We start from the raw sequence: 123,200 nt of genomic DNA on the forward strand, positions 1-123,200 counted from the left end.
TTTTGAACGGTCGGGCCACATTTAAGATGTCAGAAAAATATACCTGAAATGCAAACATTTACTAATTAAATTTAATTATTAATTTAAAGTTTGTTATACTCTTAAGTCGTAGATTTAACATAATATGAAAGTATGTTCGAAGTCAGGTTAAGTAATTTTCAACGTAATTTTCAGTCAATTCGTTATTAATAGTTCGGTGTTCACACATAATTTAGTTTATAAAGCAAGGAGCAAACCAAGAAATTAAATTCAAATAAACTCCAAACGCGAACTGCACAAATCCCACTTAGTTTTCCGCATTATTTTTTTTTGTTATTTTATAAACATTACGAGAAACAAGACTGGGCATTTTAATAATTCTAAATACTCGCAGTGGTCAAATTTATAAAACTGTAAAAATTTATAATCTGTTAAACTCTAATTTAAATATAAAATTAAAGATTAATAAATTTTTCTGCAGTATGGCTTGGTGAAAGGATACATCAAATAGCTTTTCAATAAAAAAGTGATTAATAAATATAGATCGTAATATTGCAGATGATGAATAACTAAAATCGATTTTTCTAAATTTATACATATATACATATTTCTGTCTGATGTTTTTCTTACCAACTGTTCTTTAGTTTCTATCATAGGACTGATTGGTCGTGTTCCCTCATACAGTGCCGATTCTTTCAAACTCTTTATGCATTTCATGCACTAAATAGTGGGTCCTCTTCATAGAAAATACAATACTATCAATGGTATCTTAGATAATCTAGCCATAAATAACCCTGCAAAATTTATTAATAAAACATAGATAAAATGGTAAACTATTTTTTTTACATACTTATTATACTAAATACATAGGATAAGATTCTATATATGGACATATAATAAAGAAATATAATAAATTAAAAGTTCAGCGCAATGATTCCCGGACGAAACAAGGTGACAATCATGTAGGTGATTATGATTATTTATGTGCTTTTGACTATTAAAATGTTCTCTGAACGATTTGGCAACTAAATTTATTGCTTATACAATTTGGAACAAAATGTGTGTTTAACCAAAGTTTACTGAATAAAATACTTACTACTAAGGATTTTATTCAGTAAACTTTGGTTTAGCTAAAAGAGTATTTGTCTGTTTCACTAACTATATTTTTAATATTTAATAAAATAAAATGTACATTAATATAAAATAATGATTTTAAATGTCTCATTTTAGTTGAGCTTAGTATTAAAAATAATATTTTGTAGTTCTTACTATATATGAGATTTGCTTTTTAAATTAGAAATTCGAGACACTTATATCTTCCGCTAAAGCCGGTTATGTATTTCTATGAGAAAAGCTAAGAAAACTGCTACAAAGGCTGAAACGTGATGTCCTAAGCAATCTAAACTGTCGATCTTGATGTATCTGAAGCAAATTTAGAAATGCAGGTTTATAATATAAAGAAAAAAATCATTAAAAAAGGCAAAACATAATTTAAGCATTTTAAACGTTTCTTTCCAATTTATTCTCGGGGGGCGTTTCCAGTAGTCTTTGATTTCGAGTTTGTTAATATTGTTAATACTGTTATTATTACTGTTAATATTAGTTGTTAAAACTGGCTTCCAAACCTTTCGTCGGCAATGAAAAAAAAAAAGAATGGTGCTGGAAAAGAGAGATACTTCTCGTAGCACCAGTTAAAAATTAATTTTAAAGAAAACATTACAAGTGGTGAAAAAGTAGTTCATATTAGCAGTAGAGTCGTAGGTTAAGATAAAATGAAAATTCTACAATCTCCCTCCACTTATTTGTTAAACAGCATTTAGTTTTTATAAAGTCCATCATCAGAGCATAAATATTTTAAACTGATACCAATTTTTAAACTTGTGGGCAATTTTAAAATGTCGGGAATTACAAAAACGAAATGATGTTATTAAACATCATTTCGTTTTTTAAATACATAGCATTTTTATTTTACTTTGATTAACAAGTGTCTTTAAATTTTTTTAGTAAACAATATAAAACAATACTTAGTCTAATTAGAAGAATTATTATGGTAGAAGATCACGTGTTTAGACTACAAATAATTGTGAATTAATATTGTTTTCGAGTACACTAATTATTTTTGAATATGGAAAATAAAATTCTTAAAAATCTATAAAAAGGCAAATGTGCAAGATTCAAAGGAACAAAAAACAAAAAAAAATACTGTGAAAGAATGCAACACCAAAAAAATATAATTTTTTTACTACAATATGTTTTATTCTTTATACTAATAGCAATACTGTATTAAAAAAAAATATATTATTTATAGTTTTCTAAACTCATATATTGTTACAGATCAAGACGATCAAAATAACTTGTAAAATGTATATTCTATGTATATCTCCAGAAACTTTTAACTAATTACAAATACAGGGTGTCCGGAAATTACGCGTCAGGATTTCGTTGGGTGATTCTACATGAAAAATTAATGCAACAAACCTTTATATAATTTTTTCGAAAACTCAAAATTGAGTTTTTTGTTCTAATCTATTTATAAATTTGGATGTCAAATTAGTAAAGATTATCAAAATATCTTTAAAAAAGTACTCTTGTTGCATCATCGTAGAATTAACGGTTTCCGAGAAAAACAACTTTAAACGTTTACGTATGTTTAATTAGAAATTTTGAATTTTTATGGAAAGGGGTTATGACATTGTATAATAAATTTTGGCAGATAATGTTATCTGAAGTTTTAATAAGTTTAAAATCATTAAAATTGAAAATAAGATGAATAATAATGAAGAATTCATAATGAAGGTTTATTATTGAATTATTGGTGCAACGAAAACCCTCATGTAGTTATAGAACAACATTTTCAGAATGAATTTTCCCTCAATATGTGGGCCAGTATTGTCAACGATCATTTAATAGGGCCAAATTTTTTTCCGCAAAGGCTAAATGATGATATCTACTTAAGCTTTGAAAGAAATAAGTTGACCAATCTACTAGATGATGTTCCTCTTCAAATATGGCTTGATAAGATGTCTGCGATCATAATGTGGCTGCTACAAGACGGCGCTCCACCCCATTTCAATGGAGCAGTGAGAGAACATTTATATCAAAATTTCCCTGAAAGATGGATTGGACGCGGTGGGTTGTGCAATGGCCTCTCAGATCGCCAGATCTAAACGCTTTGGTTTTTTTCTTTTGGGTTTACCTAAAATCTCTCGTTTACAAGGTTCCTGTAAATAATCGTAAAGAGCTGAGACAACGGATTATTGACAATTGTGAAATAATTAAACAGAAGGAAGGGGAAGGAACATATTCTCTAGGATTCGTTAGAACTTCCAAAGAAGAATTAATTTATGTATTGAAATGGAAAGGCAACATTTCCAAATTTTTTTATGAAAGTATTCATTTAAAATTAAATTAGTTGTGCTATCGTAAATAGTTATTTTATTTAACCAATTACCCTTTAACAATGTATGTTTTCAAGGCTTGCTGTGTAAATTTTAAAAATAAGAATTTTTAATTATTAAAGCTGTGGTTAATGTTTAAAGTCGTTTTTCTCGAAAGCTGTTAATTCTACGATGATGCAACAAGAGCACCTTTTTAAAAGATATTTTGATGCTCTTTACTAATTTAACATGCAAATTTATATAAAGAATAAAACAAAAAAGTCATTTTCCTAAGGTGAAGGACAGCTTAAGCCTTTGACGACTAGCGTCAAATTAATAGGGTGAATACAAAGAAACACTAGTAACATGCATGTAAAATTTGGCGAAAATCAGTATGTAAGAAAAAAAATCTTTTCTTCCCCTATGTTGAGTTTTAGAAAAAATTGTATAGAAATTCGTTGCATTAATTTGCATTTAATCATTAAAAGTAATTTTCGGACACTCTGTATTATCAGAGAGCATCTGTTATTTTAATTTAAAAATAAATAAATAAATGTTATAAATAATTGTTAGATGTACACACAACATACCTAGGACACTCAACATAGAGACAATAGGCGTTTAACAAATACAATTTTAAATCAGTCTCATAGCTCTATGTTGAATTCTTTCCAGATGATCTTTGAATAATTGTCAAGTTAAACAATAAAGTTAAATAAAACTGTAAATGAAGAAGAGCAATGGCGTGGTAAAGTTTTAATTTTGTGTTTTAAAACTCTTGTAATAAATCCAACTTTCTTTGAAAATTTTCTCACTACATAATCTGCATGAGCTTGAAAAGTCAGATTGAGATCGAAAATTGTTTGCAATTCCTTTTTCACACAAAATACTTTCCCTATTCACAGAAATCTGTATATTGCCAATGTCTATAAAACTTAATCTATATTTCTTTGCAAATATACAAAACTTAGATTTACTTGCACTTAAACCTAATTTATTACTATAAAACCAGATGAATAAGTTATCCAAGAGTCCAATGTTATAGAAGAGTCCAATGTTCATGATCTATTGCTGTTAACGAGTTTCTTTCCCCACCACATACAACATTGTATCGTCGCACTATTTTCACCATATCGTTAATATACAATAGTTCAATACATAATGACCACTTCAATACATTATGTTCAAGGCCTAACTGTTCTAATTTCCTAATTAAATTATCTTAAAGTCCAAAAATACAGCCAAGTACTAGATTATCACATCTCACATGAATGATTCTCGGATTGGTTAGGTACAACTATTTTAATAGAAACAACAGTGGAAAACTTCTAGGCCTGCGGAAAAACTCTAGTACATAAGGATGTATTAATAATATTCAAAAGACCATCGCCCACAACATAAGCAACATCGCAAAGAGCCTGCTTAGAAATATGAAGCTAGTAATTTTTATGTTAAAAAATGTGTTGAATCGAATTTGGGGGACCGTGGGCAGCCAGTCTTTTGCATAGAAAAGTCAACGAGAAATTCTGGTTTGAGAAATTTTATGTTATTGGGCAAAACATAAGTATTTCTCAATATAAAATAATTGCCCATTACATAAGTAAAACATACATTGAAAGGACTATATTGCCGTGTCAACAATTTAGGATTTTCCGTTCGCATTTTATTATAAGCCTAGAGGACAATCGCGCCTTCCCTAAGGGGGTAGGCCCTGCTGGTATTTGAGGGCACCAAAGCCTGTACAAGCTTTGTCATTCATTTTGGAATTGTAGGTCTCCCTGATTACTAATGCAGGCTTATTAGAACCCCGCCATTCCTCTCTTCACTACAAAATCACGAAGCCTTCATAACGATCATGGCAGGTAACATATAGTCTCATCTGTATCAGAAGGATACAGGCATGTCCTACCTGTACAACCTATGGCTATTGTCAGCCGCCCACCGTTCACCAAGGACGATGCCAGTACGCAGTTCTCATGTCCTCGAATTGTATCGCATGAGCTAGGAGCAGAAGCCTTAACAGAGTCGCCAACTCTCAAAATTCTAGTTGGGGCCGTTGCATACTGAGCTGTGAAGCTTAGGCATGCGAGGCATTTTTTATCACACCGTAAAGTATTTTAAATATTACTATGATAACAATACTATTATGATCCGTGGTTAGTAAATGTAATGTAGATTAATCATGCTAATTAAAATGTTTTCTTTAAACAGTGATCTCACACTAATATAGGAATTAAAAGTTCTATTTACTAAGTTCATAAGTACCAGTTTTGTAAATTAGTACTATTTAACTTTCTATATTTTCTTAATCTTAATCTCTAACTTTCTATAATCTTAAACTTCTTATTTTTGTTTAAATAAAAGCATTTTACATATTACTACATCATGGTAATATGATTGCTATTGCCAATATAAATAGAACAAAGTAACTCGACGGTCTTATTTAATATCTCTTTTTTTACAATTTAGCATTAAATTGTTTTTCTTTATACTTTCGCGATTCTTCTTCATAATTTCAAAGTATATTCAAGTATTTTAATTTACAAAATTTAGCAAATATCTTTTTAATTGGAGTTTTAAGGGAAATGTATTCATCTAATCATCATATCTTTTCCTAATCATCAAGGATTAATAACTCCAAGGTCAGTCTTAGAAAGATATTGATTAAACGCCAAAAAAAAGAGAAATTAAATATTTTTTTATTTTATTTTATTTTATTTAAAGATTTTTTGTTTTACTCTCACGAGATGTGTTTGGTATTCAAGAGATGGAACGTAAGTAAGGTTCGTTTCATCAACACCATTTTTATTTGGATTTAGGAGTTATCTTAATGGAGTATCTACCGCTAACGAGGATTCTTAATTTTTCATTAAAAAAGGCTTCCTTAATATAATTTCTTATTAAGATTTAGTTTTTTTTTTAATTTACAGTTTATATTTTTAAAATGATTTAGGCTTTATACCTCAGACAATAAATGCAGATGATTTGCTTATATATCGGGATGGTGGTAAACTTTCTTTTCGATTTATCTAGATTAGGCAAATGTATTTAACTTTTTACTTTTGATATTTTCCTAAATAATTTATCGATTTTTTAAATTTTGCAATACCATTTATAAATATTTCTCTTAAAATGACACCCATAGACAATAAGCAATCCTTATGAAAAGGGCTCTATATTTTTAAGCATAGCATTAGGAAATAAATAAAATGGTCTTGGGGATAAAGTTAATTCATTTTAGAAATACTACTAGACAAAAACACAAAATTATTGTAGTACACCGAGGGATTAATATTGTTTAATTTAGAGAAGTAAAATATTGAAAATTCGAAATAATAAAAGTTGATAGAAAGAAAAAAGCCTTTATTAACTAGAGTGTATGACCACTATTATTTTTAATATAAGAACTCAATATTTGTTTGGCAGGCTCCTAATTAAATTGACAATGTTATTTTGCTTTATCTTGTCTGAAATATTATTTCTTGATTTAAAACACGGCCTTTTCAACATATTTCAAATGCTGTTCCAATTGCGTAGGCTATGGCAATATCTAAATATTGTGCAGGTCCAAACAGTTTCTAGCGGTCATTGCAATATGCATTGTTGTGCATAAATACACAATTTGGATTCCTATATTCATTGGCTGGTAATAGCCCTTCAGTGGAAACCAGATTAGTCCAGACCTAGTTAAACCTATCGGAACTCTAGCCCAAAGCATCAAAGTTCCATCTTGGTTTCTATTAACTTATTAAGTTGTTTTCAAACCAGATGCATCGCTAGGTGTGCCATAGTTCACTCTTCTTGAATCAGGACGTAGACTAAATCTTGATTCATTGGTACAAAGAATGCATGCATTTACATTCAAATGTTTTTGGGCCAATTTTATGCCCATCTTGCGCGATTTTTACGGGATAGTACTGGAGCGTCTGATGTAAAGATTGTTTTCATGTATTTTACTCCTTATTGCCTGAGCAGCGATACTTCTGCCATGAATATTTTAAAACTCAGTTCTTAGCTGGTTGGTAATAATATTGAGGTTTATTAATGTCTGAAGGCACATAACTCTCATTTATAGATTTTAAATTATATATGGGTTTTGTTGTTCTTGTTGGACCAGTAGTATGTCTTTCTCTCACATCACCAGTCTCTTTAAAACTTATCAAAACTTTCCCAGGGTACTCTTGGTAGAATTTAGAGTAATTGCGACATCACGAATTCTTTGCGCTATGTTATATGACTAGGCGACCTATTTTCAAGAACAATAAAAACAAATTCTCTCTATATTGGCAGCAAAAATTTTATTGAATATATTTTTTAGTTTCACAAATATGCCTTAAACTATTTAAATTAATAAAAAAATTCTAATAAATCTTGTAAAAGTTATGAAAGCTCAATTCTGAATAATATCATCCTAGCTAATTATTATTATATTTTTCGCTAAAATGATACAAATAAAAACAGAAATTTACATGTATTAAGATAAAGATTAATATATTATTTAAAGAAAATTAAGTTAAGGATAAATGAATTGGTTTCATAATTCTAACTTCTTATTCTTCATTTGTAGTAAGCAACGACTAATTTGGTTTAAATTAGTATTTTTTTTTAAGATTTTATAAATGGATAATGATTGCCTTTTTATTGGATAAAATATAATATTTATTGCATTGGTATAATTATATTTCATAAAACCAAAGTTGCATGCAAGGAAGCCAGAAATTTTATAGGTTTTATTTTTTAAATTACCATGATTAGGTATACCATTAAATTCAACATCGAGGCGAAAAGCAACTCACTTAAAAACAAGTCCCATAATACTTCTTGAAATTACTTTTGAGACATGAAGTCCCAATTGACATTAAAAATATAGAAACTCACTCTCTTCTAGAATTACATTTTTACTTTGGTGGCAAAAATAGCCTGGAACATTTGGCTTTTTTGTTGTCCTAAAAAAAATTGTTTTGTTAATATTCTGCGAAAGAATAAAGTATTTTTTAAATATGTGAATATTTTATATATATTTAAATATTTATCAATATATGACTATTTGAGTTTTAATAAAATCTTAGTTTAAATTAGTACTGTATTTTCTCAATTTTTCAATAACATATTTTTCTGAGAGAATTTGCAATTTGCTTTATTATACCTGTAATTAAGATAGTTACTAATTCCTCTTCTCTTTTAAAGATAAATAAAATTTATGTTCTTTACCTTGTCTCTATGTTCTAGTTAATTAAATACTCATGTAATTCTAATGTATCGTTTGTTAAATTATCGGATTTTATAATGCATATTTATAAATTTTATAATATAAATAGCATAATATAACAATAAATGATTCGTTTATACCATCGATTCCAGTCATTTTAATCACCGACTAAATTGTCCAATAATTGTTCAGTTTTTAAACTATTATGTAGGACATGATGACGTCAATTGCAAAAATGCAACGGATTATTGACTCAACCCGCAAATGATGCAAACATTGAAGTTTTCTTTAAAATATTAATTAAATAATTGCTACTAAAAATCTTCAGTTATATTTAAAGATTATATATACACATGATAGATTATTTTACTAACAATCTATACAATTTTGCAAATAAATTTTTTTACAATTAAGCATTAAATTATTTTTCTTTACCCTTTCGCGATTCTTCTTCATAATTTCAAAGTAAAATTCAAGTATTTTAATTTACAAAATTTAGCAAATATCTTTTTAATTGGAGTTTTAGGAAAATATTATTCATCTAATCTTCATATCTTTTCCTAATCATCGAAGATTAATAACTCCAAGGTCAGTCTTAGAAAAATATTGATTAAACGCCAAAAAAGAGAAATTAAATATTTTTTTATTTTATTTTATTTTATTTAAAGATTTTTTGTTTTAATTTTTCTCTCAAAAATTGGTATCCAAGAGATGGAATGTAAGTAAGGGGTGATGGGACATTACATAATTATTTTATTTTTGGCCCATTATAACTAAAACAGCTCTCAAATTTACCCGACTTATGTATTGTATTTACAACGTTTTTGTAATTTTCGGTTGGTTCTCAATACAGTACCGTAAATTGCAACTAAAACCATTTAAAGATAATATGAGGATCTGTTTTTATTTTATTAACAGTGTTCTAATATGGATAATTTTAATCACATCAAAGGCAAATATTAAGAAACCATTTTAGAGGCATTTTTAAGGCTATTTTTTTCTTGTTGATACAATGCTGGCCAAAAGTCCTCATATACTAGAGGTTTTGCTTTGGAAGCATTAAGAATCTGGTTTGTGCATAGGTCAGGTATAATACTAAGATCTGCATTGATAGCTTTTACAGATTCTGGGAGATCGATTAACTACGATCAACGGCATTGAGATGCCTAAACCAACGGGAAACTATCATCACACTAAAGATCTGTAAAGATATTCCTACAAAAATTATCAGATCAGAAAATTTAACCATTACTGATCATGAAAATCAGTGGCCAACAGGGCATACTCAGACTATATAGTTCACTGAGCCTCCCAGATCGTCAGCTGGCAAAATTCCTGTGACATGCTGAGTAGGACATTTACTCGAGCAGCAGGTCAAGTAAGAGTTCACTGAAGAATAGATTCGGATGTACAGACTCCGTACAATCAATAAAGCAAAGCTCATGACACAACAAGAACAATAACAGCACGCAGTACCGTGAGCGATATGGAATTGCTCTGAATACAAATATCATTAGCTAATTCGGGTGTGAGTTAAATGAAAAAATTAAACCAAGGTTTAAAACTCAAATGTTCCTTGAGATGTGAAAAGTATCGAAGACCCATCACTAACACTACGAAGAAAATAAAAGTGAGTAACTTTGGACAAGTTCTCTGAAATAAAGATTATCAGTTGATAAGCTTGATTATCCAAGAAATGCTAAAAGGCAAGAGAATAAAGCGATAGTTGGTAAAAAGCCAAGCTAAATAAAATGTATGCCCCGAAAGATAAGGGAAAATTATGACCAAATTAATCTCAATTTAGATATTGTGTCGCAGATGGGAAAAGCTTTTGCAAAAGATAAAGCAATTGTCACATCACAAAAACTAATAGACGTACAGTATTTTGAAGGCTCTTGTGACATATAACGCTTCACGTATTCTAGATTGAAAATTGTAAAAAATAATTGATCCATTACAAATATTTAAAAAAAAAAACTTAAAAAGTAATTAAGCTTTTAGTAAAAAATAGTAACTAAAAATATCGTGAAAGTATATTTAGAGTTATGACATGTCATCTGTATAAAACATATTCATTTGCTGATTCTTTCGTCACATAAATATTTTATGTTTCAACGATATATTAGCTAATTAAATTAAGCATTTTTTATTTAGCTTGATGGGTGATTAGTGCGTCACATTACATCGAATTTTGTCAAGTTGGATATTTTATAAGGTGTCATATCATCGTTTTTAATTAGGTCGTATTAAGGTTGGGTTAATTTTTATTGGGGTTGAGTTGGATCCCCCAATACAACCTTAGTTTTAGGGTTGTATTGAGTTGGGTTAAGGTAGGCTGATTTGAGAAATATTCGGCAATGTAACTCTAAAAGTTGGATTCAAGATATGATAGAGTTTACTTAAGCTTTCGTATTTAATTTCTGGTACTATAAACAGGGTGCCGATAACTTAGTGGACACGGAACAACGGTATATTCTTCGCTCAAAAATATTACGATTTGACCAAATTCTTCTAGTCCTGAAACTGATAATAACCAAAACACAGGATGTTAAACTTAGAGTTTTATTTTCTATATTTTATAATTAGTCCTTCAAAAAGTAGCTTATCAGCATAAAATTTGGTAGTTTCACGGCTCGTAGTTGGGTTTTATTTGGTTTTTTTTGGAGGCGAGAAATTTAAAATTAATAGTAATTTTTGTGTGCATCCCAGGGCACTGTCACCGACACTCCGAGTTGATAAAAACGTCCGTCTACAACTTTTTTTGCTTCGGTGTATATGAGTTTTTTATAAAAATCTTAGCTTTTCAATTTATATTACTCTAAAAAGGCATACCTTTGTCGAGTTTCTCCAAGAGACGATTTTCGATAATATTATTTCTGTCACAATGTTATTGCTTGATTAAAACCATTCGAGCTCTTAAAATGTTGTCTAAGCAAAAATTTCGTTTACAAGTTGATAATGCGTATATGCTCAAGAAAATTTTAACACATGAATCCTGGACGACAGACTTGGAAAAAGCGGTTCTTTTCGTCTTTCAAGTAATTTACTCAAACTCACTCACATGAGAGGAAGAAATTCTAGTTCCTATTCCTGAAAATCCTTAAATCAATATGAAACGTATTGCTCACCATACCACGGTTAGTAAATCAACTATTTATTGAATATTCTTCCTCCATAAAGAAGAACTACATCTTTACCATTTCATTCCTGGTCAAAAATTGCTACCTCTGACCTACAGAGGTAGCAATTTTTAGAAATAAATATGCTTGGGATATTGAAAAACCTTCATTTTAAAACAAAATGTTACTTGAATTGAATAAAATATTGTTTGGTGTGCAATATGTGAGAATTATTTCGAGTTCGAGACCCAAACATATTGTTTATTATCACATAGTCCATAAGTCCAGTGAAACCAGTTTAAACATTTGTCAAAACAAATAAAATTAAATTTCTATTTAATTTTATTTGTTGATATTACTGTTTTATTCCTCCATATTCTTCTATGTAATCATTATGATAAATAATATCATTCATTTTAAATACATTATTGTTTTTAACATATATTTAACAATTAAAATTAAGATATCATGTCTTTATAAAACACATTACTATCCTGAATACATTATTTCTATATTATTCATTAATTGAATAAAATAAAAAATTGAAGTAATGAACCTTTAAAATTCAATTATCTCAAAAAACGGTTACTTTGAGAGACCCGACAAAAGTATATCTTCTATCTCAAGTCATATTGATGAAAATTTTAAGCTTTTTATGAAAAATCTATATACACTAAGGTACAAAAAAGTTGTACACGGTTTTATCTAGTCGTAGTGTCGCCAAGAGCAGATTTTGTGTTGATATGTTGCTTTTTGTATTATGTATGAATATTTGAAAAATTATAAATTTAAAATTAACTACTACTTTAACATCCTGTATCTCGGTTATTACTAATTTTCGGACTAGACTATCTAGATTTTTAACCGAAGTACTGTTGATCTAGGGGAGACTGGGGACAATTGAAACAATTTCCAAATATTAATTTTTTTCTCTTAGAGAAAATCATATTTACAGCTAAAAAAAATTTTACAAGGACGTTTATTAATTTCTTGTATATTTTAAATCAGTTTATTTTACTTATTATATAATGCCTGTAAAATATTAAAGGAAACATATAGCATTGTATATTGTTTCAATTGTCCCGGAGACGGGGACAGTTTAAACACTTACCAGGGAGAGTTGAAACACCATTAAGAATAAACAAAATATTTATTTTAATACTGAAATAATATTTAATTTAGAAATACGAAGAAAAAAACATTGATACATATAATTTTTACACTTATAATAAAACAAAATTTTTTATTCAAAAGTTTTAAACAAAATAATTATCCTACTGCTGAAATAAAAATAAATTAGCAAAGTAGAATATTTATTCTGACATGCAGTTATGACAGATATACAAATCTTCTTGACGAGTGCATTCTACATGTGACCATTAGTGGCAATCAATGCATTACATCAATTTTTCCCCTGAACGGCTATTTCTATACGATTCCAAACATACTAGATAAAAACAGTCTTCATTGTCACTGCTGCTATCGTCCTGACTATTCTGTTGACGAGTTTTTTTGGACACTGGTGTTTTTTTTTCTGGGGTGTCCGTATAAATGGTGGATTATTTACTTTTGCGTTTCTCTGTAGTTTTCCGAGGAAAAGCTTTTGGTAACGGCCTTATTAGCTCAGGTGAAAACACATCCAAAGAGAGGTTAGAGGCTGACTGGACACTTGTAGATGCAACTGGAGGCGGGGTGCTTGGCGGCTCTAACGAAACAGTTCCGCTCGTTGATGCTTTTGGAGAGTTAGAATTTACTAATTTTGGAAAAGAATCAGTGCTGCTTAAATCTTTATTCTCTCTTTAACCTACTGCCTGGACTTCTTGGGGGAAATAGAAGCAAAATCTAAAGCCGTAAAAATATCTCGATTAAACGGCCATATACCAGTGCATTGGAATCCAGCAACAATATTAAATTGTGTTAAAACTATAGAGAGACTCTGTTTAACGATGCTGTCATAAATTGTCACCGTTTTGCCTGGGTTGTTTCTCATCCAAGAATCGCAAGTTGAATTTACAGCTTTTTTAAATGGACGATAAATCGATCGATCCAAAGGTTGTAGTTTATGTGAACAGTGTGGGGGAAATGAGAGGACAACAATGCCGTTTTCTTTGCAAAAGTCCAAGCATGGTATGCTTACATGAGATTGATGGTTGTCTATTAAAAGCAAAACTTTATTTTCAATTGAACTGTTGGTATGTTTTGAAAGTGTCTTAAGTATAGCAAGAATTTATCTTCTCGCATCCATCCACTAGAATTTCTTGCTCCAATGCACCCAGGTGGATCGGCATATTCAATAAATATTTTACGGCTATTTGGTAGGCCAGTTTACGTATTTCTTTTGGCGATAGACCGTAAAATATTTGAGATGCCTTTATTATGTATTTAACAATGGAATTTTCCTGCTCAACGTTAAATACTCGTCGTACGCACCTATATGCCATTGTTATAGTTTCAGTGGACCCTTGTTCAATAGATTCTTTTTTTTTCTTAATAAATCTGCCTAATATAACATGATTCAGTTCAAATAAATCTGCCGCAGATCTTACGGATGCTCCATTTTCAATAACCTCCCTATACGCATTTTCGTAAACCAAGTTGGATTTGGTACCTCTATTTGTTTTCCTCACCCTTTCACGTGGCATTCTATAACAAAATAATAGCCCTCAGAGAGTTTGTTACAATCAGTTAATCAGTGTACGCAAAAATAATACCAAAAGCCTTCTATAAATTATGTTTCAACCGTCTCGTAAAATTATTTACATCTTGTTTCTATTGTCCACTTCAGGTTTTTTTTGGCAAAATATTATTTGTCTTTAAACCTTTTAATCAAAACTAACAAGTGTAGGCTGCTAAACCTAAGCAAAAACATAAAAAAATTGATTAAAAACAAAAAAGTGGTGTACTTACACTTAAATTTCTTGTTTCCACACTTTTTAGATGAAACGTAAAAATTACTTTGTTGACATAAAATAAGAGAGCCGAGCGCAAACACACCCACCTTGCTCAACTGCTAGTTTTACACTGTCGAGCAGAAATGTGGAATTAGTCAAACGTTGTGAGGCTGCGTACACGAGTTTTTACCTTCGCGTCTAAAAAAATGGCGACTATTTCAACCGTCCTCTGTTTCAATTGTCCCCGGTCTCCCCTATGTCATGAAACTCATGTCCTCTTTACAAAAACTACTTTCAGTTTGCAAAATTCTTAGAAATATTTTCTACAAATTTTAGTGACATGAAAACTTAATTAAAAAAATTAATTAATCTTAATTAAAAAGGCAAAAAAAAGAATTTCTGAAAAAAAGGAACTCTGCCATATGAAATTTATAAACTTTAAATTAAAAAACCATCTGAATAGCCAATAGTTCCAATCTCTCACGTAACTAATAATTTTTCTCAATAAAATTTTTGTCAAATTATATATTAAGTTTTTCAAATAGAAATTGACATAATCTTAAAACCATTTTCCCGTTAAACTTTTCACAGTTTGCGTGTATCGCATAAAATTAAACGACAACTAGGAGTCACCCGTCATTTTATTTTTCACGACCACAATTTAAAGTTTCATTGAAGAACTCCCTTCGAATTTTAATGAGCACTTCAGTGCAGCAGCGGGTACAGGTGTTCGTTAAAATAACACTCGCTATAGCTTTTCTGTACGTCACAATTGGACATTAAAAATAGTTTCCTTTGGCACAAATATCTCTGCCATTCTAACCGCGGCTTTTAGTATCGGTATAACGCGCGAATGCTAAGAATCCCGAAATATACCTTGTCGAGACAATTGTTGCAAAACTCTACGACCGACAATCGATCGATTTTAAAACGAGAAAAACTTTTTATACGATTGATATGTTGTTAATGCTGTTTGTTAAAATGAACATTTTTAGTGTTTTTAGATAAAATTTTAATTGCGGGTTTGTAAAGTGTAAAATATAATTGTGCTTATTCGAAATCCAGAGAAAACATCTTATATACTAATAACGTCATTGCATGTCTGGTTTGTTAATTCCGGTTCTATTTAAAGCAAAGTTAACAGCACCTGCAATAAATAAAATAAAAAATAAAAATCAAGCATTAAGATAACTCTTATTAATTTAAAATTTAATATATTAAAATGTTGCTTACATAAACAAGACACTCTATTAGACAGCAATTTATTAGCAAGCAGCAGTAATGCTAAAATCTTTTTGTTATGGTTATTAAAAAGATTCCACTATCTTTTTAATTATTCAAGTTATTAAATCCATTATAATTTCTAAAAATTGTACAAATTTTTAAATAGAATTTTATACTTAGCAAAAAATATAACAAAAATTGAAATGACAGAAAAAATAAATAAAAGTTAAAAAATAAAAATTTAAAGGATAGGTAATTAAATATATATAGGTAAAGTAAACATTATGTAGGTACTATTGCATCTAACCTTAACATCCTATGATAATTAAAACTGGAAAAAAAATCACAAGGTTAAATCTAGTTTCATGATATTTGTGCAAAGGAGTTTTATCATAGAGTCATTATCGAGTGTGAAATATAGAAATTGCACTGTTGCTGTTCTCAGCTTGGCAGATTTTTCATTGGAAAGCTAATTACTTCTGAGTTGGTGATTACCAGAGCAATTAAATAATAAAAGTTGGTATTGGTAGAAGCTCTCTCACAGAATCTTTGAAGGTCGCCTGATCTCATATTACAAGTTTCTGAGCTTAATGACTAAAAATAATTTATGCATATTTCAGCTTTCCAATTAATTACTTGTATATATTTAGTATCACAATCGTGGTTATTTTTTAACGATCTCCATACTATGTATATTACATTTTTGGTTTTTGGTTTTGCTTATAACTAAAGTAATGCCAGTCTCCCACTTTGAGTCACATGATATATCTATACACGATAAGTTTCTCCGCAAGTCAAGCACTCCAATTTCCTTTTATCCAGCTTCATCCTTTAATTGATAAATAATTGAAGAGCTATTGACCCTAAATTTTGTCATAAGAATTCTGATCTTTTAAGTAAACTAACAACTTATAATTGCCTGCAAACTTTGCAGTTATCTGTTGGTTTCTTTTATTGTAACTAATTCTTTTATAATAGTTATTAAATTTGAAATTGTAAATATTATTAAAAATAACATGAGCGACAAAATTAATAGCTATAATCTTATTTTCTTAATAACATTACTTATTCCTTGCCTTTCTCAAGATTTTTCCGTTTTAATAGTAGTTTTTACCAACAGCCAGATGCTTTGGTTATAGGCAGCTGCTTATCTTTATTCTTGGCGGATGTTTTCATAGAATATTTGTGACTGGGCTTCCAATATGTCACCATCTAAGAAGCAGACAATCGTTCATCTATCTACCAATTCAAAATTTCTTTGTGGTTGTAAGTAAATTTTAAAATAACTGACAACCACAAAGAAATTTTGAATTGGTAGATACATTAACGATTGTCTGCTTCTTAGATAGTGACAGTAGTTATGATTTTTAATATATCGGAAACCCATTCAAATAGACTACATAATTTCAAATTATTTCAACCACACCGACCAACACAAAATGGCTGCTTTTAACTGCTTATATTCGTCGTCTTTTAAACATTCCTCTATCTCCTCCCAACTTTTAAAACGAACAATATAAATATTCTTAAGCATATTGCTTATACTAACTATGATTCCAATCGAATAAATACTTTTAATAATAAAATCAAACTAGCTAAATTGAAAAAACAAATTTTTCCTAAGAATTAAAAAAAAATACACTAAATTGATTTCATTTCTATTTATGAATTCTTATCTAAATAAGAAAATTAATAATACATTCATTAAACAGTAGTCAAAATTACAAATTTCCTATAAAATCAAAAACAACTAGGTTCGATTTTGGTTATTACTAAGGATAAAATTGATACATTATAAAAAGTAGTATTTACAGGCTACTGTGTAATTCGTGTGACTGTTCATATGTGGGTCGCGTTTGTAGACCCTTAATAATACAAATAGCTGAGCGCTTATGTAAACTTTCTTCTGCATTTGGTGACAATATAAAACCTAGTAACCATAATTTTAGTCCAAAGTCTAATTCTGAAATCCTTCAACAAGTTACTTCTAAAAATTACAACCGACTTGATTTTTTTAAAGATATCTATATCGTTAATGAGCTCAACAATAATCTTTGATGTTTAAATATACAAGTAAATCTCATTAGACCTTACGTTTCATTATAAAGGAGACTGCACAATTAATAATTTTATAAGGAACACCTTTTCTGACTGATGGTATTTTGAGTTTGCCTTAAAATAAATTACACCTTTAAATAAATGACAATCTATTTTCAGGCTTCTCGCAAATGATTAAATAGCAAATATTTGAATCACGAGTATCTTTTTTAGTACTTTGCCTCGCTAGTTGCCGTACCCTAAGATGCGAACTTCTCGTAATTACGTTGTGTATAATCTTTCACCTCCAACTTATAATCTTTCCTTCCATTAACCTAATGATTATAAACAACAATATATTCACTTTAGTAGTTTTTTTATCAAGAAAATTTTACATCAAAATGCGTCAAAAAATTAACATTGATGTAGCATATTTATATACCAAATTGTATTTCTTTTGATTCAGATAAGTCACACCTGGGGAATCTAGTAGTTCTAGTCTGCCAATTTCGTCTCTAAATTTTGAAATTTTCATTTAGCGTTCCATAACTACCAGCTTTTATAAAACAGATTTTTTAAAATTCTGATACAATTTATTTTTTAAAACCTTTGCAATTTCAACTATCTTAAGTCGAATTATGCTTTTATCCTTATGTCAATTTTAAAATTGAACAGCCATTTAAAAAAAATATTATTATGTTAGAATTAAAAAAATAAAAAATATTCCAAACAAAAAATATAAACAGTTGACAAATGAAAAGTAGAAATAATAAATAAAAAATTGTATATGGATACTATTATTTTTAGTTGACAAATGAGAGTAAAATTACGAGACAGTTTTACCACTAACCAAAACTCTTATTTGGAAAAGAGTTTTGGTTAGTGGTAAAATTGTCTCGTAATTTGAGCATCACACCAAAGGTTCTAACCATAGGACTACTAAATGAAAGTAATTGAAAATTGGCGGCATATGTACAAAATATTATTAAATCTTTCTCAGACTATTTAAATTAAAAACTTACTTCATTAACTGAACGTACTTGCGTAGTATACACGTGGCAGCGAGGGCGCCCAGTGAGCAGGATCAGCTGTTGCAAAATTGATAGCTACTTTGCGAATAAAACTAAGCCTATCCTTCCAAGTGTAAAAACTAATAACTGTGCAAATTTTCACGCCATTCTGTATTGGGGTTCTTAAGTTTGTTGTTAAATTGCTCTTGTTTATAACAATAAGTACTCAAAGTATTGGCCTCCTGCATCCATACAATATAAATTATTTTCTTCAAAAGAACCGAATATTAAGAAGTATTTCTGGTAAAATGGCGCAACATTCATCAATGATGGGCTGGCTTCATTTACTGACTCTGGCTGAGTATACATTTTTCTTTTTAAGCGATTCTATAAAAAATCTAAGGGGGTCAAATCAAATAATCTTGCGGACCACTCTATTCAAGTCCTCTTCAGCCAATCCATCTACCCGGATACGTCTCATTTAATTATTCTTGAACAGCAAATTGAGTTTTCCATTAAGACTTTCTTAGTTAAAAAAAAGACCAATTAAACAATCGTCATAAATCAGAAGAGACGTTTAATTTCTTAGGATATAAAGTGTAAACCTCATGAAGTAGATGTGAATATTTATCAGAGGAATATCGGCAATTGTAACGGTTAACAGTTAGGTCTAGAAAAAAAGGACACTAATCGGAAAAACAAATATTAAATACTAAATTTGGATTATTTATTATTTGGTAGATCATAATCACACAAAATTCCTTACATCTGTCAAAATCATCATTGTTTAATTGTTGTACGAGATGAATTTTGTAGAGGTTATATTCATGTATCTTTAAAGTTCTACGAATGCTCGTACGAGATATGCCACATATTAAAAGTAATTGTCTGGTGCTTATTGTAGAACCATATTGACGTGGCTCAAAACAACAATTTCCATAGGTTCGGTTTACAATTATTCATCGATTTGAAGTGATTGGTTTGCTGCCTAAACTTTGTCATCAGCTTCATTGTGTATTTTCATAGAACATATTTATCTGGATTAATGTAATTAAATATCTGAGCTGTTACATTAGCACTATCTACCATTTTCCTAATACAGTTCAATCAGCGATATTCTTTCTGCGGTTAAATTCACGATTATAAAATGAAATAAAATTTACTCTCAAACACTTCGAGATACGAAATTGAAATAAATAACTCAAATGTAATTACTTGGAATTTCTAAGGAATGAAAAACCCTCAAAATTGTAAACACAAACAGCATTTCACAGCAGGAAAAAACTAGTATCTATTTAAATTTACATTACCAGTGTTAAACGATAAATGTAGAAAACATAAATTTTTATGTTTTTGATGTTATGTTATTGATGACCCTTAAATTGAAGTTTTCATTTAAAGGAAGTTTATCCCTGCATGATGTTAATGATAAAATTGAAAAGAAATCACAAAAAACTTCTCCGATATAAAAATGAATGAACTTTAACAAATTGTTAAATATTTTAAGATGACTTATATTAATTAACTCCTATAAAACTAAAATTAACCATAAAACAAGTAATATGGGATATTGCAAAAGTCTTAAAACAATTTGAAAATCCGTTGCCTTCTAATTATAAAGTGTGATACTGTAGCAATTAACGTGAAAAGTAAAATTTATTGCCAAACTTTCCAAACAAAAGCTTAGGGAGTTCAAATGTTTTTCGCGGAAAGATTATTATTTGGCAAAATTACCGTTAATTATATTTTTATAAAGTATATATTTTTGGCTGCTTAACTCACAATATTAAATTTCCACAATATAACCTAATAAATTCATTGTCTCACTTTCTTTTTTCTTAATAAAGTAAGGATTTTAAAGCCTGTTATAACAAATAAGGAATTATTTTGAAAAAAAATCTATATTACAAAAGATATTACCGTTATAACTCAGATGTCCAGTTTTAGCTTAATATTCTTTCTTAGAACAAAATTGTGTATGTCTGCAAAAGTACATACCATACATAATACATTACCCTAATTCTTTATTTTTTTTGAATATTAGTAATTTTTTTGGTACCTTATCATATTAAGCATCAAACATTTTTATTTAGTAAGAAGCTAGTAAACTTATTTTGACCCGTGTCTATTTTATGACATTTATTAGTTCTGCTAAAATTGCCGATCAAATTACAATCATATAAGAAGAAAATAAAGAAATATAAGAAAGTAGTATAGAGTGTTCTTAGTAAAAAATGTTTTTTAACTTTATGAATTTGCTGACGTAAATTATCAAAAGTCTAATTTTTGAGCTTCCATTGTTTTTCTTTTAATTTTAATACGTACAAAAACTCTATCATATGGGCTAAAATTGTTGATAATTTTCACAATTTTAGTAACCTGTTTTAAATATCAAACCCCTTATTAATCAAATCTTTAAATACCTTATACAGGGTGGCCATTTGAAAACGAAACAGAGCCTATTTTGGATCCCTCAGAACATTTGCGAAAAAATCCTCGGACCCGTCAATTTTTGATTCAAGGGGGAAAAATTTTTTTGCTAGTTTCGCCCCCCAAAGGGCAAAGCCCTAGCGGGGGTGACAAAGGCCTCCAAAATTTTAAATGGAACGGGGGGTCGAGTGGTATTTTATTTTAAATGTATTTTTATGTGGATTATAACCCTAAAGTTTTAAATCGTTACTATTTGCCTAGTCGATACAGGGGCTAATAAAAGTTACAAAAAAATGTTAAAAAGTATAATTTTAAATAAAGGGCTTAAAGATAAAATCAATCAAGTAAATGTTCAAAACGTTGGCCTTCGACTTACAATAATACAGGTTTTGTTCAAACCTTTCCCGTACATTTTGCAAAATTTCTGGGGTAATTTGACGACATTCATCAATTATTCTTTGTCGCAAACGGTCTAGCGATATTGGCTGACTAGCATAGATTTTAGTTTTTAAATGGCCCCTTAAAAAAATCTAACGGGCTTAAGTCGAGGGAACGAGGAAGCCATTTAATAGCTCCTTTTCTTCCAATCCATTGTCCTGGAAACGTTTGGTCCAAATATTGACGAACCCTTGCAGCATAGTGGGGTGGCGCCCCATCTTGCTGAAATACTAGGCGATTTTCCAAGTACTCGTTGTTATTTTCTAGTATCTCCACTAATGCTGCATGAATTGTATTTTCTAATAACTCCAGGTACATCTCTCCTGTTAAATTGCCAGGTAAAAAAAGGGGCCTACGATATGTTTACCAAAAATGCCAGCCCAAACATTTAATTTTTTAGGATGTTGTGTATGCACCTCACGAAATATTCTGGGATTTTAATCAGCCCAATAGCGACAATTGTGACACAGTACCGTTTAGGAAAAAGAAGCATTCGTCAGAAAAACATACATTAAATAGAAAGTGTGGATCATTGGCGGCTTGTTCAGATATAGTTTCACAACTGTACTCGCCGATCAAAATCGTCTTCGTTTAGTTCTTGTACGAGATGCATTTTGTACGGATGAAACTTGTTTTTTTTTTTAATATCTTTTGAATGCTGCTTCTCTTAATACCAGACACGGTTGATAACTTCCTTGTTCTCAGTGTAGGATCTTGCACAATATGGCCTAAAATAGCTACTTCTGAAGCTTCATTCACTACTGGATTATCCATTTCGCGCTTTTTATTAGTCACAGACCCAGTTTCCCTAAATTTTTGAACCAATTCCAAAATGTACTTGCGTTGGACCTGTCGATTAGGGTGTTGTAGTGTGTTAAAGAGCTGGGCAGTTCTATTAGCATTTTCATTGTTCGCAAAGAAAAGAGAAATTATTTCAACTCTCGCAAGTGAATAAACCATTATCAAACTCAATGTTGTAACTAACTAACTTTAAAGAGCTATTTATTTGACACACTATGATCTGACAGCAGTAATTGACAACCACTATTAAACTTCAAAATGTTGCTATAATAACAGTCCCAACAATAACCAAGAGATCCCTTGCAGAATTGGCATAGATACCTACGGGTATTTAAAAAAAAAACAACAGAAAATACGGTTCACAATGTAGGAGAACAACATTTTTTGTATTTATTTAACTGCTAAATTTACAAGCATTTTTTTTCATAAAAAATGTTGACATGTTTTTGTAACTTTTATTAGACCCTGTATCGACTAGGCAAATAGTAACGATTTAAAACTTTAGGGTTATAATCCACATACAAATACCTTCAAAATAGGGTATTACTCGACCCCCCGTTCCATTTAAAATTTTGGGGGCCCTTGTCACCCCCGCTAGGGCTTTAAAACTAGCAAAAAATGGTTCCTCCTTGAATCAAAAATTGACGGGTCCAAGGATTTGTTTGCAAATGTTCTGAGGGACCCAAAATAGGCTCTGTTTCGTTTTCAAATGGCCACCCTGTATAGTCTACCTTATATAAAAAAGTCTAATATTCTAAAATACAGGCTTAACGAAAATAAATATCTTTTAAAACATACATATTTAAGGTACATACAAACGTAATTAATGTAACTATTTTAAAAAAGAACTTAAAAGCACGTATCCAATTTTTTCAAAAAATAGTTTAATAACATATATTTGATTTACAGCAGAATGTTCCAAATTTAGCTAAAAATTATAAAAATATTAAGAAACCTATAACTTAATTAGTGTTAAATATTGATTAATTCTATCTAATTTCATTTGGGACTAAAAACAGGCTGTTTTCGTTAACACCATAATATTATGTAATGATTTTAGTCCAGTTCAATTCGATTTCATTCGAGAATGTCTTTTATTCCCATACTAACAAAACATTACAGAGTATGTCAAGGGATTGTTTTTAAATAGATATTCTAAAAAAAATTATCTTTACAGATTTACACATACACATTACACATACAGATAAAACGTATATTATTTAAAACCCGATTTGCTTAATGCTTGATTTTTAATAAACTTTAATTGCCACATTTTTAATATATGCACATATTAAATATATTGCACCCATTTCTCTGAGTTACGTTTAAGCACATGTATACAATTTGTCTTAATCAGATCATAACATAGAAAGCAGCTTTCGCGTTGGAAGAAAAAATCATGGAATAAAAATACATCACGCTTAGCAATAAAAACAGGTGTTTTCACCTACAACATTTAACCTCATTGCCAAGACTTTATAGTGCTACGAAGCGTCACATCGATCAAAATGCCATACTATTCTGAACTCGGAATTTATACGCCGAGTAGTAGTTATACATCTCCGTTACTACTAAAAGGTCCGTACTCGGCTCACTCGTCTATCTTAGCGTCGAATATATTGCCACCATCTTCGAAACAATTTAATCGTGCTAACTTTAGAAGTTTCAAGCCCCATTTGACAACTATTAGTGAATCTAGTCTTGGTGCTCCTATAAGACGATTAAATTCTCCGAAAGTGCTTTATCACACTTCGCCTAAAGTGAGAACGCCTAGACCTGTTAAAATCAGTACAGCTGACATAGAGCTCTCTTTAAATAAATATAAGCAGCAGCCAAAGCATCAACCTAGTAATACTGACAATGTACGGCAAAAAGAGTTCTCTGCTGTAATAGAAAAAGATGCAAAGCCAAACACCAATATTCGAAGAGATCGAGCTACTATAAGATTACAAACAATTCATAAAGATACACTGGAAAAGGAAATCGGTCAAATAAAAAGTTGGCGTGATAATTTTGAACCAGAAGAACTTGCAACAGAAGCTAAACGCCGAAAAAAGACTCCAGGAGAACTTCTAAAAGAGAAATTTCTTATTCGAAGCAAAAGTAAAGAAAATATTACACACTTGGATGCTCCAAAAATCACTCGAAAAACTTCAATTAAAAAAAGTCCAAGCTTTAAAGATATCTGTGATGAAATAACGTCTGATCAAGCTATTGAAGATCTGAATCCAGGTCAGCCAATAGAAATAAGGCGACGTCAAAGTAGGCAATTATCCCATGATGATCTCCTGAAAGAAATAAAACGCAGCTCATCAACGCTTAGTGTTGAAGAGGTTCAAATTTTAGATGCATTACTGCAAGCAGAGAATGAAGCTGGTTTATATGATGCACCTCCGGTAATTGACGAGAAACCAAAAGTAAAGAAAAAGAAAGCCACTAAGAAAAAAACTGCTGAAATTTTGGAACTAAATAATAATGCAATTTATTTAAATGATGCTCCTACGTCAAAATTAAGAAAAGCCAGTTCATTAAAGAATATGATAAAAGACATTTCTCAAGTAGAAATTGAAATGATTCCAATTAAGCAAAAACCAGTCATAACAAGTTCTATTGGTGCTATTAAAGAAAAACCTTGCAATAATCTAAAAGCTGTTGTGGGGGATTTAGAAATTCAGGAGAGTCCAAAGCCAGAAAAAAAAGAAAAAAAGTTTAGGTTTAATGTCACAGTGGAAGAATTTCCTATCGAAAAAAAAATCAACGCTCCTAAGTATATATTGAAGAAGGATAATTATAGAATTACACATGTTCCTTTGCCGAAATCTTCAGTTGTAACAAGTATTCTTAAAAAACGGGAAGAAAGTCAATTAGGAAAAATAGAAGGTGATGGCAAAGTCAAACAAAAAAAACTGTTAAAAAGTTTTTCAGATGTAAAAGTTCAAAGTAAACCGAAGTTATTGCAAAAAAGTGATAGTGTCGATAGCGTACATAATTTTACCGTGACAGTAGAAAAATCGAACCCAGCTGACATAAACAAGGATAATCTTAGTAGCCCGCCTGGTAGTGGAAAACTAAAAATAATGTCTATAGAAAAAACTTTAAAAGAAACAAATATTTCTAAGATTAAACAAGAATCACAGCCGAAAACCGATCCGAAGCCAGCAAATATTGTTTTAAAAAATGTTAAGCAGGATCTTAAGTCAGATACATTTTTACAAAAATCTGATTTAAATGTAGTTACTATTCAGAACAAAAATTCAAAACCAAAATACGCTAATGCCCAAAAAGAAAATATCCATTTAATCATGAATGCTTCGCCAAAACTGTACAAGGCACACGTGAGTAATGTCAGTGCACCTTTACCTCAAATCGCCATAAAAGGCATTATAGGTAAACGTACAATAACAAAAGTAAATGCAGAAATTGGACCATTATTAAAAGCTCAAGTGACACCCATTAATAATATTATCACAGCTCAAAAGGCTATATTAAATACTTTAATAGAAGATTCAAATAAATATAGTTCAGTTGAAAGAAATAAAACGGCAGTTCCTATCAATGATATTAAAGCACATCAAGACAGTATTAAAGGTAAAGAACTAAAACAAGCTAGAACTACGGAAATATTACAGAAAATTGTAAATGAAGTAACACATGACCATGAAGCAACACCTAAAAATGATATATTAAAAAATCAAAAGAAAACAAAGGCAAGCCCGGCAGAAAGTAAAGATTTATTAGAAAACCAAAATGGAAAAACCAGTTTCTGGGATAGTATAGAAACTGAAAAATATGAGCCGCCAAAACCTGGAAAACTTAAGCTGGAAATTAAGGATCCTAAAACGCTCCTTAAAGAAATTCAAGAAGTTCGTAAGGAGGAAGAAACTAAAAGTATTCCAGAAACTCCCGAAGAAAAAGAGAAACGTATCATTTCAAAACGCTCTTTAATTCAAAAAGCAAACAAAAGTGATCCGGATTTGCGAGTGTTTGAACCTCCTACTCCTCCAAATCCTGTAAACGTTCCCAGTCCTGAACCTTCTTTCGTTCCATTACAGTCTAACAGATTATCCCAGTGGATGCATCCCTGGAAAAAACCACAGCAAATGGAAGAATGTCCGGTAGAAATATTCGCGAAGCCAAAGTTCATTCGAGCACGACATATTCCGCGAAGATGGAGACAGGATGGTGATATACAATGTGATAGTGAGGATAGTACTACCAGTGAGGAAGAAAGTTCAGAAGAGAGTGGCGAGGAAGAGAGTGATGATGAAGAATGTGATATTGTTGGTGCACAGAATATAGTTGGTGCTAGTACGTCAAGTACGGATTCAGGATTTGATTCCGGACGAGTGAAAAATAAAGGTAAGATATACATTTGATTTAATTAAGATTACAAACTTATGCTAAAAACATGAAATAATAAATCATTGCTTGACCCGACTTGTACGTAATATGTTCTGCCATATTACGTCCAAGTCGGGTCTAAAAAACAATTTGTGGTTAGCCTTATTATTAATTTATCGGTTCGTTGAAAAACGTCGTAAGCCAAAACGTTTTTTACCGTGAACTTTAGAAAGGGGTTTATTTTTAACTCAATATCTTTTCGCGCGCGGTTTGTTTTCTGACACTTGGCTAATTTACAATTGTAGATAAATTACAAAGGCTTTAAATATAACAGATAGACTAAAAGTATGTGTAGACTGATAAAAAATAAAAGTGATTCAGCGCGTGTTGTCGTTGTTTTTTTGACTTACTGATTGACAACTGTTGTAGCTGAACTGAGATGTTTAGGAAACTATTTTTACAAAATGCGTTTAAAAGTAAAAAAAAATACTAGACATAAAAATACTAATAGTGCTAAAACCGTTTACACATATAGGGTGTCAAACAGTATTCTTAAAATATATTTATGTATTAAGATTCCCACAGAAGGTGGACTGAATTAATTTAATCATAAACAAGTTCATATTTATTTATCTTTAATAACTTTTGTAGAACGGGTTTTTTACAGTTAACTAAATAAACATCAAAATTCGTTCGGTTAGGAAATGTAGGGCGTTAAAAATGTAAATCGACTATAAAACTAAAAAGAAAGTGAAATATCTTGATATACCCTGTATAAGTTAAACTCTGCATTAAAATTAAACGATATCCATTCGGAAATACGTTTCTAATAGAAGGTTTTATAATGATTTTAAAGTTTAATAATTACATCAATATTAAACGGAGTAAAAGTTTATATAGTATAAGATCGGTTAAGATAACATAAATAAGCAATATATAATTGGGCAAACAAATTAAAATTCTATAAAAAGAATTAAGGCAAATAAAAGGCAATTTAAAGAAGTGCATTTATAGTGTTAGGAACAATTACATCGTAGTAATTCAGTTTATAGTATATCGTTTGTAAAAGAGAAAACGTTTCGGACATCCCTATAAAAAATTTATTTAATTTTTTTTAAGTATAATTAGGTTTTATTCTAAAATTGCGGAATACCGTTGCTTACAATCTTTCATTAATTACATTATCTAACGGCATCACCATTAGAAAAACTATAAGTAAATGCACTACGTAAACCACGCTTTTCTTGATATTTTATTTCCTGTCTTCTTTGCACAAAAGCTTTTTAATCACACAGATCATTAATTTATAGTAGAATTTACTATTTTTTGATGACGATTCAACCATTCATTTAAACCTATTTATATTTGAAGAATCCTAATCCTATCTTCTCTCTTTACTGCGAAAACAGTTTTAGAGATCCAAATATATAATCATAATGTAAGAGGGTTACACCTATAGTTACGTTACTTGTCAGATATATGATATTGATTGGTCAATTCCTTTTCTAACTTTAAATTTTGCGATTATGCTCAAATAGAAAAAATCCCAATCATCGAAGCAATTTAAGCATTTAAATTACTCTCTTTAACTGAGTTTTTATTTTTCTATACTTTTATTAATATTATTCGGTACTCGGTAAGATTTGAAGTTTTACCATTTTAAAATTTTCTTTTATATTATTTTCTAAAATCTATTGCTTCCTTTTATATTTTTATTCTTATTTTGAGATTTTTTTTATTTAATAATCTTTTTACGGATTTGATAGAGGCTATTTAATGTGTTATATTTTAAATATGTATAATCATATTTAAATAATCTTTTTTGGGGTTTGAATGAGTTCGGTCTTATTATGGACTATCCAGACTGTACGGTATGCACCAAATAGTGCGGTTCTGGTCCGGATGGTACTCCCGCAATTCTTTTATTAAAAAACTGCGTCTGTATCATAGTTGAGCCACTTATTGCATGTTGTTTAACTCTTTCAACATCCACTTCCCCTGCTTTTTGGAAATCTTTTTAAAGCCTATCTTCAAAAAAGGCCAAAGAGAGATAAGTTAGCCTGGGCTGTAAAAGGAATAATAAATATGGAACAACATGGATTTATGTCGGGGAGATTCACTGCCACTAACCTCGTACTCTACCAGCATTTCATCAATAATTATCTGTCTATACGGACTTTTCAAAGGCGTTTCACAAAGACAATCATGATTGACTTCTTGCAAAACATGAGGCTCTGGCTTGAGGCTTTGGTGCTACCCTATTAGGATGAAGTTTTCCAAAGAACAGGTAAAACCCAATATGTAAAATTGGGCGATTGTATCTCCGATCCAATTTAAGCTTCCTTTGATGTCTCGCAGAGGTCTCACTGAGAAACAATTTTATTCATATTATTCTTGCTGGACCTCCTGCTGTCCATTGCCAGGAGTAAAGTATTAATATTCGCTGATGACATAAAGTTCTTTTGCTCAAAAGATTATAATACTTTTTCAAGCAGATCTAGACAGATTCCTGCAGTGGTGCATCTTAAACAGGATGGATATGAATGTCTCCAAATGTAGCATTTCTTCTTTTCAACTTTTTCTTACTGCAAATGACTTGAGGTTGAATGGCATTTCTCTCTCAAGACCAGACAAAGTTAAGGATCTCGGTCTGACTTGATTTCAAACTTTCTTTTACACCACATTTCCATAATATATAACGTCAAGGCTATGGCGTTAGGCTTTATTCAACGCCTTACAGTGGGTACTATAAAGATTCAGTAAATACTATAAAGATTTTGTATTGCTCTTTGATTCACCTTAGCGTAGAATACTATTCTGTAGTGTCGTCACCATCCTATCAGGTGCAAGTTGAAAATATTAAAAGAATATAACATTAGTTCATTAGAATAGTAGCCTCTAGAATAGCTTTAATTAAAGATAATTTTACTTATGAAGAACTTTTGTCCTATTGAACTTTTCTCAAGTTAAAAATATTGGTGGTATAAAACATAGGTGAGATATGCTGAACCTGTGTTTTCTACATAATGTACTTAACTCTCCTATAGATTGCTCTGAGATTCCGGGCAACATAAACTTGGTTGCGACCAGGCAAAATCGTCACACTTGCAGCTTCAATATACCCCTTCATTTAACAAATTATTAGCAAACTGTCCCTTAGAAGAATTCTGCATAAGGCAAATAACTTAACTTTAGAAAATAGGTGTTGCCTTTTCGATTCATTCCTTTGCAGTCTTAAGTATACAGGGTGTCCGTAAAAGTGGCCAATCAGCTGGACACATATAGGGTGGACCAAAATAATGCCACTTTCGTTATACTATTTTTTAATTGGGTACTCGGTATTCAATCTACAGAGCGTCAAAATAAGAAATATACAATCGTTTTTTTGAAGTCGAGTGTTTCATAAGATATTAAATTAAATTGGTGTGAGGGGGTTTTTTGGAACGAGAAATTGAAATCCGTCCACGGATTCACTATACCTGCGATATATTGCATGTGTTAAAAATACCAAAACATTTTTGTACCCCTGTATAATAAAGTTCTAGTGAAAAATTCTAATTATCCCATCTTTTCTTGTGAAAAAAGTATTCTTAGTAAATGTCGGCCTGAGAATCCGTTTATAAGTTGACAAAATAAACGTAAATTATATTTCCTAAATTAATGCTAAATTACTTATTATAAAAATCATAGAATAATAACCCTAAATTATTTGTTTTACGTGACGTCCAATCATTTGTATTTCACCGCAGGTGGTGCCCTCTGCAAGGTATATATCTTCTCGTATAGTTTCTGTTAAGTTTTTATTTTGGTTGAGAGGTGTATATAGAATTATTTTTACTTCAGTAAGCCGACATACGGCGTAAAACCTGTTTAGTAGAATTATCTTTAATGCATCGCACATTTTTCTCTTTTGACTAATACATTTTCCCATACTTCAAAATCACGTACTAATTAAGAACTGACACCCATCAGCAGCACAAGAGGTAGTTTTACTTGTTACAGGTTCATAAAACTTGTCAAATGATGTGTAAATAAAAAGTTTTTTATAGTGAAATCATGTAGCTAGTTTGGTTTTTTTCTGATTAAGGGATAAATTTTCTGATGTGTTTATTTCATGAGTTAGACCAACACCGATAAAGGACTGGTAGTTATAAGCAACTATAATTTGAAGGAATTAATGAAGTACATGAAACTATCGAAAGCTTGACTAATAATAAAGGTATTACTTAAACGGGAGCTTTTTTACTGCAAAATAAAAGTCTATTAACGACAATATCTCAATTTCAAATGGAAAACGGGTTCCCATATTCGAAGAAAAAGTTTTTTAAAATGCAAGAAAATTTTACAATTAAGGATACTTCATTATACTAAAATGGTGATTGTTGAAAATATTTAATTAAGAAAAAATAAATTAAGCTCCAAAACTTACAACAATTATTTTAAAACTGGTTGAGGTAAGAAGCAAAGTTATATATTATTTTTAAGATTTCTTTTCAGACAGTTTCTGTCAATTAAAGTTACAAATGTTTTATCCTATAGCTTACCTAAGATGATATTAAATAACTATATATAGATATCTAGCACTGACTAAGTATTGAATGATGATGGACATTCGCAAGCCATAAAAGGGAGAAAGAAGAGATTTTTTATTTCTAGACCAAAAAACATAAAAAAAACATGGTCAGCACTAAGATCGTTAAATGTCCTAAACTCAAATGATAACAAGTTATCTCCTAATTTAACAGATCCAAATTTAATAAACCAGCATTTTTCTCAATTTTTTAACAATAGATCTAATGACTGTGATGAAACTATAGAATTTTACGAAAACAAGAAATTCAGCGCATCGAAAAAATTTAAAGTTTCCATGTGTTCTATAGAAGATGTTCATAAAATTATTCAAAACATGAAAACTAATGCTTGTGGCACAGATAAAATCACGTCATCTATGTTAAAATATTGCAGTCCATTTATTGATCCTTACATAACTAATATTATTAACAGTTGCATAGAACAAAATTATTTTCCTCAAAGTGGGAAAACTGCAATAGGAATACCTTTACCAAAATCAAAAAAATCAGAGACCTTTAATGACTTACGCATTATATCAATTTTACCTGCCATTATGAAAATAATGGAGAAAATTTTATACAGCCAGATGTACTCATACTTAAATGATAATGGTATGATCTCAGAATTGCAAAACTGGTTTCGTAAGGGGTATTCCACATCCTTCGCCTTGGCTGTGGTAACTGATATCATGGACTTGAAAGTTCTTATACTATTAGATTACTCCAAGGCATTTGACACTATAAATCATCGACTCTTGTTAGCAAAGAAGTAAAACCGTAAGATATTACGGTTTTGACATCGACTCACTGTCACTCATCGCATCATACTTCTCTAACAGGTCACAAAAAGTGTTTGTTAATGGTGTGTACTCGGAGTCTGGTGCCAAGTGAGTCTAGTGAGTCTAGTGTCTCCTGGAATACGTCAGTTGATTACAGAGAAAGACTATCTATTTATCTTTTTTCAATTTTGTGCAAAATTTGACGACAATGTCAATTTTTTGAGCTACAGTTTCTCAGCTTTTAATATGGTATTGGTTCCACAGTATAATTTTTACTGATAAAGTAATATTAGCTCGAGGTGGTACGTTTAATTTGATAGATAAGCACAGTTACACTTCCAAAACATATACTTGACTCGAAAAGTTGTCTTTAGTATTCTCTAAACATTAAATATGGCATCGGTGATGTTAACCAACCGTGTTGCTTTTTAAATTGCTAAGATACTTTTTACAAAATATTCTGGTTGAAGTATTTGAGATGTTTTCTAAATATGTCAAATAGATGGGTAATTGAGAAACTTAGTGAACATTACACTTTTAGATGTCTTAATTTGAGTGAAGATTTTTGTAGCGAAAGATATTAACCTCGTTGCATCATATTAAACCGGTTCATAAATTTTTATGGGGTTGCTTAATGAACTTGTTACTTTAATAAGTTATGTGTGAATTTAATTTCTTAAGCAAATAAAAATTTGATACTTGTTTATTATATTTGTGAACAACTACTTTTCATTCACATTTATATTCGAAGATAAAATATTACAAATAAAAAATTATAGAGATTTTACTTGCGTTACTAGTGCCTTTTGAGAAATATCTTTAAATTATGATTTTTCTTTAAGAATATCTAAATATTAATTTTTTGAAATAAATTGAAAACTAAAACCTTTAAAAATGAGCAAGAAATCCTGTGAAATTTTTCCAATTAGCACAGGTATTATGGACTATATTGAGTATTATTTTACTTGTGTTTGGGTATCTTGTATTTTTTCTAAATATTAAACTTAAAATTACATTACCCAACATATAAAATGTTCTTCTTCAAAAGTTTCTAAATTTAATATAGTCAAATGAATAATAATCTAGTTCACTTAAAATTCAAATCAAGTATTTAATATTTACAAAAATATTTCTGATATATTCAATCAAACACGAAAACAAATAAAGTCTCCATAGAAAAATAAATAATCTAAATAAATCAATAAACAATCTGAAAATAAATAATTCCTTCCAGCTAAGTAAGTTTTTATGTTTTTTTTTTACTGTTAATTATTAACTACCAAATAATCTATTTTTCAATTTCTTAAAAAACATATCCAATAGGGTTTAATTTAATAGAAGTGGAATTTTGGTAAATTAACTTTGCTTTTAATGATAAATGGTTTGAGGAATTTATTTTTTTTAGTAGTGGTGAGATTCTACATTAGCATACCAGGTCTATAAAAATCAGCATATTCTATTTTCTCACAATCGACCAAAAATATTTGGTATCAGCTTGTTTGACATTAAAATATCATACTTTTCAAAATGCCTAAAAACGAAATATGCCCAAACATCTACAAAATTTCATTGTACCCCCACTTTTTAAAAGCCAGAAATTCTAGAAAAAGTAAAACCATTTTTTTAATTCTATTTACATCAAACTAATTAAGCAATTTCTCATATAAAAAAAAGTTTTAAACTCTAAAAAATACTATTTAATTTTTTCTGTTCCAATTTTTTTATTTACTCTTAAATTTATGGACTTCTCATTAATAAAATTTTAAATTTCTGTACACGTCGGAATGATGATGGCTAAGTGGCTTGAAGGGCCATATGGATATTCTGAGTTTATATACGTTATACAAACTTTTGTCTTTTATTATGCCAGTTCACGTATACGTAGCCACTGAAAATTATTTTACCATTATTATTTAAATTGAAAAAATACATTTATAATTTCTAGTTTATTGTAACATATAATAAATCAATTTTAAAAGTTAAAATCTTCAAAACTGCAAAACTTTCACTGTATCAAGAACTTCTACTTCCACTGAAAGATAGCTTAGATTGATAGTTTGTTGGGTAACATCGCCTAGGAATAACGGAAACGCCGCAGGAAACTTTTCCTGTACCGCGAACACTGCGAAGGGCATTTGAATAGCTTCTGCAATTGACGTCACCTTAATGGTTAATGGCAAGAAGTTTGAACGAAGAGATTTATCAGTTTGATTGATAGGACTAGTTTTTTTAGATAGGAATAGTTTAAGGTAAAGGAATTTTTAAAAAATTTTTTGCTAATGATTCAATTTCTGAATTATTTCTCTGGGTTTTAGTAGTTGTCGTCTACCTTTTGGACTATTTCACAGATGGATTTATAAATAATAGACTGATTAGATGAACGGGAAAGCATAATTATGTCATCATCCAATGTTTTGTAAGTCGTTTAGTTGCATTATGTTTTTTGCTTTAATGGGCAGGGTTTATCTAACTTTTGTAGAAAGTTTTTTGCAAAACAATAGTATTGACTTAAAATTTTATAGAAAAATCAAAGTTAATTCTTCAACAATTCATAAACTTGCTAGTTTCAGTTCTTTTCTCTTAATATTCTTTTGTCAAGGAAAGCATTCAATAAGGAGCTTAATGTAGTAATTTATTTCTAGTTAAAACAATAGAGAAAATGTATTATAGATATGAATTATGAATTAAATACACAATATCTTGTACAATTTAATATACACTAAAAGGATGAAAGTGACAACATAGAGTTTTTTTTATCATACTTTGTTGGCATCTCTAACGCATTCAGCCAGTTTTTTGCAAAATAAAAATTAAGACTAACAACATCCTTTGGAACCATCTGAACCATCTTATTTAGGCTAACGATAAGCTAGGTTTTAAATCTAAAGTATTTGAAATCAGATGCTCAGAATGTTCAGCTGTGTATATTAGATAGTCTGGTAGAAAAGTGTCGATTAGAATCAAAGAACGTAAATATCAGTTAGAACAATTAACTTTCTTTAAATTAATCATCATATTAACACAGACATCGTTAATAGTAAATCACCAGTCTCTTAGAAAATAGACACACTTTCCACCAGAACAAAATGTCAGAGTATTGCATAATTGCTACAAGAACAAAAAGTTGGATGTCTTAGAGGCTATGAAGATTAACGGGGCAATAAAAAGACCTGACTTTATAACAGTGTAATTTACTGTCTACCTTTGTGACCATGTATGTTAAACTGGTTATAGATATCACCTCATGCTCCTATTTTAAGAATTTTAATCGTTTATCATTCTTATACACATGTAGATCCATTGCTGGTCTTTGGTTAGTTATATATAGTTAGAGAAGATATTCTTATAGAACTTTTATCTGCTGAGAACCTTAACATGTTTCTAGAATATAAGAAAATGAGTTCATAAAAACAACGATTGTAAAAAAAAGTACATAAAATATATGTGATCTACCTCACAAGTTGGGTTATTGGTTCAATACAAGAAGTAGCCGATAGGGTAGCTTCTATAATCCCCCACAGAATATCGAATTAAATGGTTCTTGTCAAAAGAACATATGAATTGAACCAGATAACAATGAAGTAAGTTAATGGTGTGGAATTCCCGTTCTCTAGAGTTACCTCTTAACTGGCCCATATACGGTGATGCAAAACTGTCACATTTTTATGCAAAACTATTGCAAGCCCAATATCTAAATCGTGTGTATATCGCCGCATTGGCTGCCTAGCTGGGTTTGATTTTGGAGTTTTGGTTATGTAGGCGAACCGATTGCTATTGCGGTCACAACCATAGCAATACTTGCGTTTTTTTTTAAAACTATTAAGTTTGGTTAAACGTCTCGAACTTATCTTAAGAACAAAGAATTTGTTACACATACGTTTACACGTATTTTGACATCACCTCAAGAAATTATCAGACCTGATCAACAGTTTATAAAACTAAATTTCATTTTTAAAAAATATATGAGCTTTTACAAACTGTTAATTACTTCTGATGATACTTTTAGGAGTGAAATGCATGTAACCAATACTAAATCTAATGAGTTTAAGATTTTGATTAAACTTTTTTTGTAATAAGTAAGTCTCTTTAAGACAAAAGGGACGACTACATTCAATAGCGTTTTTTAAAACTGCATAATTCTATGATACTAGTATCCCAAAGGCGTTGGTATCTATATTTACGAATATGAATTTCCCATTACTATTGACCAAATCTATCAAAATTTTTCAATATAATTCATTTCTTACTGCAATTTAAGCAGTTAAACTGTTCGTCATCAACATCAATGCCATGAATTCGTTAACTTTAAGAAGCCATCTGCAAGCTTAAACCCATACAGCTTAAAGCCCGTGCAGATCGTAGACTTAAGCATCTGGGTACAGGATGCAAAAGAATAAGTTAATAAGATCAGGCAACGATAGAGTAATGCGACATTTATTAAGGACTCTTATTTTTAATAAAATATTTTTGGGGTCGCACAGTTTAAGAAAAGAAGGGTTTTGGATATTGTGTGTTCGATAACTAAGTATTACAAAAGGTGATGCCGGCAACCATTTGCTAAAAATTCAGGTCTAAAATTCATACATCATTGACAATAAGACAGCAGAATAATGCAAAATTACATTTACTTGGCACATAATTAGCTATTGGATAAATGTTTATAAAATTAACATATCATCAAAAACATGTAGGATATTTCTGGAAAGCGCTTAAAGAATCCTCAGATAATAAGGAACCGGCAGCAGATGGTATTTGATTTTTGGAATTATACAGGAAAATTTATTAACTCTTTAACAGACGAAAAATTCATAGTTCAAAGAGTACCCAATATATTTAATAGAGAACTATAAATGCCTACGATAATTTTATGATAAATAATTTAGGTCATAAATATTTATATTACATTAAATTTCCTAAAAGATGGGTAATGCCATGGGTAATGGATAAAACTTGTGTCCTGAAAATTTAAATTTTCCTTCAGAAGAGGCTGCATTTAAGAAATAATAAGTCGTCTAGGTTATCGGGATCTATAATTATTTCAAAATATAATTGAAATAAAGGAATTTGTTAAAAATACTTATATATGTCCTAAAAAACTATATTTTTACAACTGGAAGTCTAGCTAATAATTAACCCATTATTTCGGTTAGATTTTCAACTCTCTTTACTCTTTTTTATGCAACGTATAGAGTTACGAAGTATAGAGTTCCTATAGAGTTTTTATTAAATGAATAGATTAATTCTATAATCAGTTCGGATATTTTCATAATCGCCCTCCTTTGAAACTAAGTATCTGTGTCGTAATCTGAAAGTTATCAAGAAATAAAACTAAATTGATAGCCGTACAAAAAGTATGGTCTATATTATATTAAATACAATATTTTTATATACATTTTTATTTGTCTATACGTGTTATTTTTGTATACATTTTATATTTGTATACGTGTACTGTTGATTTATTTTAGCATCAAAATCTATTTATATGTTTATAAACAGAACTTAATGCTAAAATAAATCTGATAAATGACTAGTATTCTTAGAATACATATATGACCGAAAATATACTAAATAAAATAAATAGACATCAAAAATAACATGAATGTTGAAACTTTTTAATGTCATAAGAGTTCGTCTAATGGTAAGACTTCTTAGATTGAATCTTTTGATTTCAGAGTTGTACCTTAGTTTACGAAACCTATAGGTTTCCTTGAAATAGATATAAAACAATATCGAACTTTGCCATTCTCTAAAATTATATTTTTTAAATTTTAATTGTCTTTAGAAAATGGAATTTCCAAGGGAAGGAGACAACAAAAGGACATGTAGTGTATCTTATACGAGAATAATAAGACCTCTAAAACTTTTGAAATAAATCTTAATATATGGTTTTTAATTTGGAAAGAACGTCATATTTCTGGGGAACATACATTCTGGGGTTTCACATATTTCATAATTTTCTTCTCCACGCTTATGGAAAAACACCAGATCCGGATTAAGGTTTTGTTCTTGATTACAAAACTATACGTATTTAGGAATCAAAAATAAAATTTTAAGTTGGATCCTTTCGTTTATATAAGAGGATGCTTTGAGATTTATCATCCGACGTTTTATCTTATTATTTTTATTTTAGAACGTCATTTGATTGGTGCTTTTATAACTGCATATACTTTCTATTCTATATATGTGCTGTTCTGTTTAATGTCTGCCTTTTAATTCGATATTATTGAGAAACCTTTGCCAAGTTGTCAGTTTCTTAGTTTTCCTGTGATGTATTTATTTGTGATTCTAAAAAAATTGGTTCGTAATGAAAGTAATTCCATTTGTACAAATTGTTGCTTAAATGTCTCCGTAACATTATAAACTTGAAGGCAATACTTCGTTTTTTGGTGATTTCTAGTTGTCTAAACTTAGTAGTATTTTTACCATATACTTAATTAGGTCAGAAAGCTTTTTTAGGGTTGCAACTAATATCCATCTAATGTAAAGCTACAATAAATTAAAATAATGAGGATCGGCATAGAATTAGTATATCATGAAACCATTATTATCTATTGAAAATATATTAAAGAATAAAAATAGTCACTAATTTCTCATAAGCTTATATTTATCATCGATTGGAAACGGTTTTCTCAAATATAAGTCGAATTTTCCAAGGGTTTATTTAACGGATAATGAACAGCTATTTTTCAATGAAATTATAGTTTTATATGAGGGCCACTTATCCTCTTAACTTTTTTTTTCAAAATACGCTGCCATTTATTTTTATTAACATTTGAATACTTTTGCAGTGAATCTGGAAAAAAATTATATCCTTTAAAATATTAGCTCAATTAAATTGAAATTTGTTGTTAAAATTATTTATTAATATAAACAAATTAATCTTTAAATAATAATTACTAAAATTAATTTTTGTACCTTGAAAAATTCAAAAATATTGTATAAATATTTTAAACACTGTAATTATTGGGACATTTACTTTAAACAAGGATTAACTTTAAACAAGAACGTTCCCTGTGATGACAAAGTGTTTTTAGGAATATGGATTGATCCCCGACCTCACAGCACTGGACTTTCGCTTATGGGGCTGGTTTAAAAATTTGGTGTATAAAGTGAAAGTCCATCAGTCTTTTTAAACATTTATTAAACATCGCTATAATTAAAACAATATTAATGTAGGAAATGTTTTTTGTAATTATTTCATAATTTGAGGGTTTTTAAAAATGATATTTACATGTACAATACTTAGCTGGAAAATATATACACTATACAATACTGTACAACCTGTATAGTAATTACCCTAAGACTAATTATTTGACAGCCTGTGGTAATTTTTATATTTTTGATTATCATGATTATGGCAAAAAATTAAAAGGTATAAAATAAGTCATCGGTTCTGAGATGTTTCTTATTAGATATTAAATTTTTTGGTTTTGCCTATATGATGAGAAGATTTTGGTTAAAACTTAAGCAATAAAAACGAGGTTCATAACTGCTTCTGTAATGTTTTCTATTATATTCACATATATGCAACTAATAATGTGTATTTTTTTTTTAATTAAGAAATATGCATTCTTCTTTATTAATGATAGCTATTTTGCGATCTCATATTTTAAATCAATTATAAAAATATTATTATAGTATAAACTACTTATTTAAAGAACATGGTATTAAACAAAAATATTATTTCCTTGTTACAACTCTGTCCAAAGGGTAATAAAATATGTATATCAATCCTTACCTCTATGTTAGCCATTTTATACTAGCGAATTGTAAATCTTTCAAAAGAACGATATTTTATACGACAATATTATCGGCAAAATCTCTTATGCACTTAAATATTTATGTAACAAGCATAAATTAAATTTCTTAAGTATTTTATCGTAGAAATGTTAGGTGTAACTGCACAAAATATTGGCAAAATATGAATAAATCGATAAGCATATTTGTTTTTATTTTACGTTTTTTATTTCTTAGAATGTGATGTAAATTGCCATAAAAAATGTCAAAAATTGATGGCCAATCTATGTGGAGTAAATCAAAAATTGGTCGTGGAAGCAATTGAAAAGGTTAAAGTCAGAAAAGGTAAGTCGCTGCCCTTAAAATTACCTATCAATTAATTAAGTCGAATAGACTTCGATTCGTGATGTCAAAATAAATTCTTCAATACATTTATTTTACTTCGCAAGTTTATGAAACCTGTCACTTGTAACCCTCACAAATGGCTTAAAAAATTGTTTTTGCTCTTAGATGATTATGATTAATTGATTATTTGTTCTTTATGATTTATTACATTCTCATGATACAACAAACTGTATTTTTCAGATTACATATCTGCTTTGATGAAGAATGATAATTTCAGATTAAATTTTAACTTTAAGATTAAATTTGAAGAACTATAAACTTGATATTGAAATTTGAACAATAAATTGGAGAGTTGTCGGGATCTAAATATTCCAAAATAATAAGAACTGTTCTTCAATTCTTTTGTAGGGAATATAAGATTGTAGCGTTTTTTTTACCGAAAATAAAAACAGAAAGATAACTCATTTCTTACAGTTTTTATTAATTTTCCTAGACGAAGAAGTTAGCTGAAACAACACTTGCTAATAATAATAAGTTCTTGTTAACCACAAATCTTACTCGATTCTTTTCTTTACTCGAAAAAAAAATGCGATTTGTAGCGCGTGTCTAACATGATACTCCTCAGTCCCTCTTTACCACAACTCAATACATCTGCTTAAAGAATTATAAAAATAAAAATTTATGTTTAAAATTTACAGTGGACAACTAATAAATAAAATAACATAAAAACAAACTAAAGGGAATGCGATCTGGGGATCAATATATGGTCATACAGTTAAACTTCATTTATTAAACAGATAAAAAATATGGTTATCAAATAGCACCTAATTTTTTTTTAAATATAGGCATGTATTTAAGATAGAAATAATTATAAGACAGTCAGTATGAATGTAAATCCTTATATCCTCCTGGGACCCGGACATGTTTTTGTTAAGTTAGGGTTGTAAGGCTTTTAAATACAATAAAAAATACATAAATAAACATTGTATACTAATAACTTTTTTTATTTTTTTTCCTACTTTGACAGATACATGACGTCCATTAAAATGGACATTTGATCTTAACCTAAACAAAAATTCCTAATATATAATTTTTTTTTCAATAACATTTCAATCTAAACCTATGAAAACGCAGAAAATAAATGTAAACTTAAATTAATTTTTGCGGAGGGTTGTTGGGTGGGGTCAGAAATAAAACAGAAACCTGTTTACCTAAATGTCGACGTTTCGACTTATGGTTTACGAGATACGGGGTATTATTAAATTTATTTGCTATGGAACTCCATGAAACAGTTTCTGTTGCCAGTAATGCACAAAAATGTGTTGCGTGTATTGGCATGGCACAAGAGTCATTTTTACATCTAACCGAATTTTTTAAGTCTGTGGCAATTTCTGGAAACTGTTGTTTCCGTTTTCTTTCGGTGCCTAATGACGATGACGGTGAAGATGTTTCCCTCAGGATTTCTTCTAGTACCTACACCTCGGATGTTTTCTTGAGATTCACTTTGTGGGTTGGGTGTATTTGTCAAAAGTTGAGTTGCAATTTCGATTTTAAAATCTAAATATTGTTGTATTTTGCGTGGAGGGATTTTAAATATTTTTTTATCTCTTCGATAAAAAATCCGTGAGTTAGCCATTGCTAGATCAAAGAAATGGAAAATGACCCTTACAGTCCATTTTTTTGATCTGGCTCGAATTCTATAATAACTAATCATTCGGTCTATCAAGTCTATTCCTCCCATACAATCGTTGTATTTAGCAACAACGTAAGGTCTTTTAACCTGAATGTATTTAGAGTCTTTCTTAGACCACCTTTTACACTCATCGCTAGATTGAATTCCTAGGCAGTAGATGCCAAAAGTACAGATTTCAGATCATACCATTGTACAACTACTATTTCGCCATCTTTTCTTACAATTTGTTCCGAGCTGCCTTTACCTATCTTGGCCATCATTTTTTCCGAAGTTAAATTTGCTGCCGCTGGTACACGAGATTTCATAATGGTTCCAGTACAATATTTCTCTTGTTAACGAAGATATTCGAGAAGTTGTATTTTTGTCAGACCTGCATACCTCTTCAGCGATGCTGCCATCAATGACGATTTTAAGGTTACTTCTTATAGCAAAAAATCTATCTCGAGTCATTGTATCTGCAATAGCTAAAACTTTAGTGGTTTTTGCCCAGTACATTCTGATTTTGGGATATTTTAGACAGGACATCAAACAAACTATTCCAAAAAAATGTTTAATCTTATTAAAAGTTAATTTAAGAGATACTCCTTTAAGTTCAATGTACCTTGCATTTGTGCAATCACACATTTTTTGGAATAACTCATCTTCAAAGTACATGGCTAAATACGATTTTGCAGTCCAATCATACCGGAGCTCTGCGCTGCATTCACTAGAGGGGCCTTTAAAATTTGGAGGTGCAAAAGTATCATCTCTTCTCCAAGACTTTCGCTTTAAAGGATCCACAGATTGCTTGGCCATTTTTAAGTTTCCTCTCAGGACACTAAGAGGAATTCTATCTTCTTCTTCTTCTTCCTCCTCACTGCTGCTTACTAGTTCTTCATTAATTATTTCTTCTTCTTTCCCCATTAAATTATCCATAGTTCGAATTTCTTTTTCATCATCAGACATTTTAATATCAGAGTCATTTTTAGTATTTGCTCCAATTTTTCGTCATCTTCCCCTGGCCGAAGCACTCTTTGATTGCCAAAAATTCCTAAAATAAATTTTATGAGTTAATTTAAAATGTGCATGAGATAGACCCAATGTCCATTTAAATGGACGCGAATAACTTAGGGTAATACAAAACTTATTTAATTTTTTTATTTTTGTGATGTTATTTAAATTTGTCTATTAAACATTTGCAAATAAAAACTTTTACAAAAATCATTACAAAACGTTAAAAAATAGGCTACATACCATCATAACGAGAACCACGTGCAGCCGCCATCACAACAGAAAACAAACAATTGATTCCCAGCACATGTGCACAATTAAAGTCGACCGAATCGGACTGGGCGGCAGCACCGAAGTGTCCAACCTAGTGGATGCGAGGTCTAAGCTGCTTAAATAATAAATTAACGAAACTGGAAACATAAAACTGGCATGTCCATTTAAATGGACGCTAGGTCCCAGGAGGATATTTAATATGTATCGTTTCTCATAGCTGCAAGTTAAAAATGTAGTTTCTTTATCTATTCTTAAACTATTTTAGTTCTTATAAATTTATACACTTAAAATAAATATCTATAACCAGCGTTAAATTTTCTAGCCTATGAATTATAAATAAATATAGGGTCGTGTCTACTATCTATCATAAAGTTGGACGTTCAAGTCACAATTAATTGGAAAAAGACTCTGTAATACTTTTAGATATTGTGATCTCTAGGGACAGTTTTGTTTGCAATGTTAACATTTATTTTAAAGAGCATAAGCGTCGTTAAAATGAATATATTTATTGACTAAAGTATTTCGAATATTCTTATATATTTTCGGTTATTTTAATCATTCATAAAGTAATTACTTTATAAAGCATTCTAAAAATATTTAAGTAATATACATTTGAATATGCATTGGTAAAGTCTCATCACTTGTCTGTTTGCTAAATTTAAAAAATATTGAGATTATTGAGATTTTTTAGTAAGTATTTCCTAGTATACTCCTTATCGTTTAATAAGAAACAAGGATTTTCTGATTCATAAATATATATTTTTATGTCTGATGCTTAAGTTATGTTACATAAGAAATCAAAAATAGGGAAAAAACTGGTATGAAAAGAATAAACTGTTACTATGAAAATTATCTAAAAAGGTGATTTATTATTATGTGCATTTTAATTTTCCATGTCATTGTTTCCGCCTTATCATCATTATCAAAATTGTTTATCCGCCCTTTTAAGTCTATTTTGTACCTTTTTTAAAAATTCCAAAATATTATTAATAGTTGACAAAATTCCTGTAAAAACATATGTTGATATTTTTGTCAATAATCATTAATAATACTTGCCTTTATGATAATATTAATGTAAGTTTGCCTTCCTTAAATATATATTTTTGGTAAATTACTTATGTAAAAAATTCTGTAAAGTAACTATTTTACTCGAGTTCGTATAAAGAAGGTACCTTAATAAGTTTCGAAATTGGTCATATTTAAAGAAAGTACAATATAGAAATAAAAGTACAATAGATGTAGTTTAGGATCTTTTTATCTAAATTCTATTACATATTTTATATATTTTTTTTGTTTTCTTAAGATTTTCTTTCTGTGTATTGCTATTATGTCTACTTTATCTTATTCCATATTATAAATATTGGTAAATCCAACTATTTTTAGGCCGTTTTATATGTTTAAACTTTACAGAATACTCAATTTTTAATTTTAGAGAAGAAAATGTTTTTTTTATGAAAATTACTGAAGAACATTTTTAGTACATTTTATTAATCAATTAAATTTACAGCTTTATCTGTATTTATTGAAAAATATTAAAAGTAAACAAAATATTTTATTACTTATTTTATAATCCTAGTTTTTACTGTCATAATATTTAATTTTTACTAAATTTTAATAAAAATAAAAAACACTTTTTATTTATTTTAGAATAACATTTTCAGTTCTTTTAAATATTTCTTTTTATATTTTTTAACATATATTTTTTAACATGTATAATTTCTCTAAAGATAACATTTCTAGTTAAAGTTTGCTTTATATCTACATTTAAAAGATACATATTACTTAATGAAGTTTTTATGAAAATTAAAGGCAGGCACTGAAAACACAGTTGCAAATATTAAAAAAATAAATTTTTATACCAAAAAGCAGCTTGTTGCAAGCTGGGACTTACATATTTATAGCAAAGATTGCAAGGTCTTTAATTAATCAAATATTTCGTTGTTATGTGTTATGTATTTGAAAAAAGTTCACTTCCCGATGTTATTTTTAAACTTCATTGTTTGGCGCTCATTCAAATATACAGGACGATCGTTAAAAATTAATTAATTTGGTCTGACTATAAATAATTTGGTCTGATATAAAAATGTTCTTGTGTTTGTTGTGTATTTCCTTGTTTCATATATTAAAGTAGGAAAACAAAAAAAGTTATTATAAACACATTGTTATGTTATATACCCATATACAAATAAGACAAAATAAAAATATAGGTAATATAAAGAGTTTCTCAGTATTAGAAATTCTCAGTAATAATAATGTATATAACGATATTCTGCAAAAATGGATCGTTATACTTTTCCCATATCTCAATTCTTTTGTAAACCAGTGTTAAATAGTCAACTTTCTGAATCGCTTTTTATCTATAATCAAAATTATATATGATCATTAGTTTAATATTAATTTTCAAATATACTTTCAGAGTTCTTTGTTCTACCTTTGTCAGTTTTCTGTCAAGCCTAAAAGATATCAATTTTAAATTATATTTACTTAGAGTTTATACTAAATTATTATCATTTTTGTTAATTAGTAAACCGAGAATCTTTGCCAATTAGGTTATGCAGATAGTTGGGTTGTACATCATCGAAACCTATTTATATAAAATGATAAGTGTATTTCTTTCTTAGTGTTTAATTTGATCTTTGAGTTTTAAAAATGTTTGGAGTGTATTTTGAATATTAGTTTTTCTTCCATAAATTTGTTTCGGTAAAATATAAAGGTGTAAAATTTAATCTTAGAATAACCTATTTATAACTATTCTAAACTATATAAGACAATAAGTATATACTAAATAAGATAATATATTTTTTAAGATCAATATAGACGAAAGAAATTACTAAATTTTTTTTAGTAATAGTTCAGTTAGTATTTAGTTGCATTATATTAAAAAAAAATCTCTATCTCTAATTACAAATATACAAATTATTTTAAATTAAATGAATTTTCAAAATTTTCATTACATAATAGTTTATTCGTTGTTTAAACCTAATTGAATAAAAAAAATATTAATTGACAAATACATAAGGAGCCGTCCCTAGCAGCGTGGTGGTTAATTATCCGGGAAGTCGTAAGGTTTTTGGTTAAACTTGGTTGATGATATATATCCGAATATAACAACGTTTATGTTGTGCTTATTTATAAATTCATTTAACTCAGATTAAGACTAGTACCTAAAGCAGAAATCATTACAGGCATGTTGTTATTAGTGATATTATTTATTACGTGTTCATAAAACTGAATAGTGCTTCCAACAAAATTATCTTCAGTTAAATTCATCTTAATTAAAATAATTTTAACTTGTTCACCAGGTGCCACAACACTGGCAATTATTACAATACCCTTTTTTTCCGAAAATTGAAAGCTGATTTAATTACAAAAAAAAGTAAACGTCAAGATAAAGGCATTAAGACAGTATAAGAAGAAAAAAAGGGATATTACAAAGATATATAGGGTGGCATAGAGCTTCTTTTTTCCCACGTGTAATTCACACACAAACCTATTCAGGAGTTTATTCAAAATAAACAAAATGATCTCAGCCTTTGCTTTTAAATTTATGGAAAAAAACAATTGTTACTTTATAAATCTTTAATATCAAAGCTTACTTAGGGCAAATAACAAAACAACCTTAACAGTTAACTAACTTTAAATAGGTATAGGAGATGGGGATGATCTCTATTTTTAATGCCTTTCATCTTGAATATTATGTTCGAGTTTTAACTTATTACTTACAATCCCCTTATTATGACACTTTGATAGAAATCTTAAAGAAGAGTGTTTATTGTTTATTTTTTCTATTCACCCTTCTGACTTTTAAAAATACAATATTACAAAAAATTATATTTTATTGCACTCGAACATTTAATTGTTAATACCCAAAATAATATGAAATATTATTTTAATAGTACTCTAAAATGTTGAAATGTCGGGCTATCGTGCTGTACAAAAGATATATATTTTTTCTTAGCCTGCTTCGGTCAACTTGGCAGTATACACTTTAAGTTTTGCAACATTTTTGTTTATTATTTACTGTTTAAAATGATTAAAGCTATTGTGAAGTAACAGTGGAATCTGATTCATAATTGTTGTTATTTATGAAAAGCTCAAACAACATCTATGCGGGGTATCAAAATGAGAAATATAAAATTTTTTTTTATGTAGTTAGTCGAGTATTTCATAAGATATTAAATTGAAATTTGCTGTGAGGTTTTTTCTTTGGAACGAGAAATTGAAATCCGTTCACGGATCCGCTATACCTTGCAGAGGGCGCCACCTGCGGTATATTGTATGTGTTAAAAATATTATTTTTATTAATTATTTTTTCTAAATTAATGCTAAATTACTTATCACAATAAAAGCCATAGAATAATGACCCTAACTTATTTGTTCTACGTGACTTCCATTTATTTGTATACACATACGAGCCCTTCTTATTAAAGAAAGTCTAAGGCTTTAAAAATTATTTCAATTTTACCTGAAATGCTCTCCAGCTGCAACGATTCCTTCCCTTAAATGATCCTCGTTTAAAATCGAAACCATATACACAAACTCTTTTATACATTTCCAGACTGAAAAATCCAAAGGTGTAAGGTCAGGCGAACGGGGTGGCCACAAAACAGGAGCATCTCGACCCCGACCAATCCAGCGATCAGGAAATACTTGATGTACATAGTTCCTAAAATTTATAGCAAAATGAGTCGGAGCACCGTCGAGTTGAAATCAAAGATTATGTCTTATATTTAGAGGCAAATCGGTATTCAGTATTATCGGTAGTCAGTATTTCATGTAGAAACAACAGAAATGAATCACCAGTCAAATTACCCGGTAAAATGACAGGTCCTAAAAGAAAGTCATCCACAATACCTGACCACACATTGACTTTAAAATATACTTGATGATGTCTCTCAACTATGGCCCTAGGATTCTCTTCAGCCTATATGTGTGCCTTATAGATATTTGTCATGCAGTTTCTCGTGAACGCGGCTTCGTCAGTAAACAGAATCTCCCTTATAAAATCTACATTTCTATTATTTATTTCACATACCCATATATAAAAAGCAAGTTTTGCCTCGGAATCGTCGGGTAAAAGACCCTGTACTTTTTGAAGATGAAATGGGTAAAGTTGTTGACTCTGTAAAATATTATGTGTACAATATTACACATAATATTTTATCCCAATTTCTCACCCGTTCAGCCAAAACCGTAGTACTAATGTTTGGTGATTCTTCGACAATTCTTAAATTTTTTTCCTCTTGCGCTGGTTAAACCGCACGAGGTCGCCCGCAATAATTTCGCTTCCATCTTTCGCTGAAACTTCCAGTCTCCCTTAGGTGGGCGGTTATTCAAATTTAAAAAATATTTTCTTTTGGGATGAAATCGGTTTGTAAATGTCTGGGTATAGCGTATAACGGCTAAAATAGCATTGGAATCACATTTTCCTAGTTAAAATTAACATGTATTTGCTGTTAACAATAATATTTAAAACTTACCAAACATTAAAACCATATCTGCCATTTCTGAAAAGGGTACATTTCTATGAGCCATTATGATTTTATAGGTTATAAGAAAACACAACAAATACAAATATGTAATTAAAAAATGTAGATTTATTTTGGGAGTAATTGAGAAGCTTGTTAAGAGCATCAGAAGCGTTAAAATTTATCACTTTGACAGTACGCAAAAAGTTACTGATGCCCGAGGTCAGCCAATTTGTTTAGAAAGAAGTATCTAGACTTTAAAATTAATAATTATTTAATAAACGGATTCTTAGGCCGACATTAACTAAGAATACTTTTTTTACAAGAAAAGATTGAATAATTAGAATTTATTACTAGAACTTTATTATATAGGGGTATAAACAAATTTTTATATTTTTAACACATGCAATATACCGCAGGTGCCCTCTGCAAGGTATAGCGAATCATATTTTAATTTCTCGTTCCAAAAAAAACCCCTTACATCAAATTTTACAAACACTCGACTTACTTCAAAAAAACGATTTTATATTTCTCATTTTGATCCCCGTTGTATATTGAATACTAAGCGCCCAATTAAAAAATGGCATAACAAAAGTCGCATTATTTTGGTCCCCCTATATGTGGCCGGCGGATTGGCTTCCTTTTTCTGGACACCCTATATATAGGTATTTATATATACATTTTTTAACAAGCCACAGCCCAATTATAAGAAATTCAAACTAAGAAAAGAAAATGTTTGTGCATGTAAAAAATATGCCTCTTAACTAATATTAAGCAAAAAAATAAACATAACATCTATGAGAGACGCTTCACATGCCGGGTGGTGCATCCCATATAAATTATGATACTTTCAAATATTGGCCCCGCTGTATATTTTACGAAAAACTGTATTAGACTTTTATAAAGGTATAAGTAAGATAAGTTACTATACTAAATTTCATTACTTTTTATTAAGTAATTAAATAAATAAATGAAACTACTTACAAACAATAAAAAGTATTAAAAATAAATGAAACTATCCACTATTTCCACCAAACAAAATCCTAATCGATTTTAAAATTTGGCTCTTTCATTATTATGCTGATATGTAGTTATTTGATTACATATCTTTAAAATTATCAGCTTTAACTCGTCTAAATATTGATAATGCACCTCTTTATCGATAATATTTTTAATATGACCCCACAGGAAAAAGTCGTTTGGTGAAAGGTCCGGAGATCTGGCTGGCCAATTAATAACTTAGCCCAATTACGCGTCTACAAAATATTTTTTGAAGATATTCACTATTCAGGTACAACTTTCTTCCAATGCTGGTCCAATTTGATATTGTAAATGTTCCAAAAATGCGTCACCTCCCAAATATTTTGTTAAAAAAAAGTTGCAATAATTTTATGACCAAAAATACCCGCCTGAATATTTACCTTTTGAGAGTAGTGCGTCCTTGTATATCTGTGTTCGTTTTCTTTACTCCAGTAACAAAAATGTTAAATATTTGGCTCATTATTTGAGGTAAATGTGCATTCGTTTGGAAAACAGACATTTTGTAAAATGTCCCTGTGGTTATTTGTTATTTCCATAACTACAAAACAGAAATCTTTTATTCGGATTTCATCTGCTTTGCTTAGTTCCTAATGTTTTTTGATATTTAAAGGAATTGTATTTCAATTTTTTTTGTGTGCGCAATACTGTACTATGATCTTTTCCCACAACTTCTCCAAGAGTTCTGCTGCTAATTCCTTTATTTTCTTTAAGAGGAAGTAACATTTCAAAATCTGAATTATTTTCTCCAGCTCTGCCATCATTAGTGTTTTTCTCTGAGCATTTGCATTCACTAATGACTGTACCCTTAGTTTCAAAGTTATTAGAAATATTTTGCACAATTGTTTTACTTGTAAAATGCCTTTCAGTGCAGTGGCTTATCTTCTCGGACCTTTAAAAAAGTGTAATACAGTATTTCGGTAAAATATTAGATATTTTAATAATCTTATTTGAACAAATTGTTTGTCTCTGACGATTTTAAATAGGGGGTATATATTACAGTGTGGTGACTTTAACTGGAATAAATTCAGTTAAAAGTAATCAAAATTTATCTCGCAAAATTCCTGAGACCCGTCGTTTTTTGTTTATTTTTTTTCACATTTCAAGATAGTTTTAACTTCAAATTAACCTCAACTTTTTTTTTCATATGGAAAGCCACTTTTTTTAAACTCTCATTGAAAAGCTCTTTTTCTTGATTAAATTGCCCTATTTACTTTTGTGATTATGTAAGAAATACGAAAAAAAAAAACATTAAATTATTAAAAGTTGCGTTTAATGTATAAGATGCTCAAAATGAGCACCATTTACTTGTTGGCAAAGCCCAAGACGATAATAAAGTTCGTTTCTGACATTTTCTAATACTTCTGGAGATATTTGTCGGATTTCTTGCCTAATACGTTCTTTAAGTTCGTCTAGGTTTCCTGGTTTGCTCATATAAATTTGACTTTCCAAATGTTCCCACAGAAAAAAATCAAGTGGGGTGAGATCGGGAGAACGTGGCGGCCACTCGATTGCACCCCTTCTACCAATCCATCTGTTTCGAAAATTGTCATCTAAATACTGGAGTACATTACGGGCATAATGTGGGGAAGCATCATCTTGTTGCATCCAGATTCTTTCATCATACAAATCTGGATCCAACTGACTCGGATATAAGGCACGTAAGACTGGAGTTAGTTTATATTCAAGAAATTCTAGATATCTTTCCCCAGTTAAAGTATTATTAAAGAATATGGGCCCTATAACTTGCCTGCCAATGGCGTTCATCATTAATTCACAGAACTGAACTCTGCGATCTGGATCGTCTTCTAATAACTCTTGAACTGGTTGCATTTTATAAGGTCATTTCTTTGCACTTTTTAAATTTTTTAGCACAGATTTATGATGAATAGAGTTTTCGCGAGCTACTCTTCTGGCTGCAGTTACCGGATTTTCTTCCATCGCTAACAATACATTTAATTGGCTGTTTTCATCGATTTTAGAAGACCTTTGTCTTGAAACATCCCTCACGTGCCCAACTTCTCGAAATCTGCTTTCGATTTTACTAACCGTACCTTGGTTAATAGGTGGCAAATCTGGATATTTCTGCCTGAATAAGTGGACACCCTCTAGCTGAGTACGACTTCTGTCCCCATAACCAATCCTCATTAAGATTTTAATCTTGTGGGATTCGGATAAATAAGGCATTTTTTCAATATAAGTTAACTTATTTAACAACTGGTTGAAATTCACTACAACAATGTCAGAAAATGTCTCGATACCAATAAAATAAATAAACACGCCAAAAATTTATCAACCCAAAATATTTCGAGACTTTTAATAATTTAATGGTTTTTATTTTTTTTCCGTATTTCTCCTTTAGATAATCACAAAACTAAATAGGGCAATTTAACCAGGAAAAAGGGCTCTTTTCAATGAGAGTTAAAAAAAAATGGCCTTCCATTTGAAAAAAAAAAGTTTGGGTTAATTTGGACTCCCCCTGTAGGTGAAAAAATACAAAAACTATCTTGAAATGTGAAAAAAATAAAAAAAAACCGACGGGTCTCAGGAATTTTGCGAGATAAAATTTGATTAGTTTTAACTGAATTTATTCCAGTTAAATTCACCACACTGTATATAACGGAACCATGAGCTAATTTGAGCTTAAACATAGGCGTAATATAAAAGCTTAGATATGGAAAGCTGGAAGAAATGTTAACAGTCTTTTAATTGCGATCTATATGCACTACCAACCATTTTGTCGATATATGAGTTAATCTGAATAATTGCACAGTCAGCAACTATATTAATTTAGCGAAACATATTTAAATTGTCATCATAGGCCAGTTTGATGCAATTCACCAGTAAAAAAGATCATTTACAATCATCCAATAAGAGTGGCTCAGGTTAGACCCTTTTAGTATCTCTGATATCGAGATAACTAATTCAGATCGGAAACCCTTCATTTTTTTTAAATGTCTTTTTTTTAAACGTCTATCTAGCAAATAAGTTTTCAATATTTTAACTAGTTTTTAGAGAAATCGAAATTTACTAGATGCCTTTCTTAGTAGAATATAATGCTTACTCTGATCAAAAGCATTTCAGAACTTAGTGTAAATTATGTGAACTTGGCTTCTATCGTTAATCACATCATTAATATACAAGAAAAAACTACAGAGGTTAGTTCAACTTAACCTCTTTGAATAAAAACCATGTTTGATAAATTGACAAATTCTCTTGAGTTTAAAAAAAAAAACCTTTGTTAAAATATTTCGAATATCATGAAAAAGTTTTTTAGTCGAGAAATCTCAGATTGACCTTGGACTGAGCACCTTTAGTCACGAGTTCCAACCGAAAAAAACATTTATAATTTAGTATAAATAGAATATTCACACAGTATCCACCAAGTCTCAAGCGAACCCTCACTCAAACCCAGGGCCACCCGATTGCTACATAGGTGTATACCCACTGCGTTGTCGGAGCCAGCATTTAAGATTTTTATATACCATTATATTTGTTGATGACTCGCTACCCAAGATTTGGTTATTGAAGGAAGAATATATTGAATAAAAACAAAAAGTATATAGTGGTTCAAAGTAATCTTATAGTTCTAAAAAGTTCATGTATCCTGTTAAGTTTCCTTTAAGATGTTTTTAGTTCAAGTCCGGATTCATTTTAGAACGTAATATTGGTATAGAACCCCTTGGTTCTTGTGCGAAGCCCCCAACTATTAGGAGCAGGTCTGATTGCTATAATTTAATTTCTTTTTGATGTGAGTAGCCGCAATTTAATTTCCGTATCTTAAAACTAGATTTTCTTTGCCTTTGCGATCTTTTAATTTTTTCTTTCGAAATCTCAGAATGGTCGGCTTTAATGTAGATCTGATAAATATCGATAAATTTTTTGTGATTTTTTAGCATATCTAATACATTGATTGTATAAAACAAGGTTACTTTTTTAGTTTGATGACCAATAAAGTTAGGCTTATTAATAAAAGCATTCAATTTGATGAGTTCGGTTGCTGAATAGTAAAGAAGAAAGTAGACTAAGTCGTCAGTATTTTCATTGAGCTTATTTATTATTTGAGAAATAGTGCAGTTTTCAAATAATAAGACTAATAATTGTATATTATTAGTTTGATTAAACTAATAACTAAAACTACATAGCTACTTAATTTTTTATTATTCTTTTTTAGTGTAGCTGTTGCATATTATAATTCAAAACCAGAATAAATAGCACAGGAATACCTTCTTAATTAAAAATAATGTTTTATATACTACCTGTCCAAAAATAAAAAGCATCGAGACAAGCGAAGTCACACGCTTGTCCTGAGCGTGACGCGAACGACTATAAATAAACTAAATTTTGTAGCCAAATGTTAACGATCCAAAAAACAAAAAAAATGTGTGGCGGAGTTTTCAAAATACGTCAGGTAAAACTGTGACTGGATAAAGTTAGTTTGTTGTTTAGGGGTTTAACTGACAAGCTCCCTATTATGCCGTATGTTCCACATTTGGCAGTTAACTATAACTTTAAACAATATGCGTTTATTAAAAATAGTTAATTAAAAAGTTTAAATTGGGAAGAGTTTTGATTAGTTTCGACAAAATACTTTTTTTTTATCAAATCAAATAACAAGTAAATAATATATATAATTTACAATAAAATAATACATGTGCCATAAAAATAAAATAGAAAATGGACCCTAATTAAAAGAGCAAATAGCATTTTAAGAATTTCAAAAACCATTAATTCTTGAAGAATTGTTTAAAAACTTAACAGTTGAAAGTAAATTATAGATAAAAAGGAACATAAGCTAGTTTACGTATAACATATCCATTAGCAAAGTATGAAAAACAATTCACTGACAATAAATACTGACTGTAAATTTTAGGCTAAATTTTGTGTAAATTAGCAAATTGATATCAAATTTTGTTACAACTTAAAACATTAAATAAATAATAGTTCTAATTATTAGTAAATTAAGAAAAAGTAAAGTGAACTATATAAATTATATAATTTTGCAATCTTTAAAGTTAAAGTCCAATTTTTCACTATTCTCGCGCAACTTTATTGTGTTTAAAGAACATACATGGGGAGTCTTCAAAACCATTTACTATACCAGCAAACAAAAGAAAATGTAGACCTATTGAATATCGCTAATTTTTAACATATATGCTTTATTTCATACCTTGCAGAAACAAGAGAATTCAAAAAACATATCTTAAAATGTATACCATTTTTGGTAAGAAATTGAACTAACAAAGTTTTAGAGAAGTCGATCATACTGCTTAGGCTGAATGATTACTCCTTAAGCAAACTTGAGGCAGAATGGAACTTATTACTGCCGATCTTCTAAAGGAATTATAGTATATTGCAGTACGAATGTTATACCCAGAAAAGTTTTAAGACTTGAAAAAAATTTTTTCACTTGAGATGTTAATTATTATTTACGCCTATTATAGTACTAATTATATATTGCTATATTACCATTTTAACAATCAACTGCCTTTGATAAATTTACTGATATTTATATTTGAAGAGTCGTGTTATTTTAGCATAAGTCGTAATACTTAAATACGTACTGCTGAGATTACGTATTTAAATTTAAAATTTATTTGGCATAAATGTCAGCCTTATCAAATTAAATAGCAATTTAAAATTTAATGTAAGTTTTAGTAATTTATGTATATTTAAGTTAAATGCATTTGTAAATAAACATAAAAGTAGGTATGAGAAAAAGAAAAATTCAAGAGCCGAATGATTACACTACTGTTTATTAATTAAATATTAATCTTAAAATAGTTTGACAATTGCTGCGTTACCTCATTAAAAATCATGCAAAAAAATAGGATTAGACTTATATGCTGCTTTTAGGTAGCTTAAATAAAAACACAAATTTAGAGAGGCTATAATGAGAGATGGAATTTAATTTAGTTCAGAAATCATCATATTTGTTTAATAACAAATAATATTAATACATTTCATATTTAATTTAGAATATTAAGTATTCAGGTCGTACAATTTTGTATACATATTTTACAAAATTAGATTAAATATTTTACAATATATTTTTGTTTGATGTGATGAGCTTTTTTGATAAATTATTTAAAACCAAATCAAATTAGTTGGATTCCATTATGAATTTATAAGTTATTTTTCAGATTTATTATTTTTATTTTGTATTTACATATAAATTTAATACGCAGGATGTTTTATTAAGGATGGCAGAGTACCATATCTCAATAATGAGTAATCGAGGAGCGTTGTAGAAAAATCGGAAAAGTGATCATAAAAAAATCATTATAAATAATTTTTAAATTCCAACTGTTCTGCTAGTATTAATATATAATAACAATATATAAAGTGTCAAATAGAGCGGGAAGGGAGGGGGAAAGTTCATTAATAAAAATATTTATAATTTTGGTTTTGCTTAACACAAATAAAAACAAATAAATTTATACAAAAACTAAAATGAATTTCCATTGGTAAATGTAAAAGAGTCAATTTTTTTGAGTTAGAGGGAAAAGTATAAATATTATCTAAAATAGAAGGTTTTGAAATATATTTTTTGATTTAAAAGCCCTTAAAATCTAAGAAATTAAACAAATACTTTATAACAGACAATCTTTTGTTTTTTGTCATTCATTCTCATCACATAAAAATATAAAATCTTCATATATAAAGAATATTATTACATTATACTAATTATGTATGTCTTAAGTTTTCCTTATATTCAAAAAAGAAAAGTAGTATACATGCCATATCCAGAAATATTTTATAAAAAAATTTAGTTATGTTTTTTGAATATAAAGTATGTTTATACTTTAATGAGTGTATAGAATGTCAGTAATATTTAATTTACTAACTTAAAGAAACATAAAACATTCTTTAGAAGTAGTATTTGTGATATTTTTAAAAAGCCTAATAAATTAAGAGAATCAGTCATACAAAGTTTTTTGGCAACTATAAACCATTTTGATGTAAAGCTATATACGAAATTAGAATTTTGGAGAAGCTTTTCAGAAAATGATAGAAGCAGCTAAAACATTAAAGCAAAATGAAGCTTTATTTTATTGGAAAAAACACTCTGAGTAAATACTGAGTAATACTGCATACAAGGCATATTTTGATTTGTGATAACAGGTTCATGACAGGAAAACATCTTATCATGTTAAGGAAAATGATGTTTCCGAAAAATCCCCGTACTGTCAATTTTGCGTGATTTCTTTTCCTGTTTAAAATTTATTCCTTCGTTTATAAAAAGTGGTTGCCTTACTAAAGCTAATCATTATACCTAATAGGTATATTATGTTACACCTGTCACCCTGTCTATATATATTTATATTATTTATGTTTTACCTATCTATTATTGATTTATAATACCTTAGAAACGGAATATGTTATGGTAGCAATAATACCTGCTTAATAAAGCTCATAATAAAGAATAAACATCTATTTTATACAAAAAATAATGTTTCTTTAACTACTAAAAATTAAACTTTATCTCCAAAATAAAAATTACAATTTTGAAATGTGCCGGAATATGTGATCCCACTATAGAATGGTCGGTGTTTTTTGTGGAATTAACCTCGGAATTAACTGAATTGGTAATCACTTTGGCTACTTTATTTTTGGATCAAATACTTTCTTCTATATATCCTTCAGCTACTGAAGAGCTTTTCCATTTCCCATGTTGTTTTAGCATTTCAAATGAAGCACCTGCCACAACAAGTAAAGTTGACGATGTGCGACGCAAACAGTGGCCGGTATAAGCTTCTGCATTATCCAGTTTTAAAAATTTTGCGATCAATGTTGGGACGCTTCCTATGGTATTTTTTCCAACAGGTTGTACTGTACCGGGTGTACAACTAAGAGAGGTCGTCGGCCATATCTTAGTAACTAGTCATCGCATAGCGTAGGAAAAAGAGAAATGTGGTGATGTCATTTTAAAGTATGACAAATTCTAAACAATTTTTATTTCAAACTTTTTTTTTTCTAATGTGTCAAATAATAGGTGGGGGAAGGGTTGAATATTTATATCTAAAATTGTTGATAAATTTTGATTGGCCTAACGAATTTTAACGAGCTTACTTTTGTTTTAAAGGGTAATTATTAGGATTTTATGTGGTATAATTACTTAGCCGACTTAGTTGTTTTGTTAAGCGCTAGAGGGCAGTTTGTTTTAAATTGGATTTGTTAAGCGATTTTCTGGTAAATATTAAATACAACAATGTAATTTTTTTATTTAGGCTAAAAGAGCATGAAAAAACATCAAAACTGGCGCAAACCGCAACTCGATATCTTATTTTATTCCGAAATTATTAATTAAAATATTTCTGAACAATGAAATTATTGCGTCACGGGTTAGTAGTAAGCTTTGGAGACAAATGAAAATTGATAAATATTTTCGGGGTCAATAAAACGTTTATGATAGGTGTCAAATGTAACGTCGAAGACAGTTTTTGAAATCATTTCAGTTTTTAAAAATGCTAAAGGTAATTCCAAACGACATAGCTTTTGATATGCTAGCAGCGTATTTTTAATTACTGCAAAATGCACGCATTGCGGCCCGTATATATGCCCAAAGATATCCTGACCGAAGACACTATAATAATTATGAGTCTTTACCGGTTTAGCTACCAGGTTAAGAAATACTGGAAGTATTCGAGGCAATATCCATCAAGGACGAAGGCGAGAACTTTATAAATGTTTTGGCCTATATTGAAATAAACCTTCACATAAGCATCCGAAATATTTCTAGGAAGTTGGGAATATCCCACGGTACAGTAGAAAATATTCTGAAAGAGCACAGGTACCTATTTTTATTTGTAACAACACTAATAAGCATCCTAATATCTTATATTTATTGTTTTTTACTTAGACTTCATCCATATCACGTGGTTCTGCATCAGGCGCTTCTCGAAAGTGTCTTTGATAACAGACTCAATTTATGTCATTGGCTGTTGAACATGGTTAGAGAAGATCCCCGATTTATCTCGAAGATATTATGGCCGGACGAGGCATCATTTAGCAGCGATGGTAGAGTAAACCTGCATAATCTGCATTATTGAGCAGAAGAAAATCCCCGTTGGATCCGTGAGACTCAACACCAATGGAGATGGACTGTAAATGTGTGGTGCGGTATTATTGGCGAAAAAAATTATTAGTCCTTTCTTTTTCAATCAAACACTTTCTGATAATGTGTATTTAAATTTTTTGCAAAATAATCTCCTGGGGTTAATGGAAGATGTTGATTTGAAAACAAAAGGGCAAATAATTTTCCAACATGGTTGCCATGCACATTTTGCAGTTCAAGTTCGTCAATACTTAAACAGGCAATATCGTTTGTGGATAGGAAGAGGAAGTATATTTCCTTGGCGCGATTATTCCTTGGCTTCGATCCGCAGATCTGACTGTCCTAGATTTTTATCTGCGGGGAAGAATTAAAGATTTAGTTTTTGCCACCCCACCCATAACCCAGAACGACATGCAGGGCCGAATGCGCAATGCAATAAATTCCTTACCCGCAACAGAAATCCAGATAGCGGTTCTACCAACGACACAACGACTTCGACTGTGTATTGAAAATGAAAAAAAAACAGTTTAAGCATCTAGTACACCAATAAAAATATAAAACAATTTATTTATTACAAAAATTTGAGTTCTGTAGTTTTATTTTTATTGTTCAAAAACATTTTAATTAATAATTTTGAAATAAAATAAGATATCATGTTGCGGCTTGCGCCAGTTTTTATGATTTTTCATGCTCTTTCAGCCTAAATTAAAAAAAATACATCGTTGTATTTAATATTTGCCAGAAAATTACTGAATTGAAAAATTCCAAATTAACACAAACCGCCCTCTAGCGCTCAAGGGTTTTCATTAGTCCAGTAACGACAGTTTTCAATTTACATTTGCCAGAACTAATCGAATCAGATTACAATAAATTATAATAAAATAAAAACTTTAATTCATATAAGTTATAATTCAGCAAAACATATACCAAGAAAAGCAAATACAAATTTTATACAGGGTGTTTCAGAACTATTGGATCAAACTTTTGGGGGTTGTTCAGTGCAACAGAAGAATCCATTTGAGTATAAGAACTCATGTCCGGAAACGCGTCACTACGCCACTACGGCCCTAAGACGCGTTAAAATTTATAAAAAACATTAATGACCAAAATAGGATCTGCTGCATTTATTTTTACCTTTTGTACATGATACCATACCAACAATTGTTTAAAATCAACGCTTATCAATGTCAATTCTCAATGTCATGTTTAAACATTTTATAACTTACAATTTTTAAACATTTATTGCTAATGGAAAACTTTACCAATCAAGAATTGGCGGATATGCATTTGGCATACGGAGCAATAAACTGCAATGCACGAGCAGCATCGCGGTTGTATCATGAACGTTATCCCGAACGACAGCATCCTGGATACAAAAAGTTTACTGCGGTTCATCGGCGGCTCGCTGAGATAGGTATGTTTAAGACCAAGATGCATGATACTGGTGTTGCTCGAACCGTAAGAATGGTCGAATTTGAAGAAGAGGTGCTTCAGCGAGTTGCCGATGAACTATCAAATAGCACACGTGACGTCGCTAAGAATATGAATACGAGTAAGCTTCTGTCTGGCGGGTACTACACGAACAACAACTCCATCCTTACCACTTCCAGAAAGATCAAGGTATGACTGCAGGCGATTATCATCCTAGAGTTCAATTTTGTCGATGGCTTCTGGATCACATCATTGCACAACCACATTTTTTACAATATTTTTTGTGGACCGATGAAACCTCTTTCACGAGAGGCGGTATTTTTAATAGTAGGAATAGCCATGTTTGGGACGAAGAAAATCCTTATGCAATTTTTCCAAGAAAACTTCAGAATCGTTGGTCTGTCAACGTATGGGCAGGCATTGTTGATGATTATTTAATTGGGCCATACCTTCTACCGGAACGGTTAACAGGACCTATGTATTTATCTGCGTTTCTTGGAAGAAGTTCTCCCATAACTCCTTGAAAATGTTCCACTAAACGTTAGACAGCAAATGTGGTTTCAGCATGATGGAGCGCCGGCTCACTTTGCTGTACAAGTATATACTGAGTATTTGGCTCAGCGGTTTGGGCACCGTTGGATTGCCAGAGGTGGAGCAGTTCTTGGCCTCCTAGGTCACGCGATTTAACGTCGCTCGATTTTTTCTTGTGGGGACATGTAAAGTCTTTAGTCTACGAAACTCCAGTAGAATCAGAGCTAGACTTAATTGGACGAATAACAGCAGCATTTGAGATCATTCAAAACGAGGATATAGTCCGCTGAAATCATGTGCGGCGTTTAAGTCGGTGTATTGAGGTTGGAGGAAGATATTTTGAACAATTGTTGTGATGGTATCATATACAAAAGGTAAAAATAAATGCATCAGATCCTATTTAGGTAATTAATATTTTTTCTAAATTTAAACGCGTCTTAGGGCCGTAGTGGCGTAGTGACACGTTTCCGGACATGGGTTCCTATACTTAAATGGATTCTACTGTTGCACTGAACAACCCCTAGAAGTTTGACATAATAGTTCTGAAACACTCTGTATAACTAACTTGGTATATACTCTAGGATACGTACTTATAATAATCATCAAGTGTATGGAAGGCATTATCACATAATAAATGTTTAAAGATTCAGTTACCTATTTCCAGGGAAGTAGGAATAACTTACTCTCTATGTTAAGTGATACTCTTGCAAAGATGTTTAGAATACAAACATCTTGATATCTGTAAGAGAATATGTTTGTTACTAAGACATTAAAATTAATTTTATTCAGCGGACGTCATTCTAATATTAGGTTTAGCTAACTTTCGGCCATTTGAATACAAGACGTGTCATTAGAAAATTGACACAATTATTGAAAAGTCACTAAGCCACTAAGTTTACTAAACATTTATCCTAAGGATCATAATACATACATTATTAAGAAATAGCTAAAAAAATATTACACATTCACTAGTACCTTATTCTATTTTTACTTCATATATATACATAGTCAACATTCAATTACTGAGGCAAACACCAGGTAAATTGTATTTATACTGACTTCTCCAAAGCCTTTACTAGAGGTAAGTTTAAGGCTTTAATTGCTAAATCTCGATCACCTACACTACTCATTGAAGATGATCTAAGAAGATGTGTAGGATAATTTTTTGTAATAGTAGATTGTTTATTAAAAGTATTTTACACAGAATATTTATTTGTATTCTAATATAAATTTATGTATAAATAACTGTTCTCATAGGTTATCATACATATTGTTCATACTAACACATAAACTTCACCGCACGTAACATATACAGCATAAACGGATTTTATATATTTTTCTGAAAACAAATAAATGAAAGTAAAAATACATTAATATGTGTCATTATACTCTACTTAAATACATGTTTACGTTAAAAATGTTTAGAGAAGAACAATTTACGATTGAAAATTGAGAGTTTATAGATTAAAAAACCACAAGATTTTCATAAACGACTAAACACAAATAAGCAAATCTAATTTGGCAAATATAAACGATACTTTTAAATTTTCATTGTAATTCGGCCGCATCGAATATTTTTATGGTTGACAAGGAAATGATGTCACGCGTGTATCATAATTTATTTAGTATGAATTATGTATACTACTAAATTTTAATAATAATTCATTTGATTTTTAACCAATTATACCTTCTACTAATTTTTTTGAATGGCATATCTTTGTATTAATCTGTTACAATTAAGAACATAAGTGTTTTATTTGATAAACAGTCTACCTTCTCCAATACATCACAGCTCTTGATTGTTCTAAAGTGAGTGAAAATGCCGGAATTTGTCATTAAAATTCTTTAATTTTTTTATAAAATACAACTAAACTACTATATACTTCTCTTATTGGATCAATTCTTGAATATAAATTAGTTGCTGAATGTCCCTTTTTTCGGAAAATAGAATAGAAAGAAAATAGAATTTACGATAACGAATGAATATCAAGAGAATATTAGGAATATCTTTATTATGGATACTCATGATCAAAGAAGTTTTACGATTAATATCTCCGTATTTTATAATATTGAATGCATTTTATTGTAAAATGGGGATTTTTACACGTAAATTTTGTTAAGATAAAATTAAATATATTTTTATTTATCAGCGTGATCATTAACGTTATTTTGATAATATTTTAATTTATTTTATTATTTTTTAACTTACATTTTTGGAGTAATAAAAATAAATATTTCTCTAAAAATATAATAGCCCTATGGTTAGAACATTTAATGTGACACTCAAATCACAAAACAGTTTTACCACTAACCAAAATTCTTTTTCAAATTTATTCTCGTCACATGTTTCGCTAACGATGTCTTATTCATTTTCACAAAAAGAATAAGACTAGTTTTATCAGAAGGTTAAGACTAATATTACTCTCATCCCAAAGGCCCTAACATATTGATGTTTATAATTACTAGAAGATTAAAACTAGATTTATTCTTCCCCCGAAAATGCTAATATCGTCATTGAAATACGTGTCGAGAATAAAATGAAGAGTTTTAGTTAGCGGTAAAACTTGTGATTTGAATTAAGACTGTTATGTTTTACAGAAATATGTATTATTAAAAGAACTTTAACAAACGAATTTATCTCTTATTTAAGTAAACTATTTTTAGGTTCAATCGACAGCCGGGATTCCCCAGGTAACACATTAAACCCCGCCTTAAATCCGGCATTTGCCTTAGACTTCAACGACCTTCCAGAAGAAGTAAGCCAAAGTAGTACCTATCAGGGATTCCAAAAAAGTGGAAGGATAACTCCACCGGCCACAACCATACCTCGATTTAAAAAATATTGCGTTGACGACTTTAACTTTTTGAAAGTTCTAGGAAAAGGTAGTTTTGGCAAAGTAAGTACAAAATAAAAATAAGTTATTTTACTAACAGATGAATTCTTTAATTAATAAACAAAATCTATTTTACTTGTGTACTGCTAATTTATTTAAATGCAGAATAAACCCGTTATATGCCAAATATGCTAAACTGCAAGACTAACACAATTCCACAATTTAAGATTTCCTGATCCATGTAATTACCATTATTATAAGAAAGGCCATTAAACTAAAATTATTGGCCTGACAAATGACATATCGAAATCCCGTGGCTATTTTCGCGCTTTGAACATTCAGAATTATCTAGGTTAATGGCTCTTGAAATGTTCTAATTATTGTATATTTTTACTTTTCACCTGAACCCATTTTTAGAAATTCTTTTTTGGTGAATTTTATGTGGGTGGGCTTAAAGTTAAACTAAAATGAAATAAAATATTCCTGTTATGATGAAATCTTAAAAAATTGCCGTCTTAATACTTTATTTAAAAACAATGATAAAAATAAAATGTGCCATGTAAGTGAAATCAATCTTTAAAAGCTAAATGCTTTTATTTTTACACCACAATAATTTTGTTGTTATATCGTATTTATATTTTGTACTTTTATTTATATATTTCTTACAGGTACTTTTGGCGGAACTTAAGGGTACCGAATACTATTACGCTATTAAATGTTTAAAAAAAGATGTAGTACTGGAAGATGATGACGTAGAGTGTACGTTAATAGAAAGAAAAGTACTAGCACTTGGAACGAAGCATCCTTATTTATGTCATTTATTATGTACCTTCCAGACTGAGGTAAGTTAAACATTTGAAATATATGAAAAATATTTAGGATAATCTATTTATAATACTTGATAATCAAGATAGATTACCATTAAAAGCGATATGGGCAATATATTGATTGTCGCACCAAAAGTTTTAGTTGTCACGGTCGTATATAAAATGGATATACAAAACTAGATCTTAATATGTACCTATGATATTATATAATAATTTAATAATTATCTACTAATAAGTTAAGAATATTACAACATGCCTTCTGGTTTATCCGACCTAAATTTTAGCCAAGGACAGGAATTTTATATACAAGATTATAATTGCTTGAAAGTTTGGAATAAGAAACAGCCAAGTGTAAGAACAAAGGAGGGAGAAGGTAAACTCAAAGTCTAAGTCTCATAAATCAAGCGTCTATTTTAGGTTACGCGTTTCGCCGTATTAGGCCATCATCAGACCTAAATAAAATTATTAAAATTAAATGATACAGGACAGAACGCCAATTAACAATAATATTTTATTTAGGTCTGATGATGCCCTAATACGGCGAAACGCGTAACCTAAAATAGACGCTTGATTTATGAGACTTAGACTTTGAGTTTACCTTCTCCCTCCTTTGTTCATATACTTAAGTCTCTTTGAGAGTAACGCATGATTATTTTGAGCCAAGTGTAAGTTTATCGCTACTGTTTAACTAACTTTGTTGAGTCGAAGGCCCTTAAAAAAAGTAAATGCTTAAATTGAGATGATATTGTACAATAAAAAAGATAATATCGCAAATTGTATTTATATATAAAACTCAGAATATAATTTTTAAGTATTTGGCAACCTTCTTAAAAAGGTAGGTACCAAGATTTTTAGTTTTTATTATAAATTTTTAATCTAAGATTTTCTATCATTAGTCTAAGCAGCAAATTCTATATTTTATTTGACTCTTATTAATAGTTCTATTGGTATTTTAGTTTAAATATCATATTAGGGTTTATGAGTATCTATAGAAATATGTCGGGCTGTCAACCCTACAATTTTTTTTCTCAATTCGATGCGTGCATTGTATCTCTTAAAGATTATTGATAAAATTTTTATTTTATCGATGCAGCAAATGGCTATAAAATCTCATTTGTAAACTTCTAACTAAAGGGTTGGAAATAATTCCCAACCGAAACGTCGTGCCAAATTTAAAATAAAGACGATGGAAGTTCAAAAATTAAACTTTACTACTTTACCAAAGTATACCACTTTCTAAAACAGAAAACAAATGGATGGATTACCAGTTATCTGTATACTAAATTAACCTTGTCGATATGAGCCGGTTTTCTTAGTATTTACTATTTTCTAAGGTTTTCAAACTCTAGTTTACATCTTTTGGTAAATGATACTATTGACTCCAGCGCGAGGCTAAACTTTTCTTTTGATTTTTAGGGTTCTTATATATTATTTTTTTAAAACTAGTTTTCATATATTTACCATTTATTATACTTTATTTTAAAAATATGAAGAAATTTATTTACAAATATTTAATTTAAATAATTTCTCAACAGTATTTCTATTTATAGATTTTAACTACATTCATTAATATGTATTTTTATTTGCAAGCTTTTAAATAGTAAAAAAATATTAACATACTTATTGTTATAAAATAAGTATAGTAATAAAATTTCATATATTAACTTTGAAATGCCGTATTTTTATGTTTTCCGTTTATGTTGGAAGGAAAATCAATAGTTCACATTTTTATAATTTAAATGTACGCATTGCTAGTATTGTGCGAAGGGATTATAGAAATGATGATAAAATATAAAGTACTAAAATAATCACGTGCAATTAATCCTTTGTTTTAAAAATAAAACAAGTTGTTGATTTAATATAATTTTTTAAAATTAAAGCTTATACGAAATAACACAAAAAATTCTCACATTTCTAAATTAATAATTTAAGATTAAAAGTAGAAAAAAAAATACATTCTTTAAATATAGCCAAAATTAAGAATTATATTAAATATTTTGTCTTAAACCAAAATCACCTTTATTCTGCAACAGAAATCTTATAAAAGAAGAGTAGTTTATAGAGTACTAGTGATTTGACGAAGGCATAATCGATCGTTCTAGAAATTAAGCTCTTTGAAAACCTCAAATCACAAAATAGGTAAAACTTAATTTTATTCTTAATTATTTATATGTAAGAAGTCAATAGTTAATTTACTTAGTTAAAAACAGTAATATAAGTTTAAATGCTGTACCTCATTGGATTGGCTGCAACTAATTTTTGAAACAAACTTGTTATTATCATAAATTCCTAAAATCTCTTAAAGTAATCTACTCTCTAAAATAAAACAAGAGAACATTTAATTTTGAATATATATTTTGCGATAAAGGTAACTGGAAAGGGGTATCATAATAAATTGATATTACACATTTTAATATGTAGCGACATGTGGTACATATGGAAATCCATAAATATAACCAGTAATCTTCTAAGCTTAACCGGATTTTACAACCAATATTCTCATAAATCATGCTTAATTTCAAATGTGGTGTCACAACTTCAAATTAGGAACATGAAAATAATATCATAAAATCATGCTTTTTGCAGTTGTGCTGAGATTTATATTAACAACTTCTGCATTATTTTCTGTTATTTATTTACTAATAAAAAATATATTAAGTTTCTAAAAATTTAGTTTGAAAATTGTCAGTGATGCCTAGAAGTACAAGACGTAATACAGGTGAAGACGTTACTCTCCAAGAAACTCAAAATTTAACAACAAGTTTAAAGATTGGAAGAATACGTCCAACAAAGTGTTGCTGAACTAAGGCAGCCTATAGGTGGCGACGCTGCCGCTTTATCACAACATGTTCCAAATTCAGAGGATATAAACCTAAAAATTACTAAGTTTGAAAAATACAGAACGGGTATAAATACCATTAAAATTGAATTAGCAAAACCTCGTCAGCAATCTGAGCAGCAGCAAAAAGTGATTCAGAAGGAAAGGGGGTGCAGATTTTTAACTACCGTGGTAATAAGTAGCATTCCCAAAAAGAACTGTAGGAATACAACAGTATCATCAGTACTATTGGGACAAAAATGAATACTGTTGGTGAATAAAATATATTCTAAATAGATTTTCTTACATAATAAAAGCTTTAGGAATTTCTTTGTTAAAATTTGGTGCCAACATCGACAATTTGACGTTACGCTTATAACGAAAATTATTATATTAATGTTTGTCTCTATTTGATATGGGGGCTACAATATTGTGTTTACTTGGAAAAAATTACTTAGGAAATATTGATAAGATCAAAATGGTTCTATTAAAGATATTTTATTTATAAACATTTATTTGAAATGAATGCATTTGATTTTCTTTACTTCAAGAGTAATACATCCAATCCTATTTTTTAAATCTGAAAAAATTAATTATAAAAGTTGCAACCAAAGAAAAATACATAAATAAAAGATTCAGTCATATCAGTCGAGTATCTCCTGGCTCCACTATTCCATTTATTGTATATGGAATAAATGAAAACATTGTTTTTAAGATAAATGGTGTTTTGTATTTATTGAATAGTCCTTTGAACATACATTCATCATATTGAATTATTTATGTTGATATTAAATAAATAGTTTAAATTCATCAAGGCATATTTCTTAAACTGAAAAATGTATTACAATTTTTGCTGCCATTTGTGGAATAGATTTGAAGAGACTCGTGATGTGAAAAACTTACATAGTGATTTAATAAGAGCAACAAACCCTATACAAGGCAGGGTTATTCGTCTTCAGGCAAAATAACTGCCAACCAGTTATGTCTTTGATTGAACTAACGATCATCAATATTTCCAATATAAATTCAGATATGTTTAATTTCAATTTTTTCCAAATAAATTTTCAAATTCTTTTATTTTTTGCCTATTTAATTTCATCATTTAATATACTTATTTATTTTTAAATTTCAAAAAAGAAGAAAGAGTTTAGTTTTTTTTTATTCTCTTGGGCAAATAAAAATTAAACAAATACCTATTACAAAAAATGTTTGGGTTCCCGAGTCTTATTTTTTTTTATATTTTGTAGAGTGATGTCCATATTCTGGGGTTTTGTTAATAAAGTTAAAAAAAGGTCTAATTTCTCCAGAAAACTCCTATTCTTATTTTGTAACAACCGGTTTCGCGATTACAAAACTTATCGAATCATCAGGTCGAGGACCTGAAAACTTTTAAAAAGTTTCTTTAAAAAACATACAGTTAAATTCTTATTACGTACCAAACAATACAACATAATATTTATTCCTTAAATATTACTTTTAAATCAATTTTATGGAACGTTTGATAATATATATTATTAAATAAAATTGACAAAATTGACAAAAACCCTTCTTATTATTATTATTAGTTTAGCAGAATATTGACACTCATAGTTATTTAAGGACTCCAATTCTTTAGTTACACGTCAAAGTCAATATCAAACCAAACATTCCAAAATTATAAATATCACCCAAAGAACATTGAATTCAACATCAAGAACTTTTTGAAGAAGGACTTATAACATTTTGCCAAGGCTCAAAGTAAAGCATGATTATTTACACAAAATTTTCACATACTCTTGGAATAGTAAATGCCAAGATTATTAAAAAAACTAAATATTCATGAGTGTCAAAGTATATGCCTTAAAGAAGTTTCTTCCCACTTTTTTGCGAAATTCGAAAATCTTGTGATTATCTCTATTCTGCAATATGTATTGAGGGCGGGGTTTTATATGGCCGCTAAATTATTCGTTCAGATTTCTTTTCTAGAGATACGTAAATAATATTTTATGACATGCGCTACTTTTTTCGATGTTTAAATATACAAATTGATTTAAACAATAAATGATCTCTTGCTTTACGGTCTATGGTATTTTTTAACCTAAAACATAAAATTGAGTTATCAAGAATACGTTTAGGTACTTTTAATTGAAAAACAGATTGTTTGGAAACCAATAGACTATATAAGATATACATAGAATGCAGATTGATATTGATACCTGAACTACATTAAACGTTACTAGTAATTAAGTAAGATAATATAAGATCAAATAAGTTATGAAAAGATTGCTTTATTTTTAACGATCCTTCTTTCTAAAATAAAATTAGTGTAAAATTTAAAAAATAACTTAGAATTATGTAAATTAAAAATCCTTCTAATGTTTATCTTTACTTACGTAATGCCTTTCGTCATTCTAGAGATTTATTATACTCTTAGATATTTAATATGCTTTTTAATAAATTTGCGCCTCAAGAAAATACTTTAATAACAGCACTTTTTAACGAGTACGTAAAACCGCCCATAAGCTTACAGATATCCAGCCATTATCTTAAATCTTTATATACCCACAGCATCCAAGGATTTCAACATCCATTATCAATGTTTGTTTGTGCTTACGTCTTTTCTTCACCCGATTTACATCCCATTAAAATGTCTCATCAAAATATGAAAAGACTTGTAATTTTGCTACGAACAAAAGGCGTTGTTTAGATAGAAATGATCTATATAATGCTATTTGAAAGCAAAGACTTTATTTCCTATTAATATACAATTCAAGCCCTTTCTGTTTCATGGTAAATGTAATATTTTATCATCTTCACTAAATTATTTATATAAATTTTAAAATGTATTTAACTTAGAAACTAGAAACCAATATGGTGATATCCATTTTCTTTATACAGGTCATAAATTTAAATCTTTTTACCGTTTCGACACATTTCTAAATCGCTTGAAAGTTCAATGATGCAAAAAGTCTTTAAGATGAATCTAACGTTTTCTCGAGCCACTGATTTTCATGGGTAAAAACCTCTTGAAACCTGAAAAATTACCATATACGTAAAAGAAGATTCGTGAAAACAGAGATAGTAACATTCTCTTTAAAAAAGGTAAAAAGCAAATTTTTTTATAGATTTTTCTAATAAAAAATTATAAATGATTACATCGAACGTAAAAAGGTTATATCGTCAAAGGAGGCTCCTTAGATCGCGTAATTTGGTTGCATTTTGCCGTTAAGCTGAAAATTTAAAATAACAGTTTCCGTACCAAAAATTCAAAGGGAAAAAGGCAACTTGACGGTTTTCAAAGACACCTTTCACCATGCTGTAAAATGTATGTATGCACATAAGTAGCAAAGAAGGCGAATTGACGGCAAGCAGAGAAGTGCTTCGAGTATACCTTCAGAACTTTCTAAGGAAAAAAACTAAACAAAAAAATCTAATACGCGCTGCTGCGGGCTAAGAGGAAAGTTTTATCGTATTGAATTTTCGATTTACCAACTTGCAGGACGAGAAAACGAAATGCTATAATGGTCTGTGACATTTTACCAGAAGCTTATAATGGGAACATTTTCTTGCGCTGTGAAATATAAAATTTCAGAAAGAACATTTGTGAGTTTCTACTGCGGAAATAATAAATGATAGGTATTGTAAACGTCTTTTATAAATATTGAAAATTGGGTCAAAGGTGTTTTGTGTTTATTCGCAGTTTTGATTCAGTGATAAACTGACTTATATTAAGCTAACTTATAACTTGATACATTCACAAGTTTAATCTGTAACATTTTTAGATAAAGTTAGAATGGCTAAATATTATACAGTGTACAAGCTTTAAAAATAGCGGTCAATTGAGTTAAGCGGTATAGTGCTATGGTTGGAACTTTTGGTGTAACGCTCAAATTACGAGACAGTTTCACCACAAACCAAGACTTCTAGACCTATGTCTAGGTCTATGAAAGGTCTACTAAAATTCGGCCGAGTTACGAAATCTTTTTAGAAACCCAGAAGATAAAATAAAAACCAATTAAAAGTTTGGGATCTATGAGATTAAATCCAAAGATTGTGATTAAAAGCACATAGGACAATGAACATATAGCTCAAGTGAAATATGGAAAAGTTAATAAGTCAAGTGTGGCTGAACATGGTTTAAATATTGGTCACTTTACAAGAATGGACAACTTAATTCTTTAAACTAGTTAATAACAATAGAAAATGAGATGCATACGAAAGTTAGCAATATTCAAAAATCAAAAAAAACTTTTTTTACAGGGATAAAGGGCCATCCAATCCTATATAGTCAGTTATATAGTTCAGTTAGTGTTTAAGATTTGTTTGGCCATACTTCATTGCTTTTTTCTCTCTATTAGTTACATCATTAGTATATAAGGAGATTTGTAAGTAGTTTTAGTTTAAATCTTTTCTCGAACTCTCTAACATCGTTAGCGAAACACGTGTCGAGAGTAAAAATAAAGAGTTTTGGTAAGTGGTAAAACTGTTTAGTAATTTGAGCGTCACATCTAAGGTTCCAACCATAGGACTATCAGGATGGCTTCACGGTCAATGAAACAGTTTAGTTTCTAAAATTTTTTAACACCATTCAGTTTTTCCAAAGTTTATTGATATCTTTTAAAAGTAAATTTCAATTTGCCAAAAAGGCTAAAGTTTTTGCTAAGCAAAAATTAAGGCAGGCTAGATTTACAAATCAAACATTTATATAGTAAACGAAGCATTTTAGAATTAGAAGCATACACACAAAACTCACTTCTAGGCAAACTGATTTAGAGTATCAAGCATGGAGCAATTTTAAAAGAAACATGTTTCAGATTATTAACCACAAATACATTAGCAAATTTTCTTCACTAAATAAAAAACTAAAAAAGTTAGTGAGTGTTAAGGATAAACCATAAAAAGAAAAACTCATTAATATCATTGAAAATCAATCCTCTCAGTCATTTAGTGAGAAAGAACTTGATGTTCTTAATAAAGGTCTACATTTTGCACCACTTTCAAATTGCAAAAACAACCTGGAGGAGATTATAGCAAGTGATGAATCATCAATTCAGTACTTGCCAGAATCTTCGAGAGGATTTGCTAGAAAAACGATTCTCAACCAATTTACAAAGAATCTTACTAAATCAAAAAGCACATCGGGTTCTAATATTGTTAAACTACTGAGAGAAAAAGATTGCTTCTATTTAAAAGCTGATAAGGGAAACAAAGTTGTTATTTTGGACAAAGTAGAATATTTTAAACGAGTTAATGATCTTATTAAAAATGGCCCATATAAAAAGATTTCTAAAAACCCTTTATCAAAAATTATTTCGCAGGTTAGGACAGCATTAAATGACTGTAAAAACCTTGTTTCCTCTTCAGAAGAAATCAAGTTACAACTTTCGAACCCAGCAATTCCAAAATTAAATTGTTTACCAAAAATCCACAAACCTGGCAATAAAATAGAACCAATTGTCTCCATTAAAGGATCTCCAACTTACAACATTTCAAAGTTATTGGTAAACCAGTTTGAGACATTAAAATTACCTTATAAATGTTTTTCAGTCAAAAATAGCCAACAGTTTATTTCAAAAGTCAATAATTTAATTCTAAGTGAAAATAAAATTCTTGTTTCTTCCGATGTATCGTCTTTGTTTTCAAGCATTCCTATACCAGAAACCTTGTAATATCTGATTGAACTTCTGGAAAGTAATAGTTTTGATTATATCCAAGAAATAATAAAATTCTCAAAACTTATGTCACAAAATATTTTTCAATATATCAACTCATACTTCGAACAACTAGAAGGTACAGCCACGGGTAATTGCCTCTCTCCCTTCCTAGCAGAGCTCTTTATGAACCGTTTTGAGTTAAATGCAAAAATCTTTCCAATACTTTTCACGAGTTTGGTTACGATATGTTGATGATGTGTTTGCCGTGTCCGATAAAAGAAACTGAATTATTGATAGTTTTGTAGAACAAGTCAATAACTGTTTTCCATCTATTAAATTTACCTTCGAACAAGGAAAAAATAACCAAATTCCATTCTTAGATACTCTTGTCATCAAAAATAATAAAAAATTAGAATTCAGTATTTATAGAAAAGAAACAAATATTTTTAGATACATAACTAGGGACTCTAACCATTGTCTTTAACAATGGCTAGCAGGCATTTCTTGATACATCGTTTGGTCTCATTTCCTCTAAGTAACAGCAGATTTAATAAAGAAAAAGCAACAATTAAAATTTATTTATTGCTATGATCAATGGTTATGATGATAGGATTATTGATAATCTGATTAAAAGACTTAGGTTTAAAGTTAGTATTAAAACCCTACTACATTTCAAAAAGATAAAAATAAGCAAACTTTCATTGCAATACCATACGATCCTATCTCGACGAGAGGCTTTGATAGGTTTTTCAGAAATTTAGGTCTTAAAATCTTTTAGAAAACTCAAAAGATAAAATAAAGACCAATGAAAAGTCTAGGATTAATGAGATTAATTGCAACGATTGTGACAAAAAGTTCATAGTACAAACCAGAAGGTTAATTAATGTCAGATTTAAAGAACATAGCTCATGTGAATTATGGAAGAGTTATGGAAGAACATGTTCTAAATACTGGTCACTTTGCAAGGATGAACAACTTAAAATTACTTAAACCAGTCAACAACAATAGAAAATTAGATGCATATGAAAGTTTAGCAATATTCTAAAACCAAAAAACATTCTTAACAGGGATAAAGGTCCAATCCCATATAGTCAATTATGTAGTTTAGTAGTTTTATTTTAGTTTAGTTTTAATCTTCTCTCGGAGATGCTAACATCGTTAGCGAAACAGGTGTCGAGAGTAAGAAGAAAGAGTTTTAGTTAATGATAAGCATTTTTTTCTATAAAATCTTAATTTATTTTTAGGTCTAATGATGCTCCGATAGGGGCGAAACACGTGTAGCTTTTGAAAATTATAAACATTTGATGTGACCATGACTTTGTGTTTTTACCTTTGGTTTGGTCGATTAAACCAAACATAAATCAGCACTTTTTTCAAAAAAATTAATTCAATGCTAGAGTTCTTAAAGTGATTACAAATAAAAGAGAAATCTTTTAGTAATGGATGAATAATCATAAAACATTCGATTCAGTCCCCCATTTACGACTTCTTTAGGTCTTAGAAAATACCTGTTACAATTGCAAAGAGCAATATTATCTATATCATTTCATCTTACGAAAAAAATGTATAAGAATGTTATTTTATCTTTTTGCTAAGTTGAAAGATAACGGAGATACAAGGGGAGTCTTAGAATGTAACATTTCTCAAAATGCCCTCTATCTTAAAAACTAAAAGAGCTATAAAATTTATATTAACGGTGCCTTTAGCTTTATGAAAAAAACGGTGTTACTTAAAATAACGGAAAGTACCCAAAATTCTGTCTTAAATGAAGACGATAGAATACTTCAGCATGAACATGCAATAGAAAATCTTAGCCATCGCCTAGTTAAAGAGAAAACGACAATGTTTCACGGATTCATGAAACATTATTTAAATATTTGGGGTTATTGGTTACATATTTATTGAATGGTTGCAGCTTTACTTTTTCACTTTAATTTCAAAAGACAACCTGGATCTAAAATTAAATTTAAAAAAATGTGCCCATTGCGCTTCTTAAAAATTGTGTCTTAACATTCCATAGTGTCTTCTATGTTATAAAGTTTAGCAAACCGAATGCTTGCGTAATATTTCGAGCAATAAAAATGCCATTATCCAATATTTTTCTGGTGTGGTAAGTCATTGCATCCAGGTGTCCTAGTAAACTTTTAGTCAAAATCAGAATATTCTTTTACAAAATAGAGTCAACATCTTAAACCTAAAACCCATGATTCTGATCTTGTAAAAAACATAAGCATACAATCAACGTGTGAAATTAAAATGAATGCAAAGACTGTTAAAATCATTTTATTACTAGATAAAAGCCCATTTAAGGATTAAAAACTTCTATTCTTATTAGTTTTTAATATTTCTCTCTATTGTTTTTCCGCTCCTTACTTCCAATTTAACTCACCTACCCTCTTAACGTATATCATTTGAGACCGTTTCCAGCATTGGTCTCCCAGATGATTGGGTATTTGGATTTAAGTATCCAATTTGACAAATATTTGTTTTCTAATTAGCTGATTTCTCTTCCTGTCCAAGATATGTTACTTGTTTTTAACTATACTATTGTTATATATTATTATTAACATGTATAGTACCATGGGGGATTACTGTGATCCCCCATTCTGCTTAGATGTTTTGATCCATACGGGCCGTGGGCGATATATGTGGTCCGACAGACCAGAAATTACATGGGGCCATGTCGCATAGCACTGATGCGACAATTTAATGCAAAAGAAATGGCAGTAATATAAAGGTATTGGACAAAATAAAACATCAATTGGCTTTCATGTAAATGTTATTTTAGTTCTTATAAACATGGTAAAAAAAGTCCAATATTTTATTTTCTGAAAATTATTTTATTTTAAGTTTGAAACATGTAATTCGAAAAAGCATTGCAAATATAAGCGTTTTTGACATAAATTACATCTAAATTTAGTCTTAGGGGTCTTGTTTTTCGCTATTTGACGTCCTGATTTTTTAGAAATATTGGCATAACACTGGCTGCAAGATCTGTTTTTTTCAGTATCCTCAAGTATATGGCCGGTTTCCTGAATATCCACAGATGGGGTATCCTCATATTTTAGTAAACCATTAATGACTTCTTCCCGGAATTTGGTGATGTTCATTTTATTCTGCGTTATTTGCTGATGGAGGATATAGGCATTTACAAGTCCCGAACCGACAACTAGCTCAATCGCTAGTTTACGATACCACTTTACCCCACGACGGCGACGAAGGGAAGAATTGAAGGCGTTCATCTGGTCTGATATATCAATATAGGCTTTGTGTTTATTATATTCAATAATACTTCTTGGCTTTGTTTTTTCTCCTGATCTTTTCTTCTGAGTAACCATTTCCGGAATAAATTTTGTTGTCAACATGAGAACATCTCTTCGGTCTTTCCATTTCTCAATAAATATACCATTGTTACTCTCATTGGCAATATGCTCCCCAAGTTTTAATTTTTTTTTTGAACCACAACTTTTGAATTGTTTTTTCGATTGCTGCGTAATGTGCCCAGAATATATGACTGTTTTTCTAGAAGTTTAGAGGCCAGTTCGACAGATGTATAGTAGTTATCCGCAACGATTTTGCGTCCCTGGTTTAACAAATTATCCGTGAGTTTCAAGACAACATTGGAGCGTACTGACTGTCCTTGATTAGGTTCTTTTTCTTGCCAACAGTAGATTGAAAGATCGTAAAGATAACCATTTTCGAGACATAGTTTAAATAATTTTATGCCAAATTTGTGGCGCTTATTGCTTATATATTGTTTGAATTTCAGTCTGCCTTTAAAAGGTACAAGAGTCTCATCTATCAGATAAACTCAATCAAGAACACCATCAAGAACGGTTTCGTTGTTTGCAAAATGCCAAGTTTTTAACAACAGTTGAAAACGATTTCTAGGCATAATTTGTTTTATAAAGTTTAAGTATATTTTGCTTGTTGACCAATATGAGGAAATTGAACCAGACCCATCCACATGATACAGCCAATAAACTGTTCCATCTCCGAGCGGTCTGTGTTTTTCCAGCTTTGAATACATGCGTTTCGTGATTGAACTTGGGCTTTTTGTTGTTCAGCGTAAATATTTGTTTCTCAAACAAATAAATCAAATATGTCGTCAGTAATTATTAATTTATAAAATTCATATGGTGTTTGGTCATATAAATCATAAATTTACAATCGAATGCCAGGATTGGTGACTGTAAATAAAAAATTTGTCATCTGTACGCCAGTTACATCGGACCAAAAAAACAAATCACTTTCATGTTCTGCTAGAGATTCATCCAGCATGGTCTCATCATTATAATTGATATTTCGTAGAATGACACTGTCAATAACTTCGTCAATATTGTTACCTGGTATTGACGTTTGCGATGTGTTGTCATTAGCTTGGAGTTCTTTTGCAAACACTACTCTTTTTGCGGAAGTGCTGGGCATATCAGAGGGAGGAGAAAAAAACTCGCGTTTCTTCTCAAAGCTATTGCAGACTCAGAACCAGAAGGGTTATATTCACTCACATCCGGCGAAAAGTTATCCTCACTCGCAGAAAGGACTTCGTCCCATAATGTGCCTAGATTCTCCTGTTCTGTTTCGTAATGACTCATAGTACTGGAACTAAGATTTTACGCTTGCAACAGTTTTCTTTTTCTTACAAAAGTGCAACTACACGTTACAGGTCATATGCCTTGAAATATCACAAGCTATACTCAACAACTTGCGACTACTATGCGAAACACAGCGAAGAACGGATCATACAGGTGTGCTTTCTAACGTCAAACTGAATCGAATATCGAATGCGCGTCGCAATTACTCTTGGGTCACCTTTGCCCCCATACTGGCCATAATATTGCGCGTTTGCTTTCAGGCCATGGGGGATCAACGTCGTCCGTCAAAAAAAAATATGAAAAATTCGACAATTTACTAAAGTGGATTTAGTAAATTAAATAAAATAATTTGGCCCCAGGGTACTACAATAATGCATTTCCGTTATGGCACTTTACGTGTTAACCGAACTATTTTTTAATAATTTTTTCTATGAGGCTATACTAAATTATTTTGTTTTACTATATAATTCATCGATTTTTTTTAAAATGAGCGCTTCAGCGAATATCAGAGCTTTAAGATGTCTTAAATTATCGAACGTAAACCATATATAGATCTTTATATAAAATTTAAAATTAAATCAGTATTAAGAATACTCCTTTTAAAATATCTAAGATGTACCTACTTATATAATAATTTCCAGTTCCCATCTTCTCCATTCTTCTTAATATATTGTAACATTTTTAGAATTCGTATAGCTTAAAGAATAACTTTGTACTTACAAATTTATTCTAATTAGTAAGAAGAATAGTAAATAAATGAAGTATAATATAGTGACAGAAGTGTTACATCTAGAAGGAATAATTTGTTTAATTTAATCTTTTGACCAAAGTCCATATTATGGCGAGCAATTTAGGAAGGGACGGGCCTTTAGATAAGTTAGTAAATTGGTTTGTACGATATCATTAATATAACGCGCAGCAGTCATATTGCCTCGAACAAATAAACAGGGCGATCGGCTACTATAGGCAATAATTTTCCAAACCATTACTCAAACATCGTGCATACCTAAACATTATATCATTTAACCGTGGATGATACGAATAAAGTTCAAAGGCTTGAATGCAAAGATAGAGTGTACTCATAGTAACAGATCTGATGCGTAGTAGCAAAGGCATCTCGTAGGGCTAGTTGTCTGAACCACCTACCTTGATGCTCTGTAGTATGCCTCAGTTGACCAGTTAGCCTTCTTCGTGTTTCTCTCTTTTTTTATTCATATCCGATACACAAGCATTACCGTCATTGCAGTAAAATTAACACAGCGGCTAATTGCGCGATAAGACAAACCAACATATTGATAGACAATAATTCTAGCTCTGTCAAAATCGCTAACATATTGATAATTTTGACTTCTTCGAACCCGAGTTATTTTATTATGCTTAATAATTACTAGTAAACGGAGGAGCAATAACTAAAAATATCTCTACTAATAAGTTGTCAGAAAATGCTTTCTTCACAAAAATTAAGAGACTGTATATTTTAAGAATGGCAAAAGAAGATAAAACGTTATCGTTATTACCAAAGGATACTTATATTAAAGTCATTATGTTACCGAAAAATCAAGTTGAAAAAATTATTCCTTCGGGATATAATGAATGTACATCAAAATCATAGCACATAAAATACTTATAAATAAATATCCACACTATGTTAAAAAAATCTACCAGATTAAAAAAATAAAAAAAACCACAAAAATTATTTCAACTTTCGTAAAATAATACTTCCTTGACATTTTTCGACCTCATATTTCTCCAAATTTTTACCACTCTACTTATTTTTTTTACAGTCACACTTATTCTTTGTAATGGAGTACCTGAATGGTGGAGATCTTATGTTCCATATTCAAGCGGAAAGGAGATTTTCTGAAGCTAGAGCCAGATTTTATGGAGCAGAAATTGTTTCGGGCCTGAAATTTTTACATAACAAAGGAATCGTATATAGGTAAGTTTTAATATTAAATACCAGTATCTAGTTCGATCGTTTTTTTTTTAATATGGGAAAGTTTATTTACCAACACCAAAATAACTTCATTATGAAGTCACAGCCAAATCAAAAGTTTTCATATTTCAGTTTAAGCGAACAGTAAACGGAAACAATTGAATTGCGATTTCTGAAAGTGGAAATATTTATCTTAACTGTTCGAAGAGGGCAAAACAAATAACTATGTAGGCAGTCTATTCGATTATGTTCACTCCTCAGACTTCTCTCTTTAGGGACGTTTGTCAACAGAAACTTTTCGTAACTTTGCCAAATTTGCGATAATGATTTAATGAAGTTTCGTCTTATGGAGTGGTTGTTTCGGCAAACTCGTTATCATTATTAAGAAAATATTTTGCGCTTTATGGTTCTTATAAAGAAAGGTAACAAAGCAATTACTTAATATAGCTTATAACAATATTTTATAGTAATATATAAATAATATTATTTTCAGAAATACCCTAACGTCAGTATGATTGAGTTTCATTTTGAACTTTCGTTTTGCAGTTTTTATGAGAGCCTAACTATATGTTATTCCTCTCTTAAAGTGAAGAAAAATCTTAACGAAGATGGTGGAATATTTAACATCATTTAATAATGATATATATAACATAACAACCTATAACATAACATATCCGCATAATTCCGTTTATATTATAGGTGTACACTTTCTAAAAGTTCCTGTAGAGTAGAAGATAATTCAAAATTATTATAGTCCAGTATAAAAATAACGATTAGTTAAAATGCAAGTGGACTTTATGCATATTGTATTTCTTTGAGAATTAGAATTAAAGATTAATTGAATATGAAATGGTGGGCTTCATTGAACTTTATGATTTATTATTATAGCTAAAGCAAAACCCGGAAGCTCCTTTTCTATCACTGCAATTTATATTACCTTTCTCAATATAGTTGAAGAAACTGCTTGTTAAATAATTTTATGTGGAGGCGACTCATTGTAATTAAATCGTTATAAAATTGAAAAAAAACATACAGTGCAGAAGGCTACTTACTGCAATTTCTGCAGTATACAGTAGCCTTCTGCAGCAGAAGATTAAATAATATTTTTGCTATTTCGCGTTGTGTTTGAAAATTTTATGTATTGGTTCATTTGAACAATGAATATAAGAACAGTGAAAATAAGGAATTCATTTTTACATATAGAATGCTTTCATTTCCAGACGAACTACTCGTAATAACTTAAAAAAAAATAAACACGAGCGCATTAAATTTTATATCTGATAAAGTTCTGTCAATCACCTCCTTATCTCCAGCTAACCTCACTTTGATATGTCAAATCGGAACCTTCATTGCGTGAAGCAGCATTGAAATATCTATCCAACAGTGTCAAAAATTAATTCGATTGACGTACCAGCGAATAGTGACCAAAAATGTCTAGAAATGATGAATATTTTATCGACCTCATACTTTTGTATTTCAAATGGTTACCCCCTAAGTGACTATTATTTTACTATAATTTTAAAGGGCATAAAATCTACCACCCAACACTGTATAAAAAATTTTTTATTAATTCAAGATAGACTCTTTATATATTTATAAAGAGTCTATCTTGAACTTTCTCACGAACTTTGGCAAGTCTTTATCCGCTAATATCTTTACATTTGAGAGTAATGCGATCTTTTAAATCATTAATATTTTCAGGTGAGGTTTTATAAACTTTGCCTTTTAAATACCTCCAAAGGAAAAAATCTAGTGGTGTTAAATCTGGCCACCGTGCGGGCCATTCAATTGTACCATGCCTGCCACATCCCTGGAAACTGTTCATTAACCTACTCTCGAACTGTCGAAACAAAGTGCCGAGAAGATCTATCTTGTTGGAAATACAAATTATTTTCGTTTAATGTCCCAACATCAGAGTTGAATTACATTGCTTGTACTATTACTTATAGTAAAATTATAGTAAAATTTTTATTACTTGCCATCGAAAATAATGTGTGACACTATGAGACAACCATTTAATCTATCAGGTTGATAAAATATCTTTTATTACAACACGTTCTTGCTTACTATTCGCTTATACATCAACCGATTATGTTTTTTTTCAGTTTGATATTGGTCATTTCCAATAAAACCAGAGATGATAAAATAATGTATTCTATAGTTCAGACAAAACTCATATGTTTATTACACTATGGACTAGTAAATGCTATACTTTGGCCAATCCTTTTGATATTTCCATAGTAGAATCTTGGCCTTTTTGAAAATAGGCATAATTATTCCATTTAAATAAAAATGTAAGTCACTTCATCTGCACTTCAAATCTTGCACCAACATATGGAGTAAAGTTTGGAAAAAATACCAAATCATACAGCGAAAAGTAAAAAACAATATTAAATTCCTGCGTATCTCTCGTACGCAAGATTCTAAAAAGATAATAACAATTAAAACACCTCTTTTATGACTGTAGCGAAGTATATGTATTCCCATATTGTTTTTAATAAAGAATATTCTTTTCTTGACTTGTTTCAACAATTTATGCCGCCATCTTAAGATCATGCTTGAAACCATGAACTAGTCTCACTAGATCTCGTTTAACTTTTAGAGCTTAGGGCCATCTACTAGTCGTGCTGTAAAATATGAATCAAGATATTTGGAGCAAAATAGAATAGCCATTTAAGCAAATGAATTGAAAAAAAAACGAAACAAAATAAATTTGAAAATTGCAGAAAAAGTATTCTCAAAAAGATACATGAATATCGTCTAGAATATAGTATTTTATTTTCTTAAGATGTCTAATAGAATAGCTGTAATAGATAGAAGCTGTAATTTAGTCTTCAATTAATTAAATTGACAAGTATTAGAGAAAATTTTTGTTTTGCTGGCAGGTAAAATTTGGCTAAGTTTGTCTTTTTCTTCGGTTCCAGACTTACTATAGGAAACCTCCGCTTGCTAGTTGATAATAAAATCTATGTGATCTATATAGCTAAATGTGACGAGTGAAAGACTGTAAGCTTGCTAAGATAATACTAAATTATTTAGTACATGAACTGTTTTTGAAATAATGGCGAAGCTGATTCAGGCTTTGATAGCGAGTCCTTCATTAAGACCAATAGAGTTTACTTGCCATGAGGAAAACACCATGGTCTTTTAAGCTAAGTATTCGCTAGAGTAAAATGCCATCAAAGTATTATACCGTAACATAGCTCAATTTGCTCTGATAATACAGCCGAAATCTTGAATACACTCAATTAAATAAAGAACCTTGATGAATAGATGAGGAAGGGTTATGTGTGCAGCTTGCTTGAGTTTGCTGTTCTCAACAGGAATCTTCGGTGATTAAGAGAAGACCCTGGCATCAAACAGGCCAAGGCACATAGGTCTCTCTCAACCCATTATTACTGCACCTAAATACTGGTCTTCTAATTCAATACCATTTCAACATTGCCATTGCCAACACGTATCGTAGGTGTTGGTTAAACCGAATGACACAGCAAAAAGAGAATACTTAATAACTATTTCTTTTTTGAAGATAAATAAAAAAATTGGTATATCGATGGAATTCAGTTTAACAGGAAGTGACTAACCGTTTTTTTTAGTTTAAATGGGACATTGGTATATTATTACGCATTTTGATAGAAAATAATATTCTGAAAATAATGATATTTGCTACTTTTTGTTTTATACCCATAGGGAAAATATTTTTTTGAATTTTAAAAATAAGATGCCATGGAAGCATTAAAAGCTTTAATTTTTAATTAAGTAATCACGGAAAAACCACTTTTGAAATACAGTTTTTCTTCGCCAATAATTTAATATAATTATTTTTTAAATCGGTTAAAAGAATAAGCCCATAAAAAGAAAAAAAAACTAAGTTACATAAATAAATACATTTAATCAATAAAAATACCATAGGAGACTTTAATTTTTTAAATAGGTTCCGTTTTATTGTAAATGTTACCTTTATTGTAAACGAATAGAACTAAGGAACTAAATGTTTTACTTTACGTTAATATAAACTCCACAGTTTTCGTAAGGGAATTGGCAATCAAATATAATACCATGAGAGAGCCTGTATGGAAGTAATAAAAGAACATAGGTCAGTCTTATTAAGTGCAATGTTTATCAACACCTTTATTAAAGGGACAATTTTTTAAGAAAATAAGGATATTGAAAATTTATTTTATTTTATTTAAAAAAACGATTTCTATTTATGGTCACAGCAATTCATGCATTGTCTTTTTCTGTAAAAAAATCATTTCATTAAATTTATTATTTCTACTTGCAAAATGCTGTAAGCTCTCTAAATCTTACAACACTTGCTTTTATACATTATTACTTGATGCATTTGTATTACAGCCACATACAAATAATAATTTTCCCAAACCATGCTACAATATAAAATGTTATACTCTTTTATTAACATTTAAAAAATAGCTAAATTATTGACCCAAATTATACTTAGTTATCTATATTGATAATAGATAGATTCAATTATTAAAAAAATTATTTCAGACAAGCAGCAGATTACTGTAAATCAAAAGATTTAATGGTTAAAAAAATAATCGTAGGTAATGAAATAAAACGGTACGAATACCTGTTTTTCCATTCAGTAAATCTGTACTATTAAATAAATAACGATTAATAATATAAATTTAAATAATAACATTATCCGGTGAGTCGCACTCCCTTTACAGGTGATATTTTATTAAACGCAACCCAATGATATTTTCCAATTCAGCGAGCAAATTTTATTTGAGTATTGACGATGAAATGAATATACGACAGTAAATACATGCAAATGATATGAAATATTGTTTGAAATAGTTTTCAAATGGCTTAGGGTAAAGCTTTTTTAATTATTTACTGACATTGGCGATTTAGTTCAACGGAGTAAAGAGAGTTGAATTGAAGTAATGTATTGACTCATTTAGGCAAAAAAATATAGAAAGATCACTAGCAGGGAAATTACATATGATAAACAAATGTTATTTTTCCTAATTTTATACACAGATTTAGGTAAAAACTATAATAGGAGAAACTATGCAGGTGTCTAAGCTGTTTTTAACAGCATAGAACTTGGCAAATTTGAAGATAGCATAAATCTCACAATGCGTTCTTTATGGGAGACAATAATCTTTTTAAAAATATTTTTAAGACTACCCCGTACTAATTTATCCTCGAGAAACCACTTTAAGTTTACTCTTTAATAACTCTTTAATAAAATATGAAGCATTTTCTCTAATAACATTTAATAAGAAACTTTATAAAGAAGTCAATATTCAAAGTTAAATAAATCCAGATAACGTTCCTATAGTAGAAAAAAACATAGCAACGTCGCTTGATCGCATTGTTGATTCCACCCACACAAGAAATCTTTACGAGTGACGTCGTCAAAAAATCTTTACTTCATAAATATTTATTAATAATAGATTATGCTTTAAATTATTAACAATTACCGCTTATGAACTCTTTATACGTCTTTTCAATGTACTTCATTAGAGTAAAAAGTGCCTATCTAATGCAAAGCATTTTTATGAAAATTAAATATTTTATAATTTATATAGATTTCTTAATAAGTTTTTATTATTCTACGTTTATGCTGACAGTACCATCATGTTATGACAGTATCTGTATTTACTTGTAAAAACATCGGCTTGAATCATCTGTTTTCTATGATGCGCACAAACGGTACAAGTTTTTACCATCGTAACAGTTCACAAAAACACTCAACACAGAACTTCACAAATGCCGAATGTAAACACGGATGACAAGATGACATCAGTTTTTGGTTGGGTTGCGTTGTTGCCATTCCAAGTTGTTGTTTACTAACTCTAGTCTTTCAATGTTCTAAGCATTTTATTCAAGTGGTATCATGCTGTCTTATGTATTCGTGTATTTGTGCTTTTTTGAAATATTCTATTATCACTTTTCAGAACATATTTGAAGGTGACAGAAAAAATTCTGTATCTTCAAATATTGCTGTTTCCATTTACATCGGATAAATGCATTGATCTGCTGCTAATTTATGGAGAGTATCGGAAAGATTCTCGTGATGCTTGCCGTATATACCGGAAACGATTTCCAGATAGTTACCTGCCTTTGCTTGTATACAGTGTCCTTTAATGTTTTCCACAGGAAGAAATCACATTTCCACAGGAACGGAGTAAGATCTGGACTTCGGGCTGGCCAAGGGATTGTTCCATTTTGCCCTGTCCAACTTATTTCATTTTCTATTAGCGGTTGTATTTCAATCCTTGCCATATCTAAATATCTTCTTGAATTCCAATTTTCATTTTTTATAATTTTTGAGCGATAAATTCCCCACCACACCTTTACGGATCGTCTTTCCTGCTTTTTCGTGTAATACGTATTTTTCCTATTTAAAATTAGTATTGATGTGTAACAAATTGACTCATCAGTCCATAAAATTTTATTAAAGACATTTTCATCCAAATTCACGTTCATTAACCTATCACGAAAGTTTGATGTTCCATCATAGACTCTTTTTTCTAAATGTTGAACAGGTAAAAATTTTAATGATTTAAGGCTCTTAATATTGAATCACGCTTCTTGTGATATTTAACTCCAAAGCGGCTTGACTGGTGGAGGTGAAGCCTGTCAGAAGCCTGTCAGACAGTCTGCTGCAATGATTGTTGCTGCTTGTCACTCATCCAATGCTATGAACTTTGTGTAGAGGCTGGAGGAGCGTATTTTGAACAATTGTTACATTGGGTAAATAAAAAATGATTCAATATAATAAAAAAACTTTTGGTCTTAGTTGTCTCATACTATGAGACAAATAAATACTATTCAAAAATTTATGATACTTTTTGAAGCATCTGAAGTAATACTAAAGCTATTTGAGTCGAAATATTTGAATACAATTAATTATTAATATCAATATTGCTCTACCTCTACACCAATATTATTTTCGTATTGAATTTTAAAACCCAGCTTTCTCCCATAATCTATATCTACCGTAAATGTTGATGACTTTTTTTTCTAAATTTCTAAATAATAGTTATTTGTGTAATAAGTGTGTACAATGATCCGTTTTTTATGAATGGGAAATTTATCGCATGAGCCATTAGCGAATATGATAATTCCCATACAAAAGTTTTTCTACTAGCGAAGAAAACATAAGAAACTTAAAAATACCAAATTACTTTACGCACTAATGCGTGAAAAAACGTCAAAATTTTTTTTGACAAATTATAAATTAAATGTCAAATTACTTTTTTCACACTAGGGCGTAAAAATACTTTTTTAGGCACACAGTGCGTAAAAAGTGAAACTTTATAAGCCTTTGGCTAGTGGGTAAAGTGCATGGTTAGTAAAAAAAAGTATTTTTTTTACTCCAGCGACCAAACCAGAGACAGATTATATCACAATTAAAATCATTAAAAAATACACTTTTTTTTGTAATTTTTTTCAAAATGTTAGACAATGAAGAAGTAGTAAATAATAATCTGTTTATTTAGAATGGTAAATTATATAAAACAACAATATTTAATTAAAATATATTTTTTATTCTTACCTTAAACAAGTTGTTAAAATGACGTCACAATTAAATTTCAGATGTCGTACATAGTTCATTTCCTTTACGGCTCCATAGTGTCATACTTCGGATATACATCTCCTTGACACAAACTGCCGTAAACTGAACCGCAATAAAGACGTAAACTGTCTACTTAACCAATTTCCATTTCCTAAGCGAGTTGAACTAATTTACAGAACCGTGTGTTGGGTTAGAACTCCTTAGAATTAATCAAAATTAAATTTTAAATTGGCAAGTACATTTTAATAGTTTATGGCTTCACCCATTAGTCAAAGAGTTTAGAGTTAATTTGGTTTGTGTTATAAAATATCTAATTGGTCTTTAATTTCTTTTATTGTTATTGCTTAGTAATTCAATTTGCAGTAGTCAATGTAATTTATTACTATTGACTTAAACTTTTATTGCAGAGACTTGAAGTTGGATAATATCCTTTTGGATTTTGATGGCCACGTAAGAATAGCTGACTTTGGAATGTGCAAACTACAAATTTTCTTGGATAGGATGGCGGATACTTTTTGTGGTACACCCGACTACATGGCTCCAGAGGTATAATAATTTTTTCAAATAATTCCTTAACTTCATTGTACTAGTGTACAGGGTGTCCCATTTTGGGTACTTTTGCGGGGTATCTCCGTTATTTTTAACGTTAGCGTGATGCGGTTTTCGCGACAGTGTGCTACTTTTTCATGAAAATAACGATGCCGTTAACAAAAAATCCAAAGCCCTCTTAGTTTTTAAGATATAGGCCATTTTTGAAAATTCGACATTTTGGGACCTCCCTTGTATTTCGGTTATTCTTTAACTTATCGAATATGTAAAAAAACAGTTTTATAGATTTTTTTTCGTAGAATGCAGTGGCGTAGATTTTTTTTTGTAATATTTACTGTTTTTGAGTTATAAGCCAAACTTATGTATTATTTTAATGGAACACCCTGTATATATATGCACTAATAAATGTGTCTTCTTTTTACCTTTTTAAAAATATTTAATGGTATGCACTTTTTTTTAGGAAACATACAAATAAATGACAATTTTCTAAAATTAAGGACATAAATTTATTAGTAGGCCATGAATAACAATAACAAATATAAAACTTACACAAATTGCTACCAAAGAATTGGATTCATTGCAAATATATTGGATACAATCAAAATATACCTATTGAGACAAAAGCATATTATTAAAAAAAATACACTACAACAGTATAGCTCCAATTTTTACAACATAAGTTTGTTTTGTAGCATAAAGCAATAAAATATACAAAACAAAAAACGTGTATCATCAATAAACTTGCATCGCCAGGATGCAACTGTTGCACAATACTAAATTTATACGGATTATACTTGTATTTTTTAGGATCCTTTATGCATTACTTTTTGACACCAATATCTTTTTGAATTTTTCTGCATGAGGACGAAGGTGTTGCTTCAATATATCCCAAAACGTATATTTCTTTTCTTTCCCTATTCTCCTTGTTATAGGTTTTCGGACGCGAGCGAACAAAGGTTCCGTGTTTAACTAAATTTGCTTTTAGGCGAGCAAATATCTCAATAAAGGGTTGTCGCCTCTCTGGATATCTAATAAACACAAACTTATAATCGTAATTTAAACTATAGTACCCATTAACGCTTACTTACCTTTAAAAATATAACGCCGAAGCTTCTTCAGAATTTTCGTTACTTTGTATAAAACATACCAACATATCATATTTTTCGTAATTTTCATACGCTGCCATTTTTCAAAGAATTTAACAAATAAAGAAAAAAACAAATACTTACAATACAATTATTTGACTTAAGAAACCGTAAAATATAAATATTTGACCTTTAGTTGACTTTTATTTTGTTATCAACTAGAGTCATGGCCTACTAATAAATTTATGTCCCTTAATTTTAGAAAATTGTCATTTATTTGTATGTTTTTAAAAAAAAATTGCATACCATTATATATTTTTGAAAAGGTAAAAAGAAGACAAATTTAATAGTGCATGTATATACAGGGTATTCCATTAAAAAAAAACTGTTTGGCTTTTAACGCAAAAACAGTAAATATTAAAAAAAAAAAATTCACGCCACTGCATTCTACGGAAAAAATCTATAAAACTGTTTTTTACATATTCGATAAGTTAAAGAATAACCGAAATACAAGGGGGGTCCCAAAATGTCGAATTTTCAAAAATGGCCTATATCTTAAAAACTAAGAGGGCTTTGGAATTTTTGTTAACGGCATCTTTAATTTCACGAAAAAGTAGCACACTGTCGCGAAAACCGCATCACGCTAACGTTAAAAATAACGGAGATACCCAGCAAAAGTACCCAAAATGGGACACCCTGTACTTCGTACAGGGTGTAGCGTATTTTACTGCTCTTCAATCAACGATAGTAGGTCTTACTTAAAAATATATTTCAATAATTTTTCAAAATAAACAAAAAATTAGATTGTTGATCCCAGGATCTTATAATATCATTCTTAAGGCTATTACTTTCTTTAAGTTATCAAGTATAAGCTAAGTGAAATGGCCCTAGATTAATTTTTAGCTTTCTTTTTTTTATATTTAATATAGTTTTAGGTCTGGTTGGTTTTTAACAAGGAAACTAAAGGTAAGAAGAATAATCTGTATATTAAACGTGCGTATCCAAAAATGAACGATAACTTGATTTAGGAAGTAACCACACTTAACTAAAATATGAAGTTTTCCAAATAGCAGCAGTTATTTTACAAGCATTTATCTTAAGAAAATTACATATTTCAAGTAGATTTTTTGGTTCTTTCCAAAGCCTCCTTTCTTAAAAATCAAGAGACCAGAGTTATAAAAATATTATACACATAATTTTTAAAAGGATTGAATACTGCCTCGTGCAGAGTAGCCAATCATAGCGAGGGCACCTTTGGGCAATAGTGCTAAGGTGGCTACTTTGAGAATCCAATTTCAATCTTTTAATTATGCGTGAGCGTTGCCTTATTTGGGAAGCCAAAGATCAGTATCCTTTCCTCTAGTCTCGTTGGTCTTTCAGAATTAAGGTTTTAAAAGAAAGAAGACGATTCGCTTGAAATATGTACTTATCGTAAGCAAACTGCCTTTACTCTTATTTTATGGGTGATTGCGATAAGCTAGACCTACAAATGATGTACACTAACATGTAGTTCCTCCTCAAAGATCCTTAAGTTTAAGTAAGTTGCTGATTTTACTTGAAATTTTGCATATGGTATGGCAAAAATTATAATTAACGAATTGTAATAATCAATAGTAGAAGTATTATTAATAATAATAATAATTTATTGTAGCTTAAAAAAATAGTAGCATCTTACTTATATAAAGATCAACGTATTTTAGAGTATGAAAGAGAATATATTTCCCTATAACATTACATACACAAAATAATATTTGTAATTCAAAACCAAACAATAAAAAGTAATGACAAACTAGTTTCGTGTTCCTTTATTTAAATTATTCACACCCTATTTTAAATAATACCTATTAAGTTTTTTATTGAGTATAAAGTCTGCTTAAATATTAATAAACCAATACAAATTTGTTCAAATTATACTGTTTAGTTTAAAATATACCAAAACTTGACCTACGGCAGTTTTTTCCAATTGCCTAGCGCTCTTTTAAATATAGCATAAATATTAAATATAAATAATCTTTTTGCAGTAATTTAAACACTTAAAAATATCAGAGATTTAATATTAAATAAGGAAATTAAATATAGTAGTAAGTTTTATCTTAAATATATTTAAGAAACTATCAACTCCATTATTAACTTATTTGCAAACATATTTATTAAAGCTTTATTGCTTTAAGCAACTTATTTCTGGAAATATAAGAAATATATGTCTTCTAAAAATGATAAAAGAATATTTATGTGCATCTGGAAGGCTCGTAAACAGTCTTCCAACGTTATTGGAATTGACTGAATATTGAATTTGATCTATATGTCATAAAAAACGTGCTTGTGTGAATGTTGGTGAGCATTACTTGAGATTTTCAGTTTTTCCTGTTAAAGAAATTAATCCCTCGTGAAACAATCATTTAACCAGCTTTATTTTTTTTTAAATTACATTGCCACGTGCATTGTATTAAATACTTATTTTTTACTTGTTATATATATTTTAAATAATTAGATTTAAAATATAAAGAGATTAAATATGTATATATTTAAATAACTTTGACAAAATCAGTTCTTTGATAGAGTTTTCTTTTAGGCGTAAATATATTACATTTGCGCATAACTTAATTGGCTGCGGTCCAGCCATTTATACTAAGTTTTATAATTAGTGCATTATCTTTAATAAAAGTTTCACACATGCCTAAATATAAAAAATATTTTCTTTTACAGATTATAAAGGGTCAACATTATAATCAGTGCGTGGACTGGTGGTCATTTGGAGTTCTATTATATGAAATGCTACTAGGACAATCGCCGTTTAGTGGTAGCGATGAAGATGAATTGTTTTGGTCTATTTGTAATGAAAAACCAGTTATTCCACGATTCTTAAGTTCAGAAGCTGGTTCTGTTCTATTACAGGTATATATTTATTTTGTTTAATAGTTTCTGCTATTAAACTTATAAGATTTATTAGTTTTTAGAGAAAGATGCAAACAAAAGACTTGGGAATCGATTCTCACCTCACGGAGATATACAAGATCATGCTTTCTTCCAACTTATTGACTGGCAAGCCCTAGAAGCCAGACGCTTGGAGCCGCCTTTTAAACCTTACTTGGTAAGTACTTAATTGACTTTATTAATAGTCAGTGCTAGTGCTTTTTTGCATATGAAAAATAAAATTACATTATTTTAAAATACTTATATATACTTTTAATACCTTAATTTAACTCGAGAGCCTATTATTTAATGAATTAAAAAATGTTTTAAGCTCTAAAAACCAATTCAAGGGAGCACAAATAAGATTTCTCCAAATGATAGTTTACGTGAAAGGGAAATTGCCAATATGCTTATCCAATTAGAATTAAGTAGAATATACCCTAATACTAATAATTAAAAGAAAGTCAAAAACATCAGGAGAGCAGACATCGAAATAACATGTTCCTTGTGAATAATTTGTATAAAGTTTCTTTGAACAAAGATTTTATCAACGTAATTGGTTTAGGATAGTCCACAACTAATAAATTGAAATTAAAGTTATTCTAATTAAGGAAATTAAAATAATCGACGTATCTTTTACTAAACAGGTGGAACTATGAAAAAAAGCGATTTTGAGTTAGACTTACTAGCGAATGGAAAAATGTATATAAAGAAAATCAAACGGAAATTGGAATCACTAGTAATCTCATTTAAGTCAAATTAAAAAAATGCATTTTTCCCGAAAATAATTTTAACATTTATTTTATTATATGACTAAAAGTATGTTTTTTAGAGTAAAACTCAGGTATTTTATATTTGTATTATAATGTGTGTAATAAAATGACATCAATACTCCGTCCTTAAAAGTAATAATCTAAATATGTCTCTAAAAAGTTTATTTTAAGGAGGATTTTCTACTGATTATCATACTAAAATTTTATAAGATTATATCACATAGTTTAAACGTTATTAAAAGAAACATTACTTTCAGAGGTGTGCTTTATTATACCATGAATATATTACTATCTTTTTAATTTATTATAAAGCTTTTTAAAGTACAAATAAAAATCAAGTAGTTTAGTCTCTCTGTAACCTCACGATCTTTTATAATTCTTGATTCTACATTTTTCTTAGTAGTCTTTCTTCACATCTTTAAATAAAGTCAATTATACTGATAATTATTATAAAATTATTTTCTAAGATGTCCGATATATTGATAATTTCGTTTTAGCAATATCTTATCACCACTATTATTTAATTGGTAATTCGACAGTTAAATATCAAGATCGACGGAGCTTTTTTTAAAAAACATTTATTAAAATAAGGTTAACTAGGAGTACAAACGTATGGTGAACAATAATCCCGAACAGCGAGCTTTGACACGAAACTAATGCTAAACTTAACCTAACGACGATCGTATATATAGAGACAATTTACATAGTCAGTTATAATGACTATTCTAGGGATGTGACATCTCCACCCTCAGATTTTTCAACGTCCTCGTTAATGATGTGCCGAAGCGTCTTCACTGGAATGGCCTTCAGGGAGCTGTATTTCTTCCACTGGTATAGTGCTATACATATACTAGATACTAATATGATACATAATACATACATAATATGATACATACAACTAAAACTATAATATAGTGAGTCTCTTTTTGCGAGATAATTTCATCAAAATTAACAGGTTCTAAAAGATCATCTTGGATTTTTGCAGGGTTTTCCAAATGCTTCAATTGCAAATAAATAGAAAAATTTGATGGTTGCAACCTAGTGGCATCTGGAAGCTGTTTTATAGATACGTTATTTATAGCCAAGGCATATTTGTGATGGTTAATAATTACATCGCACTAACTTTCTATAAGAGAGCAACCTACTATATTTAGTTTTTGGAACTGGAAACAGTTTTCATAAACAATTTCTTCCTTCTTGGCACAGAACAGTAAGGACTTTTTGTACGTTATCGTATGTACTTGATAGTTATTGAGAACAGTCACATATTGACAGTTTTCTGGTAATTTACAGTTATTAATAAGAGGATTTGAACATAATCATTTTGAATTAATCTCTATACAGTTTTGGTACCAAAGATCAAAAGATTACAATAATATTTACTAGGACTAAATAACATTTTTGATCGTCATTGTCAAGGTTTCCTGTGACGAATTTGATACCAGTACCAAGGAGGTTCATTAACCTCGCTTCGCATGGTCACTTTTATAGACATTAAATTTAGCGTAATTATCAAAAGTGTTATTTAAAACTTTGCATAAATGGAAAAATTGTGTTTTCGTGAAATTATTATTTTGATTATTCACCATATGTTCTAAGATTAATACATTACTAAGAAAATGGGATAAGGTGTACTTAATACTAGATATGTTAAATGGTATATATGTAGTGTGGTAATTATTAACAATAAGGGATGAAGCCACCTCTTCAATGTAATATTCATTATTGGGTAGATTGTAGATATGAAGGGCCTGGAATGGGCTCGTTACTGTTTGAAGGATCAGGATCGGGAGTAGTGGTGACATGGTTTGATCCACAGAGTCTATACTGCAAGAATTTTCAAATGGTACCAATCTTATGCCTGGATAACCTCGAACTGGTCTAGATAGGATGTGGTTTAACACACAGCTACGGTTATGTTTTACCAATGTCTGCAGAACTGCAATCTCTATATTTAGTTGGAGAAAAAAATTCTGTCTATTTTCCACTAAAAATGTTGAAAACCTTTGCAGTTCAATGTTTTTGGTAGCGCATGAAGAATTAAAATTCACTTTCGCACAACGGAACTTCCGATAAAGGACGAAATTGCGCTATCCTGTTCGCAGCGCCAGTTAAATAACAAGATCGACGTATATATAGAGACAATTTACATAGTCAGCTATAATGACTATTCTAGGGATGTGACTCGACTATAGTATTTCCTTATAGTAGGGGAAAACTAAGCTCTGTAAAGTCCTTTTTCCATGTTATCGGCGACCCTAAATATTTGTTTACATCATATGGGCCAACCTTATTTATCATCCTCCTTGATTTATAACACCCTCTCTGCTTTGAAGATGAATTAACTATAATTTGCAAGAAACAAATAATTTCCCTTAGACCGTCACCAATTTACCTCTAAAGTACTCCGTCTGATATATAATTTGATCAGTAATTTACTAGAATAATTGTCGAGAAAACCCTAGCTGATTTTCCTACCCATATCCGAAATTTTCCTTTACCGATATGTTCGTGATGTAAGTTCATCGATCTGATTTTCTGATGGATGTTGCATACAATTTTCAATAACTTTCTAAAATTAATTAAAGTGATGCAGAGACACACTGTGGTTCTTTAAGGAAGGTGTTTATGCCAGTTAATAGGATCTTTATTTTCTTTTTATGTTCTGTTCCATTTAGTTATTTGTTTTACCCTCTTCAGAAATCTGTTTAAAGGACTGTGGGACTTGAAAAATGATTTTTATTTCAACATCCATACCTCACTCTATAACGTTTATAATTTTTAAGCACAATAAGTTAATTTTAGAATAATACATAAATGCATACATTTTTTGACTAATTCAATAGTATTCCGTCTTAGTATATTTTTTACATATTTCGATAGTCAATGATACTTTCAATTTCTTATTCAATTATTCATTCAATGCAACGTAAAAGGGGTATCATTGTTTTTCGAATCATTTTTATTAAAATATCTGAGACCATGAAAGAACGAGGTATTACGCATATAAATAGTGAATTAAAACCATTGCCAGTTAAACCAGAGGTGACAAATATCAATTAAATTTGTTAAATGATGTACATTCTTGTAACATACTAGAGTTACCAACTTCATTAATTTTTCTTATAAAGCAAATAAGTATAACTATTCTGCAGCATCAGATGTTTTTAATTATTCATTTTTAGTAATAAAACGTTTCGGTGTCAATTATTGGCTTAAATTTAATCACACTAGATTCATTAAACATCTATAAAAAAAATGATAATAAAAGTCCTGCGGGCTTACAAGGATTGCATCGCAGCATGTGCAGTTCGGGCTATAAAAACATAAAACCGACAAAAAAATGGATTAAAAGGTTTGCGTGCCGTCCGGCCAGTAAAAATGAGGGAAATTACTCCAAAAGGGATTTAAGGGGCCCATTTATCTTTCCCCATTTTTGCTCTTCCTTTTTGTTTGCGAAGGTATTAAACTTGCTTGTTGAAACTATTATGTTTTTAAAATTAAATATTTGGCTTTGTCGTGGTAATTTGAGGAAATATTAAAATACATAATGGCTTTTAGCGCTCTATTCAAGACTAAGCACCTTCTTTATTATGCACGTATATGTTAAGATGTTAAAAAATTTGTAAGGATAAGGTATAATTTGTTATTTTTTTTTCAATATCCTATTATACATTATTCTAATTGTTTTCAGGATTTTTTTTTCTTCTGATAAAGTGATATTTTGATTCTGGTAAGTTTATATCCTTTTTAGCGCAGAGCAATTTTCTCGTGTTTTATTTAGCCATTTTCCCTATCGTCGAAATTAAATCTGCACTTCAACAGCCATAAAAATAACATTGTAAACCTAAAAGGCATTTTTACTATCCATGGAGAACCGATAAACTTTAACTTTAGTACGTCACATCACTCGCAACTAAAACTATAAATCCCAATTTAAAATCCCGCCATAACTTTATATTATATCAAGTCCCGTTGACATTTGCGAGTTGAGATAGAACCGCAGCAACTTTGCGTAAAATAGAAGTTTTCCCACTAAATCAACCCCGAAACTCTCCGAGTTGTATGGATTTCCTTCTGTCCTTTATTTTTGCAAATTGTTTGTCAATAAGAGAAATTCTAAAGGAAACACAGCTATTCACGTAATACGGGAAGTAATAACAATGCGGAAATAATAAAGTGTTTAACAGCGGTCGTATTGAAAATGTTGTGGAACGTGACAGGATATTTATTGAATACAGGTCGCAATTTTTTTTACTTCGTATCAATGGAGAATTATATCAATGAAGTACACAAGAAGGTCGAAAATAAATGAAGATTCTGATCTAGGGACAGTTTTTAAATTACCCCCATGTGGTAAAATCTAGTGGATTCATATTTGGTGACCAAGGTTGGCAAAACTGAGGACCGCCTCGGCCTATCCAACGACTTGGATATGTTTTGTCTAAATAACGACGTGCTAGTAAACTAAAACGAGCAGGAGCTTCATCGTGCATAAACCACACTACTCCTCTAATATCTAGGGTACCGCCTCAAGAAGTCCTGGAAGTATGTCTTGGAGAAACAAGTGTGTCAATTTTTGTGGTAAAAAATATGGGCCAATAAAGTGATCTACAATGAGTTCAATCCATACATTTAAAGAAAATTATTGTTGGTGCCGAGCTTCAACTATGACCTAGGGATTTTCATCTGCCCAATCGGTAAACAGAATCTGCCTTAAAAACTGAGGGTTTTACTTAACTTGACTTCTAAGGTTGACTTCTAACATCCAACGAGAAAATTCAAGACGCCTATGAAAATCTCATGTTAATAGAGCTTGGACTCGTTGTACGTGATATGAATTTACGAGTAATAACTGATCCTTTAAAATACTCCATACCGACATATAGCTGCAGACCAATTTTTGTAGTACTGGTGTCAGGCTGTTCATCAATTAAATTAAGTACTGCTTTTTCTAATTTCGGTGTTCTAATATCGCGTTGTCGACCACAATCATGCTTTCTTGGCCGAAAAGTTCCAGTTTCGTGTAGTCTTTGATGAAGTTGCACGACTTCATGTATAATGAGGTGCCATTCGTTCAGGGGGCCATTACAGCATACATTCTAGATGCTTGCAATGAATTTCCGTTAGCAAGACCATAAACAAAATGCATCTCGTACATTTCGGCATTGGAATAATTTGCCATTTTGATGAAATGGATTAAAATTGCACAAAAAAGTTTCTATTTTAAAGGACGCAAGAACTGGCAATCAACAAACCTGTTAAATCAGCAGACATTTAACATGTTAATACAGATTAATAGGTTAATATATTATTTGAAAGGTTAAGTAAAAAACAAAAAAGAGTAAAAGGTTAAGTAAACAGTGCTGTACTATGGTGCCGAAAAAAAACTTGGACAACAAAATCTCCTAAATCTCTTGGTCTATTAGAATAATATATTTTGATGTTGTGAAAGTAAATTTAATTTTTGTGACAGCCGCGTCAAGAAAATCTTTTTTTTTAAATGCCCGCATTATCTCCTCAAGGAAAAGCAATAATATACACTCATCTCATGGATGGAGTTCCTATAAGAAGAATCGCAGAAGAGTTCAGCATTAGTAAAAATACCGTTTCCTTAGCTAAGGCAAAAATTGCAGATATGGAGCTATTGTAAGAAACCCTAGTTCTGATCGACCAAAAATTTCAAACAACATTCAAGATAGAGTTAGTTGGCTTTCTAGGAAATCCGTTTGAAACAGCAATAAAGGCGAAAGTAGACACGCATTTTTCTGGTTCTACTAATACAGCCCGTAGTAGGATAAGAAATTCAGAAATTAAAAGATGCTGCGCAACAAATAAAATATTTTTGACTGAAGAAAATTAAACAGAGAAGATTGCAATTTGCCCATCAATATACACACCAAAACAACATATGGGAAACGGTAATATTTTCGCATGAAAAAAACCTTTAGGTCGTGCAATAATGGCGAAATTCGCGTTTACAGGCCTTCTTATACCAGATACGATGAAAGATATACAGGGTGTTCATTTAAAAACTTCCCACCACGGATTTATCGAAAACCACTGTTTAAAAAAAAACAACGCCGAAATACTTTAAAAGGTTTGTCAAGGGGGACAACTTTCTAACCTAAAATAACTTCACCCCCTTTCACCCATTGCCCCCCAGGGTCATCCCCTTAAAAATTTTAAATAGCAAGGGGTATCGAGTAATAGCTTGTTTAAAAGGTCTTTCGAAGTCTTTTATTTTGACGTTTAATTTTTTTAAATCAGTCGATTCGTTTTCGAGAAAATTAGAAAAATCTTTGTTTATCTTAATTTGTTCAGATAGAAAACAAAAACATGAAAATATCAGTTTTTATTTCAATAAGTGTTTAAAATGTTGCCCGTTAGGGTTTGCCAAATCTACAATTCGTTTATAATTTAAAACGGAAGCTACCAACATAAACAGCAATTCCGAAGATTAGACGTGGAAAAAACTAAATAACAACCTGAATTTTTTTCAGCATTCTTTTCATTAACACAGATATCCTGAGCGAACTGTATTTATTATTATACCTTCTTAGTTATTAAACAGTGGTTTTCGATAAATCCGTGGTAAGAAGTTTTCAAATGAACACCCTGTATACATAAGACTAATCAAACGGGACGTTTTAGTATGAACGTTTGGGCCTGGATTAGTTTTAAAGGACCACGCGTTTGTGAAATAGTAGATCCTAGATTTTTCAGAGGGGAATTTCGATATTGCAACAAAGCAACATCAATATCCTGATGGCTATCTAAAGCCTTTTTAATTATACGCTTACATATGCCTACTCCTTTCTCAGCGAGTCCATTTGAGCGCGGATAATTTGGATTGCGAGTTACAATGTCAAAATTCCACTCTTTGGCGAATAATTTAAAAGAATAACTGTTAAAAGGCACATTATCACAGCACAGCTTATCTGGTACTCCATGTGTACAGAATATCTTTTTAAGCACTAAACATATAGAATTAATAGATTTTTCTCTAATAATGGGCATTTCTAACCAATTTTAATAGGCATCATAAATAACTAAGTAGCTTACATTCACATAAGTAAATATGTCCAAACCCAACCTCTCCCAAGGCCTTTCAGGAACAGGGTAACTAATAAGGCTTTCCTTTTATTGTTTAAGTGCAAATTTTTCACAGGTTTTACATTTTTTTATAAAATTTTCAATATCTGTATTAATGCCGGGCCAATAAAAAATTTGTCGAGCTCTCGATTTTGTTTTATCGACCCCAAAATGACCCTCATGCAAAAGCTCAAGCATTTCCTTATGCATTGAACTTGGCACCACAATCTTGCTTGTAAAAAAGAGTATACCATTAGACACAAACAAATCATTTTTAGTTTTAAAAAATTGCTTAATATCTGGAGGTACTAAACGAGCATTTTCAGGCCAAGCATTAAGGAAAAAATCTACAAGTTTAAGTTTAGCATCATTTTTAGTTTCATTGTAACTGATTTTTACAGGACTCAGATACAGGTACATTTTTTTTAACAAAGTGAATGGCATATTTAAATTCATTGTCTGATTTAAGACTTCCTTCTTGGAGGTAGGCTCTAGATAATGTGTCCGCTATATAAAGGTATTTGCCTGGCTTATAATTGACACTTAAGTTATAATTAAGGAGCCTAAGACGCCTTCTTTGTAACCTCGGTGAAATTATTTAAATCTTTTTTAAAAATAGCCTCTAAGGGCTTATGGTCACTTGAGACTCTAATTGGAGTTTTAAAGCCATAAATAAAAAAATGAAATTTTTGACAGACAAAAACTATGGCTAGCATATCTTTCTCTATTTGGGCATACATTTTTTCTGTGTGATTTAAACTTCGAGAAGCAAATGCTACTGGATGACCATTTTGTAAGATACAACACCCCAAGTCATCTTTAGAAGCATCTGTTTCAATTTCAGTGTGTGCGTTTGAATTAAAAAATTAATGAATAGGTGCTGAAGTTAAATGGTGTTTTAATTGAGTGAGAGCATAGTCATGTACATCCTCCCATTTCCATTCAGCATCCTGTCTTGTAAGGTCTCTTTAAGGAGCTGTGACTTTGGATATATTGGGAACAAATTTACCTACAAATTTTGCCATTCCAAGAATTCTCAGTAAATCAGACTTATTATTTGGAATGGGTAGATTACTAATAGCATTAACATATGTCTGATTTAGCTCAATACCATCTTTTCAGTAAATTTGTCCCGAAAATGTTACACTAGAAAACCTAAATTGAACTTTTGACTTATTAAATTTTATTCCGTATTTTTGGCCTCTTTCTAGAACAGTTTGTAAATTTTTATTATGCTCAGCTTTTGTTGACCCAATTAGGTTATCAAAATATGATCCAACACCGGGAAGGTCACCAAATATTTTATAATTTTTCTTTTGAAAAACTTCTGGGGCTGAAGAGATTCCAAAACGTAATCTACAGAACTGACCGAACTCTACCGTCCAAACGGAGTTCCAAAAGTGCACAAGTCAGCACTCTCATCATCAATTTTAACTTGAAAGTAATGATCTTTCATGTCGAGTACCGTAAAAAATGATTTATCACATAATTTTGTGGCAATCTCTTCAGCTGTTGGAATTAGAAATTGCTCTTTTTGTATGGATAAATTTAAATATTTAGGATCAAGGCATATCCTTAAATCCCCATTTTTTTTCTACTAATACAAGTGGATTCAACCATTTAGTTGGCTTATCAACCTGCCTAATAACACCCTCGGCTTCAAGCTCTTCCAATTTTAATTTGAGCCTTTTATGAAGAGCTTTAGGAACCCTCCTGACTGGTTAAACACTTGGGACCGCATTTGGTTTTAATGTAATGTGGTGCTCACTTGGAAATTTACCAAGACCACTGAACACACCGGGGTATAATTTCACAACATCATTCAGTGACTTGAACCCTATGTCGGATTTTACAGTGGCATTTTTTTTTAATTAAATCTAAATCAATACATGCCTGCAGACCTAATAAGGGAGCTTGATCATCGGTATCAACTATCAGGTCAAAACTCGAGTTTCATTTTTACCAACTCTGCAATTTACAGAGACTTCACCAACAGGTTTGTTTTATTTTGAAATTTGAATTTCCATATGAAACAAGAGTTTTGTTCATTTTATCTACTAGTAAAGACTTTTTGGCAAACTTTAAAGGCAAAACACTCACTTCGGCTCCGGTGTCTAGTTTAAACTCCACTCTAAGGTCGCCAAGACTTACTTTTTGGACCCACATGGTTCCTATGGCACCAATTTTCTTAACCACATTCACATAATATTCTTCATCACTCGAGTCACAATCTTGATTTGCCTCACTGCTCTCAGAACTTGTCGCCTCTATTTCGTGTACATGTTTCTTCTTAAATTTAGTGTTGAACTTCTTTCCATCAAGGACTTCAGGCCTTGCTTTAGACTTTGCAGCACAAACACCTGCAAAATGATTCCTACCTTGGCATGTAGCACAAGTTTTTTCATATGCCCGACACTTGCCAGACTTACTATGCTTATACCCACAATATTTGCAAACCTTCTTGCTGCTATATTAGTGCTGTGCTGGCTTTGAACTGGATATAGCATGCACTGCACCTTCCTGTTGCAGCATCTCAGCTTGTGCCTTGCTTACTTCAACAGCCCTACAAAACTCTATGGCTTTCTCTTAAGTAAGAGTAAGTGTTAACTTACTCTCTCGAAGCAACCGCTCTTGTGTGGTTCTCTCCAATATACCAACGACGATTCTATCTCGCACCATATCATCCTTATCTTTGTAAGCTGTTGTTTTGACACCTTTTCTCAGCTCTGTTAGGAAATTGTCAAAAGACTGTCCTTCTTTTTGGCAGATTGTATTGAATTTAAAGCGCTCAAATGTTATGTTTGCCTTTGGGGCACAGTATTCCTCAAACTTCCCTAAGATTTTATCAATCTTTTTCTCATCACCGTTTGTCCAGGTAAAACTATTAAATAATTCTAAATCATCATCTCCGATGAGGTTTAGAAATACTGCTACCTTCTTTTCCTTTCCCTTTGATGCTAAATCTGTTACTTGTAGAAAAACATCAAATTTCTGGGAGAACTTTGCCCAATTCTGAGCAAATTTTCCATCAATCACTAGGGGTTCGGGGGGTTTAAACAAGCCTTCCATTTCAAACTACCTATCACAGTTTAACGGACTAACTCACGGTTATATCGAAAACTAGCTGGAATTAATAAACCTGTTCCGACCTGACACCATGTAATTATTAGGATTGTTGAACATAAAATTAAACGATATCTTAATTTGTCAAGATTTTAATTAGCTAAACAAGCAACACCAATCTTAGATCTAACCCAACCTAACCCAACCCAACCCAACCCAACTTAACATAAAAACCATGTGTTCTAGAAAATCAATAATTTAACTCAAATTGTGCTGCTTGACGGTAGGCAACACACACAACATAATATGACTACATATTATACAAGTTTTGTATCAATATTATTATTTAAATATGTAATTATTAAGATTCAAAAAACTCATAAAGCGTAAATATGCATACCATACCCAAGGAATGCGATTTACTATAATAGACTAGGAAACAATTCCCTACCTAAATTTTAATGTCCCAGTTTTTTCGGCACGATGGTACCATATTTTGCACGAACGTCACTGATACAAATAAAAAAAATTAGTGAAAATGCCTCAGAAAATGCCTTTTGATGCATAGAAAATGCATACCAAATATTACTAAAATATGTACAGGGGTTTTACAGGTATTGTAAATAAAAACAAATATTTTTCTTCAATCTTTACTACCCGGTATCTCAAAAGTTAAGACTTATAAGACATACGTTCATATACAATTTTTTTCTTTAAATTTACCCAACATTTTATCGCATCTATTTATTTACACACTGTATAAGGTTTTCTCATGTCTCTTGATATGTAATTGCTTCATAAGAAAGTTAATTTCTTGTTGCATAAAAATCAATTCTAGATAAAACAAATTATGAGAATAAAATTGAAATCTTTGGTTAAACAAAGCTTTTTAATATTTTTGATAGGTTCTCTATTTTGTACTTCTTTTTCTTTTCTTTACTTTATCCTCGAATTACTTTGATTACCTTGATTTTTTATAGATACAAAAATAAACAACCATATCCAAGCCAGGATTCGAATCACAGACCACATAATCACACTATGCCACCATGCCACCTGGTTTGGCTGATGTGTGCTAATTTTCTCATTTTTACAAGTGTTTATTTTCGTGCATTTTGTGCGAATATTCAAAGGTTTATCAAAAAGGGTAAACCTAGAGGTTAGGAAAATAGGTTTGAAGGTTATGAAACAATACTCAGATGTGTTATTAAAAAGTCTGAAAAATAATTTTGTACAAAAGTTATAGAAAATCAAATTATATCAATCTATAAATATTAAAATATACCATTGATATCTCTTTGAAACGTAAGCATTAATCGTGTAAGATTTTAGTTTAAGGTAAAATATCAGAAACATAAGCATTTTACAAATTTTATACTTACTCTCTTTTACGTCTTCAGGTCTAGTTAATATCTGTCATCTTTTATTCTTACGATAGCACCCAAAGTGCTTTTCGCTTGTATTCCAGCGATACATCATTTTTAAACTGTTTAGTTTAACTGACATCAGTAAGTTCACTTTATCCCTCTATAAATTTTAAATTGCTGATTGATGCATCGGGTTAAAGAATATACGTAGCTAAAAGTTTAGTAAAAACAAGGCCACCGATATTATACGGTGCTCTCATTAAATTAAAATTACACTTTTATTACTTAGGTTATATCAGATATTATAATTTTTATGCTGTTTGAAAATCATTTAGATTTACAATTAAACTAAACTTGCTATTATTTTTCAAGTTTACTTCTTTATTTATACACAAATAATTGTATACAAAAAACTCTTTTCAAGTATCCAATTCGCCTAAATACCAACCAAAAAACTTTAAAGATGAAATTAGATAAAGTGTCCTCAATTAAAACAAACCCTGTGTCCTTAAAATATATGATTTTTTGGCTTTGACTTATATGGTAATTATGAAGGGTGATTTAAATAGGATTTTCTTAATAAATGCCATTTTAACAGCAGAAATTGAAGATTGTAAAAAAATATTTATTGATCCTTTGATAGTAATTGTTATAAAAGATGATAGTAGAATAAATAATTGCCATGGCTCATATGAGGCACAGACTTGACGTTATCTATTTGGAGTTATTTTTAACTACGCTGCGGTACAAGTTAGAATATATGGCATTATTTTTGCGATCTTCTATTTGTGCTTTGTAATGTTGTTTAATTTTATTGGCTTTGCTCTTAGGAAAGCCGTAAAAGAAGAAATCAAAAAATATAAGTCACAAAATCATAGTGACCAACTGTTGTCTTCTGTTCTATTAAAATAGTTTTAATCTTCTCCCGAAGATGCTAACATCGTTAGCGAAACACGTGTCGAGATTAAAAATAAAGAGTTTTGGTTAGTGGTAAAACTGTCTCGTAATTTTTGCCTAAGGGTTTTAACAATATCTACATATCTAGTTTGCTGTCTTTGAACTAAATTACAAATACAATACTTTGTGCATCAATTAATTTACTAAAAATTATATTATTATAACGATAATCTGCCTTGTTGTATGTTACCCCATGCTTATTTTTCTTTATATTCAGGTTAGAAATTCAACTCATTTTATAAATTTATCATATTATACTAGCTACTTAAATCCTATACTGCAGCTATTGAATCATTTTCATACAGCGCTACTCTTTTCCTCAATCCAGCAAAATGAACGCTATTTCAATATTCAAATTTTTTCAAATATTCACGAATAGAAATATCTTAGAACTATAAACTATAGACTCATATCAGACTGATATCAACTGACGAACATTTATCTAAAATTAAAAGAATCTCTAGCTCATTTTCCTCTGAATATGTTGTATGATGTGTATCCTATGTTTGACTTTAAACTACCTATAACTATAGTTCTTTAACCTCACGCCATGGCTTCGAATTTGATTTTTGCTTTGCATATATTAAAGAAGAGTCGAAGATCAAATGGCAGATCAGTACGACATTATTATCCAAAACATTTTTCATTAATCTTTTGAAGCAGCTCGGTATTAATAAAGTAGTCAAATTATTGAGTTTTCTGGCAAACTCTTTGTTAACTAGTTCTGTCTGCACAACATTGCTTAATCTCATTATCTCTTCACAATATTGATTGAAGTACTTATAATACTCGTCATATGCACATAAATTTAATAAAGAATTCTTCAAAAGTTATTTGTTATCTTACCCTAGAAAATGTATACTATATTTTATTTTTTATGGTATATTAAAAAATTCAAAAAGCAATTTAAAACACAGACAATTTAAAAAAACTAAGAAGTTAGAGATCTTTGAACAAGGTTTGTAACAGTAAATAACGAAAACTATTAGATCAATTATTATCAGGTTTAGGGAACTGACCATGCAAAATGGGGTAGGTGGAAATATCTAGTGTAGCTGAACAAAGCTACGAGGCTGGTCATTCTATGAAACTGAAATTTATTAGAATTCGCCTTTTATAATATAAATCTAAATGCATATGAAAATTTAGCTATACAGAGATGAGTTTCTTGGATGAAGTCAACTAAGAAAGGCCTTATGAAAAAAATAAGAAAAATCAAAAATATTTTTTAGGATAAAAAAAATTCATGAAATAAAGTTTTCTTTTTTTAAATTGGAGAACTCTATTTTGGAAAAGGAGTGAATAGCTCATAATCAAGATAGTTTCTTAAGGGAAGTCTAAACAACAAACAGTTTCATGCTCGTATGTACGAAAATGGCGAATATGAAAATTTAAATTGCGTTGAATGGGTCCAGGTAATACGTACAGGGGTGTTAAATTTATCTGAAGAAATAGTTTTTCTTACTTTACCACCCTGTACTTAAAAATATAAAACGAGTTTCTTGCCTGATTTTATCCAAGGAACACATCCCTAAATTAAGTCGGATTAATAAGAATAACACCCGGTATCAGAATCAGAAAAATTGTATAAAAAAATACAATGTCTAATTGGAAATTGTTTGTTATATAACTTTTGTGTGTGGCTATATAAAGCACCAGTTTGTGTAAAGAAATCTGAATGAACTAGACAGTATTTATCAAAAAAATATTTTAAACCTCGTACTTTTAAAATATATTAAATAAAACCTATTTAAAATTAGCAGACAAAGTATTAAAAAATTAAATTACTCTATGCTATTCACTTATGAATTATTGCATTGGTTATCTTTTGTTTAGTAATTCTCTAATATAATCAGTATTCATAACGCAATTCCAATTAAATATCGACAAACTCGAAGATGATATCGGAACTACGAGAACTCATAAGAACGTGGGCAAACAAAAATCCAATCTCCCTTCAATAAGCATAAAATATCCACAAATCAAGGCAGCAACAGCAGCCAGTGGCAGATAATTCCTTTTCGATTTAGGTATAACGTCCTTGAAGGAAAATTATGTCGCTCAGATATCCAAAAGGAATCAATAGTCAATTAGTGTAGAAAAACATGGTCTTTCCGCCAATTTATCACTTCGGAAAATTATTTTTTATTGCTTTAATATTTGTAACAGCCATTCAAAAGATAAAGGCTGATTGATACGTTTTCGATAAAGTTTACAAACGAAAGAAGAAATATAAAAAAATTTGAATGAGAAATTATTTTTGATGCTTCACTATGGAATAATTTTTATTGTGTTAAAAGCTGTAACATGTAATGTTACAGAATTAAATTAGTTTTGTACGGTGGTTACTACTTTTAGATTAGATTAAAGGAATAGAGTTGGTTTTATAAAAAAAATCTTTATCTAGGCCCGTCTTTTCAATTAACTCTAAAGGTATGACACTAGCTTCTGCATGCATTTGCCTGATTTCGGCTACCGTGGTCTTCCAAACTCTCAATCCTAAGCCTCACAATAAGACCATATATGTTCAGAGGTTAATTCCTCCTTCTATTAGAGCCTGCAAAGGTTATTATTTGCGTGTTTCTAAAGTTATAAGGTATCTGTTTAGTTTGTTGTAGCATATAAGCAAACCAACTTAAATCGTCACCACTTCTGGTTGTGGTTCTAATAGTCTGTGGTAAGATTAGGCGTGTAGATTCTTAGTAACCTCTTAGCCTACTTTTGTCCTCGTGTTTGAAACTACCAGCTGGGTAATATTTTATTACTCACTTTTTGACCTTAGATTTTAAAAGCAATGTCACAGAAGACTTAAGCCTTTTCTGGCGAATTTGTCTGCTTCCTTATTTCCATGATGGATTTCATGCCCTGGTACCCATGCGAAAGTTAGTTTATTGGAGATAGCTTTCCCCCAGGATACTCAGTTAGACTAGCGCAGATTTGACTAAAAGGCCAAATTAATAAGAAAAATGATTGCCTTGAATACCACTTGGCTGCTTGAATATATAATAATATTTATAACTTTCATATTTATCTTTTCAATATGAATAGCATACTCTTGAATGATGGCAACTTTTACCTGGAACACGGTGGCATAATTCCCCAAATTCATGGCAATATTTGTCTATGTAACAATATATGCCGATCCCCGAACTTTGCTATTGAGCCACTTGTGTACAAGACTAGGTTTGTTTTTATTGCCGGGCATATTAATTCTGTCTTTCTGTGGTTTTACAGAAAGTGTCTGTTAAAGCAGTATTGTGGTGTACCAGTGTAAAAGTTATTCTTATGGCTCCAGTGATCCACAAATATGATAGTCTTTGGAAAACCCGTGGTTGCCTGGATACTGTGGTTTGTGTAATTTTTCTTCCCTTTTTTTAGGCTATTGAACCATATGACAACATGGGTCTTAATTATCTACCTAGAGCAGTTTTGCATTGAACATGGCTTGATATGTAGCCCCCGTAATATTCTTTCGTCAAACATGAATCCTACGTATTTAAAGCTTTTTTCAAAAAAACTATTTTTGTTTCTTTTAGTCCTTTCAGGTCTCTTTTCTTTGTCAAAGTTAATTTCTTTTAGATTTAACCGCGTTTACTGATAAGCCTTCGTCCTTTTACCACTTGCTAATTATGTCGAGTGCATCGCGTGTTCTTTCTTAAACATTATTCATGTGTTTACCTCTGACTACTAGAACCAAGTCGTCTTGTCGACAGCCTCGGGCCATTTTCGTTTTACCGTCTCTTTTCCCAAGGTTAATCTGCTTGTCTTTTGCCTTAGGCTAGCCTTAATCCAGTTACAGAGTTGAGAGTCACGTTGTGATATTATTAATTTCTTCTTCTATGTCTAGGAACGTTACCAGTGCTATTAATAAAGTGACTTTGACACGAGTCTATTTAGATCATGCAGGGCCGTTTCCACAGATTAGTATGCATATTGACGCTTAATATATTTTAATTACTCTTGTATAAATAGTAAAAAAACAATACAGAATCCAGGTTTTGCTTTACAAATGTTATCAATTACAAGATTTATTTGATTCAAAAGTTTTTTAAGAAACATGTTAAGTAAACATGTATTCAAAATCTAGTATACAGGGTGTCCCAGTTCATGCGGGAAATCTCTCGGATCCAGGTAGAACATCGAAAAATAATACCGAACGTTCCTATAAAAAAAATTCCTACAGGCCTTCTTTACGAAGATACAGCCTCCTAAAGGACGCTGAATGTGTGAAATCGACAAGTCGTCTTCACACATTCTCAAAAATGGGTCCTCACTATTCGAATTTCAAAATTTCTGAAAGATTTTCTAAAATAAATGTTTTTAAAAAATAAGCAGAAAGTTAAGTTACGTTTTATATTTAGATATGTAGTATTGTTATACTAATGTCTTTATATTTTGTGCTTTTAATTCTCTATCCTTCATATTTCTAAAACTCATTTTTTAAGCTAAACTGACAAGATGATTCTTAAACACCCTTATAACACCCGTAGAATAAATCCGATATTTTTAAAATTATTTTTTTACAGGTCCAGATGATCTTTGATTGATCCGTGATTTTTTAATTTTTGTTTTTAAATCATATCTTGCTAAAATTTAATTAAAAAATTCTAATATTCCAAGCAAAATAGAATAGACCAGTATTGACTATGTTATTTTAACTCAATAAAAGCTGCAATTCAATTAATATCAACAAATCTTTTGTAGATTACAAATTTGCCTTGCACCAGTTCGTATTAGATCCTATTATGGCGGACTATATTATTATATATATTTATTATAAATATATTTATTTTGAATTAAAAAATAATATAATTGAACTATGTTGGGTTAGGTTAAAAAATCATTATTAACTCTGCCATGTTGCCACAACATTTTATTGTTGTATACGATTTAATTGTTAAACCGTTTGCTGTTTCATTAGTGTGAAAATTTCCTTTTTTATCAACATTTATTCAACAGCATTGGTACAGGTTTCTTAGGATTTAATTGCAAACAATGTTTTAACGATTGATCATTAACTTTGATTAATATTGATAAGTGATTATTAAAGTAGTTGTTGGCAATATTAGAGTTTAAAAGAGTAGATTAACTGAGTTTTATCCACATAAATATGGTGCCTTGAAACACATTTTAAGAAGCTAAAAGTTTATACTGATTAATGAATAACACTGAATGTAATATGTTGCGGCATTCCCATAGTACTCTTGTCTTACGAACATTTAACATTAAAACAGATTCTTTGCTTACTTATGATAAAGCCTTTTACTGCACTTTTATAAAAACCTATAAAGCCACGAACTGATAATAAAGGCTCACGGTTAAACGAATGGCAAAATATTATTATCGAGAGAGAACAAAAATAACTGTTCTCCATAGTTAAAAAGTTTGTAAAAAACTTATCAGTTTTATAAAAAGTTAATTGTTTGTGCACAAAAATTCAAAAATTTTTTATTAAAGTTTTTTTATTCGTTAAGGTTTATATATTTTTCATTGATTTATCTATAAATATATCTCTATAAAATTATTTAGTTTAAAATATATTTTTATTTCAGCAACATCCATTGGATACTCAATACTTTGATAAAACCTTCACGGTAGAACGGGCAAAGCTAACTCCAATAGAATCGGGAATCCTTCAATCCATGGACCAAACGCAATTTCAAGGATTCAGTTACACCAATCCAAACGCCACCGACAAATGATATTTTGAATAAGATTATGGTGATTATTGAATTTTGAGTGAGAATCTTGTACCTTAAAATATAGGATATACCTCTCCTATATACATTTTTTCCGGTTTTGTTAAAAATAGCATATAATGCTAATATAGAGAAGACTACGAAAAGATTTATTAATGTTTTTAATATGTAAATGTTGATGTCTACCTCATGTGTCGTAGGTTTACTTTAGAAAACGTACTTAAAAAAATATTTAAACTAAAATTAATAATGCAATAGGTATTTAGTCTTAATTTGAGTTTGGATATGTAAAAGATTTTGTAGTGAGGTAGTCTTAATTTGTTTGCTATTTAGATGTGTATAAAAATTTGACGATTATATTTTAATAAATATTATAATGCTCTTTTAGATGTATATTCTGTAAATGATCGTTCCTAAATTAATACCATAAATATTGTTTTATAAATTAATGTTAGGTTTATTTGTAAAATATTGTTCAAATATATACCTATATTTAAACAAGCCTAGCTTTAAATATTATTCATTTTAGTGGCAGGAAAATTAAAACGATAAGTCTCATTTAAATTGGAAATATTTATTTTACCGTTAGCGCCTAGCTTCTATAAATTTTTAATCTAAACGTAAATTCAGCTGGATTTCAAAATAAATTTTTACAATTCAATCGTCGTAAATTTTTATTTATTTAGCCGCATGTTTTTTCATCATCATTTATGATAACAAATAAATAATTTTCTCTATTTTTCTAAAATTCATATTTTCTAATATTTACTGATAGTTGGATCATTTTTGACATAAAATTGAGCTTATAATTAAAAGAAAATAAACCTTACCAAAAATTTAATACATATATTTTTGAAATGGTGTTTAGTTGACAAACTCTATTCCGAACGGAGCTTTAATTCCAATGTGGATTCTCTAAATGGGAAAAAAAACAGGATTGTTAAATATTTTACTATTATAAGAAATAAGTAACATTAAAATTTTTTCCTTAATATAATTACACTAAACCAAATAAGTACGTAATATAAATGAAGTGCGTTAAATCAATAAACATTTCAATCATATGTTTGTCGTATGTGAACGTAGAAGCCATATAACATACATTATTATTTATATTAAATTAACATTTCGGGTATTAGCAGAATATAAAATAAAAATTTCTTAGACAAAAAGATTTCTTAGATAAATTTCTTAAAAAAGATCGCAACTTCAGACAATCTCCCGTCAATATTTGTTGAAGAATTGCCTACTAGGACTTGCTACATCTCTAAATTTGCTTTTTAACCAGTCACTATTTTAAAGAGTTTTTCAGGTTTGCTAAAACTTTCACTTTAAAGTTCCTCTGATTATTTTTTATACAAAGAATTTTTCATTGATTTAATGAAAACAGTTTCACATAAGTCTCAGGAAATCTCAGGAAAAGGATCAATAAAAAAATTTAAATGGATACTGTGTACAGGCATAGCTGTAAATAGCTCCGCACTCCTAGTGCGGGGTGGATATATACATCTGTGGTATAGGTTGGTGAATAGAAGACTACATATATGCATTATAAATGGTAACACCGAATCTAGCTTACTTTCTACTTGATAAGCGGCGCGGCGATTCCGACCGTCTGGTTTTCTATTTTCGGCACGGCACAATCAGCAGACTTTATTTTGCTGTGTGATTCTATACTCCACTGTAGAGTCTTAAAGCGCTATTTTAATTTTTTTTAAATCTTTTTAAATCATTATGGCTGTTTATACCCCTTCTGAAGAAGTTCAATTGATTAAATGGAGGCAATTCGGCAGTACAATGCAGAGATTTATTTTTAGCAAAATTATTCCTCTTGTGCTCAAACTATTTCAAATGTCTTGTAAAATTTTCAGACATCTTTTTGCCTCCAAAAATATAGAAATTGTAACCAGTGGCGAAGAATGGTATTTTGTGAAACCGTGATGGAAAAGGCAAATGAAAATTTCTTAGAAAATATTTTGTTTTCTCTTTTCATTGCATGGTAAATATAATTGTTGCATTGTTCGGTACTGGTCTTAAGAAAACGAGCCCAAAAGTTTTTAGTTCCATACTCACTATCCTCAAAAATTGACTGTTTGGGCCAGTATTTTAGGCGACCATATTACTGGGTTATTTTTCATTGATGGTACTTTGAACGGCGAAAAATACCTTGAGTTGCTATAAAATCAAGCTGTTCCTACTATTGAACTTCTGCTATAGACCTGGGATGAGTCTATTTTCAACAAAAGGGCTGTCCTGGTCAAATGAGAGTTAGAGTAACAGAATTTTTAACAATACTTTTCCTAATCGCCTTATTAGTGGGACTGGCGATATTAAATGGCCTCCAAGATCTCCCGATTTATCGCCTAATGACTTTTATTTGTGAGGTTATCTTAGGGAGACTATTCATCAACATTATAATAGTAGGACAACGAATTTAAATGAGTTGGAAGTAATAAACAACTTTTACAATAGGCTAACCTTTTGTTTAGCTAAAGAAAAAAGTATTTTTGAGCCTTTTATTTAAAGAATTACTTGTAAGGTTTATTATTTAGACTTTTATTTTTTATTTTTTTATAATTTTTACATTCTATTTTTATGAGAGTTTATATTTTATTTTAATGAGAATCACGTTTTAATTTTTAATATGCAGTGCACAACATAAAATTGTAATTACGAATCTATGCGGGTTTGACAAATGTAATTAGTGCATTGGAAAAAAATATTTATTAATACCGTGCAATATTTTTTAAAATTTTGGTGGAAGAGATATAGCCTCCACCGACGTCAGACGCTTACTAAAATAAAATTTTAAAAAATCGAGCTCGAATCTCGAATACAGCGTACTCTTGCGGTGGCGGCCTTGCAATATCTTGCCAATTAGGACCCTTAATATGTGTAGTAATCGATTCGCCAATCTGTATATCTATTTTAGTTAAGTGTTTGATACGGAAAAGCGGAAAACAGGCAAATAACACAATGGACACTCGACACACTCCCGAAGCTTCCACCGAAGCGACTCCGCGAGTGCCCGAACAGGGTGACCTCGACACATAGGGGGATCGGAATTGGTCCTACTCGGAATTTGTCCTACGTTTCCGAATCCGGCCGAACGGTTAAAAACAGTGTTGTCAGAACTCTAAAATATTCTTAGCAATGTGACCGAAATTCAGTATTCAGTTCAGGGAGGGGGATACTGCGTGAAATTGAATGTGATACCAACCATACAATAACTACAACGAATAAGGCCGTTCAACCTAGAACTTATTGTTGTGTGTGTGTGTGTTGCAAAGATGGAAGGATTTGGTAATCAAAGATTTTTTGATCAAGAATTTATTAATGAAGCCAGAAAGTATGAAACTCTTAATAAAATTTAAATTTAAAATTAAATCAGTTTTATACTTATACAAATTATTATAAAATAGACAATATAATTATGAGGAAAATCGAAGTTTTATGACCAATATGCTCTTTTTTTTTTAAATATACGAAACCTGATCCAACCTTGGGCCAACCTAACTCGCCCTAACTTTGTCTAATCAAATGATAACGACTGGACATCGATTTAAGCATTATTAAAATTAATTGGCTACACAATGTCCTGGTAACTTGGGTTGGCCCAAGGTTGGGTTAGGTTTTGAATATTTTAAGAAAATAGAGAATATTGGTCATAAAACTTCGATTTACCTCATATATTGCCTATTTTACTTGGATCGTTACGTTATTGCCCGGCCATTATCGTTAATGTGCGAATTTTTATCATTGACCGTAACATATACACTATACAGAATACCCCATATTTCCATATAACTTAATAATACAGTTGCCGCCCGCGTGCGCCATCTAGCTATTAACAGTTGCGACACAGACAATCCATCGCATCGGTCGCTATTTAGCTGCCGAAATTCGTAAATACGGCGTTGTCAAATATAAATACCTCCTATCCTTGTTCTATATCGAAATACAAACCCAGGATTTTTGAGGAAAAGCCGAACCGTTCCGATCGAGCGTAGGACAAAATCTGAGTAGGACTAATTCCGCCTTTTCGACACATAAAACACCGCTCGGAAATACTCGATTATGTTGAGACGACAAATCGGAAATCACTTACCAGAATACGTACCGAAAAAACCTTTCGAGACACTGAATTATCGGGGTTGCCAGCGCTATAATTTTACAGGTAATATACTATTTTTTTAGGTGATCGAATAGTGATACCATTCGATAAATCGTTAAAAAAAATAATTAAAAAACAAAACTAATTTCAATAGCTGTCTTATTATCCTTTTTAGTATATGTTTCCTATTTAATGGTTGGATTGAGTTGTATTGGGTTGGTTGGGGCTGAGCTGGGTTGGTAGTGATTTTTTTTATATAAAAAGGCGCTGGGTGCAAAAAGGACCTGTTGGGTGAATAATAATTTTTTATAAGAAAAACTGATTGCGCAAAAAAAAACGAACAGGGGTAAAATTTTAATATTTCTTATTTTCTTTTTTCAAATGATTGAGTCTCCGACAACGAATTTATAATAAATACGACATACATTAACTTTTGTAACTGTTAAATTTTTTTAATTCCTACAAAAAAACGGCGTTCGATAGGATAGTAAACTGTTACGCCAGGGGTAATTATTTAATATAATCACTTTTTTTTAAACGATTTAAAAAAAAAAAAATTGAAAAAATTGAAATTTTTGGTCTCCGACAATGAAATTATGATGAATACGACATTCACTATCCTATGTACCTGTCTTTTTTTTTAATCTTGAAAATGGGTAGTCGATAAGATAGTAAACTGTTACCGTAATTTGTATACATTCCAGCCTTGACAAAACTCAACAATATGAATGAAAACTTGGCTCAATCTAAATAAGGCTGTAATATATGATATTCTCTAAGAACCTGTTTCTTTTCCTACTCTAAACTAATAATTCATTGCACTTTTTTACGACACCAATTCAGAAATAATAAGTCACAAATTACTTGATAGCAATAAGTGTGTGTATAAGTAAATTAAAAACTGTATAGTCTATTACAGTCCTTTTGGTTATTCAGTATGTTATATTTAAGCTGACACACTATAGTTTATAATCCAAATATCCTCGGAGGTATATGACTTCATCAAAATCATCCAGTTTCTCCAGCATATTATCCTAAATTGCACTTTTTTTAAGTTTATTAGTCAAAAGTAGTAAATATAAACACTATCACCACACCTATGCAAGTCAAATGGAACTTTGTCTGCCACAATTTTACACAAAAAAACTTGCAGTTTCCCAAGTGATGGTACGTTTTTTGGCGTCAAATTCCTCTTCACTTCGCAATAAGTATAATGCAGGTATTTAATGTTCTAAAAAAAAAATCACAGGATAGTAGGCCAAGTAGTAAATTACACAAAGTTAGTTATAGTGTTTCTTAATCAGTATCAGGAAGTATCATCCCAGGTCCTTTGTAGTTATATCTTAAAGCTTCAAATATACTATAGAACTCACAACTCATTTAATATAAACAAATTAATAACTTTTGGCAAACTATCGATAAATATAAACTAATTATTGTAAGCACGACTCGAATGTAAACAAAATAATATACCTATACCTAACCCTATTTTGTGTTAGATGATAAAACTACTTCTATTTCGAATAAAAATTGGCTGACGTGTAAAAGACCCAACCGATCATACTCGAACATTTAAAATATTTCGCGGGTATTGTGTCGAATGTCCATTATGTCGAATGACGATTGTGTCGAATGCACCCGTCTCTTTGATACAATTCGAGCTCATGCATTTGGCTGAATTTGAACGCATGCTCTTTGAAGGGCCGTATGTTCTATCGGTCTCTAAATGGATAAGTCAAAGGGTATGTACTTTTTACTCGAGGCCTGATTATTTCTACATCTTCTTTATTTTATATATCAATTATTTTATTCATATCAATGCGTTAGGAAGCAATTTAAATGTATTAATTTTAGCCACCGCAATAACAGATGTGTGAGCTGATGCATTGTTATCATAAAAGAATACTTCTTTTTTCACCAATTCGTAAGTTTGTCTATTCTATTCGTTTTTTTTTATAAAAAAAACGAAAAGATAATCTTAGAGAATTATCCTATACACTTCTTAAAAGCTTATATAGCTTCTCCAGCAGAGAGACTTCGCCTTTTTACGAACTGATTTTCCTCTTTCGTTCCATAGTTTCGACTTTTTTTCGTGTTTACAGTAGTTGTACTGAAAGGATTTACTCTTGATGGCTACTAACGCAAGAGAGCCACTGTGCAAGAGAGAGAGGGAATGGAATAATCCTAATGAAATAATACAGCTTAGTTTAGGAACCATGCTATGCACTACTGCAGAACTAGAATATACTTACTGAATTACTGAAAATATACTTAATAAAGTGTTTTAAGTGGATGGTTTTCTATTTTAGAAGCAATATACTGCTACGAATTTAAATACTATAGTTTTAAACACTACGAATCCATTCTCATAATATAGATTACCATCTCCCAATTTCTGACGGATTTAACAAAGTCTTGACAAAGCCTTATAACAAATTGTTTGATGGTGGCTGATATCTGGTTTTACCTGAATCGAAAATTTGCTAATTTTGCAATTACATTTAATTGAATAATTCAAAATTCGCTTATTAAAATTTTTTGAAACTTTGCACAAGGGTTTGCCAGATTGGTCTCTTCAAAAAACAAATATTAATTTTTTTTTATAAAATGTACCAGAAAGCCCCTTAAAATTTACATGAGTTTTCCTATATTCCGCTCGGTGACGCACCACCCGGTATAGTATGCAGTATATTTTGCGAGGATACAAATATAAATTTGCTAAAACATATGCGAACCTTAAATGAACGTAATAATATTTTAGCCAAAAATGTTATTATATTCATTATAGATATTTGCAGAGTATGAATCTTGCATCGACCTCTTCTTTCTTTACTACCTTTAAAAACTTGGTAATGAACTTAGCATTACATCTTCAATCAGTTTGTAAAATAAATAAAAAATAAACAAACAATAAAAAATTCTACATTAAACTTAAACACAACAAATTAAAGGAAACCTTAAGGAACGTTCGATGGAATCATGTTTATGAAACAATGTAAAGTAGCCTGGCTTGACATATTTTATACCAAATTAAATGATGCTATTAATTCTGCAAGTGACAAAATAAATATTCCCTCAAAAAATTAAAAGCTTGGATAACTTTAGGCTTAGTAAATTCTATTATATACCGGGACATGTTAAACTGTAAAATTATAAAAATCAAAAGTAATGTAATTCTAAGAAATTAATATAAAAACTATAGAAATCTATCAAATAAACTAATAAAAGACACTAAAGCAAATTACTATAAAAGTAAATTGGAAGAGACAAAACAGAATCCAAGCAAAATGTGGAAAATAATAAATGAGGAACTTCAATGTAATAGTGTTAATAAAAGACAGAAAATGTATTTTGAATTACAGGATGAAAATAATACTTTACAACAAGATAAAAAAAAAACGATTGCAGATAAATTTAATAAATACTTTACTAATATTGGCAAAGAACCCTGGAACTATCGCCCAATATTTCTCATTAGCAATATCGCCAAAATATTAGAACACTGCATCAGAGATCATAAAATACATAGATAAATATATTTTATCATAATGAGTTACTTATTATATTGGGTATTACGTCACTTATAGCAAAAATCAATTTAGAAATTTTTATCTCACACGCTCAACAATTATTGAAAAGAAGAGTTAGAAAGTAACTTTAGTATATCAAGAAAGCTTTCTTAAACACAACAACTAATAGATTTTATTCGACCCCATTTTCCACAACCTTCTGTTAATAATAGAGGCAGAAGAAATAGAGTTACCATTGAATGGGCAGTTTTAGTACATATATCAAGATTTTATGCCACATATTGTTACCAAAGAAGCATTGGACAAGATTTTAAATTTGAAATTAGCGAAACTACTACAAGTCATTGGATCCATAAAATTACTGAAATTATTGACAATCACCTTGCTGATCGATTCATTAATTTTTCAAATATAAGAAATTAGACAAATTATTAAATTAACATTAGTAGAGAGATCCAATTTCCCTGGTGTTCTAGGTCCTATTGTCCATATTGATTGCACACATGTTGCCATATTAAAACGTTTAAACATACCAAAAGTGGATGAACACAACAAGTTTTTGTGATTTTCCATGAATTCAATTATGATTTTCCAATGGATAGTGATGGTTTTAAACGACAACTTTTTATTTTAAAGAAATAATATAGGCATATTATATATAAATAAAAAAACACGAAGGCGAAAAAAATTAACAAAATAAATGAAAATTCTTAGTGTTTATCAATAGAAAAGACAATTGACGCTTCCATCTGTCAAATATTAGGGAAAATAACAAATATATACCAAGAAACCTAAATCAAATCGAATAAAACGAGTTTAGCCGACGATTGAAATTTAGAATCACCCTTGTCATCACGACTGAGTCGCGATCGAATTCGAAGTCGTGCGAAGTCGTGATCGTATCGAGATCGAGTCGTGATTTTAGAATCCCAGCACTCTGATGTATTGGTTTTTTGTTGACCGATCCGCGTTTATGTTATTGTAAAAATACAGTCCATTTTTTATTGGTTATTAAAATTTATACGTAGTAAAGGATATGTTATAATTTATTGGTGGTGTAATTTGCCTTTACTAAAACTAAAAAATTACTTAATCAAGAATCTCCTGTACATACAAAAAGGTCCATCGACACCGGATGTTTTGCAATCCAGTGAATTGTGGTTTATTGTGACTATTGAAAACTGTTGGCCTTGGCTAAGCTGATCGTGTTATTGGTTATTTGTTAAACGTTTTACGTCGTTTTGTTTTGGGACGTGTGTTAATTGGACGTGATTTTATTGGACTGGTATTTGGAAAAACTGTGTTTGGCGAAGCTGTTGCTTATTGGAAAAGCAGTTGGAGATTGGAAATACTACTGGATTTGTGCTCTGTGTTTGTATACTAGCTGGTTTAGTATAAAAAATCCTTGTGGATATTTGTGAGTATTTCCTATCAATATTTTCCTTTTATTCCTTGTTTTGTGTCTCTATTAGCGGAAGAAAATGGCTGAAGAAGTAAAAGCGTTGATTAAAAAGCGTGGTAGCTTAAAATCTAAGATGACAATGTTTAAGAATTATTTTGAAGTTAAATGCTTCCTTAGAAGCTATAACAGATGGTGTTGACAAGTCGTTTTTTGTAGAATTGGATATGCGTTTGCAAAAATTGACCGAATTGTTACCGGTGTTTGATGAAATTTAGAATGATATTGAGTTTTTGGTGGATGAGGCTGATTTGGAAGCCCAGTATACAGAACGTCAACATTTTGAAGATAACTTTCAGAGTTTTTTATCAATGGCTCGTAATTTACTTACAAAATATGATTTTTATGAAAACGCTACTGAAGAAAAATCTTTAAGGTCTGTCTCGATAGCTTCTAGTTCGGGCCACAATAAAAAAGAAATTGTGTCTTTAAAGGCGTTGCCAAAACTTCCGCCAATTCCAATTCCTACATTTTCAGGAAAATCTAAAAATTGGCTGGAGTTTAGGATACTTTTTCTTCTTTAGTGCATAAAAATGAAAGGTTGGGACAATATTGAAAAATTCCATTTTCTTAGGGGCGCATTGAACGGAGATGCAAAGCAGTTTATTGGAACACTTGAATTTTCTGATAGTGGGTATGATGTTGCTTGGAACTTGCTATTAGAAAGGTATAATAATACTTCATTATTGGTGAATAATAATTTAAAATGTTTGGTTAATTTGTCTCAAATGCAAAAAGAAAATGCTTATGAGCTGAGAAGAATGTTGGATGTTTTGGTAAAAAATCTCAGGTCACTTAACTCATTGAGGGTAAATACTGATAACTGGGAAGTAATAGTTATTTTTTTGATAAGTTCAAAGCTAGAAGAGCTTTTTTTTGATAAGTAGAAAGCTAGCACAAAAAGAGAATGGGAGGAAAGGAAAAGTAAGGATGCATTACCTACCCCTGAGGAGTTTAAAAACTTTCTAAAAGTCAAAGCTGATTTGTTGGAGGGCTTGGAGGTTAATAACTGTGTAGGTAAAATTAAAGAAAAGAGGGTTTACAGGGCAAAGCAAAAATCTTTTATTTCTGTAAACCAAAAGTGCTCCTTTTGTGATGGGAATCATTTTATCCAGAATTGTAAAGTATTTTTGGAAATGGGTACTTATTATAGGTTCCAAAAAGTTTTGCAACTAAAGGTTTGTTTAAATTGCTTAAGGCCTGGGCACATTAGTAAGAGCTGTACCCAGCGGAGATGTAAAAATTGTGGGTCTAAGCATAAAGTTCTTTTGCATTATGATAAAAATAAAAATAGTGGTAATTTAAGTGGTGTTTCTAGCCCTGTAAAGAATGAAAATGATTTGGCAAAGTCAAGAGAGGAAGAATTATTAGATGAACCTAAGGATTCTTCACCCACAAGCTTTAATGTTTTGACTTCTTATTGTAACTCGAGCAATGTTTCTGATGTTTTATTGTCAACTGCACTGGTACAAGCGGTAGACATTAATGGTCACTATCAAACATGAGTTCTTTTAGATAGTGGTTTACTACTAATTTGATTTCTGTGAAAATGTTTACAAAATTGGGCTTAAGTCCTATTGAGGTTAATATATCTATGGCAGGGGTTAATCAACTGGTGACTAATATAAAATCTAAGTGCAATGTGAAAATTGTTTCTTTCCATAATAATTATGAGACAAGCATTTCATGCTTAGTGGTTTCACAGATTGGTGATAATGTTCCTAGCCAGCCTATGGATATTTCTCATTTAAAAATACCAAGTCATTTAAAATGGGCAGATCCCTCTTTAAATGAACCAGGAGAAATTGATATTTTGATAGGAGCTGAAATTTTCTATAGTTTACTTTGTATTGGTCAAATAGGTCTTGGTGAAAATCAACCTGTTATACAAAAGACTAAACTTGGATGGGTATTTTCTGGCAGCATCTTGGTTCCTGGTAATACAAAAAGGTTATGCAATTTTGTTAAATCAACGCCTAATATTGAAAATGAATTAGAAAAATTCCGGCAAGTTGAGGAACCTTCTCCGATTGTAAATTCTCTGGTATCTGAGGAATGTTTTTTGTGAAAATTTGTTTAATGAGACAACATATAGATATGCTGATGATGGAAAATGCGTTGTGCAGCTTCCTTTGTGTGATTCTATTAATAAATTGGGATACTCTAAAAGTCATGCGTTGCACAGATTTTATTCTATGGAAAGAAGGTTAAATAAAAATTCTATTTTAAAGCAAATGTATTTTTTTTATGGAGGAATATGAGCAGTTGGGCCATATGACACTTTGTGATAATATATCAAATGATAGCATGTTATATTTTTTACCGCATCATGGAGTATTAAATGAATAAAGTAAGACTACTAAACTAAGGGTGGTTTTTAATGGTTCTGCTCCTACAGATACTGGCGTATCTTTAAATGATATACAGCATACTGGACCAGTCATTCAAGATGATTTATTGGATATTTTACTTAGATTTAGGCAGTTTAATGTTGTTGTTTGTGCTGACATGGAAAAGATGTACCGCATGATCTGGATAGATCCAGATCAAAGATGTCTACAAAAGATTTTGTGGAGAAAATCTCTTGATGAGGATGTCCATGAGTATACATTAAATACTGTTACCTATGGGACTAGCTCAGCAGCATTTTTGTCCATACGTTGTCTTAGGTAGTTAGAATTGGATAACGTGGAAAATCATCCAGAAGCTTCTAGAATTATATTACATAGTTTTTACGTTGATGATATGTTGGCAGGAGGAGCTTTTGTGAGTGAAATGGTTAATGTGTGTAAAAAAGTTAAAGAAATTCTCTTTGAGGCAGGTTTTAACCTGAGGAATGGATTTCAAATAAACCAGAGGTCATTAATGGCATTCAGGGATCTGCTTGAAACGATAATGTAGTTTTTGGTGAAAAGGATTCCAATAAAACATTGGGATTATATTGGTCTTTTAAAAAAGATGTTTTAAAGTATTATATAAATTTTCCTGCTAATGTTTCAAAAGTTAATAAACGAAGTATCTTATCGGATATTTCAAAGATCTTTGATCCTCTCGGATTACTAAGTCCTGTTAAAATTTTGTTACAAAGGCTATGGGTGTTAAAAATTTCATGGGATGAATCTTTGCCATCCAACCTTGATTTTTATTGGAGAGATTAAAAAAAAACTTCTTTATGTTAAATGATTTTGAAATTGATCGACAAGTTGTATGTCTAGAGTCTATAGAAATTCAAATCCACGGATTTTGTGATGATAGCTTGGAAGCTTACGGTTCTTGTTAAGAAGAAATTGAATTCTACATAAGAAGTGTAGATAAGAGTGGCAGTGTCAAGGTTTCTTTAATTTGTGGGAAATTAAAGGTGGCACCTCTTAAAACGTTAACGATACCACGTCTGGAGTTGTGTGGTGCCTTAGTATTGGTACATTTAGTGGAAAGAATCAAGAGTTGTATGTCTCTTAAGTTTAATGGTGTGTTTCTCTGGTGTGATTTCACTGTGGTGCTTAATTGGATTGCCACATCTCCGCATCTCTTACAAACTTTCGTTTCAAATCGGGTTGCACAAATCCGAGAGAAAACTAATGCCAATGATTGGTATAAAATAATAAATTTACTTTGTTATTGGTTT

The 123,200-nt window shown here is 30.2% G+C and overlaps 2 protein-coding genes across 5 annotated transcripts; one reads left to right on the forward strand and one right to left on the reverse strand.

Annotated features, from left to right (window-relative positions):
* Positions 1-15,394: 15,394 nt before the first annotated feature.
* Positions 15,395-110,855, forward strand: LOC126733696 (uncharacterized). 4 transcript variants are annotated; one of them, XM_050437071.1, is made up of 9 exons: positions 15,395-15,680; positions 23,873-26,874; positions 63,435-63,667; positions 64,273-64,446; positions 79,262-79,416; positions 87,379-87,517; positions 91,312-91,500; positions 91,556-91,696; positions 110,326-110,855. In XM_050437071.1, the coding sequence occupies exons 2-9, from the start codon at positions 24,024-24,026 to the stop codon at positions 110,473-110,475; spliced, it is 4,032 nt and encodes a 1,343-aa protein (XP_050293028.1). In that variant the 5' UTR covers positions 15,395-15,680; positions 23,873-24,023; the 3' UTR covers positions 110,476-110,855. The 4 variants fall into 4 exon arrangements, with proteins under 4 accessions (XP_050293028.1, XP_050293026.1, XP_050293027.1 ...); XM_050437069.1 differs by having other exon boundaries at positions 15,395-15,597; XM_050437070.1 differs by having other exon boundaries at positions 15,395-15,597; positions 23,885-26,874.
* On the reverse strand, positions 41,279-43,533 carry LOC126733699 (uncharacterized). The gene is made up of 2 exons (XM_050437077.1): positions 43,215-43,533; positions 41,279-43,011 (listed from the first exon to the last, which is right to left on the reverse strand). The coding sequence occupies exon 2, from the start codon at positions 42,924-42,926 to the stop codon at positions 42,222-42,224; it is 705 nt and encodes a 234-aa protein (XP_050293034.1). The 5' UTR covers positions 42,927-43,011; positions 43,215-43,533; the 3' UTR covers positions 41,279-42,221.
* Positions 110,856-123,200: the final 12,345 nt, after the last annotated feature.

Source organism: Anthonomus grandis, chromosome 3 (assembly GCF_022605725.1).
Source record: "Anthonomus grandis grandis chromosome 3, icAntGran1.3, whole genome shotgun sequence".
Lineage (NCBI taxonomy): Eukaryota > Metazoa > Arthropoda > Insecta > Coleoptera > Curculionidae > Anthonomus > Anthonomus grandis.

What these genes read in the sequence shown, in the direction of transcription:
- LOC126733696 (XM_050437071.1), top strand. Translation starts at nt 24,024, where the DNA reads ATGCCATACTATTCTGAACTCGGAATTTATACGCCGAGTAGTAGTTAT. An exon ending in CCGACTACATGGCTCCAGAG is followed by an intron (nt 87,518 to 91,311) that starts GTATAATAATTT and finishes TTTCTTTTACAG; the next exon opens with ATTATAAAGGGTCAACATTA. An exon ending in CGCCTTTTAAACCTTACTTG is followed by an intron (nt 91,697 to 110,325) that starts GTAAGTACTTAA and finishes TTTTTATTTCAG; the next exon opens with CAACATCCATTGGATACTCA.
- LOC126733699 (XM_050437077.1), bottom strand. Translation starts at nt 42,926, where the DNA reads ATGTCTGATGATGAAAAAGAAATTCGAACTATGGATAATTTAATGGGG.